The sequence below is a fragment of the Trichosurus vulpecula genome, chromosome 8, assembly GCF_011100635.1.
Source record: "Trichosurus vulpecula isolate mTriVul1 chromosome 8, mTriVul1.pri, whole genome shotgun sequence".
NCBI classification, from domain to species: Eukaryota; Metazoa; Chordata; class Mammalia; order Diprotodontia; family Phalangeridae; genus Trichosurus; species Trichosurus vulpecula.
In genome coordinates, this window is record NC_050580.1 from 45979859 (window position 1) to 46124037 (window position 144179).

A 144179-nucleotide genomic window follows, 5' to 3' on the forward strand; every position below is an offset into this window, starting at 1 on the left:
AAGATATACTAATTCAATACTTACATGCTGAGAAATGATGGTAGGAAATATTAAATCTACTTTCTGCAATTTAAATATTTTATTCCATAGGAACAGAAAACTTTGTATGTATAGTAAAAACACTGCCATTCATAACATACAATAGTCTTGAATCTGAACTGAGGTGTTTATGGCAGCGTTCATTGGCATCACGTGGCATGATGGCATGCACAATGCAAAGTGCATGTTGTCTGTTCAGAGCCAAGGCTGCAGTAAAGTCACAAGATGCAATATAGGCAAGAGATGCCAGAAATACCTCGGATTCATCGTGTGTTCGATTTTGAACTAATTTTTGGTTGTTGAGTGTTCAGAAACCTTTTACTCTTGCCAAATTTTCTGAGATCCCCACATTCAGTTATGTGACCCCATCAGTTATGAGACCCACAGTTTAAGAAGTGTTGCTGAGCAGTGCCTGTGCATTATCCATCTTGGCTCACTTTAGGGTGACTCTGAGCTCATTATAATATCATTTACATTGTGGCTTTGCCCCCCCTTCCCCTTAGTGGGCTTTTCTGTATTATTGGTAGCCCCATGTGCCACTCCACTTTGCCCTTATGACCAGGCAATCGTGGTTTAGACCAGATTCAGGATGCTTGTCAGCACTTTCTGTTTTATATAAATCTCATGCTCCACTCCAGTGAGACACCTATTTCCCTTAAGAAACAGGACCCATTGCCCTTGCTTCGTTTAGAGACAGTCTGAGTCTGAATTCTTTCAAGAGGATACTGCAACACACTCTAGTCACCTCAACAATAGCATTTAGATTGCACTTAAAGGTTTGTAAACAGCTTTACAGGCATTATGTCATTGGATACTAACAACAATCCTATGGGTACAGGTGGTAAAACTGAGGTGACAGATTGACTTGTCCAGGATCATACAATAAGTATCTGAGGCAGGATTTGAATTTAGATCTTCCTGACTCCAGGTCCAGCTCTCTGAGCCACCTGGTTGCCTATTTTAACAATAGTAACTAGTGTTTATATAGTGCATTATGGTTGGCAAAGAACTTTGCATGCATTATTTCATTGATCCTCCCAGCCCTCTGAGGTAGGAGGTATTATTATTCCCATTTCACAGATGAGGAAACTGAGGCAGGTAGAAGTTAAGTGACTTGCCCAGAATCACACCCCTACCTAAGAGTATGAGGCTGGATTTGTATTCACATCTTCCTGATTCTAAATTCAGTGCTTTATCAACTGGACTCTATAGCTAAACCGTTATATTAGGTTAGATGAGATAAGAATTGAGTTCTTTGGATTATTAATCCTCTGATCTAAATGCTCAAATTCATCTTACTTCCTCTATATATTTAAAAAGCCTTCTTGACCAAATGAAAGTGGACTGATTGTCCTGCTGACTCCAGTTAGTTCAAGAGATTTTGATGGTCCAACCAGATTTCCCAGGGTCACATCAGAGATGGACAAAACACTCCTTCAGATTTTGAAATTAGCTTTTGAATGACAATAAGGTGGTTGTTTGTTTCCACAATCCAGCTAGCAGCTTCTGTGGGGATGTAAGATCCACCCACAGCCAGCACCCAGAAAGCTGCCAGCACGCTGGAAAAGCACAGGTTCTTTTGATCTGCTTAACTAAGGAAAGCAAGGTTAAAGGGGTTGACAAGTTTACTTTAATCCAGCATACAGACAGCATTCACTTAGTTCAGGGAGAAAAGCCAGCACCCTGAACTTCAGAACAAAATACAAACAAATTACAAATATCAACAGACAGACCCAATACAATTCATAGCTACCAACATCTAGGTTCAGCCCGGGAGCTCAGAACAAGGGCTGGCCCAGAGTCACGTGCCACCACTGCTGTGGCAAAGAGCTCCCAAGAACAGACAGCCAACCCCTGGTTTTTATATCTTTTTCAGCGTCAGGGGTGAGTCACACATGCGACTCACCCATGTGACCTAGAATCGTTACAAAGAGGCAGACTTAAATCCATGTGGTCTAAAAGCCTCTGCTCTCCCAGACATGTAAACTAGGCCCTCCCTGGAGTTAGCCCCACCTTGGGCCCCACCTTAGTTGCCAGTCCACACCCACTAAGGTTTTACCCCTAATAGGGTTTTGGGCCTGGGGCTTAGCACGTAGTGAGACTCAATCAAAGACTCCGAATTAATCAAAGGAAACAAAGGCCAAACTCATCAAGGGCACTTGTTGAACTAAGTGTTAAGGAGCCCATTTTGATTACCAACACATAGGGTATGTTGCGTGACAACCTTTGGGTTCAGCAGTTCTTAAAGGAGCTCATAGTTCTTCAAGACTAAGCAAAAGGGTCAGAAGTAGCCTCTGTTCATGTGGTATTTTCCAATGTAGGGAAGTTGTTTGGAGAAAATTGAAAAGATGAAAATCCTGGATTTTTACAGTTGGAAAAATGCAGCATCACTTGTATAGGTGTCAGAGTGTAGGAGAGCAGAAACCCTGAGTTCAAATCTTCCTCAAATAGTTCCTGTGTGACCCTAGGCAAGTCAATTAAACTCTGCCTGCTTTAGTTTCCTCATTTAAGGGGATGATAATAGCACCTACCTTATTGGGTTGATCCCACAAGATCATATTTGTAGAGTGTTTTTGCAAACTTTAAAGCATTATATCAGTGTTATTATATTGTGATTATTACTTGTACCTTAGGTAATTTAGGTTGCCTTTATACTGACAAAATTAAGCATAAAAACTGAAAAAATAAAAGTCTTCTGTGGAAGATGAAGAAGAACTAGGGGCCTGTATTATCCAAAGCTGCATGTCTACATTAAACAGTCAGTCAGCTAGCATTTATTTTAAGTGCCTACTATGTGTCAGGTATTGTGCTAAAAGGTGAGGATTTAAAGAAAGGGAAAAGACAGTCCCTGCTCTCAAGGAAACCATTGGATCCTGGGAATCTCCTCAGGAGCCTGTTTCAAGGATGCAAAATAAATCTAAACTCTCATGAGATCAGAACTGAAGCTGGAGGCAGGTGGGAAAGGTGTAGGTTAGGGGAAGGTGTTGGTTAGTCCCACACCCAGCTTTAGTTTAGATTTATTCACACCATTGAGAGAGTGGGTAGCTAAGAGGCATTAGGGTGTGGTCTATAATGGTGTGACATCTGGGTGGGGAGTAGAATAGAGTGCCAGGCTTGGAGTCAGGAAGACCTGACTTCAAATCTGGCCTCAGACACTAGCTGGGTGACCCTGGTTAAGTCACTTAGCCGCCTTTGCCTCAGTTTCCTCATCGGTAAAATGAGCTAGAGAAGAAAATGATGAACCACTTTGATATCTTTGCCAAGAAAATCCCATATGGGGTCATGAAGAGTTGGAAATGACTAACAAACGATTAAACAATAACAACAACAACTAACGAATCCTGGACGAGGACAGGAGGGGGGGCAGAGCCAAGATGGCGGCTGGAAAGCAAGGAGTTGCATGAGCCCTGAATCATTGAGCTGTGGCAGTTACCAGACTTCTCAACCCACAAATGCCAAAGAGAAGAGAAGGCTAGTGGGTAGAACAGCTAGAATGGAGTGAAAGGAGGGGCACGGAAGTGGTGCAGCTCTGGGGCTGCTTCCAGCTGCAGTTACTTCCAGCCCCAGGCCCACAACATGGGAGTAATTAAGCAGCAGATCAGAGCAGGTGTGCAGAACCTGCTTGGATCTGAGTCACGATCTGGGTTGGCGGTTCTTAGGGGAGGAGGAGCCCTGGTGTAGCAGAGCTTGCTGTGTAGACGTAGCTCTGAAAACAGCAGCACAAGGCTCCTAAAGCTTGGGACAAAGTACTCTCTACTCTACAAGCAGTCATACCTTTACAAAAAGTTCAAGGGTCAAGTAGTTGGCTGGGAACATGGCCAGGCAGTGAAAACGCACCCAGATTCCGACTCAGACTTTGGAGTCTTTCTTTGGTGACAAAGAAGACCAAAACATACAGCCAGAAGAAGTCAACAAAGTCAAAGAGCCTACAACAAAAGCCTCCAAGAAAAACATGAACTGGTCTCAGGCCATGGAAGAGCTCAAAAAAGATTTGGAAAAGCAAGTAAGAGAAGTAGAGGAAAGAATTGGGAAGAGAAATGAGAGTGATGCAAGAAAATCATGAAAAACAAGTCAATGATTGCTAAAGGAGACCCAAAAAATACTGAAGAAAATAACACCTTAAAAAATAGACGAACTCAAATGGCAAAAGAGCTCCAAAAAGCCAATGAGGAGAAGAACGCCTTGAAAGGCAGAATTAGCCAAATGGAAAATGAGGTCCAAAAGACCACTGAAGAAAATACTACTTTAAAAATTAGATTGGAGCAAGTGGAAGCTAGTGACTGTATGAGAAATCAAGATATTATCAAACAGAACCAAAGGAATTAAAAAATGGAAGACAACGTGCACTATCTCATTGGAAAAACCACTGACCTGAAAAATAGATCCAGGAGAGAGAATTTAAAAATTATTGGACTACCTGAAATCCATGATCAAAACAAGAGCCTAGATATCATCTTTCAAGAAGTTATCAAGGAGAACTGTCCTGATATTCTAGAACCAGAGGGTAAAATAGAAATTGAAAGAATCCACTGATCGCCTCCTGAAAAAGATCCCAAAAAAGAATCCTGGACCAGGAGACAAGAAAATCTTGGTTTGAATCCCAGCTGGCCACTTTCTACTGCGACAGTGGGCAAATCACTTAACTTCTGAGCCCCAATATGCTCCCTTAGCTGTAAAATGAAGATAGTAACAACTGTGGCACTTGCTTCATAGGGTACTGATGAGTCTCAAATGAGATAGTGTATGTTAAAGTGGGAGAAAGAAATGGCAAATCATTCTAGTATCACTGCCAAGAAAATATAAAATGGGGTCACAAAGAGTCAGTCACAATTGAAAAAAATTATTCAACAACAAAATATGTTGAAGTGGTGTGCTGACCTTAAAGTATGACATAAATATTAATTAGTGTAACAGGGATGATCAAGGGGATCCTTGGTTTGTGGGACTGGGGCACCTCCCATGGAATGACCTGGCTCTCTGGCTTCCTTGGGAGGTGCTTTGATCCAATAAATTAATCTACATTTTTATTTTTTATTAATTTCTGGGTTGCTACATTCACTGAAGAGGGTGAAGTCTGCTGGTTGTGATCTGTTACTTTGTTCTAGTTGTGAGACTTGTGAGGACAATCACCAGAGGAACCCAATGCTTGGCTAGATACAAATGCCCTAAATCCTATGAGTTTGGTTTGCTGGCTGTCAGTGGGACCTTGAGACAGCAGTAGGAACAGGAGAGAGAAATCCTTCTTAGCAACAGGTGTGGTTGGATTAGTGCGCTCACAATGGACATTCAGCAATGCTCTCCAGCTGCTGCTTTACAGGGGCTCAAAAGCTGGTGTCTCTGGCTCTTTTCCAGTGGAATATGAATGCAAGGTCTGTTTCTACTGACAGCCTGGGAAAGATGGCCATTGTGAGGCGATTCCTCAGCAGTGAAGAGGACCTAGCTGGCTGGGCTGTTATCCATCATTTCACTCCATGGTGACCAAGTTTATCTCCTAACTGCGGAGAATCTGGGACTTGGTCTTTAAACACGGAACAGCCTTGACCTACTGGAAGCTAATGGGTATCTTCAGGGATAATGGTGATGATGATGATGATGATAATAGTTTTGTGCTATTGTGGAAATCATACTAACTCTCTACACTGGGCTTAGGACAGTGTCTGACACATAGATGCTTAAAAATGATTGTTGACTCATTGACTGGACCCCGTAATCAGAGGTCCTGGGTTCGAATCCTAGACCTGCCACTTATTATGTGCATGACATTGGGCAAGGCCTTTAACATCTCAATTTTTTTATCTATAAAATGGGGGAGTTGGACTAGTTGACTTCTAAGCTCTAAAGCTATGATTTTGCAAACCATAGCTTCTGTATAGCACTTGCAAATCATCTCGTGACCGGGAAAAGTCATTTAATTTCCTTGAGTCTCCATTTTCCCTTTTTTAAAATGAGTAAATGGGTTGGACTAGTCCGAGTTCCTCTGAAGTCCCCTGTACCTCTAAATGTAAGATTCCACGACCCTAAGATCCATTCCTGCTAATAATGGTTGAACAAATAGCAGCATGCCAAAGGGTGATATTTCTTAATAATAATGGTAATAAAATCATTGTTTTTATCACTATTATTATTATTATAACAATTCATTTCTATAGAGCTTTAAGATTTGCTTGCTTAATATATATTATCTCACCTATCATTACGAGGTGAGGTAAGTGTTATGGGGCAGCTTGAGAGTATAGTATATAAAGTGCTGAACTTAGAATCAAGAGTTTGAATCCTTCCTCAGACACTTATTCTCTGTGTGACCTTGGATGGGTCACTTATTCTTTTTAGTCTTAATTTCCTCATCTGTAAAGTGAGGATAGTAGTAATACCTACTTTCAGAGGACTATTTTGAGGATCAAATGAGAAAATACATGTAAAGTGCTTTGCAAACATTAAAGTGCTGTATGAATGCTAGCTATTATTATCACCCCCATTTTACAGATGAGAAACTGAGTCTAAGAAAATTTAGGTGACTTGTTTAAGGGTCACAGTGTAGTCCATAAGTATCATAACAAGTGCTAGATAAGAAGATATAGTTTCTGGAATCATAGATGTGGGAATGGAAGGAACCCTAGAGCTCAAGCAGCTCCACTCTATCATTTTACAGATGAGGAAACTGAGGCTGAGAGAGCCTCTACCTGCCCGGGGTTAGATTTGAACCCAGGTTTTCCTGACCCTGCCCACACTCTCTACCAAATAAACCACACTGAATCTCAGAGATAATTTCTCTAGTTCCTACATTCTATTTCATTCTATTGACCAAGTTTCACTTGTTAGATGTTCCACAACAATTGTACTGACTCCCCAATCCTGGTCATCCATTCATGGTCTACATTCAAAGTGACCCATTGCTACTGCTTTTTCCCCAGCCTTCATCCCTATACCACCAAGCCCAATACCTCCCTAGGAATCCTGCCTGGGTGTTTATTTACTTTGTGGGCCACTGCCTGGTGTCTGCTAATTGTCAGCAAATCCTTCTTTATCCTTGAACTTTTCAGCCTACTTTCCTTTTCTTTATTGTTCTGATGGGAAACTGGATCTTCTGATGACCCCACATCCCTTGCAATTCTGTCAATTGGAGGCCACTATTTCTCCCACTCACCCCAAATCCCAGGGCTAGGAAGAGGGATAGGAATAGTCCTTTGCTCTTCGCTGCTGCTTACACACCATCTCTTCACTACTGTCCTTGCCGAACAACCTAGCCTATCCCTCCGCTCTACAAGTGAAGCAGAATTGCAGTAGCTCAAAAGAAACATGAGATGTGCAAGTTTGGAGACATCTCCACTCCAAATATTCATGTGAACTATTTGTACTCGACCTGTGAGTAGAGCCTTCCAAGCTCACATTGGTCTGATCAGCCACAGTCAGATGGACTGTACCTCGACTCCAACACAGTGACGTCATTTTGGTCCTCTTTGAGAACTAAGAATAACAACTAACTAACTGTCCTATCCAAGAGTAGGATTGAATGTTTAAGAAAGTTATAACCCTCCACTCTCCACTGAAGCTCTTTGAGCAGAGGCTCGATCACCACTTGGTGGGTATTTTCTTTGTCCTTAACAGAAGTGACAGGATTAGAGGTGAAATCACAAAAGAATCTTATAGTCCAGCGATGTATAAAGCAATAGACTCTTATTTATGCCAATTTAAACTCATATAAAAGGAGTCTACAAGTCTAAATCAAAACCCCTTGAAGTTTGTGGGGAGGAGGGCAGAGAAATCGGGGAGGGACAGGGTAATAAAGAAAGAAGGATCTTAGGGCGAAAGATAGATATGTCTCAGTCATTGGATGGCATGGATACAACCTGAGTTAATGGAGGGAGTCAATCACACATCGCGTCCTTGGGTGTGATGAAATTTATGAGGAAGCAGGAAGAGGAATGGGAGTAATCAATGGTCCTCTGGAGAGAATATTCTCCGACTTGGCACATTAAGGTTTCATTGAATGTTTCCTTGGTGGGTTGTATACTTTTTATGAAAGGCAGCCCCTCATTTATAATGGCTATGGGATTTTAGAGTATAAGATGGAGCTCAAGCCTGGCACATTTGCAAAGGACTCTTCTCTTTGGTGGAGGGAATGATTTCCTGAAGCAGCAGCGCCTGCATGAGGGTGGAGCTTAGGAGAGGGACCTTGCAGCTTTGAAAAAAAGGACACACTCACTTTTAGGCTATCATCAGAGAGAGAGCCTTAGACAGAAAGGACGGACTTTGGGAACAGCACAGTCGTGGAGGAGCTGGTGCCCTGACACATTCATTTGGAACGCAAGTGGTAGTTGCCTCAGGCAGCAATATGAGTGGCAGGAAATTTCTTTGACTTTAAGACATATTTGACTGTGGTCATTTTTCTTTCAGAGAGTTTGTCTTCCCAGTCAGGAAAACACGTTTTGTTTGCATTTTTCACTTTTGAGAGGGAAGAGATTTTTTTTTTGAGTCACATATAATTTTGTTTCTTCCTGGTTGTATCCTGGAATTGCCTTTTTTAAATGTAATTTTTCCTTTTCTTTTCCTTTAGTTTCTTTGGAGCTGAAATGGCATATCCAAATGAGTTTCACATCATTCTTAGCTCATGTTAGTATGAAAATATTATTATAGCATTGTTCAGTTTATTGAAATCTTTTATTTTGCTTTGCCTTTTGCTTTATCCTCAGCTTTTAGCACAGATTCTGGCACATAGTAGGTACTTAATAGATTCTTGTTAGTGTGACTTGAAAAATTTGAACTCTACTGTATGTATAACTAATTGCCATATGTTGAAACATGAGAAAGTCACTAGCTCTGTGTTCATGATTTGAAATTGCCTGTTGCTGTGCTAAGGTGTTGTTTAAGCACCGTATATTAATCCAATGTAGCAGTGCTGTTATAGTACTGTACTTTTATTGTTTGCATTAATATTTATATATTAATGTGGGCACACATGAGGAAATCTAAAAATATGAAAAGAAATGAATGAATCATTTATTAAGTGCTTATTATTGGCAAAACACCGTGCCATACAAATAGGAAAGTAAGACCATCTTTGCTCACATCCTAATGAGGGAGAAAACGTATATGGAAGGCTTCAGCCGTAAGTCAGACGATAGGCAGCATTTACATAGAACTTGAAGGTTTTCAAAGTGCTTTACAAATATTATTACATTCTATCTTCACAACAACCCTACGAGGGAGGTGGTACTATCTCCATTCTCCAGATGAGGAAATTGAGGTTGCTAGATGTTAAGTGACTTGTCCAGGCTCATACAACTAGTACAGACCTGAGGCTAGATTTGAACTCAAGTCTTCCTGTTTCCAGATTCAGTGCTCTATCCTGTGTCATCTAGCTGCCTAAGTCAGATGGTAAAGTCCAATGGGCCTTAGGGACCAGCTGCAAAGCAGATGTTAATGCTTTTCTTTAATGTTATCTCCACTGATTAAATCATATAGGTTTCTGATGTTAAAACATTTGATGGGGCCAGGGACTTTGGTGGCAAGAACTTTCCTTTCTGGATCATTGGTAGCTGGGGCCACAGCACCTTGTAAGGGCAGTTGTCAGGCTCTACCTCCCTAGGGTTTGCTTCCCATGATTATAGCTGAGGATCCCTAAGGAACTGAGGCAGTTAAGTGGTCTTGTCTTGTTTTCGAAGGTGAAAGGCAGGGAGGTCTTCTAATATCAGGAACAGAGGACATTTGAAAGATATTAGGCAGAAATGTTGGGACAGTGTACAAGTAAGGTCACTGATATGAAGGCCAAAGAGACAGTTTGACAATATGACAGTCAATCATGCCTGAGAGTTTTGACCATGGAGTTATGCCCAAGGAATTGACAATAGGGAATTATTCCTGGCAATTTTTGCTAGGCTAGCCTCTGAGAGAATATTGCCTAAATTATAAAACAGTTGTGATCTTAAATTGTAAAATAGTGTTTTTGGAGTGTCAGAGTTGGTTCTGACAGATCATTTTGTTAAGATTGTGCAATGAACCTAAGGAAGACTAGTGTATAGGTTTTTTTTTTTTTAAATGAAGAAGACTTTGCTTAAGGGTTAAGTACTTTATTGGAGTAAATCTATATAAGCCTACTCCCTAGGGGTAAAACTTAGTCCTTACATATTTCAAATTTATATTTAGCTTTTATTTGGATTTGGAAAAACAGAAATCTAAATAAAATAGGTGAAAGCTAAAAAAAAAGTATTGCCTAAAGAGGTAGGAGGCAGTCCTACAAAGAAATTGAATAAAATCCAGAAATGATGCTTAGTTTGTGAGTAATTGGGATTTTCTCTGGATATGACCCATGTGCCTTAAGAAAACAACTTGGCTTGGTTAGGCAAGAATGGGCCTAAGACCTTTGAAGGCCTCCGAGCCAGACTAAATGATGAGACTGATAGAGTCATAGTGACATTGACCAAGCACTCTACTCCATTTTTCTTAATGAAACCTAAAGTAGCGTGAATGTTTTTGGCTATCATATCACACTGTTGACTCATATGACTTTGAAATCTACCAAAACTCACAGCTCTTTTTAGGCAAATTGGTCCATACAGGCCTTTCCCTTCCTGGATTTATGAAATTGTTTTTTTTGAATCTAAGTGCAAGTCCTCATTGTGATAGAGTGAGCCACGGGTTAGGAATCAGACAATCTGAATGCAGACCCAAGTTCTCCCTATATTATCTTGGTCAAGTCACTAAAACTTAGTTTTTAAGAAAAGAAAAAGAAACATGTTATAAACTTAAATATTGAAACTTATATACAAAATAAGAAAAGAAAAAAAACACTGTCACATGCACAGCAGAATGTAAGAGAGGATTCAAAATATATAGCAATGAATTTGCTTTTCCAGAAAGCCTATTATAAAAACTACGCATTGTGTTGAGAGCTGTCTTTGCTTCCTTGTAAGTTTTCTTTTTTTCTTTGCTGTGTACTTTTTACTTTGTTCTTTTTTCCTTTTTACTCCCCCACCCCGAGAAGGCTACAATTAAACATATGTGCGCACGTACACACACACTATATGTGTGTACAAACACACACATACATATACCCTTACATACACACACTTATTTATACATACATACACTTAGATATCTATAATCATACTCATATATAGACATATACATTCATATGCATCTATGTAAGATTGTACTATCATATTTGTCATCTGTTTCTCTGAGGGTGGATAACATCTTCCTTCATAAGTCCAAGTCTTTCCATATTTTTCCAAGTCCACCAACTTATTTCCTTCACCACAGCAACATTCCAACTTTATACTGTCTAGTTATTTTAAATAGTCCAAAACAATGTTGATCAATATGGCTGACACATAGGACTTTCCCTATTTTCTCTCTTTTGATTAAATCTATTTTAACCTTAACTTTGTCCAAGATCATGATTACCACCCTTGCTCCTTTTTCCCTAACAAATTCTACTCCTGATCTTTATTTTGTTTGTGCGTGTCTCTTATTTCCTATCCCTCCTAACTCCTCTACTGTACTTCTACCTGATATCTTGCCTTCCTATTACTTAACCTACCACCCCCTCCCTGCCCCCCAGCATCTCTCCCTTATCCTCCCATTCCCATTAATCTAAACACCCTTCTGTACCCACCTTTAACCTATTTCTTCCCCCTCCCCTCTGAAGATCCCTCCCATATTCTCTCCCCACTCCTTATTCCCTTAGTGTTTTATTTCTTTCAGAATTTAGAAGACTTTTATACTCTTCTACATGTATATGTATTGTTCCCTCTTGAACCAATTCCTGTTGAAAGTAGATCTTCAGAACTACCCAGCCCTCCTCCCCTATCTAATTCCTTCATGTCAGGTTTTCTTCTCGCACTTCATTTGTATAAGATAATTACTCTTTTTAGCTGTTCCTAAACAGTTTTTCTTTTAAAAATCATATCATACTTAGGTTTACCCCAATCTTTCTTATGAACTACCCAATTAGTAATAACAATCTTAGACATATGTTTTACATTTCCTTATATAAAAGGGAAACAGTCTGTCCTTATTGAGTCCCTTGTAATTAGTCTTTGGTATATACCTTATGTTTCTCTCAGCTCCTGTATGTCAAATCCTCTCTTAAGTTCAGTTTATTTTTAAAACAAAATCCTGAAAGTCTGACAATTTATTAAATGTCTTTTTCCCATTCAGGATTAAACTTGAATTTTCTAAACATAATTTTCCCCATCTATAAAATGAAGGAGTTGGTCTAGTCAATGTCCCCAAAAGCTTAAAATTAATGATCATCTGGACTTATTATCCCTAATGCATTTCCTGTGTTTAGATTTGGCCCAATATCCTAGCCCTTGGGGTCTGATTTTGTCATCCAGAACGTCAACTATCTTTCCTAATTTTTCATTATTCACAAGTTGATAAGCATGTCCCCTAGACCTTTATTTAAGCTAATGATAAAAATTCTTTTTTTTAATGATAAAAATTCTAAACTGAACAGGATGGAGCCAAGTTTTCTGGATCATTCCAACAGAGACAGCCTTCCTAGATGATATCAGCTCATTAATGGCTAATCTTTGGGTATGGACATTCAACCAGGTTCACTAAACTGTACTGTTTAAATAACCCATATCTCTCCATCTTGTCCACAGGAATAGAATGGGGGACTATGTGACGTGCTGCCCTGCAGTCTAGGTATACAATTCCTATAATGTTTCCCTGATCTACCAGTCTAATAATAACTGTGTTGAAAAGATAAGTAAAAATGAGCTGAAATGACATTTTCTGGATGAAGCCATGCTGATTTTCTGATCAGATTTTCCTATTCTAGATGTTTACATACCATCTCTTCAATAATATATTCTTGAATTTTTCCAGTAACCAATCAAACTTGATGCCCTATATAGACTATAGACTCCATGTTCTTTTTTGTTTCTATCTGAAACCTGGGAATGTGTTGTTTTTCTCTTTCTAGTCCTGCAGTACCTCTTCCACTTTCCATAATCTTTTTTTTTGTTTTTTTTTAATTTTAATTTTTTTTCACTTTCCATAATCTTATAAAGATCGGTAATAGTGTCTCATTAGCCACATCCTCCAGTCCTTTCCACCAGTCTAGGGAATGGTGGCAAAACAGATATTAATGCTTCTTTGTTCATGTCATTTCCATTAATATTTAATTCACTTGGGCATGGTAATTTGAACTTATTTATTGCATTTGGGTGTTTTATTATATCCTTACTTATCTCCCACATTCTCTTCCCTCTGTAAAATGGTGGTCTGGGTGACCTTCCAGCTCTAAATCTATGATTCTATGAAAATTTGTATTCTTTTCTATTCTGCCCCTAATTCAAATCCCACCTTCTGTCCTCAAACTTAATTGGATGACAGCCTCCTACATCACTGAAAAGGTGGCTATTCACTTTAGGAACTGCTGAGGACTCAGTTCCAGAATGTTTTTATTCTTGGCAATGATAATAAATTATGACTTCCATAAGTAAAGTAATGTGGAAAAAATAGAAGGTCTTACCAGCCCTGGATCAGTAGGGAGTAAGTCCTTAGGGGACCAATGCCTGACCCAAAAGTCTAGAAGTGGTAAGAAACCTAGGTTTCAGATTAAGTTTTCAATTCCCCCTGTCTGTAAATGGAATCTTTGCTACCAGATCTGCAAGGCCTAGGTGGCAAAGTGAATAGAACATTAGGCTTTGAGTCAGGAAAGACCTGAGTTCAAATCCAGCATCAGAAGCTTACTAGCTGTGGGCAAGTCATTTAATTGCTATATGCCTCAGTTTCTTCTACTGTAAAATGGGGATAATATTAGCACCTACTTCCCAGGGTTGTTGTGAGGATTAGATGAGATGATATTTGCAAAGTGCTTAACACAATACCTGGCACATAGCAGGCACTAAGTAAATGCTTGTTCCTTCTCCCCTCCCTTCCCAGCTCTTCTGCTTCCCAAGGCAGGAGCTGAATGCCAAAAGACAGATGCATCGCCTCATAAGGAAACAACAAGATGTAAGTAAAATTCTTTTCTCAGAGGACGGCTGGGCTGTAAACAGAAGGGAATAATCTTGAATAAAAGGGTAGCATTGGCCTTGTTCTTTGTCACTAGAGCTTGGCAATTTAGCAGAGAAGAGCTGTGACCATTAGCAAGTTCAAAAGAGGAACTCTTGTGATAATATGTCCATCCATAGAAACATGGTCATAAAACACATAGCAGCTCATCATCTCCTTAGCCTCCCACTCATGGAAGGAGAACTTGGCCTGGTTGTACAGACAACTACTTCTTAGATGAAATGGTAACAAATAGCTGTACAGGTGGGCCTGATATCCCAAGAATATTTCCCAGAGCAATGGGAGAAATTGTCTGATGTCACTCCTAGTAACAGAAATGCCACACCTTGAAAAGCTCTACCAAATTGAAAAGGAAGGAACTTGTTTGGTCCTGAAAATATAAAAGGTTAAAGAACCCAAGTTCCAGAATCCATAAAGGACATATCCCCCTGAGAAAGTTTCAAACAAATTCCTTTGCCTGTCTCCCCTCATTCTTCACATTGCCTCCTCTGTCTCATGAATCTCTTTCTCTCTTATCTGATTTTCCCTCCTCTAACTGTACCTCTTATCTTTATGGAGATGTGAAGGGAGAGAGAGAAAATGGGGAGCAAAAGAGAGAAGAATAGGACAGACACAGCAGAAGATTTGTGGTGGAAAAGAAGACTCGGGGTGGGGGCAGATGAGCCACCTTCACATGTTGGGAAGGGCCACCAGACATAAGTAAGCCTAAACTTACTCATTAACACTCCAGAGGACGATCTGATGGTAGTTCTCAAAAAATCATTCTCTCTTTTGAATCCAGGTTCAAGTCTTCAGGGTAGCAGAACGGGCCATGGATTTGGAATCAGACTATGTGGTTTTTATTGTATTTTTTAAAAAAAATCATTATGCTTTTATTTCTATTTATTGATTCTAAGTCTATAGTATGTTTTGGAGAGGGGATATAGCTATGGGTTGGAATAGACCTTTGAGGTCATGGGATTTTGAGCCAGAAGGGACCCTAGAGTCCTACTCCTTCCTTTTACAGATGAGGAAACTGAAGCCCAGAAAGGTTGTGACTTGTCCAAGGTCACACAGGCAATATGCTTCAGAGGCAGGATTCAAACCCAGGTTTTCCGACTCCAAATGTACCACACTTTGCACTATAGCCTGCTATTTTCTATTTCTGAACTTCTTAGATTTTTTATTTTTGTTGTTCTATATAGTTTGCAATAGTACCATCCACATTTCCCAATGTCACCCTTTCCCAGTCCCATTTCCAATTTCCTATAATTGTTCCTTATACTGACAGAGAGGTGGCTTGGTGTAGTAGAGTAATGGCCTCTAAGACTAGAAGAGCTGGCTTCAAGTCTGTTTCTGATATATAATGGCCATATGATTCTGGGAAAACCATTTATCATTTAGTGTCCCAAGCAACTCCCTAAGATTCTGAGAGAGGGAAGGGGAGGAAAGAAGGGAGAGGAGGAGGTAAAGAGGGAGGGAGGCAGAAAGGAGGGAGGAGGGAGGGAGGCAAGGAAAGAAGTGAGAGGGAGGGGAAAAGAGAGAGAGAGAGAGAGAGAGAGAGAGAGAGAGAGAGAGAGAGTGAGAGAGGGAGAGAGAGAGAGAGAGAGAGAGAGAGAGAGAGAGAGGGAGGGAGGGAGAGGGAGAGAGAGAGGGAGGAAGGGGGAGAGGGAGGGGAAGGAGGAGATAATCTCTTTGTAGCAAAAGTTTCCCAAATCTCTTATATACAAGAATTCTCATTGAAATCAGATAAAAAAAAACAAAAAGAAGGATATTATGTTTCTCTTTAGACTCATTATCTGATATTTACTGAGACAGCTTTGACTTTGAGGAAAAAGCATTGGGTTTTGAGCCAGAAGACCTATGCTTGCATTCTAGGCCTGAGCTTCCTAGCTGTATGACCTTGGGTAAGTCACATAGAGCAGTCATAGAACAATACTTATTAAGCTCTTACTTCAATCTGGGCATTGTTCTACAAGCAAAAAGAAAAGAATCCCTGCCCTCAAGGAGAGTCTATACCTAGGCAGTGAGGTGGTACAGCATATAGAGTGTTGGGTTTAGAGCTAGAAGACCTGAATTCAAATCCAGCCTCAGACACTTACTGACTCTGAGCAAATCACTTTACTGTCTGCCTCAGTTTTGTCATCTGTAAAATGGGGATAATCATAGCACTTATCTCCCAGGGCTGTTGTGAGGATCCCTTTGTAAAGCACTTCACATGATGACCTGAGTCCATCACCCAAGTGAACTTCACTTCCATAAAATAACATGGTTGGATTAGGTTATATCTCTAAGGTCTCTTTCCCCAGCAAATCCTATAATTCTTTTATTTGTGTTTTCAGACAAGATGTATAATTTCATCAGTGTTGTGAATTCCTGATGAGGAAACTCTGTCAGATTGGAACCAGATTGCCTGGGTCCCTGAGAGAAGAACTGGTTTGCCCAGTGTCATAGAACCAGTATGTACCAGATTTGAACCTAGATGGCCCTGACTGTGAGGCCATGCAGCCTCTCAGACCCTGGTCTTTTAAGTGACCCATGAATGCTAGAGCTGAAATGGAACTTAGTCAGGGGTGTGCTGTTACATGTTTTAACAAGTAGCTCTGAAAAAAAGTATGCACAAATACTTTTAAGTTTAATAAAAAATATTAACATCTTCTTCATCATTTTCTTAAGTCTTGAGATAATCAACAAATTAATACATCAAGCCCAGATCTGTAGCATTAACTAAGTTCCGAGGTGTAAATGATCCTACTGAATATTTAACAATTGGCTCCCAGATAGCTTCGGAACACCCCTGCCTAGGAATCATCTGTTCCAATCTCCTCTTTTGACAGATGAGGAAAATGTGACCTCTAGAGGTGAAATGACTTTGCTGAAGGCTACATGGCTGGGATTTGGTAGACTTAGAGTAAAGTCTCCACCTCTTTGCTCTGGACATACCGCTCTTTCTACCACAAAACAGTTTTAACTCTTCTCATTTAGAAAAGCACTTGGCATCAAATCTAGTCTAACAAAACAATTCACTTAAACACGGCTCTTGCTGTTTGATTATTTGAATTCTTTAAGTTTATGTTTCCCATCCTTCTGAACAATCAGCTGGAAAGGTGTCAGAGGCCAGCTGTGAGAGGTCACATGAGCCCTTTATCATTTAGGAAATTCCTGTTTACTTCTCCAGGACTGGGCCCTTCTCCCTTTAAATATCTTGGCATGAAGAGGATGATCATCCAGGCCTTCTGGTTCCCTATTGATTTAAAGACTTTTCCAACAGCTGTAGGATCAGGGTGAAGAGTTGATGGCCAGAGAGTTGTATTAGTTTGGAGGAAGGAAATTGCAATTAAGATTAGATTCACAGAAGCTCAGAGGTCTTTAGCTGGCTGGGTGTGGTTGTGTGTGTCTCTCTGGGTGTGAGTGTGTGTGGTACATCCACAGGGTCTTTTTTTTCACATTTGAATACACATCGAGGGCTTATTTGACAAATGGGATTATTAGGAAATATGCTGGTGAAAAAATGATTTACACTGTTAGAGGGTTGTGACTTTGTGGGAAGGGTGACTTGGAGTTAGGAGATTTCAGTTTGAATCCTTTCCTAACCTCCCTGAGTCTCAGTGAGAGCTGTAAAATGAAGATGATAATAATCTGTGTCTGACCTACCTCTTAGAAAGTGATTTTGATTGTTTTAATGTGGAAATCGGCTGTCAAGTAGGAGAACCTAGATTCAAATCCTGCCACTGATGCTTACTGACTGTGTTTCCTTGGGCCAGTCACTGATGTAGCTTTAGCTTCAGTTAGTTTTCCTGTAAAATGACAAGGTAGGACTAGATGACCTTTGAAATTCCTCCCCATCCATTTGGTGACACTCTCTCAAGTGGAAAGTTAGCTGGAGGGTTTGTGATGCCTGCTACCCTTGAACAGAGTGGGCAAATGCTTGAAAGCCTGGCCAGAGGATAATCAGCCTTTCCATCATCTGGCTTACAGATTGAAAATATGGGATAAATAGCTGCCGTTTATATAAAGCCCTTTACATTTTACAAAGTAGGCCCTCTTCTAAGCTCGTATGGAGAGAAAGCACTGGGCTTGGAATTCTGGGAATGCTCATTATTATTCTGGGCTAGGTAGCAAGTCACAGCAATTAACTAAGTCTTGGATCCTTCAGCTGACAAGTGGGTTTAATGCTAGGTACCTGCAGGGCCAAAATTTGACCTTTTTTACCCCCAGGGCAGGAGTCAGAATATATATCAGCAAATCAACAAATGCATTTGCGGGTGGCAGGGAAGGAAATAAAATAATACTAGCTACCGTTTATATAGTATGTTAAGGTTTGCATAGTGCCTTCCATGTATTATCGAATTTGATCCTTACCACAACCCTGTGAAGTAAGTGCTGTAATTATTTTACAGATGAGGAAACTGAGTCCAAGAGAGGTGGTGACATGCCTAGGGTCACATAAGTAGTAAGTCGCTAAGGCAGGATTTGAACTCAGGTCTCCTCCTCTCCAAGGCAGGCACTTTATCTCGTGAGGCATCTGGGCTACAGCCTTGTGGGGAAGGAATTGGGATCCATTAGGCAGGTTCCTGTTTTTAACTAATTATTTTTGCCAACTAATGCAAAACTCAATTGTTTCCATCTTGTTGAAGTTCTGCCAGGGCCCTCTAAATTCCAGCACCCCCAAACCCCAGTTGCTCTGCCCTTTTTATGCCTTCCTCTACCTACTTTTTGTGAATACCAATGAGCGTGACAACATGCCAGAGTGCTTTAAGCTTGTCAGCAAATACTTCTCTTTTCTGTGATGATTGCTCTGACCTTATCTCTCTTGTCTCCAGGTTCGAGAAGATTCTGTCCCGTACAATTACTCATAGGCTTAACTCTGGAAAACAGTTGCATGAAATCATCACTTCCTCTTTGATTTGGCAGCTAAGATCCATGTTTGGGAGTTTAGCTCGGCTAAAATGGGCAAGATCACAGGTGTTCAAGCAGGTGTTTTAAGGCTTTGCCCCAAGTAGGTGCTCCACCAATTGGCTGACACGGTTCAGGAAGCCCCACTATCTCGGAACTTGCCCATCTCCCGTATGTTTTGTTACTGAAATTTTTTTCCATTACTGGTGCCAGCTCAAAGATGTATTTACAACCATTGTTTTTCAAGTGTTTATTAAAACAGCATGACAGACTGAGAATAACTCCCCTCTCCCTCCACTTTAAACCTTTCAACTCCCCAGTCCAGTTTCACAAGGTCACTGGTCCTCTTGGAGAACAAAGGACAAACAACAAGTCCCTGGCTAAAGTCAGTGAAAACAATACAGAGGCACTGACATGTAGCTGAGTTCAACTGCTGGATGCCTGTAACATCGGGATTTTGAGGGTCAGGAACAATAATAGACCTGTGGTTTCTTCATTGTAAGGAATACCTGGTTAAGGAAACTCTCTGTACTAAGACAGGTCAGCACCTTCTATGCAACTTACAGCCTTATTGAGTTGCCTAGGTTACTGAGAAGTGAAGTGACTTGGCCAGAGTCACACAGGCAGTTTGCCTGTGAGAGGAATAATGACTTGAATTAGGCTCTTCCTAGCACTGAGGTCGACCCTCCACCTACTGTTCCATCTAGTCTCTTTTATGTGCTTGAAATATGCATGCTTCCTTCTATCACATCTCAGGAATGACTTTGTGACTATTCCCTCCCAGACTTTACTTCTGCTTAGGCAGGCCTTCTTTGGAGATCTTTCCCAATGAGGACCATCTGCAATGTGCAGCCCACTTCGAAATTCAACACACTCCTGCACTCCAATTTATGCTACCAGCATTTTAATCTGTTTTTTCTTCTAACTATATAGATCCTCATTATTAGTGAAAATAGAGTTCTCATGGGCCACTGTTTTCCTCTAAAATTAAACGCAACTAGATTCATTTAGATTTGATTACTGTGAAATTTATGAGAATCACAGAATTTGGAGCTGCAAGGGACCTACAAAATCATTTAATCTATGACCTATGACTTTTAGATGAAGAAACTGAGGTTGCCAAGACCACACACTAATTAGAAACTAAGGTGGCATTAGATGTTGGGCTTCAGACCCCTGGCAGGGCTGGGGAACCTGCAGCCTCGAAGCCACACGTGGCCCTCTAGGTCCTCAAGTGTGGTCCTTTGACTGACTCACAGGTTCTGTGAAGTTTGGATTCAAAGGGCCACACTTGAGGACCTAGAGGGCCACATGTGGCTTTGAGGCCTCAGGTTCCCCACTCCTGGCCTAGACCAATGCTCTCTCCAGTCCTGAGGGATGTGGATATAGCCTTGGTCCAGGATACCAGCAAGGGCTCATGACCCTTCCATAGGCCATAGAGGAAACGTTAAGTAATGTAGACTGGAGAAGGCAGCCTGGTACTCTGTCCCTCCAACACTCATGTCCAATCTTCCTTTCCCTGAGCTCTTCCCCCAGCTGTACCCCATCCTGTCCCACATTGCTTATCTTCTTTTCTCTTTTCACCTTCTCTGCTCTTCCTCCTTTTCTTTACTTCTCCATTCTTTCCTAAAGAGACAAAGCTGACTTTGGCTTTTGTTTATCAAGCTTCCGAAGAAAGTGCAAATTAATAGTGCAAACAGAATGTAGGAGAGATGTTTTTATCAAAAGCAGAAAAACTGCTTTTCAGAACCTTAGAATATATATATACAATTGAAATGTTAATTACAAATTATTATTAAAGTGAACCATCTTAGAGACTTTTACTGGGCAATGTATTTTTGTTTTTGTTTTTGAGGCAATGAGGTTAAATGACTTGCCCAGGGTCACATAGCTAGTCAGTGCCTGAGGCCAGATTTGAACTCCTGACTCCAGGGCTGGAGCTCTGTCTTCTAGGCCACCTAGCTATCCTTAGGCGATGCACTTTTAATCAATGGGATTAATTTTCTGGGCTGTTGAAAGATATAATCTTTCATTTCCTTATGAAATATTTGCTAATGTCAGGCTTGTTCTCTTATCCAGTACATGCTAGTAAGTTAGAGGACTCTTACAGGGTGAAGAGACCTTGTCACAGAATCACAGGAGGCGAGAGTCAGAAGTGACCTCGAAAATCATTAACCCCAAAGCCCCCAAGAATCTCCTCTGCAAAGAGCTTCTGTAGAGTCTCTCTCTGTGTTGAACTTTGCTTGTGCAATACCCTTAGAATTAATGTTCTGTGTCATGACATCACAGCAGGTACATTCTCAATGCTTTCAGTTCCTCTTAGATTCCAGGGTTCCCACACCTCTTTGGAAACTGGAAAAAGTATTCTCAGAATAGGTGCTGTGGGAATTACCAGAGGATTGTTATGAAATTCTCATTCCCTCATTCAGACGTTTTTTCCCTCCCACTTAAAACTAATTAGTGAAGTTTGTTTCCTTCGCGGGCCATCAAAGCTGTCAAAGGTGAACGTTTATGGTGCTTCCTTTATAACTAAAACTCCTTATGGCACCAAGCACACAGGAGGCACTTAATAAATACTGTTGCTGGACTCAAAATTCAACAAGATCATTTGTCTTTTGAGCTTGTTCAAAAGGTGCATGGATTCCCTGGTTAACTACAGCTGAGATGTACGATCTTAGATGATGATATAGGGCTACTCTAGCTGCTGGACTATTTCTTGACTGGATATAGTCTTGATCAATAGACATGAAGTAACAGTTAAGGCTGAGTACAGTGTGCAGGAGAGAAAAAAGGTGGGATACGGCAAGGTAACTCACTGGCAACTCAGTGTCTGGGCCCAATCCAGCAGTCTCTTTGTAGAGAGAATTCTGTCATTCTGTGCAATCCCCTTCTGTGTGAAATAGATGTGAAGGGCTTCTCTTGAAAAAATAAAAGCAAAACCAAAAACCTATCATGTAAAATTCTTGGAGACAGAAAGAACATCATTCTTGACTAGGAAATGTGGACTACCCACTTAGGGGAGACCTAGCAAGTTATTTTATGTTCCTAGGTCTCAGCTCACCCATAAATGAGAGGAAGTGAACCTTACTAACCATACATCAAGAATTGCTGTGTCATTTTGTAGGGTCTTCTTTCGAGATTCCGTGAGTGAGTTCCTTGGGGACTCTCTGAAACTCAAATCCTTGTTATACTTCATGAATTCCTTGGAGAGTCTTTGGAACTCAAAGGCTCTCAGAGGGGTGGTACATTGAGATGGAACATTCTTTGGGAGCCCCTGGGGGATGTGTCCCCTTTCAGGCCCTCTGTGATGAATAATGGAAGGGGAACTCTATATGCTCTTCAAAACAAGGCTGTGGATGTGAGGGAAGACATAAGGAGAGGGGCCTCTGGAGGGGGAATGATGGGCACAGTATCAGAGGTGGTTTCCTCTGGTTCACTGTCCCTGTCATCCAGGCTCTCGGTGATAGAGGGGATGATTTTGACCACCTTCTCTTCGAAGTGTACCTGTTTCTTTCCAGGCAGCAAATCAGCTGGCTCCAGAACCAGCTCCATCAGTGTGTCCGGAGGCCTGGCTGGGGGAGACTTCTTGTTACCCTTCAAAATGCTTTTCATGTGGCCAAAGAGAGAGGTTGGCCCTTCCCTGAAGGAGCTGTGGAAGGTGTATGTTTGCTCAGTCTCTCCATATCCTGTGGTGCTCACAGCACTAGCAGAGGGGTCTGTGTACCGTTCTGGGGTGTGGCTACCTTTGTTTTTCTTACGTTTACTCAAGAGGAAATATGCCAGGCCAGTGATGATCAGCATCGACCCTGGAAAAAACGGTGAGCTTCAGCCACTCGGGAAATGGTACAGTGGAAGAGCAAAATCCCTCCAAGCACAAATCCTCTGGGGGCCATACCCCACCTAGTGGCCATCCCCAAAGGCCCTCATTTGAAATTCTTTTCCCTTAATATACATACCTAGTAATTCAGATCTCAGCAAAGGGGTGACTTAATAGCTTACAGCACAGAACATTGACCCATCATCATTGTCATTCATCATAGAAGTTCACAATAGGCAAGAGTTCTTAACTTGGGGTCCATGCACTTCAAATCATATATTTGGATAATGGTGTTTGAATATAATTGGTTTCCTTTGTAACCCTATATGCTTTGTTTGATGAATTTAAGAACATTGTTCTAAGAAGGAGACCTGTAGACTTCACCAGAGTACCAAAAGGGTCCATGAGACCAAAAAGGTTGGTTGGTTGGTTTACAAAGTCATTTCCTCACCATAGAGGCAACATGGCTTAGTGGAAAGAGAGCTGACTGCCATTGTAATAATGATGTCCATTTCTAGAGAACTTAAAGGTTTACAAGGTGCTTTCATCAACATCCTTTGGTGGTACTAATGTCCCTTCGGATATTATTAGAACTCGGAAGACCTGGGTTTAAGTCTCACCACTGACACACGCTAGCTGTGTGATCCTGGGAAAATCACCAGAGCTGTCATTACTCTAGGCTGATGTTGATGACTATAGATTGCTGAGAAGGTGCTGACCTATATCAGTCTAGCACAAGCTCTATGCAGCAGAACTCCTAGGCTCATAGAATGTTAGAGATATAAGGGACCAGAGAGACTGTCTATTCCAGCTTCCTCATTATACTGATGAGGAAGCTGAGTTCTGGAGAGGTCAAATGACTCCCTAAATGTCACACAGCTTGTAAGCAGCAGAGCTAGGATTCAAACTCACCCACTAATTCCTTTACACCAAGGCAGTTAGTAATGAGAGAACTGTAGCTAGGGTCTAGCAGCTGGGGCTTAGTCTCAGGGTGCTGATCTTCACAGGGAGTTGCCACCATTTATATGCTAGTGGGTAGAAGCAATCAAGCTTGGCACCTAGTCAATGGGAATACTTAGTGAAATAGGAAACTATATGATGATGAGCCTTTTCATCCAATGGATATGTTCTAGGCCAGTCCCTCCCTACCCCTACTTAGCCCCTTCCCAATAGCAATTTCCTGATGTCCTCAAGTCTGCTGGCCTCCATGTGACCTTGTGTTCTTGGGTCTGAGGTCTTTCTCTTAGACCCCCTCAACTGAATTTATGTTAACAAGCTAACTTTACTGCTCTTCCATGTTAGAATTATGTCTCTGAGTGACAGCATGCCTACAGGCTAGTTGGCTTAGAGGTGAGGGGATACATAAAGAGGGCCCCAAAGACACCTTTGTTTTGGGGTCAGCTTAGTAGCTGACTTTTATACACAGATATGGGGAACCACATGGTAATTAGTTTGTAAGCACCCTGAGGGCAGGGACTGACTTTTGCCTCCTTTTGTAATCCTAGAGCTTAGCATAGTGCCTGACACATAGTAGGTGCTTTATAAGTGTTTATAATTGATTGGTCTAATGGAAAGAACACTGAATTCGGAACTTAGGACCTGGGTTCAAATCCTGTCTCTAACACTTAATATCCATATGACCTCAGGGAAATAATTTAACTTCCTTGGGCCTCAGTTTCCCTATCTATAAACTGATGAAGTTATCCCAGTTCTAAATCTGTACTCTACTGCCATAAGAAATCTCTGTCTACTTTTTTTTTTTTTTTTTTTGCTTTTTGGCAGGGCAATTGGGGTTAAGTGACTTGCCCAAGGGTCTACTTTTTAAAAGTCTAATTGGAGGCCCTGGCAGGGAGAACTCTCCAAACTGACTACATGAAGAAAAATCTCAAGGGTTATTAGTGCCTAGAAGAACTGGTGACTAAGCACTTTGTGAACTTTAAAGGGCTCTGGAAATGGACGTTGTTGTTGTGACTTTTGTCAAACTTGGTTTTTCTTTCCTGATTTCTAAAAATATATATTCTAGTGATTAACTTAATTTTGGTAATTACCAGAACAATTAAACCCTGTGGAAGTTTAGGATCAATATTGAGTTAAAACTTTTACCCACTAAGATACAATTTTTATTTTTAGGCTCCCAGGGGACTCTGGACTTCTCCATTAAGGAAGATGAGTCCTTTCTCGGAATCATCCATTTAGTCAGGATGAGCTGTACTGGCCCTTTCTCCATCCCCAGGGACATCAGTCAAGCAGTCATGTAAGGGCAATGGACTGTGGCTGGAGAGCCTGGGATGTTCAGTCATTTGTACTTTGAGAGAACTTTATTTGATGGTGTGTGTGGTATCCCCATTGATCCTTGCCAGTGGTCATACCTGGGATCGTCACATGCCAGACCAGCACTGGGTGCAGAAAGCAGGCCACAGAAAGCAGCACATAGCCTAGGAATTTCTGGAAGCAGCCCAGCTTGCAGGCCTTTTCCCACAAGACATAGGCTAGAGATTCTGGTTGACACCTGAGAAAAGATAGATGGGGATGGGAGTGGCCATGGTTGATGGAGCAAAGAGCAAACGTGGAAGGAGAGAAGATATTGAGGGAGGAGAGTGGTCAGGGAAAAGGAGAAGGGGAGAGAAGTCCATTAAAGGGTAACAGGAAGTGAGAGGGACAGAGGTGAGGAAAACAGATAGAGCAGAGGAGAGGAGAGAACAGGAGAAGGGGGAAAGCAGAGAACAGGACAGATAGAGAAGAGAGAAAAGAGGATGGAAGAGGAGAAGAGATGGGAGGAGAGGAGAAAAGAAGGAAGGAATAGAAAGGAAAAGGAAGGAAAGGGTAGAGGAGAGGGGAAGAGAGAAAGAAAGAGAGAGAGGGAGAGAGAGAGGGAGAGAGAGAGGGAGAGAGAGAGAGAGAGAGATTAATCTGAGGTAGAGAGGTAGACACCACTCTGGTGCCTTTAGGAAGAAACTCTGTTCTTGCTGACACCTGGTGTTAGTGCAGTTGCTTGAAACATTAGACTGAATATTACCCTCTGAATCTAATACTTTGCATTTTATTTAAGGCCAGGGTTGGGTGACCTCTAGTGGCTAGGAAAAAAAATACACTACAACAGGAGGGCCCAGAGAAACTGGAAATAACTGTGATTTTTAGAAATCCCCATTTCTGGCCACTGTCCCTTCCTCCCTTACACATACATTCAGAGACCTAAGAAACCATCAATAACAATGGTCTCAACCCTCTAGGGAAGATGGCTGATCGATATTGATCGATATTGAATAGAGGCAGTGTGGTTTCATTGCTCCATAAGAGGAAATCAGACTAATTTCCCTGGTGGATTCTGGTTCTCTCTCTGTGACTCAGTTTCCCATCTATAAAATGATGAAGACATCGATTACACAGGTAAATGTGGTGAATAAGGGCTTTGGGAGTTGAGGCCGATGAGGGGAAAAGGGGCATACCACAAATTCTAAAGTTTTTCTGTACTGTTGAATCTTTGGTTTATTTCCTTAAGGGCCCTCCCTCCCTTCTTTTCTTCCCTTTCCTTCTTATTTCACTACCCGGTTGAACCCCATCACTTAGAGTATGACAGCGTGGACTGGAGTTGGAAGGGCCTTTGGAGGTCATTGAGTTCAATCCCTTCAATTTGCAAATGAGGAAACTGAGGCCTATGGCAGTGAAGTCACTGTCAGAGGTGGGATTAATCCCAGGTCCCCTGACTCCAAATCCAATGCTGTGTCACACTGCATCCTTTCCATTTGTAGCCATTCCAAAGTGCCCTCAAATGGAATCCCCATCCTGTGTGGGCTCTCTGCAATGATCAAAATACAACATCCTCCAAGAAGCCGTTTGTCAAAAATCTCGGGCCTCTCATAGACCTTAGAGGCCATTGGTCCAACTTCTTTTCCCATGCTGGAATCCCATCTAAGTAACCCAGACAAGTAATCAAAGAATATCAAGAGCTGGAAGGAACTTAGATGTCTTATGGTCCAGCATTCATTTTATAGATGTGAAAACTGGGGCCCAAAGAGGCTGAGGAATCTATGTGCAGTCACACTGGTAGTAAGGAATTATATTTTCAAAAACAACCTCTGAAGACTTGAGGAAAATGCTTTGCAAGCAATAACACATTATAAAAAATGCAAGCTATTACCATTTTGAAAACTTTCAGGGATCCGTAACTCATTATCTCACTATCTCACTATCCCAATGTCCAGCTGAAGCCTGACACGGTCTAACATGATTTTAGGCCTTTGTAGATGCTGGTGTGGCCCATCTTGACCAGCCACTCTGGGACTCAGAAGCCAGTTAATGTTAGGAGTCCTCCATCCATTCATGGAGAAGAAGCTGTTTTTCCCTCTTTAGCTAAAGGCTTCAGTGGAGGCAGACAAAGGGAGGCCAGCTGATGTGCTCAAAGTCAGAAAAGCTAAGGGATGTGGGGCTGGGCTCTCAAGCACACCACATCGCTTCAGAATACCTTTAGAGACTTAGGCTGCAATCCCAGCTCCCTCATTTAATACCTGTTTAATTTTGGTCAACCCAGTGCAGCTCAACAAACATTTATTAGCCACCTGCTTTGTGTGCAAGGTGTGATGCTAGGGCCAGGGGTGACTAAAACCTTTCCACCAACTAAATACTTGGCTGCCAACAGAGAGCAGTGACATCTGAGCTGGTAACCCAACAGGAAGCAGCATGGAATAATGAAAGAAACTCTGGACTATGCAGTCATGAGGACTGGACCACTATCCTGGTTTTTTCCTGTGTGTCCTTGAATAAATTGCTTTCCATTTCTGGGCTTCTGCTCTTTCATTTTAAAACTTTAATTTATTATTATTTTTTCAATGAAGAAAACTCTCTATTTTTTTTCTTTTCTTCTCATTAGGAGAAAAAAAAAACAAACCAAAACTATTTGCCCAGTTACACAAAACAAATTCCCATATTGGCCAGGCCCCCAAATATATTTCTCAGTCTGCACACTGTAACCGCCACTTTTCTGTCAAGAGGTGGGTAGCACGTTTTATGTGCCTTCATTTATAAAATAAAAGGGTTGGATTAGGTATCCCCATGCATCCCTTCTGGCTAGCTATCACTATCCATGAATCTAGGACCCTAAGAACCACAGGCACTCTATCCAAGTTTTCCCAAGCTATCTGATATCTCTGACTTACCAGATGTATACCTCTTAGCCTGACTGTCATTCTCTAGAGAAAACAGAGTAATTGGTATCTCTAAGCAGAGCCTAGACTGATAACACTGATTCCTTTGGGGAAAAGAAATCTGAAACTCTTGCTGGGAAGACCTTGAATGGTATTAGATAAACCACAGGCATCACCATGGATTTCAGAGAGCTAAACACTACCAGTGGCCTGTTTGACTGGTATAACTGTCTGAGTGGCTGAAGGAATCACCCTACAATACTTTGGACCCTGTGGCATGGGAAGAGGTCTCTGCCTCGTTTTCCTCCATTGTTCTCAGGACTGAGATATTTTTCAACCTGCTATGAGATATCTCAGTAAAGAGAATAGGTGTCAGCTTCAGTCATCCTGTTGAATATCTGGTCACTGGACCCCGATGGCTCTGGAGGAGAAAGTGAGGGTGATGACCTTGCACAGCCCTCCCTCACTCGAAACAAAGACAAATGCAAGTCACGTCATCATTTCTCTGATGCCATGGTCTTCTTTGAGAACAAAGGACAAACACAACAACAAGTAGCTTCCACCCTCAACAGCTGTGCAGAAGAAAGAGTACTGAGTTCAAGTCACCTGTGTGACCCTTAAACCCTCCATGGGGCTCAGTTTTCTCATCTGTAAAATAGATCCAACATTGATCTATGAACTATGAGCTATGCACACCCCAAGGAGAAGAGCACCAAACAGAGGTTTTCTGCCTCCTTCTCTCTCCTTTCTAGTTCACTGAATCCCCTATTTCCTTTAGGGCTCAGCTCAAGGACCACTTTCTACATGAGCCTTGCACTGATCCCCCCAAATACTAGGGCCAATCCTTCCCTTCCCAGAAACTAACTTGTATTTATTCTGTATATATGTATATGAGAACGTGGTTTCTTCTGTAATAAAAGATAAGCTCCTTGAGGTCAGGACCTATATAATTTTTGCCTTTGTCTCTGAAGCACCTAGCACAAGGACTGGCCTAGAAGAATGGGTGGTTAAAAAATACTTGCTGATGAATAATAATAATCACTCATTGACTTGCTTATCAAGTTACCACAAACTTTCATAAGCAGGATGCCATCTGATCCTCCCAACAACCTGGTGAGGTAGGTTGTGCAAGCATTATCAGCCACAATTTACAAGAGGATACTGAGGTCTGAAGAAATTTAATGACTTGAATAGTGAAATAGGTATACTAAATGTCTAAGCTGAGACTTAAAACCAAGTCTTCTGACCCCAGGGGCTAGTATTGTTTAAAAAAAAAGACCTTACATTTTTAAATGGGTAGCTTATAGTCTTCTAGCACCTTAATTTCCAAACATATCCCTCCCCCCTCTCCTACCCACTGTGCAATTTCTTGTGACAAAGAGTAAAAAAGAAAAAAAAAACATAGCAGATCAGTCAAACTGAAGCATACTTCTGATTCTGATGGTAGATGCATGAATGTGAAACCTTGTAAATACTACAAAGAAGGGAGGGAGGTCCATCTTTTCATCTCTGCTTCAGGATCATTTGAAGCTCCAGTGTTGGCTACTCTGCATCACACTGTGTCTCCAGAAATGGAAGATATTCTAGGTTCACTTGGTACCAGAAATATGTTGTCGACGATCTTGCTTCTCTCCTCCCCTTTGTCTCTTTATTTATACCCAGCCACCAGAGAAACTTGGAAAGCACTCACCTGAAGCAGAGGGAAAGCAGCTTAGCCACAAAGTAGGACCCTTCACAGATGGAGACTGCAGTCCCTGAAAACCTAAAGAATGGACACTGGTTAGAGGCAGCATCCCTAGTGGTCCCCTTCCCTCCCCTTCCTCACTTTTGAGGATTGTTCTTTTAATCGTTGATTTCTGGTGTCCCAATAAATCTACTGTCTATACACATTATCTTCCCCCCTCCCCCCAGGTGTGGGTATCATTCATTCAATTTTTCGACAGGAACTTGTAGGGCAGCCATCATTTGAGAGCCACTTGCTAAGTAAGCTCTGCAGGTAACATGGAGATAAGTTAGACATGGCCCTTACCTAATTTAACATAGTGTATTATTAGTCAGGAGGCAGCTAGATGGCTCAGTGGATAGAGCACTGGGCCTGGAGTCAGGAAGACCTGAATTTGAATCTAGCCTCAGATACTTACTAGCTATGTGACCTTGGGCAAGTCCTTAACTTCTGTTTGCCTTAAACCACTGGAGAAAGACATGGCAAACCACTCCAGTATCTTTGCCACAAAAATCCTATGAGAGCACTGGCCTACTTAGGTCCACAGGGTCATGAAGAGCTGGACATAATTGAACGATTGAACAACGAATTATTAGTAAATGTAGACTATCCTTTCTTCCCAAATTTGGCTTGTATAGAACTTGAATTCTACCTACAATTGCTATTCTGTGCATGAATGTGTGTGTATGCATGTATATGTACATATGTGTATACATACATACATGTATATGTATGTGTGTATAAATATATACATACACACATACAGACGTGAATATATATATAGGAGTTCTCATTTTTTTTTCTTGGTTTCATGGGTGTCCAGTGAATTCATCGCCCAGTGTCCATCCTACTAGTGATAAGCCTCTCTATCTCAGGCAGCTAAGTAGTGAAGTGGATAGAGTGCTGAAAGAGTCAGGAAGACTTCTGTGGGTCTGGAATCAGGAAGATCTGAGTTCAAATTTGATCCCAGTTGCATTAGCTTTGTGACCCTTGGGCAAATTCCTTTACCTCTGTCTGTCTCCATTTCCTCAACTGCATAATGGGGGTGATATTAGCACCCACCTCACAAAGTTGTGGTGAGGATATTTGTAAAGGGCTCAGCACAGTGCCTGGCACATAGGAGGAGCTGAATAAATGCTTGTTGCCTTCCCTTTAGCTCGGCTGAAAGCAGACAGTCCATTCATAGGATGATACAATTAGAACTGGAAGGACCTTCAAAGTCTAACACTCTTTTTTTTTTTTCTTAACAATTGTACCATTGAGGAATTTGGGGCCATACAGGGCATAAAGGACAGATGCAGGAGTACTTTGACTCCAAAAGAAGCAGTGCTCTCTCCAATGCAGCCCCCGAGACTCCTGGGGCTATACTGGAAGCCTTTCCATCCTGGTAGAAGCCATCATAGCTCATGGTCCTTTAGCACAATATTCAAGAACCCAGTAGCAGCATCACTCCACAATGAAGGGTCCCAGAAGGACTTGGTATCCTGGTAGGGAGAAGAGCAAATCTGGATGTCTTTGGGGGGGAAAAACTAATAAATCATTGTCACTATCATCAACAACAACAACTCACATTTCTGGGGCGCTTTTCCATTTACAGGGTGCTTTCTCGATGACACCCTGAGAGCTGGAGAGTGCAACAATTATTACCCTAGTTTTACAGATGGCCACACTGAGGCTCAGAGTGGAGGAGTCACAAACCCAGGGCCACATTCCTGGGACGGTTTGAATACATCCCTGTTCAAAAGAGTTGGCTAGAGTAGAAGACCCTTGAAATCCTTTGATAAGGTCATATTCCTTCATAAGGTGGCTAGGAACCGGACTGGGGTGGGGGAGGGGATAAATGGAATAAACATTCGTTAAGCACCTACTATGTGCCAGGCACCTTGCTAAACACTTTAAAATATTATCTCATTTGACTTTATGGGTCCCCTCTATAGGCCAGTTGTACATATCAATTTCTATACAAAGAATGATACTTTATTATTGACAAAAAAAAATGGCTGTACTTACAGAAGATAGAAAGCCAGGCTTTTGAATCGTCCCTGGAGGAAAGTCTCAGCTCCCACGCCGATTAGCACTGGGAACAGAAGAGGCACGGTGGGCAGAGGCAGGAGAATGGCTTGATGCCAGATTGACAGACTTAAACACAACACATCATTGATCTCAGATGAGGACCTGAATGTTTGTTATTGTGGAACGGTTCTGGTCCTTTATCCACGTGCATCAAAACCCCAGAGCTGAATCTATCCTTCACTAGAAGAGGCTTCATTGCTGGCTCCCTTCTCTTGCCACCTTGACCCTAACAGGGGAGACTTTTGCTTCATCCATATAGGAACCAGGCTGCCCTGCCTCCTCTTTCCATCTCCTTGTTATGGCCTCAGTGGGTAGCTTTCCTCCCTTCCCTTTGTGTCTTATCTACCTCCATTAGATTGTAGTCTCTTGGAGGGCAGGGCCTGCCTTGTTTGCTTTTGCATCTGTCCTTGATCTTAGGACACATGCTCCACTTCATGGGTTGAACTTCCTCAGAGGAAACTCAAGGATTTGAATGATTTGCCTAGAGTCTGATAGAAACTGATTGAATAAAGGCCCATTCCCAAGACAAAGTAAAGGGAGGTTTATCTACTCAAGCACTGAGAATATGAAAATTGAGAGCACTCTAACACAACCCTCTGTGTCTTAGGTTGTAAACATGGCTACATGTTGAATGCACAGATAATCTTTTCATTTCATTTCATCTTTTGAGATCAGACCACATGATAAGCTCTTCTCACCCCCAACAGTTTTCTGATGTAGATGCCTGGAATTATAATAATTTTCAAGTAAAGTTTCAAACTGAAGTGTGTGTGTGTGTGTGTGTGTGTGTGTGTGTGTTGTGTGTCTGTGTGTCTGTGTGTCTGTGTGTCTGTGTGAAGGGGTGGGGGCATCATGAGATGTAGGTCTCTGGAAGGTCTCTCTAGCTCTCTATGGTCTCCAGATATGTTTAATTGTTCTTAGCAAGATGATGACTCTTTTCTATCCCCCATAAGTTGAAGACAACATAATCCTCTTTCTTGGTGCATTTCTGTCAAAAATTTTAGGTGTTTGGAAATCAACTCATTCCTTCCAATGGACAAATGAAGAAGGTAACTGTCTTTCTTTCTCAATGCTGATGCTTGCAAAGGCAAAGTCAGGAAAATTGTTGAAAAGAATGTTGCCCTAATTTTACACTGTTCAGACACAGATGTGACTGTAGGTAAGACAGATTATGAAAAACAAGTCAAGATGCTACTAGAATTAATGAAAAACTTAAATAAAAATCAAAGCATATTTTAATGGAATCCATTAACCTATCCTTTGTGAAATCATCACCTGTAGAAACTTGGCAGCTCATCCTGAAGTTTGTTTTCCCTGTCTCAGCCCCACCCTAGGTCCCTTGGGCACAGCTACCTGCAAGCAAGCGCCCTGGTCCACCCCTCCCCCCACTAGGCCTCAGTGCTGTTATCTGAGCTCTAATTTGTGGATTTGTCTTTGGTCCCTTCTCACTTCCCCTTTCACTGTTCCTCCTGGTAACCCTGAAGCTTCTCCAAGGTCCCTATTCTGTGCTCTGCTCCTTTAAGAAGGTATAACATGAAAAGGATCTGGTTGTGACCTTGTCAAACAGGGGTCCTGATTCAGAGTCAGAGAACCTCACTTTAAATTCTGGCCCTGACACTTACTCACTGTGTGATGTTGGGCAAGTTATTTCTCTCTGAGTCTCAATTTCTTTATCTATAAAATGATGGACTTGGACTCCATGATTTCTAAGGTCTCTTGCAACTTGAAATCTTAGATCTTATAACCCATTCTTGCTACAATGTTAGTGGATCAGGTGTCTGAACTTGCTGGGAAATGCATTTCTCCTCACATGACATCTGGTTTTAACTTTAAGATCCAAATAGACATGCAATTCCCTGGCAGATGTGGGACTTTGGACAAGATGGCTGGCCTGAATCATTTGTGTGCCAAGTTATAAAGGCTGGTTAAGGAGATCTGCTGATTCTATGAGTGACTTTTCTGTTGTGTCTGTAAGGAAAGCTGGTGGTCAGTAAGCAAACATTTTATTAAGCCATTATTATGTGCCAGATACTGTGCTAAGTGCTGGGGATACAAAGAAAGATGAAAACATGGCTCTTGTCCTCTGGAAATTCACAGTCTAATGGGGGAGATAACATGTAAACAACTCTGCAGGATGTATGCAGAGGAAAAGGCAGGCCATCTCAAAGGAAGCAGTAGAGGGAGGAGGAAAAAGCCTCCCTACAGAAGGTAGAATTTGAGCAGTCTTGAAAGAAGCCAGGAAATAGAGGTGAGGAGGGAAGGACATTCTGAGTATCGTTGAAAAAGCATAGAGTTGAGTGATGGAGTGCCATGTATAAGAAATGTATAGAAAGTCTGTGTGGCTAGATGGCAGAGTATAGTACAGAGGAAGTGAAAATGTAAGACTGGAAAGGTAGGGAGGGCCCAGGTTGTGAAGGACTTTAAATGCCAAACATATCATTTTATATTTGATTTTCTTTTTTTTGGACGTATTTTTGTTTGTTTTTAAGTAATATTTTTAGATACCATATCTATATAAAGGACAAATGTTTTTCAGCATGTAGTATTCTATAGTTCTTATATTCTTGTACTCAAAAATAGTGAAACATGCATGAGCATAGGCACACATACACAGGGAGGATATTCTAAAATGGAAAGAAATCCACTTGTAAGAAATAAAATGTAGCCAAGTTCACTCTCATAAATAAACAAATATATGTATATTTACATATACGTGGACACGTGTGTACATATGTGACTATATATAGTATTATATTGTGTCATCATGTTGCATATCACACATTATCATCTTGTATTATGTCACATCATATTACATTACATTACATTATGCTAATTATGTTGTATTTTATCATAGTCACATTATAGATTATGTCATATTGCATTGTATAATATTGCAAGTTAAGAAGACTTGAGCTAAAAAAAAAACCTCCCTTGGACATTTCTAAACTGTATAAACCTAATAAATCACTTGACTTCTTAGCTTCAGTTTCCTTATTGTTGTCCAACTGACTTGCTGACCTAGATATGTGAAATATAATGTAACAATGGAAGAAGCTGCAATGCTTTGAATGTTAACACAATCCTTCAGAAAGGGTTGACCATGTTCCAGCTGGAGCCCAATATGGGAAGGGTACCATTGGGGACCTTTTGCTTTTGTTACACTCATGTCTAAATATATCATTTCCACATACTGATCCAATTGGCCATCCTTTGTGAGAGTTTTTTTTTCTTTAAATAATGATGAGGTTAAAGAAAAATGGTGAGGTAGGGAACCATCGGTTTTTAGGGGTGCTGAAGACCCCAAACACCAATATGCTGGGTCCTGCCGAATGAGTTCGACTCAAGCCTTCTCAGCCAAGGAAAAAGACAAAGTTTGTTAAGGATTCGCCATAATGGGTTGTTTTAAGAAATCCCACCCTTTCTGATACTTGTTTTCACCAGTGGGACAGATTCAATCTGAATCTGAGCCTATATTTGATTTTTGAAGTAGTAGGGAGCCACTGGAGTTTATTGAGTATGGTGGCAGTGACATGGTACTACCTGTATTTTAGGAAAATCACTGGTTGTAAGATATGGTGGCAGATGATGACCTATAACCCATTTAATTAATAGATAGTTATGTATGACATCAGGGTTCATGGAATATGACATTAAGTATGGAGCCCATGCATGGCTGCTTGGCAAAATGTATAAAATTCTAGACTCTATGGCTGATCAGTCAGCAACCCTCAAAAAAGGGGAACTTGTTTGCAGGCTGATGGTAGAGATTTTGGGGTTATCTTACTGCATTTTATCAAGCTGTTATCTTAGTGCATTTTAGCTACCTACTGGGGAAACTCACAGGGAACAGATTGAAAAAGTAGAGGTGATGGTTATTTAGAAGCAGTGTAATTAAATTAGAGGAGCGATTACTTCCTTGAGAATTAGTTTCTTAGACTGTCAAACGAAGGGATTTTTCAATTTCTGGAAGCTTCGTTTGGAAGCACGAAAAGCCACTGTGTCCTGGTAGTTGAATGAGACCTTTGGGGTGGAGGATTTCAAGACTAAACATCCCATTGGAGTCTTAAAAGGTATGTTTCCTTTTGATAAGCATTTTCTTTTCTTTTGTTTGGCAATAGGTTTGAAGTAGGGAGTGAACTCAAAAGGGAAGAAACAATACTTCCTCCATTCTCTGGCCCCACCTTTGGAAGGTGGAAATGCCTGTTCAAGGTCAGCCACACCTTTTCTCCTCTCACTGGACAGTTTCTTGTCCCTAGTCACTATCCCTGACTCCACCCCTACGAAGACCTCCCTGCTTGTGGGAAAGGATGAGTCCCAACAGCCCAGCCTTGTCCAAGACAGCAATATAGTCCTTCTGACTTTTTTTTTTTTATCCTGAAGGACTGAAAGAAAACACCGGATTCAAAATAGTTTTTTCCTATTGGGAAGTTTATACAAAATCTATAAATCAAAACCTTAAGATTCTTTCTCAACTTTCTCAGTCCCTAGCTGGGCATTCTGGGAGATCAGGATTCTAACCCTGGACCTTTCTGGGTGTCAGTATTCAAACACCTCCTTACTCTACTACCCTACCCCACCCCCACCCCCATTCGCAAATATGGTAGAGTACAAATCAACAGCAATTAGACCACTCAGATTTATCTAGCCAAGGTAGGTCAACCCATTCTTCAGCTTCTTCACGCTTTCCACCCTGTCATTCCCACTCTAACTTCTTGTGTTACCTTCAACTAGTCACTTCTCTTTTCTAGGTCTAAATCTCATTTGTACAGTGAGTGGAGTACCCCTTTCTTTCTTTTTTTTTGTAAATTATTTTTATTTTAAACTTAGATACAAAATGAGAAAAGAGGAAAAAAACCCCAACATTGCCATGTACGTAGCAGACCATAGGAGAGGATTCAAAATAAAAAAATACATTTCCACTTCAAGAAAACCTATATAGTAAATACTACACATTGTTTTCAAAGTTGCCCAGCTTTTTTTTTTCCTTTGCTTCCTTGTTGGTTTTCTTTTGTTCTCTGCTGTGAACTTTTTACTTTATTTTTTTCCCCTTCCTTCCTCCTCTCCCCCAGACAAAGCTACAATTAAGCATGGATATAAATACAGATATCTATACACATACACACATATACATATCTGTAAGGTCATACCATGCTTATTTCCACCTGTCATCTGTTTCTCTCTCTTTTTTAAAAAATCTATTCTTTTAAATCTTTTTATTTGAGGGGGGAAGGCAGGGCAATTGGGGTTAAGTGACTTGCCCAAGGTCACACAGCTAGTAAGTGTGTCAGGTGTCTGAGGACAGATTTGAATTCCGGGGCCGGTGCTCTACTCATTGCACCACCTAGCTGCCCCCATCTGTTTCTCTTAATGTGGAACGCATCTTTCTTCATAGATTCAAGTCTTTCCATGTTTTTCTAATCAACTAGCTTAGCATTTCCTATACCTCGGCAATATTCCAACCCAATCACATCCTAGCTGAGAGATTGCTTGTGAAAGTTTTTGCCCAATTTTCTGCATTCATTCCTTCTATTTTTGACCACATAAATTTTATTTATACAAGAACATTTCAAAATAATTAAAATTATCTTTTCTACATTTCAACAATGCTCTCTCTTATAATATAGTTTAAGGTCTGATACTTTTGAATCTACTTCCTTTACATCTTTTTTCCCTTGGTTTTGTTGAAGTTCTTGACCTTTTGCTCTTCTGGATGAACTTTGTTATTATTTTTTTTTCTAATTTGGTAAATAAAGGGTTTTTTTTAGTAATTTAATTGAGATGACATTAAATAGATTAGTTAGGTAAACTTGTCATTTAAAAATTATATTGGCTTTACCTACTCATGAACAATAAATATTAATTCAATTATTTAGATCTGAGTTAATTTGTGTAAACAGTATTTTATGTTTATGTTCATATAGTTCCTCTGTCTGTTTTTAGCAGATATACACTCAGGGACATTTTACTGTCTAGGTATTTTAAATGATCTGAAACAATATTGAATAATATGGCTGACATAGTGTATTTTCTCAGTTTTTCATTTTTGATTAAATCTATTTTAAGTTTAACTTTGAGATCATGATTACTATCCTTGCTTTTTTTAAAAATAAGTTTTACTGCCCTTTATTTATCTTTGTGTATATATCTCATTTTTATAATTTTCCTGAAAGCAACATATTGTTGAATTCCAATTTTTAATCTGCTATCCATTTACTCCTCGTTTTCAAAGAGACATATCTGTGATTCGTTGGACTCACTTTGCCAAGATATATTAATGACAAAGCTTAAAAAAATCTCCAATTTACAAGACTTTCCTTCTATTTGAGAATTCCGGGATGGACTATCCTTAATGAAGGAGCGGAGAATGTTGAGAATACCCATTGTGAGACATGTACCAGGGAACCAAGTGGAAAAGCAAAGGAATCACAAGCAGCCCTGGGGCCCAGTTACATTTGTTGGGCATCATGAACTTGGAGTGTGTCTGTGTCTTTTTTTCAACAAGGTTCTTGTGTCTCTAGTTCAATAATGAATAAAGTTCAGACAGTGGCATTGACCTAGTCAAAGGTATAACGGAGCTTAAGGTAAGAATGAAAACAGCATCAAAGTAGCCATCCCTGGAGTCCCAGCTGGGTTGGAATCAAGTGACACTGTCTTTTGTTAGCATTTGTTTTCAGCTGTCTATATGTCTGATTTTCCTCCAAAAGTCAAGGTCATCCCTTGCTCCAGGGAATACTCTCCTCCCCTCCATTCCCCCCTCCGCCCCATACTGTCTTTCTGTCCTCTGCCCAGGGTAGGTTTATTGTGTACTTTTTTTTTAACTACCTTTTTGAATGAATCTAAAGATCTTTTATGTAGTTGGCAAACAGACCCACCAAGAAGACAAAGGGCTGCCTTCTTCAGTTGCTGAAGTTCAGTCTTTGAGTGGTAGCTCACTGCTTTGTAAAACTCTAGAAACACTACACCGTAGTTTTGAGGGTAGATGACTGGAGAATTCCCATACTTCTGAGAGAAAGCAGGTGAGTAGGAGCTGAGCTTCACTAACAGAGGCGTATAGATTTCCCTTTTTGCTTAGTAATGAATGGATTCAATCCCTCCCTTGTTTTCTAGGCAAAGAAGAGCTTCCTTTATCCCCTTCCCACTTTCTCCCTTTAAATATAGATAAAAAGAGGAAATTGGACTAGTGCCCCCCAGGGGTCACACTGCTGCCAGAAATCCCCTATTCACTCTTTTAAGTGGAATTCAGGGACTGGACTGGAAGAAAGAACTTAAGGAAATATGGGAAACACTCTATCTCTGCTCCAACCTCAGGCCAGTGCCCTCTGGGTCATGCTAGTCAGGGGTCCTGTAGGCAGGAGTCCTAGATGTGAAGACATCAGAGCTTTAACTCTAACAGTCCCTCTAGATCTGAACAAACCAAGATAATAACGGGTAGGAGCAAACCATTTGGGGCCAAATAACATAGATTAATTGGAAAACTATTTCTCTACAGCCCTTGCCTCGAAGAATGTATAACTAGCCTATTCCCTATTACTCAATTAATAAATGAATCAACAAGCATACTATTGTGCTAGGCATTGGGGATACAAGACAAAAGTGAAAAAATCCTTACCCTCAATAAGTTTACATTCTATAGGAGGAGAGGACACACACATATATTTGTACACATGCATATGTATGAAGTATTAGGAAACACTTTATGTCAAAGGTAGCACTGAATCTTGAAAGGTAGCTTGGCATTCTAAAAGACTGACATGCATTCCAGGCATGGGGAAAAACCCACGGCACCGAGGTAGGAAATGGAATGTCATGTATAAGGAACAATAAGTGAGCTTGACTAGAACATAGAGTCTGTCAAGGGCAATCATGTCCAATAAGGGAGAAAGGTAGGTTGGAGCCAATGTGTGTAGAACTTTAACTGCTAGACAGAGAAGTTTGTACTTGTTCCCTGTGGGCCACTGGAATTAGCTTGTAGCTGTTTCAGAGTTGAGAACTTGGCAAAATGTGGTTATCACAGTACCTACAAGTATAGAGAGACAGGGCCCAGATACCCTGGAAAACTTGGGAGTTGACAAATGGAAATATCTTTCCAGTGGTGTTCTACAATTACACATCATGGAAAACTACAGCCTCTGGAGAATTAAAGTTGAAGGTCTCCAGGTCAATGGAATGATGTATGGTTGGGATGAGTAGGTGCTTCAAGACATTAGCAACAATGGATTGTATGGGAAGAGCGCTTAAAGGGTGTCACCAGAGAAATGTCGTTTTGGAAAAGAAGGGTTATTTGTCTCCACGTTGGTTTAATTTGTTTATGATGTGACCTTTTATATCTAGATCATACACACATTTGGAGCTTATCTTGGCATAAGGCATGAGGTGTTGGTCTAAATCTAATTTCTTTGGTGTCACTAACCCATTTTCCCAGTAGTTTTTGTCAAATAGTGAGTCTCTGTTCCAGTAACTGGAGTCATGTTTATTGAATACTTCAGTATTAGATATATTTGCTTTTGTATGTTATAAACCTAATCTATTCCACTGATCAATTTCCTGACCAATACCAAAATGTTTTGCAATAATTACTGCTTAGTAGTATAGTTTGACTTACATATATGCATGTTATATATACACACACATACATATGTGTGTGCATATGTGTGTGTGCATATATGCATGTACATATATATCTATATATATATCTTGGTTAGACCCCTTTCATTCCCATTTCTTTTCATTATTTCTCTTGAGATTTTAACTTTGCTTTTCCTTCACATGAATTTTGCTATTTTTTTTCTAGTTTTATAGAGTAATCCTTTGGCAATTTGATTGGTATAAAATTGAAAAATAAATTTAGATAGCATTGTTATTTTTATTGAATTGGCCTATGCTACCATGAGCAATTAATATTTTCTCTATTATTTAGGTCTGTCTTTATTTATGTAAACAGCTGTTTGTAGTTGTATTTATATGTTATTGTGTATATCTTGGAAGGTGGATTCTCAAAGATTTTTATATGTGCGTATCTATCTATCCTATATTATATATATGCTATATCTATATCCTATAATTAAATATAATTTCTCTTTTTACCTCTTCTTGCTGGTTTTTATTAGTGTTACAAAAAAATGCTGAGGATTTTTTGTGGATTTATTTTATACCCTACAAGTTGCTAAGGTTATTAATTATTTCAATTATTTAGTTAACTCTATAGTATTCTTTAAGTACATCATCATATCACCTGCAAAAATGGATGATTTTGTTTCTTCTTTACCTATGGTTACTCCTCAATTTCTTTTTCTTGTCTAATTGCTATAGCCAGCATGTCTAGTATTATGTCAACATGATAGAAATAGGAAATAATAAATGTCATTTGGGCCATGGGAAAACAGGTACAAAGTATTTGGGAGGATAGGGATTGGATATCTGATTTCACTGGCATAGAGGAGTCCCACATAATGAAATTCCTTCTTTAGTGCAAGTTGGCACCTTCTCTGCAGTTTTTATTCATAGGGAGTTGTTTTAGGCACTGAGAGATTAAGGAACTTGGCTAACATTACACAGTCACTAGGCGACAAAGGCAGGATTTGACCTTTGCAAAGCCTTCCTGGCTTCAAGGTCAGTTATCTATCCATGATGCCATGCTACTCGGTATTGGACGCTAAAGAAAAGAGGCTCATTACATGGTGAGAGAAGCTGTGACTAGGTTGTGGTCTTCATGTCTTCACGGTTGGAGGAAGTACTCATGTGAATCATATTATATGTACATAGACATATCCAATTTGGCCCTGACCTGAGTGTGAAAGGGAGAAACAAGCCCATTAGTTCTGCCATTTTGACTAAATGCTATTGACTGGACAAAAACAAAATAATCCCAAGCAGCCCCATTCTTCTCAGTGAAATATTTTCTCCATGTTATACATGGAAAAATTTAGGCAAAGGAAGACCAGGTCATCACAGTAGTTTGACTCTTAAATATACAAATACCTTTCATTGGAAAGAACAAAATTGTGTTTGATGACATACAGATCACACAAGTGACTAGAAAGTGAAGGGAGCTCAGAAAATTTCTAGTCATGGAATTGTAAGAACCTGAAGGGACCTCAGGGGCCATCTAGCACAATTTTATTATTTTACAGAATAGAAAACTGAGTCACAGAGAAATTTATATATCTATATTTATAAGTTTATATATATACTATATATGTTTACATATCTATACTATAAGAAGCTTATATATGTGTATGTATACATGCTATATACACACATACATACATAGGTGAGAGTGTGTGTATTCTCAAAGTCACACATTCTATAAGTTTGGGAGCTGAAATTTGAATCCAGGTCTTTTGACTTTTGCTCTAGAGCTTCCTCAACCATAGTTCAGTTAGTCAATCAAACAATAAGCATTTATTAGATACTGTGTGTCATGTATTGTGCTAGGCAGTGGGGATACAAATAAAAAAGTGAGAGGATTCCTGCTCTCAAGGAGCTTACATTCTAGTAGTGTAGTGAATATGTTCATAGATAAATAAATACAGGATAGGACAGGGATAAGGATTGGATTTGTGGCTTCATTAGTATAGGAAACTGCCAAATGAGGAAACACCCTTTACTACTGCAAGTTGGTTCCACTTATAGTCTTAGAATGTTGCTTAGGAAAATATCTATCTATCTATCTATCTATCTTCCTTCCTTCCTTCTTTCTTCCCTCCTTCCTTCTTCCCTCCTTCCTTCTTCCCTCCTTTCTTCCTTCCTCAATGTAGCCATAATGGCTTTTGTTTTCTTTGAATGGCTCAGCTTGCCTCATTGAGCCTCTGGACACTGTGGCTTGCTCTTCCGGGGCAGGACCAGACAACTTCCTGTGTGATGAGTCATGGGGCTGGCTGAGGGGAGGTGTTAACGGCTATGCTAGGGGGAGGGGCCAACTCAGGAACCAATCGGCCCTGGTCATTCGGGCGGAGCTTGATGATGTCAAAAACCCTATAAGAGGGGAGAGGACAGCTTGAGGAGTTTCTTCTCTTTCCTTTTTCGGTTGGAGCCAGCGACAGTTACATCGTCAGTTACAGCGACCGTTACATCGTCAGTTTCAGTTGCAGTTTCAGTTGCAGACACAGACACAGCTGAGGCAGGAGCTGCCAGTAGCAGAGCTGACCTACGGGAGGAAGCTGAACAAAGACTTCAGTCCAGTGGGTAATCTTATTACCATAAAAGGGGGAAACATGATTTTGCTTTACGCAATCATGTTTCTCTGTAGCCTCCTGGTTACTCTTTCAAGGCGTACTTATTGGGCCTGGAAACTTTTCATTAATGTATCAAGGTGGGGCTGCTGGTTCATGGGTTGGTTACTGTTGAGCCTAAATAAATGTTTTGATTCTTCTGCCTTCTACTTTGAGAGTTTCTTATATCCGGCGATTCCGAACCTTTCAGACATGTTTATGATCCTCTTTGAGATTATAAACTCGGCACTCCTGATACACTCCCTTCCTTCCTTTCTTCCTTTCTTTTTCTTTCTTTCTTCCTTCCTTCCTTCCTTCCTTCCTTCCTTCCTTCCTTCCTTCCTTCCTTCCTTCCTTCCTTCCTTCCTTCCTTCCTTCCTTCCTTCCTTCCTTTCTTCCTTTCTTTCTTTCTTTCTTTCTTTCTTTCTTTCTTTCTTTCTTTCTTTCTTTCTTTCTTTCTTTCTTTCTTTCTTTCTTTCTTTCTTTCTTCCTTTCTTCCTTTCTTCCTTTCTTCCTTTCTTCCTTTCTTCCTTTCTTTCATCGTGTTCCTACTGATAATTCCAGGACACTACCGTCTCTTCCACAATTACTCTACATTTAAAGAAAGGGCTAAGAAGCATGCTCCTTGGGGTTCCATAGGACTCATCATTTGGACATTAAAGTTGTGTCTTCATGGTCCCTGTAACTTCAGGGACAATCTCTGGTCACACTCGGCTTCTTTATGCTCTTTTAGGAATGCACTTCCTCAGCATGACCACAAGGTGGCAGTGGTTATTCAGCTAATACAATCATTTTCAAACTTTGCTTTCAGGATCCCTTTATGCTTAAAAACGACACAGGATCTTAAAGAAATTTGTTTAAATGAGTTGAATCTACACATACTTAACATGTTTGAAATTAAAACTTATAGAAGTTTAGATGTAGTAATTTTAAAATGTCAATAATAAACTCAACAAGCTAAAGAAAATAAAAACAATTATAAATTATAAAATAACAATTATAAAAATAACAAAATTAATGATAAAATATTAATAAATAAAATAACATTTTAATGGAAAATATGCTTTCCAAAACAAAACAAAATAGTGGGAAGAAGAGTGACATTGTTTTACATATTTTTGCAAATCTCTTTAATGTCTGGTTTAACTGAAGACATGAATTTGCATGTTGGCTTCTGCATACAATCTGTTGTAGTATGTTGTTTGGGTTGAAGGATATGAAGAAAATGAAACCTCATTCAGATGCAGATTTGAAAAATGGAGGAGTATTTGAATAGACAAATAACATCCTCATATTATGATGAAAATAATTTTGACTTCATACACCATCTGAAAGGGTTTTAAAGAACCTCCTGGGTCCTTGGACCACACTCTGAGAACTACTGTTCTCAAAAATGAGATATTTGTAAAGTGTTTAGCACAGTGCCTGACTCATAGTAGTGCCATACAAATGCTAGCTGTTGTTCTTCTTTTATTAATTACTGTGATATTTCTCTGGGAATGGATTTGCACACACATATACATACACATACATACGTATGTATGTATATGTGTGTGTATATATGTATAAATCTCTCTACACACACACACACACACACACTTATATACATATGTATAAAATAGGTTTTAGATCTGGGAAGGACCTCATTTTGCAAAGGACCTGACGAGCAGAGAAATGATGTAAGTCTTTTAAGGTCCCACAGTTAACAGAGAGAGCTGGATTTGAAATCCGACCAGTCATTCATTCAACAAGCATTTATCGATTGCTTACCATGTGCTAGGCACTATGCTAAATGCTGAGGATACACAAAAGGACAGAAACAGGTCTTATTACAAATTCAGTGCTTTATCCAGTTGTTCAGTCATGTCCGACTCTTTGTGACCCCACTTGGGATTTTCTTGGTAGAAGTATTAGAGTGGTTTGCCATTTCCTTCTCCAGCTCATTTTACAGAAGAGGAAACTGAGGCAAACAGGGTTAAGTGACTTTCTCTGAGTCATACAGCTAGTAAGTGCCTGAAGCCACATTTGAACTCAGAAAGCTTCTTCCTAACTCTGGGCCTGGCACTCTGCACAGTATGGCGCCACCTAGCTGTTCTATCCTATATACCATGCTGTATAGCCTACATTTGCTCTGATCCTACTTCACTGCAGCTCATTTGTGTCCTTCATTGTACCTCAGTATCCCCAGGTGTCAGCACACCTGGGAAAATATTAATCAGGCATGCGCAAAGAGCTTGTGAAAAGGCCACTTTGCGGGGCAGGGTAAGAACAAATGTCCATTTCTAATTGTTTCTTCTATGGGGAGGGAGGCAGAAAGGTGTGGTAAAAAGAATAATAAATTTAGATTTGGAGTCAAATGACCTGGATTTGAATTCTAGCTCAGTTACTCACCAATATGAGTTCTTGGGGAAATCACAACCTCTCTGGGCCTTAGTTTCTTAATCTCTAAAATAATCTGTAAAATAAGAATAATCATAGCATCTGCCTCACATAATATACATAAAAAGTACTTTTCAAACCTTAATACAGTACCTATTATTCTTATTATAAAGGGATTATTCTAGATGATTTCAAAAGGTGCTTTTCATACCTAAATCCCTTGAACCTATGACATATTCTACTTTCTTTCCTACACCTGAAAAAAAGGTCCAGTTGGGTAATGGTAGAGGATGGACATATTTGTAAATCAGGTTCTTGCCTTTAAATTTCATTTCCTATGGAATATTTCTTGGATGCACTTTAGCTGAACCATTGGGAATTTTTTCCAAATAGGACTCAAAAATAAAGAGATTAAAATGGGAACTCCTAGGTTCTAAGACTAACCAGCATGTTGCTAAGTACCTATAGCATAAAGTTGTTTTTCATGTTTTGCCCATAACCCAAGGGACCTAATTCTATACCCCTTCTGTAAAATGAGAAAGGCTTGTTCTAAATTCTATCCACTTGTCTGTGTGTTTTTGGAAAATCTGGGGGTATTTGGCTAAGATGGTAGCAGGGAGAAAGGGCATAAGGTGGAGTAGAAAAATCGCTGGACCAGAAACATGGAACACTGGATTCAAACCCTGGTTCTCCTACAAATGGTATGTATGACCTCATTCAAATCCCTTCATTTTTCTGAGCCTCAGTTTCTTCCTCCTTAAAATGAGGAGTGAGAGAGGTTGACCATGATGTTCTTTAAGCCCCTTTTCAGATCTAGCTTTCCATAATTCTCCATTCCTCATTCTCTGTACTTTTCCATCTACTCAGCAGCAACCTCCTCATCTTGGAGATGCCTTTCTCCATAGGCCCTCTATTCTGGTTGGTGAGTACAGGACCACCGTTTTATGAGGTGCCTAGGCAGGGCTGTGCTGGCAAATGTTTAACAACTGGGTCTCCAGAAAAATAAAAACAACAGCAACCACCACAAAAAACCAAATGTATGCACAACATACTTTTAAGTTTAATCTGAATTATTAATATTTTCTCTACTACTTTCTTAAGTCTAGACAATCAACAAAACTATTTATCAAGTCCTAATTTGTAGCCATTTACTCATTTCTGAGTTGTGAATATTCACACAGAAAGTTTGACAATCAGTTCTTTTGAGACAGTTTGAGCTGACTCCAGCACGACCTGGTGCTCAGGCCACGCTCATTTTACTCCCGGATCCACTCCTCATTCTCTGGACTTTCCCATCTATAGCTTTCCTCCTAACTCCCACTAACACCACCCCTTGCAACTCCCTCTTTACATGTAATATTCCCCTATTAGAATATAAACTCCTTGAAGGCAGGGGCCTGGGTTGCTTGCCTGTCCTTGTATCTCCACAACTTAGTACAGGGCTTGGTACATAGTAAGTGATTAATAAACGTGCTCTCTCTCTCTCTCTTTCTCTCTCTCTCTCTCTCTCTCCCTCTCTCTCTCTCTGTCTGTCTCTCTCTCTCTCTCTCTCTCTGTCTCTCTGTCTGTCTCTCTCTGTCTCTCTGTCTCTTTGTCTCTCTCTTTGTCTCTCTCTCTGTCTCTCTCACATTTTCTCCCTCTCATCCTCTCCCTGGTATTCTCTTTCCCCTTTTACTTCCTTCCTGCCCCCTTTATCTCCTCCTCTACCCATATATCTCTATCTCTAGCATCTATTTATTCTAAGAGGAGAATGTGCATATGTTAAAGCATGCTTTAAGCTGTATCTATATGCCTATGTGTTAGGGAGATTTAAAAAAAGTTCCTATGTTTATAGAACATACCTCTATATACCTCTGTAGAAAACAGCAACAACAGCACAATAAGCATCCAAAACATTTTTGTTGTCTTTCCATACTCAGGCAGATGATGCATCCCCCACCTCATGTCTTACTTTCCTCAGGCATGTGTGGAATGGAAGAAAGAGCCTTGAAGTTGGTAACAGAGGACTAAGGTTCAGGTTCCAATTCTAAAATTTAGGGAGCTGTGTGTCCTTGGACAAGTCACTCCCCCTTTCTGGGCCTCTATTTATTCCTTTGGAAAATGAGTTAAATAAGGCAACCTTTAAAGTACCCTTCAGAGGCTGCTAGGTGGTGCAGTGGATACACCCCCTGGCTCTGGAGTCAGGAGGACCTACTAGCTGTGTGTCCCTGGGAAAGTCACTTCACCCTGATTGCTTAAAAAAGTACCCTTCAACTCATCCATATGCATTTTTTTTCCTTTTAAAGAGATCCCATGCAACATGTGGGGTTGGGAGGCGGTGAGGAGGAATGGGGAATCTATTTTTAAAGACTGCTATATTTGGACCAAGCTCCTTGTAGCTTCTTGAAGGAGGAGTCTGTCTCAGAATTGCTGTGTCCTTCTCCACTCCCACCCTGCCAACACCCAGCACTTAGTATTACCACTGGGCAGTTACTTGTTGATTGGCCAGTGATATACATGGATTTAATTTAATTTAATTTTTGATCAGACCTTTGATTTTATTGTGAGAGGGAGGTCTTGGTGAGGAATTTCCCCTACCAAAGCAGGTCATCACTTATTCTAAATTTATATTCTTAAAGAGTGCCCTGGGCCACTGAAAAAGTAGGTGACTTACCCAGGGTCCCACAGGCGACATATTTCAGAGGTGGGACTTGAACTCAGGTCTTCGTGATGCAAAGGCTAGCTCTCTATCAATTTCACCATATTGTCTCTCATGTTTAGAACATAATTTCCATTTCTCTCCAGATGTTGTTCACTGACTGTTGGAAATCCAAGCCTGCTACAACAGGGCTGGAGAGAACAGAGTCCTGCTCTGGTGTGAAATAGCTTCATCTTGTATAACTCTGACCCCCATCCCTCCCATAGTTCATGATGAGAATCAGAAGACTTGGAGACAGCCCACTGGTTCATAATCTCATAGGAGGACTGAGATTTTGTTAGGACATGTGGGAAAGTTTCTGTATTTACTTTCTTTGGGGAAATCCCTACCAGAGTCTGAGGTCATTTATTTCTGCATTGTCACTGAAAGAACTCAAGCAAGTATGTTTGTTATGTAATATATTTACATATATTTTTTCTCTCAAGGGGACTTTTCCCTACTTGCTTGAAATCAGAACTGAGAAGGCCATGCCCAGAAATGCAGATCATTTAAAAAAAGTTACATTTGGTTGCATAACTCCTTAGTAACATGGTATAAAATATGGTATTTGAGCCCCCAATGTTATTGGAGCATAATAACAAGGAATCTGTTTGAACTGTGGCCCCTTGTTTTCTAGAGCAAAAAGAGGAAAGGGGAAGAGTGATATAGTTAGGCCCATATCTATATAATTAGAAATGTGTATATCTATCTATCCATCCATCTATGCATCATCTATCTATCTATCTATCTAATCTATCTATCCATCCATCTATCCATCCATCTCTATCTATCTATCTATCCATCTATCTCTCCATCCATCTATCCATCATCTATCTATCTATCCATTTATCTATGTATCTAGATATAGATATAGTTGCAGACACATACACATATATGTATACATATACATATATATTTGTTGACTATATTTCTAGGACCAGTTTTAAATCCCAGTCTTGTTCCTTATGACCTACGTGGCCCTGGGCAAACCATTTAACTTCTCTAGGATCAGTTTCTTTACGTAAAATGAGAGAGGTTGGTCTTAATGATATCTAAGCTCCTAAAGATTTTTAATGGAGCAGTGGATAGAGTGTTGGGCCTAGAGTTAGGAAGTCCTGAGTTCAAATCTAGTCTTTGAACCTGACTAATTGTGTGATCCTGGGCAAGTCACTTAATCTCTGTCTGCTTCTATTTGCTTACCAGTAAAGTGGGAATAATGATGGCATTCACTTCCCAGGGTTGTTGTGAGGATCAAATGAGACAATATCTATAAAGTACTTTGCAAGCCTTAAAAGGCTATATTAACAGTAATTATTACCATCATTTCTCTCCTAGTTCTGCATCTATGATCCTACGTTGACACAGGATGACTTTCTCCAACTACCTGAGTTGCCTGACCTCAGATTAGTTCTTTTCCTCTCCCTCTAGCAATGGGGTTTAAATCCCATCCCAGACACTCACTAGCTGTGTAACCTTGGTCAAGTTAATTAACCTATCTGAGCTCCAATTTCCCCATCTATACAATGAGAGGTCCTTTCCACCACTAAATGTCTGATCTTCTATATTTGACCATCTCCTACAACTTTCTAAGCTTAACTTTCTAGACAAATTCATTTGGACACATGGGATAGAGAAACGAATACAGAGAACTTTTCACTTAGTTCTCTTGGCTTTGCTGGGATGATAAATCAATGTTTGCATCAGTTAAATGTGGGAGAAGCCTTAAAGACATGGAGGACAAAGAAATTTAAGGAGGAGGTGCTTTTGTTTTGTTTTTCCAAAAAAAGTTCCGAATGTAGCCACAGGATTTCTCCCTGTCTATATAACATGTGCCATATGGCTTTATGAGGGATGGCCTCAGTGAATGTGGCACCCATAGAATCACAATGTCACAAAAATTTTCTATAAAATGGGACCTCAGTGACCAACTAATCCAATCATTTTTCCATCTTCCCTCAAATGGTCACCTACAGTCTTCCTGAAGACCTCTAATGAGGTCCCTAATGACCTCTTACGAAGGATAATTCACAACCTCATGAGGCAGCTCATTGTACAGTTTGGGATACTCTAGTTGAGCTGGAACTTCTGCCTTCTTAAGTCAACTGGCACAAATATAATCCTTCTTTCACATGACGGCCTTCCTATTCTTGAAGCATCATCCTTTCTAAACCCAAGATGTCTCTTCTGTAGATTAAGCATCCCCAGTTCCTTTCACAGCATGGTTACCAGTCTCCTCAACATTCAGGTTGCTCCTCTTTGGGCATGCTCCAGCTCATCAATATCCCATAGGCTCACTTCACTATGCTCTGAGGACAGTGACTAGGACAAAAGGTTCCCTTGCACTCAACATTGCCAGGCCAGCAATGCCTGGATGCAGAGCTTGAATCAGGATTAGGGCTGGAAGTAGGATTTCTTAAGGCAGGATGTCTGCCACCAAAAAAGGAAGAAAATAACAATGATAATAATTAAAAATAATTGACTTTAAGGTTTGCAAAGCACTTTATACAGTCATTTGACTCTTACAACAGTCTAGTGAGTTAAGTGTCATAAGTATCATTATTCCTATTTTCCAGAGGAGAAACGAGACCAAGTGACCTACCCATGACCACATGACTAGAATGTGTAAGAGCAGAATTTGAGCTCAAGTCTTTCCTAACTCCCAATTTAGGATTCTTTCCACATGATGCCACAATGTCCAAAATACAGGGCAAAACTCTTGTTGCCCACCCTCCCCACTAATGCTTAGGGCAAATGATCACCTAGGTCACGGTGGTTGAAACCTGAATTTCCTCTAACTGGTGATTGGTAAATATTTAATGAATGAATGCATAGTGAGCTAAGAATCAGCTGATTGGGATTACATGGGTCACTTCATCTCAGCTACCCTTCCATCCAAAGAAAAGGGACCCAGAGCTATAAATCACTGAGTTTCTCATCTTCTCATCCGTCCCCACACTGAACAGACTCCAGGTTGATGAAGTCTGTCTGAAGAACTGACTACATTTAATAATTAAAACTGTCCCCAACTAATCAAAAGGGGCTTTTACTGAATAGGTCTTATATTCTTTGTGCTGCAGAGACCAGAGGAAGCCAAACTTCTCAAGAAGAGGAGGGCACCACTAAATGGGCAAGCAGTTTGGAAAGCACTGAAGTCAGGCCCAACTGCCCCCTGTTAAGGGTAAGCTGTAACCAGAGAAATAATGCCATTGTAATTAGAAGGCAAAAGTGCTGGGGAGAGGGGATTAGGAAGGGAGAATGGGGCTTTTGTGTCAGTGAGGGACAACATCCCCATGGGGCCAAGGCTGCATACTCTGGCATCAGGGGAGGTGGTGGATTAGGGGTGTTAGTGTGTTCCTTCAGACTCCCTGGGGAGGCTTAGCTTTGCTTTTGAAGTTTTGTCACCTCCAGCATGGGAAGTCTGGGCTTCATTCAGGAGAGACAACAGAAGCCAAGTTCATAGTCAACCTGATGCCTTAGTGCTGGACTATATCAGAATTACCAATTCAGAGTTAAAAAAGATTTCAGAAGTCATCCAGTCCAACCTCTTCACTTTACAAATGAGGAAACTGAGGCCCATTGAGATGAAATCACTTGTCTAAGTTCATAAAAGTAGCAAGGGGGCAGAATCAGGATTTTACCCTAGTTGCAATCTTGATCACAGGGCACCCTATAGAAGTACCATGTTTTCCCATAGGACTCTATCAACTAGTTTGGTCAAGTAAAGTCAAGTCAACCGGCATTTATTAAGCACCTACTATGCACCAATCACTGTGCTAAGTTCTGGGGATAAAAAGAAAGGCAAAACTACAATCTCTCCCCTCTAGGAGCTCACCTCCTCTTAGTGCCTGTTTAGAAAATACAGCCAAAATTACCTACTATCAATTGTATAGCTAAACAGTCAGAAAGTTCCACCTTCTGAAAGCATGAGGCACACTCTAGGAATGTGACTATATAATGGGTGCCATTCATTCTTGATGTCAGCCATGAGTAGAAGTAGTAGAACTTCCAGTCTGTTTAGTTGCTACAATAAATAGGCATCAAGAGATGGCATGGTGGCATGGAGAAGGCTAGCCTTGGCGTCAGGAAGATCTGGGTTCAAGGCTTATTTCTGACACATATTAGCTGGGTGACTGAAAATACCATTTTTCATCTCAGTGTCTTTTTGAAAGTAGGGAATGTTTCAGCCTTTGTTATTCACATCCTCAGTGCCTGGAACATAGTAGGTTCTTAATAAATGCTTGTTGATTGGTTGATGACTTATGGACATCATTGGGGAGACTTTCCTCAAGGAGATTTCCCAAAACTTGAAATCACAGGTCCAGACCAAAATCAAAATGAAATAAAACCAAAACAATATTCCTCCCTCCCTGCAAAAATAACAAAAATAAACCCAGGCATCAGTACCTTTTTCCATTTCCTAGTCTGGGTATATGGCAAATTCATAAAAAAAGAAATTTACATGATATATTTATTCTATATTTAAAAGGAATAGCAAGTTGTACATAAAAGATTTTCAGTTTCATATGCAATCATCTTTTTTATTGTACTTTTTATAATTATGGAAATGCTAGTTTTATTCCATAAATTAAAAATAACAAATTAAAAAAAGTAAATCACCTATAAGGTTGACTTCTATAGTCATGCATCCCACAGTGCATATGTTGTTTTCTCCCAGTATAATCTAAGTGCCTTGAGGAACTTACCATTTTTTTCTCTTTGTATTCTTGGTGTCTAGACACCTTTTCTTTATAATCACCCTCTGAAGAATCTATTTCTCCCATCTGGCCTATCGTTCCCCTTTCTCATCAGTCCCTTCACATGTGCCTTGTTTTTATTTTAACTAATTAGTTATTGGCTGGTGAAAGGCCAAAGCCTAGTAGACCTACAGTTTTGGCCTTGGTAAATCATCCTCTACCCCATCTTAGTCTAGGTCTATTTCTGATATCCCTATACTTCTCAGTTAACATGAACCAAAGAGGCCAATCATTCAGGCAACTTTTCTATGATTGCTGAACCATAGGCAAGCAAGCAAGGCACAAGCATATGCTAAGATGTCATGATTAAATGAATTTGGTACCTGCCAAAGGGCCAGAGATGGAGCAGATAGGACAAACACAAACTTTGAAAGTCAATAGAAATAATAAGTTATCAACAGAGTTTATGGATATGCAGCAGTGATCAAGACCACACAAGACCCTGGGCAACAAGGGTCAGAAGCTTGGTAAAGGGACCGGGTAACAGGGATTGGGCACTTTTTAGCAAGAATGGTATTTGACACTGAGACAGTCAGTTAACAAACAATTTTTTAAGTGATCATTCTACTCCAGACACTATGTTGAGTGCTAAGGATACAAAGAAAGGCAAAAAATAGCACTGTCCCTTGCCTTAAAGGGCTTATATTCTAGTAGGAAAGCAGAGATTCCTTATATGCCTCCTATCCAAGATCAGAACTTGTCTCAGAGTATGGGACTCAGTCATAGAATCACAGCATTATAGGGACAGAGGAGACCTCAGATACCATCTAGTTCAAACCATACCTGAAAGGTAATCCCCATTACACAACTCAATGAGTTGTTGTCCAGCCTCTTCTTGAAGACCTGCAGTAAAGGTATTCACTGGTCCTTAGATGATAAGAGGCTCTCAGGTGAGTGGAGAGGGAGGTGAAGGTGGGGTGATTATATTTACCACTAGTCATGGGACTCTTGGACTTGCTGTATAGAGAATTTTATTACCTTTCCAGGTAGCCCATATGTTCCTCATAACACCACTTTCTTACCTGGGTTGGTAGTGGAACTGTTTCTCTACCTTTCCTTCTAACAATTATAATCTGTATCATAATTGAAGTTTTGCTTTATGTCTAGATCTAGCTCATTCATTTTCCTTCCTGAGATCTGGTAGAAGGTCAAGAGGTTCAAATAACTATTCACATGTCATTTCCTTTTGCATGTTGTTAGACATTTCATCAAGGCTCAGAGAGTCCTCATTCTAATTCATCTTGTCAGGAGATTTTGAGGAGTTCATGAAGGTTTGTACTTGAAATTAAATCTGGTTTTTGACTCCAAAGAGCCAATGTTTTTTTTTTCCCAAAGGGACACTTGTCCTGAAATCCTATCTGTATTGTCTTCCCTCACGTCTTACTTGCCCCATGCCAATGTAAGCTGATTCTGTGTCAGGTTCTACTTGTTAGACTGTGTAGGTCCCTTCCAGCCAAGTCTGCCAACAACAAAACTTGAGACATGCCATCTCTTGGGAAACTATGGGTCTCACTAGGTCTTCTCCATGGAGACCACTAGTGCTAAATGTATGCCATGTAGTGAAATGTAGTGAAAATAGCACTGAGCTTGCAGATAGGATCACATGGGTTCAAATCCTTCCTAAGATACTTATAGCTGTGTGACCTTGGGCAAATCACTTAATGTGGCTGTATATCAATTACCTTAGCTATAAAATAAGAGAGATGAGCTAGATAACTTTTAAAGTCTTTTCTATTACTATTACTAGGATCCTATATACATGTGGGCTATGTTCATTCAAGGACTGTTCCTTCATCTACTTCATTATCATTTCTAAGGCTGGTAGCAGGAATAACATCATACTCACTCTTTTGCTCTCACCTTGTTTTCTCATCTGTAAAATGGGATCATAATTCCTGCGCTTTCTCATAGAGCTGTTTTGAGAACCAAATGATATGACACCTATAAAATGCTTTGCAAATTTTAAAGAGCTATTTAAATGGGAATATGATTGTTATTGTCCATTAGGTTGGTGACTAATGCGTTTGCAAATTCGGTCTCTTTATTAGTTAAATTTCACTTTGTCCTAAGCCAAGAAATCCAGTGACTGTTGATGGATATATAAATAAAGCAGAACAAAAAAAAGCGAATGGAAGACAAGAGAACACAGTAAGTCTGAAAGTATAAAAGGATAAATGTCTGGAAAGAAATGCATAAAGACCGAAGTCAACAGAGACTTTGAGGCGAGCTCTGGTGAGTTGGTATGGACATTTTATACATTGAAATTCATTTACCTAAGCACATATAGTTGCAAAGCAAGTTTAATTTTTTTAAATTTATGTTTAAAATCAATTTATAATAAATCATCAATGAGAACATTTATTTTTCCATTGTATCCCTCCCAGTCTGATGGGGAGATGCACCAATAATTGAAGCAGCACCTCTGGTCCTTACATCAGGAGGAGGTCCTCACATCACTTTACAATATCATTATTGAAAACTTGGTCCAGCTTCTCCCTTCTATATAAATGACTGTTTATGCTCGTATTTTCTCCCTGCTTTTGTTGCACAAACAGCAACTCCTTAAGGCAATGACAGGCTGTCTGGGGGAGCTGGCAGCTGTCCAGGCTCACTTATAGTACACCATGCAAAGAGTCACAACAGCATATAAACAAGAGACCAGCCATCACCACACTTCACAGGCATTTTTAGGCGTAGAGACAAAGTCTAGATTGAATAATTGATCCACCAGGGTAGGGCAAGCAGTCCTGGCTGGTCTGAGCAACAGACAGACAGGAAGAAGAAAGCAAGACAGTACTTTCCTCACAAATAACTGTGTGGGAGATGATGTATTTATTATAAGCCAGAATTTCAGAGCTAGACAGGACTTCAGAAACTATAGAGACCAACCTATACCTATTCTCTTCTAAATCAACACAGAGAAGGAAAGAGAGCAAGCATAAAACTCCTATTCTGTGCTAGGCACTGTGCTAAGTGCTTTTGACAAATATTAGCTCATTTGATCCTCACAACAATTCTGCAACATAGGGGATATTACTATCTTGATTTTACAGATGAGGAAGCTAAGGCAAAAAGGGTTATTTGATTTGCCTAAGGTCACACAGTTAATAATTGTCTCAGATAAGATTTGAATTCAAGTCTTTCTGATTCCAGACTCAGTGCTCTAACCGCTGCACCAACAGCTGCTCACAGACAAGTGGACATCCAACTTCCTCTTGAGGGGAGGGCATGCGGCACTACCACCACAGGCAGTCCATTGCACTTTTGGTTAACAATTATTGTTAGGAGCCTCTCCTGTATGAAGCCCAAGCTGCATCCTTGGAGCCTGGAGAGCTTTTGATCTCTTCCATGTATTCCCCATGTCTTGTTTACTGATTCAGACATTTGGAAAGAGGAAGTAAAGCCCAAATATTCTCAGGGAGGAGCTTTTAAGGTTGGGGTGGGTGATCCATGCCAGGAACGATCATAGCAGGCTGTCCCATGCTGTCATGTAAAATAGTTGCATTTCACAAAGACACGAGCAGGACAATTTGTCCTCCTAGAATGTCTTGTTCTTGATATGACTTTCCTGAGGAAGGTATCACTACCTGCTTATCTGACTAGGGCTTGCTGACCACACCCGGGCATGTTCATCACTAACTACCTTGACCCATCTGCCCTGGTGAGGAGCTCAATTCCATCTCCTCTTGACTCAGAACTGCCCTTGTTTCCCGCCTGCCCCCCCCCCCACCCCTTCTGGCTCATACCCAGACGTTGCTCTACTCCGCTGGAAAAAAATCATAAACCAATGTGAAGTGAAATATGAGCATGATAGATGTTTAGAGCACATCCCTCACTATTAGAGGCAGAGGTTCAAGAATTCTTTACCTTCCTTTGTGTTATGGATCCCTTCTCAGAATAACATTTTTACATTCATGAAATAAAACACACACAGTTATACAAGAAACCAGAGGTTAATGAAAATAAAGATGCAAGCTCTCTTTTCCTTGTCCATGGATTCTTTACTTAGGAACTCCTGTGTCAGAGGTTAGCTTGGTAACCGTCCACATCATTTCCTCATCGGCTGAGTGCAGACCAGTCATGAGGTGCTGGAGAAAGTTCCAGATGTTTCACTTGTGGATCGCAATGGGAGCTTTGTTCAAACCGAATTAACTCAAGGGATTCTCCTTGCATATCTTTAAATATCCTTCTCCTTCTATGGCTCAGTAAATCTCCTTTTGTTAACTGCCGAATGACCTCTGAGTGTCTCATTTTGTTCCAATATCTTGCCATTGTATGACAAGACAGGTGATAGCTGACATTTACTATACCTAGGGCATTATGGGTCACAAGACATGTTTAAAAATACATTATAATAACAGCTGACATTCCTACAATGCTTAATAGTTTTGAAAGCATTTTATAGTGCTTTACAATCATCTCATTTGACCCTCACAATAATGTTATTTGGAAGGCATTACGGGCATAGTCACCCCCATTGTATGTTTGAGGAAACTGAGACTCAAAAAGTTTGAGAGGTTTGCCCATGGTTACCCAGCTACTAAGTGTCAGAGGCAGGATTTGAATCCAAGTTCTCCTTTCATTCCAAGTCCAATGCACTTTTCACTACATGTTGTCACTGTGAACTATGAGATCCTCATGACAACCCTATGACTTAGGTCACACAGGGATTATTTTCTCTGCAAATTTAATTTTTGTAGGAATTGTAACATTTTAAAGACTAATTAGTACCCTTGACTAGAGTATAATAATAATATAGCCAAGGTTTTAGAGTCCATTGTCCCAGAGTTCAGTCCTAACCTGGCTCATCAACTAATCTCCCTCCCCAAACACATATTCATCTCCCTTGTAGAACATGAGTCCCTTAAAGGCAGGGCTTTTGGATAAATCTTTTCCTCCTCCTCTTCTCCACCCCATCTTTGCACGTAGTTGGTTGTTGTCCTTCATACTCAAAGAAGACCAAAATGACATCACTGTGTTGGGGTCAATGTGCTGTGTGCCTGATTGTGGCTGATCAGACCAATATAAGCTCGGAAGGCTCTACTATAGGTTGGCCACAAATATTACCTATGACATTTGGAATGGAGATATCTCTAAATGTGCATCTTACAATTCTTTTGAGCTACTATGATTCTACTTTTTTCACAGAGCATAGCATCTTCTTTGATGTAGGCACACCATGCTGGGAAGTCCTGTGCCAATGTCTCCTATGTCTTGCAATTGATACCAAAGTTCTTCAGAGACACCCTGAGAATGTCCTTTCATTGCCTCTTCTGACTTCTATGAAACCTGGGTAGTATACTAGGGCCATGCCAGGAAACTTAATGGCTTGCATTTGAATGTCATAGGAAGACTCTGAAGATCATTTGGCAAGATAAGGTACCAGACATTGAGGTCCTTTCTTGAGCTGAACTGCTTACTGCCTACAACTCCAATGGGCTGGCCACATTGTTCTAATGTCAAATGTCAAATGTATGTTTGCCTAAAAGACTATTTTATAGAGAATTCACTCAATGCAAATGCTTACACAGATTGCATGTGAACTTAATAAATGCATGTCAGATTGGACTGTTGAATCCTGAAAATATGTGCTCTTGGTTGGTCACAGGAAGCACAGGCTGAGCATGTGGTTGCTTCAGTGAAAACTCATCCCCATTACTGGAAAAAGGACTTCCTCTTAGATCAGTGATGTTAACTTTGTATGGGTAGGACAGCACATTATTATAATTTTCTTTTTCTGTAACTTTATTAGTGATGGGCCTGTGATAGTGACATGAAGTAACATAAAACAGAAGCTTTCTCATAGCACAAGACCCCATCTGGGAAATAATTGTACTCAGTACCCTAAGACCACCTCAAATTAGCATATTTAGGAGAAAAGGACAATTTAAGATTGAAACTCTGTGCAGAAGCCACTTGCCAAATGTAAAAAAAAAAGTTACTACTTGAGGAAATTTTTTTTAAGGTACTTACTTTCTGTATTATCTATGATTTCATGAAATTTCAAGACTTCAAAACAAAAGCAGTTTCCAGTTACTCTTGTGACTTGGAAAGGGGTAAATTTTATTATACGGAAAAATAAAAAAAAATCTACCAATTCACTCGTATGTGAAAATCACACCCAAGATTTGTATAATTCAAATATTTATGGAAATGAAGAGTTGCATTGGGCTGTGGTAAGGATGTGCTGGAGCCAGCTCTAAGCTGCATGCAAGCACCTTAGATTTTCAGGGTGAGCATTCACACCTCGGGAATAGATAATCCAACACAAATCAGGGATTGGTTTATTGTTTTGTTGATTGTCTAGACTTAAGAAAGTGTTAATAATGTAGATCAAACTAAAAAGTGTATACATGTATATTATTTTTTCGCAGTCATTAAACATTTGCCAGTATACTCCTGTATTGCTCAATAAAAATTACTTGAATCCAGCAGGAGTGCAGTAGAAGGTTCAGGGAATGAAGTCATCATTGGAGACTGGTGACCATAACAATCATGATAATAGTACTTGGCATTCATATGGAACTTTAAGGTTTGCAAAAGTACTTTTTATCCATTATCTCACTTGAACCTTACAACCTCCTGACTGTGTCAATAAAATAAAGATGACAGCACTAAAATAATTTACCGTTTTAATGGTATATCATTCACATTATGCAAAACAATAAAAAATTCAGTTCAAAGAACAAAAGCTTTATAATTTCAAAGAAAAAGAGAAATAGGAGAGCAGAAGATTGAGGCATCAAAAAGAGAAGAAAAATTTCAGAGGTAGTTAAGTGGACAGAAATCTTCAGGTTAGAAAAAGGGTGATCATGAGGTCTAATGCTGAATTTTCCCTCTAATTTACATCAGATTTTTTTAGAATCTCTATCTTTCAGGGTACCATGATCTCTGGCAGCAAAAGAGAGAAGGATTCAGATAAAGTTAAGGATACTGTGGTTCTGTTGCTGTATATATCCATCACTGTATATTCCTTTAGTATTCATTATCCTGAAGAACTAGGGCAGATTGGCAACATGAGCCAGCACACAAGACTTCCCCAGAGATGTGAAACATAGAAGGAATCACAGATCCATATAAAGCAATGCACCTAAGAACTTCACATCCCATTCTGTTATACTGAGCTGCTCTGATGAATTTCCAGCTGGTAGACAATCTCTGCCTCCCTCTGTAACCATTCTCTTTCATCTGTCTCATTCTCACTGCATCTGTCTTTCCCCTTTCTCCTTTTATTTTCTCCTCCAAGGACAAATTCTTGGCCAAACTTCAAAGACTAGCAGGAGAGAGAGCCTTGCTTTTGCTAATTTTATGTGTTTGCTGACATCAACCACAGCCTGGGAGAGAGATGGGTACCTTGTTCAATGCTATGGGCATCAGCTGTTGCCTTCCTATTCCAAACAGCTCAGCTTCTGTGACTTTCTCACTGTGATATCAATTTCCGGTAAGTAGGTATTGAGATCAGGGAACTTCGCAGGAAAACTGTGATTTTTTCCTTCATCACCTCATGTTTTAGTGACCACAATAGGCTCCTAAATCATCTCCTTGCCTCTTCTCCATCATCTCTAATCTATCTTGCAAAACATTGTTGTCATTTTAGGCTTCATAAAACACCAGTGTCATCATAATGCCCCTCCTCAAGACCCTGAAATGTTTCCCAATTGTCTCCAGCACCAATTATAAACATCTCTCATTCATCATTCAACACCTTCAGTAATCTAGTTTATCCTTTATTTGTATTCACAGTGTTATTTATAATGTATAATTTAGTATTTATGGTTACTTTTTATGATTTATTACTTATTTTTGATTACCCTCCAAGATGCTCTTTTTTTGTCTGGGCATTGATTATTATTCCTTGTGCACACAGGCTTTCTCATATCTGTACCTTCATGGACAGTTTTGACTTCTTCAATTGGAAGTTTTTAAGGCTTTTTTGCATTATTTACCACCTTGACATTGTGTGAAAGCCTATGTTCCTCTTCTTAGAATAATATTTTTAAAAGTATAAAATAAAATACTTAGGATTATAAAGGAAATCAATTATCTTAAAATAGTTATATATCTTCATCTAAATCTACCTACCTATTGTTCATCCATCTATCTATCTGTTTCTCTATCTATCTATTATCTAAACAAAGCCAGATTAATGAAGCCCAGATTAAGAACCCCTGCCTTAAATAGATTCTAAATTTCTTGATTGCACTGTCTGTCCTATATATTTTTCTGCTTAGTGTCTAGTACAGGACTGGACACATATTTGTTGCTTAAAACGCTTGTTAGTTGGTTGATTAATTGAAGGCAGGCAGCTAGGTACCTCTCAGTAGATCTAAGATAAAAGGCTGGAGGAAAGCTGGCTGAAAGGACTTTTGGCAATCATCCGAATTATACGCTGACTGAATCTGTTCATCCCCACTAGCTGCTGTCCTAGCTTTCTCTTCCCCTTTTCAGCTAAACTCCTTGAGAACCCTCTCTATAATAGATGCCTCCACTTCTTTTCCTCTCACTCTCTTCTTAACTCTTTGCAGTCTGGCTTTTGACCTCATCATTCAGCTGGAACTGTTCTCGCCAAAGTTACCAAAAATTTTCAATTGCCAAAACTAATGGCCTTTTTTCAATCCTCATCTTTTTTGATCTCTCCACAGCCTTTGACACTGTCAATCACCCACTTCTCCTTGTTACTCTCTTCTTTCCAGGTATTTTGAGCTGCTGCTCTCTCCCGGTACTCCTCCTCCCCATCTGACCACTCCTCTGTCTGCTTTGTTAGATTTTTATCCAGGTCACACCCATTCATCATGGGGAATCTCCAACCTTCTGTCCTGGAGTCTTCTCTATACTATTTTGCTTGGTGATCTCACCAGCTCTTGTGGTTTCAATTGTCATCTTTATATATCTGACTCTCAGATCTACTTGTCCGGTTCTAATTTCTCTCCTGACTTTCAGTTTATCATCTCCAGTGACCTATTAGATATATCAAACTGGCTGTCCTGTAAACATAGCTTAACATAGCCAATATTAAAATCATTAACTTGCCCTCAAACCATCCCCTCTTTCTAATTTCTCTCTTACTGTTGAGGGTACCACTATCCTCCCAGGCACTCAGGCTGGTATTATCCTTGGGTATTATCCTTAACAATTCACAATTTCTTCCCCACTTATCCAAGCAACTGTCAAGTATTGTTGTTTCTATCTTTGTGACATCTCTCATATATGCCCCTTTCTCTCCTTTGACACTGCCACTGCCCTGGTGAAGGCCTTCCTTATGTCATGCCTGGATTATTGCAATAGTCTGCTGGTAAGTCTTCCTGCCTCAAGTCTCTCTCCACTTCAATCTATTCTCCATAGCTGTCATGTCAAAGTGATTTCCCTAAAACACAGGTGTGACTATTTTACACCCTACTCCCTTTGTCCATTTAACAAACTCCAGTCTCTTTTATGTCCAGGATCAAATATGTATTCTCTGGTATTCAAAGACCACCATAGATTGTCCCTTCACCCCACCCTTCCAGTCTTTTAAACTTTACTCCCCTCCATAATGTCTGTGATCCAATGGTACTGATCTCCTTGCTGTTCCTTGTAGAGGACACTTCAACTGCCAACTCCAAAAACGTTTTCCCTGGCTGTCCCCCCTTCCACGTGGCTGCCTCCTGGCTTTCCTGCCTTCCTTCAAGGCTTAGCTAAGATCTCACCTTCTGCAAGAAGCCTTCCTAGTCTTCTATAATCTGAATTCCTTCCCTCTGAGACCATTCCCCATTTATCTGTTATATGTCTTGTTTGTACTCGCTCGTTTGTGTGTTGTCCCCCACATTAGATTGTGAGCTCCTTGAATGCAAGCACTGTTTTGTTTTTGTTTTTTTGCCTTTCTTTGAATCCCAATCATTTAGCACATTGCTTGGCACACAGTAGATGCTTGATAAATGCTTGTCGACTCACCAACTGAAGAAGCTAGTCAAGGATATTGAAATTATAGACAAACCTTAGAAAAGTACCCAATAAATGATTTAATGCCATAGAGGATCAATTTGTGGAAATGGAGATAGTGAGAGACTAAGGGGTGGGATAAAGGGGGAAACATGATAGATGTCTTCATATATTTAATGAATATGAGGGATTAGGCTTGTTTTTCTTGCTTCTAGAAAGCCGAATCAGGAGAAATGTGTGGGAATGGCAAATTTGGACTTGATGTCAAGATTAAAATTGTCCAAAAGAAGAGTGAACAGCCTCAGGAGGGTATGGTTTTTGCCTTGTTGGAGGTCTTAAATCAAAGGTTGGGGGAGCTTTGACACTTGTTGGGTGGGTTGTAGAGGCATTCCCATTCAGGAGTAGGTTAGACCAGATGGCCACTGATGGCCCAGCTAATTCAGAACTTCTGTGATTCCAAAATATTTGTTGAATGTTTAATGCTGAACTCTAAGGAAGGTTCAGTGTAAGTTACAAATATGTGCCCAACTTGATCCTGAGGGGAAATACAAGGCTAGATTAAGAAATGGTTGATAATAGAATGATTACTGAGAAAGTTACTAGATGCTGCCTAAGTGTTTATACTTTTAAGAAATCTTAGCCTAAATAGTGTATAATTTCTTCACATATAGGAATTAGCAATACTAGCTGGTAATTAAAATTTCTACCCATTCTAATGGGGGCAGCTAGGTGGTTCAGTGGATAGAGTGCCTGACATAGAGTCAGGAAGAATTGAATTCAAACCTCTTCTTATACCTTTACTAGCTGTGTGACCCTGGACAAGTTACCTAACCCTGTTTCCCTCAGTTTTCTCATCTGTAAAATGAGCTGGAGAAGGAAATGGCAAACCACTCCTCTCTCTTTGCCAAGAAAACTCCAAATGGAGTCACAAAGTTGGACACAACTAAAATGATTGAACAACCCATTCTAATAAAAAGTTCTGTTTTTATGAGAGGCAAAGCACAGGGAAATATACATTTGGCAAGGGTATTCACCACTGTAATTGAGAAGATTGAACACAGAGTCTAAACCTAAAGAGAGATTCCCTATGGACTGTGAAGTCCTTCAAATGCTATCATTTGTAGATTATATTCTGCTGATTGCATTAAGGTCAGTACCATTTTAGAGCATCCAAATGAGATTTACAGTCTCTCAAAAGAAATAAATTTATTTAATGGGAGGGGGAGTAGCAACCATAAAGGGTGGGGTAAGTGGTGAGGGCCCAGACATTAGAGCATGCTCAGATTTGCCCTTCCTGGGGGGTTTTACAGAACATGGGCAAATAGTTGGTCCTTGCCTGTTCTAATCTAACATGTGAAACTTTGAAAGCCTGTGTCTAGCCACGTGTAACCAAGGGGGTGCTATTGAATGATGATGAAGAGTCTTCTAATTGGTTACAGAGCTAGAAGAAATGGTGTCTCATGAGGTGATGAACTGGAACTGATGACCCATCAATCTCACAGTATCTTATCCTTCTTGGCAGTGAGTGAGGCAACAATTACTCTGAGCTGCTGGGTGGGGGTAGTGGCATCAAGTTCCCATTTGTCCATGAGCACATGGTAACCTGTTTCATTTGTGTTTATTCTTTCCTGATCCTATGCCAGCAAGTATTCCTAGAGGAGACTGCCTAGAAAATTGTGTATTTGGGAGATCCGGAGGTTTTATCAGAACCAGAGTGACCAGAGGCTTTAGTAGAGGTTGCCAGAATGACAATGGCCAATGACAGAGGAAGTGCCTACAGACCAAAGTGGAGAAATAATTCCACTGAGAACTAGAAGCAAGAGCAGTGGCCACTGGAATGGTGCTAGTCAATGACAGAGATGATGCCCATGGATAGGAGTGGAAAGACAGTCACCAAAGGGTATTGGTGGCTTCATCCCTGGTGATGAGGAAGGAGATGTACTAGGTATGGACTCTACAAAGGCACTAGTCCTCAGAGGACAGTATAGAGCCAAACAGAGTAAAATATCATGAGAATTCCACAATGGGAGAAAGAATTTCCAGGGCCGGGATTTTCAAGATGACTTTTGGCTCTGTGTATTCTATCTCTACATGAATACCTTTGTACTTTACATTTGATTCTACTTTCCTAAAGAATCATGTGTGCGCAGGATGAGAATAGGTCCTGGTATGGATTTTTAAAAATATCTTCTCAGTAAATACTGTGTCTAACTAATAGAGTTCAGCTAATTCTGACTCATAATGGGAGTAGACTGGTGGGGGCATGTGAGCCCTCAGGGTAACCTGACCGAATCTAGGAGTTGGGCAAATAAGCCATAGGAAAGAAATCACATGGATGAAGACTGCCTACTTTGCAGACAAGTCAAAGAACACCTGAGTGTCTTAGAAATTTGAGTTGATGATCACTGAAAGGGCAATGAAAAGTACACAAGGAGATCTAACAAACCGTAACACACTGCAAATTAGGGGTTAAGCAGGAGAAGTGATGTGAGGGATGTCATCCAAGAAATTATCAGAAAAAGCATCCACTACTCATGTAATGAGTGCAAAGGATAACCAATCAATAGCCTGCTGCTCCACAGGTCCCATTGCCATGACAAGAGAATAGAAGCTTAGGACATCGTATGGACGTACTGTGGTCAATTTGTGGCAGTCCCATGGGATGGACAGGCATATGTAGGTTGTCATTTACATTGTTTATAGGAATTCTCAAATGAATAAGGTCAGAATTTCAAAAAAGTTTAACTTTTCAACTTCCAATAAAGATATAACAATTTACATGGAATCAGTAGTAGCTCACTATATATCTTTATATAGTGCTTTTACTTTCTTTCCAGGCAGTACAAATTTATTCCCATTTTACAGATGAAGTGACAGAAGTGCAGAAAGGCTGATCGATCAGCTTCTCCAAGGTCACACCCTGAGAAGGTAGCTGAATTGAGTCTGGTACTCACCCTCTATCTCCAGATTCAGACCTCTTTCTTGTACACAACGCTCATTTGGGGTGAAAAAAAGGGAGAGAAAGGCCAAAAGTATTTATTAAGCATCTACTATGTGCCAGGCACTGTGCTAAGCACTTTATACATATTATTGCACTTGATCCTTACAATAACCCGGTGGGGCAGGTCTTATTATTATCCCTATTTTACAGTTTGGGAAACTGAGCAGACAGAAGTGAAGTGGCTTGCCCAGGGTCACACAGTAAGCATGTGAGGCTGGATTTGAACTCAGGTCTTCCTAACTCCAGACCCAGTATTCTATTCCTATGCTTTTTAAAGGTTGACTTTGAACCCCAAGCCTATAATAAGATGGAAAATATCATAGTTGGAAATATACTTACAGATTCTGGTTTCTTAATTAAAACAGGAGGACATAGGCCAATTAATCATTGGATGAGGTGCACGTGTGCGAGTGTGTGTGTGTGTGTGTGTGTGTGTGTGTGTGTGTGTGTGTAAGTAATGTATATTCTATTTATTCCTAGAATGGTCAGGCAAGTTGAGAAAGCAAAATACCATTAATGATAGGGTATACAGTTTCAAATATCCAATTTGCCAAATTTGTAAGCAGTAGCATTTTAAGGTCCACAGGGCACTTTTCTTACAATAACCCTACAAGAGAGCTGGTACAAGTATCATTATCCCCATTAGACAGACGAGGAAACCCAGAGTCAGAAAGGTTAAGTGGTCTTCCCATGGTCATACCGTTAGTCAGCCCTAGAAGCAAGATGGAATGTGGATCTGCTAACGAGCACATTGTTTACTCCATTCTCCTCTCCTGCCTCTCAGTTTTTCCTTGGAAGGGCAATAAATCCACCTCCATTTGTATTAGTGTGTTCAATGATCTTTTTATTGGCAGGAGGAGGTTGTGGGGATAAAATTTAAGAGGGAAGGATATCACTGTTGAGCCTCAAGATGGATGCTTCAGAAACGTTTGGGTCTCTTGGACTTTGAAGTGGGGTAGGGCCTATGTGGCCCCATTAGCTGCACTCTTTAAAATATAATGAGAACATCTGGGTTTAAAATGCTCCTTGGGCCCTTCTATATATTAATAAACAATGTCCCCATTTTCAGTTCTTGTAAAAACCACGTGATATGGGAAAGTCATGGGTATGGGAAGTAACTTGGCCAGTTTTTTTCTCAAAACATATGAGCAGGCCTGTGTCCTAAAGAGATCTGCACTGAGCTTCCAACTGGATCCAAAATATTTGCTATGTGAGAATGAGCGCGTTAGCAGGAGGAACAGTGTTTACACAAAATCACTGTTTCAAAATCTGCACCTTATTTGTTTGTTGGCAAAAGCAGAGGAAAACTGAGCCTCTCTGAATCAGCTGCCTCAACATAAACTTCGTCATCTGTTTGCTTCCTTATCAATGCATGTGTGTATAAACAATCCAAGAGAATGTTTTCATCCCAGCACTGTCTATATTATGAGAGATTTTCAAGTGAGGTAGAGGAAGGGTGAAAAGCAGACAAGTTGGGGCAGTGATAGAATTATCCTTTCTCTTGCATACGCACAGTAGGTGCTCAACACATACTTAGAAAGACAGTTCAAATTTGGTTCCAGATACTTATTAGCTATCTGATCCTGGGCAAGTCACTTAACTGTGTCTGCCTCAGTTTCCCTAACTGTAAAATAGGGATAATAACAGCACTTACCTTCTAAGGTTGTTGTGAAGATCAAATGAGATATTTGTAAAGCAATTTGCACAGTTTCTGGCACATAGTAGGTGCTTAATAAAAGCTTTTTCCTCCTTCCCCCACTCCCATTGACTTCAGTTCCCTAATCTATAAAATGTGGATGATAATAATAGCATTTATTTCCCATGGTTGTTGTGAGGATAAAATGAGATAACATTTATGAAGTGCTTTATAAAACTTTCAAGCTGTGTTGTTGTTATTATTATTAACTATTACTCAGAGGGCAGCCTGGTTGCGATAAGGTTGGACTCAGAGTTAGGACAGAGCTAGGCCTGCATTCTGCCTCTGAGACTTAGGTTGTTACACCATGGACAAACCACTTAACCTCTTGACCTCAGTTTCCTCACCTCAAAATGAAAATATTAATTTAATATTAAATTAAAATTAAATTAAATTAATTTAATCAATCAGGGTTAAGTGACTTGTCCAGGTCACATAGGTAGCAAGTATCTGAGGCTGGATTTGGACTCAGGTCCTCCTGACTTCAGGGCCAGTGCTTTTAGCCACTGTGCCACCTAGTTGCCTCCAAAATGCAAATAGGATCGTAAGTTCAGATTTTGAGACGGAAGTGACTTTAGAGGCCATCTATTGTGGCCTCTCATTTCATAGGTGAGAAATCTGACATAAGGAGGGGCAAAGTGACTTGCCCAGGGTCACACAGATAGTGAGTGGCAGAGTTGGGGATTTCATTCCAATTCTGGTGAGCTTCAAGGTCTCTTCTGGCTTTAAATCCTATAATTTGTGACCTATGATTAGCAGAATTTGGGTCACTGAAAATACACTAAGATGTTAAGCCTAATTCTAAATATCCATAGTCAGGGGTGGCCCTAGGTAAAATGGTAAAGTAGGTCAAGTTGATCTTCGTAGGGTCAGCTATTTTTCCACAGAGGAGGCCAATGTCCTCATGCTCTCTCCCCTTGGCCCCTTTAACTAAGGCAAAAATGACTAAGAATGTCTCTTCTATCATATTTTATTAAATGTGATTCAATTCTATAGATGAAATGATAGACCCCTAAACATTCAGAATTTGAAGGGATCTTAGAGATCATTTAATCCAACCCAATCATTGTAAAGGTGATGAAACAATCAGAAAGGGACAGGGCCTTGTAGGTGACAGAAAGTACTTGAACACCTTGTTTCCCCCAAATCCATTGGTAACTGAATTTAATTGCAAACAACATTTATTGATCACCTACTATTTACAGAGCTCTGGACTGGGCTAGAGGATATAAACATTATATAAGACAGGGTCACTGCCATCATGCAATTAACGGTTGCGCAGACTGCATTTTAAAAGGTATTAGAGTTTTCAGATAAAAGGATGAAGCTTGGAGGGCCAGAAGAGAGAAGGTAGAATTTCAGTAATGAGTCAATGGAAAAGGATTTCTCTGGGCAGCAGGGACCTTCCTCAATCCTGAACCCATACTGGTAGTTGGGTTTCTATTGCATCTGTATAAGTTTAGCTTGAGTCATAGCATGGTTGCTTCAGCAAAAATAAAAGCCTGGCTACTGTTTAGGAGTCAGAATCCACACCCATCTGTGCCATGGCTACACACCCTTTCAAAGCCACTTAATCCAGGGTTTACAACACAACTGAGAAATCAGAAAAATGCAGTTGCACTCCTTCTTGGAATATAACAATGGTTAACATTTACATAGCACTTGAAGGTTTGCAAAACATTTAATATACACTATTTCATTTGATCTTTACAACAACCCCGAGAGGTAGGCATTATTACTATCCCCATTTTTATAGACGGGGAAACTGAATGGGACAGAGGTCGTGAGCCACCTTGGGTCACACATCAAGTGTCTGCGTCTGAATTTGAATTCATGTTTTAATGATTCCAAGTTCAGGGCTCTACCCATTCCTGCCTGAAATTACTGCTTGAACAGTAAAGATTCTCAGAATTGCCTATCTTCAGAGTTAGAAAGGGCCTCTCAGGTCATCCAGGCCAATCTGGGTAGGGGCCCCTTTCTATAATATTCCTGAGAAATGGTCATCCAGGTTTTACTTGAAGACTTTCAGAGATCTCCAGTAACAGGGGATGCTCTCTGCCATGAAGCTGTCCATCCTAGCACTGGACAATTTTAATGCTTAGGAGGGTTTTTATCAAAGGAGGCAAAATCTGCCTCTCACACTTTGCTACCCATTGGGCCTAGTCCTGATCTCTGGGACTAAGGAAATGTAATTCCTCTTCCATGTGTCACTTCCTCTTCTCTTCTCTTCTCTTCTCTTCTCTTCTCTTCTCTTCTCTTCTCTTCTCTTCTCTTCTCTTCTCTTCTCTTCTCTTCTCTCCTCTCTCTCTCCTCTCCTCTCCTCTCCTCTCCTCTCCTCTCCTCTCCTCTCCTCTCCTCTCCTCTCCTCTCCTCTCCTCTCCTCTCCTCTCCTCTCCTCTCCTCTCTTCTCTCTCCCTTCCCTTCTGCTTCCATTTCTTTTTCTTTTCTTTGTTGAGTTTCTCTATTTTACCCAGGATGGAAGTTCAACAATAACTCATAGACCTCATCCCACTAGTGATTGACTTTAACCTGCTCTGTTTCCTACTTGGTTTAGTTTACTCCTCCTGGTAGCCTGGTGGCCCTGAGCTCCTGGGGGCTCACCAAAGTAATGTCAATTATCATCAGCAATAATAATTAGGACATTTTTTCCATCTGTTGAACCAAACTCATCCTCCTCCCTGTAGCTTCAGTTGACTTCTCTGGTTCTTTCTTCTGGGGCCAAGTCTGAACCACCTTTCATACACCGATCATTCAAATATTAGGAGAGAGGTGTTCCTTTTTCCTCTTAATGTCTGCTCTTCTGCAAGCTAGATAGCCTCAGTTCCTTCAGTTGAATTTCCTGTGGGATGGTTTTGAGTCACTTTGCCATCTTGTTTGTGTTATTCTGGATTTACTCTAGCCTTTTAAAATTCCTTTTAAAATGTGGCACTATGTTTAAAATATAAACTGCTTTCTAGCTGTGTTTCTGGGCAGCTAGGTGGCAAAATGGATAGAGAACTTTGGGCATGGAGTCAAAAGAACCAGAGTTCAAATCTGACCTCAGACACTTACTACCTGTGTGACTCTGGGTAAGTCACTTAACCTTTGCCTGCATAAAACTGGAGAAGAAAATGACAAATCATTCCAGTATCTTTGCCAAGAAAACCCCATGGACAGTATGGTTGATGGGACCACAAAGAGACACAAGTGAATAACAGTCCAATTTGCCTGTCTTGAGGGGGCAGTTAGGTGGCACAGTAGATAGAGTGCTGGCCTTTTAGTCAGAAGGACCTGAGTTCAAATCCAGCATCAAACACTTACTAGCTATGTGGCCCTGGGCAAATCACTTAAACCTGTTTGCCTCAGTTTCCTTGTCTGTAAAATGAGCTGGAGAAGGAAATGGCAAACCACTCCAGTATCTTCACTAAGAAAACCCCAAATGGGGTCAGATAGACTCAGATATGACTAATTAGACTGAACAACAGTCATGTTTCCCCATCTTGTCTACTGAGACATTGAAGGGTAGCAATGAAACCGTGGATCCTTGCAGCATTTAAAAATGTATGAGGTACGGGGGGAACCAAAGGTAAAAAAAAATGATGTGATATTTTTCTTTGAGGAGCTTACAATCTACTAGGAAATAGGGATAAAGACTAGACCTATGAAGTCATTGCTACATGGAATTCCTGCGTGAAGAAAGTCTCTCTACCAATGTAGGTCAGCACCTTCTCTGCAATTTATAGTCTTCAGTAGGGGTATTTAACCATTTTTTGTGTGTCTGTATGTTTCATTGGTCTCTTTCTCTATCAGAAGCATTTTAATAAAAAGTTAAAAATAGTCAGGGGTGGGGGAGGCAGCTAAGTAGCATGGAGGCTAGAGCACTGCTCCTGGTGTCAAGAGGACCTGAGTTCAAATCCAGCTTCAGATATTTACTAGTTCTATGACTCTGGGCAAATTACTTAACCCTGATTGCCTCAAGAAAAAAGGTGGGGGGTGGGGTGCACAGCTAGGTGGCATAGTGGATAAAACACAGGCCCTGGAGTCAGGAGGACCTGAGTTCAAATCTAGCCTGAGACTAGCCATGTGACCCTGGGCAAGTCACCTAACCCTGAATACCTTAAAAAGAAGTCTGGATTAAATCTATAGGCCTCTTCTCAGAAACACGTTTTTTTTTTTTTAATCGGGAGTGATGGTAGGGTCTGAGTTGGGCCTTTAATTAAAGGCTGAATTTTGGTAGGTGAAGGTATGAGGAGGCATTATTTCTAAGCATAAAGAATGACATATGCAAATGCATATGAGAGTAGGAAGCCCTGTTCACTTGGAGCATACACTATGGGAAGGGCAGTAATGGACAATGTGACTTGACATGTAGGTTGTGAAGGACTAATTATCGACATCGATGTTAATGGCTGGAGTTTGCACAGGAAGAAAGAGCTGTGGTTAAGAGAAGTAATGTACAGAGAGAGAAAGGACTTCAGTCTCTGTTGTGGGCATAGATACATTAGACTTTTTAACTGCCTTTGGTTAATCCATTAGAAGGAAAAATCTATAATTTTTTAATGGCTTCCAGACAAAAGCCATGTCTCTATTCCATTTACCATACTATAATCAACTCTTATTTATTTCTGCTAATGGAAGGGTACAGTGGCATGAATAATACAAAACATTAGACAATACAAATATAGCTTGGGCTTTGAGATCTTTCAGATTCCATACCCCGGCAGATTTACCATTTTATGATTTGCTCCTAATTTCACCTAATATATTGTCCTTTTTATGTAGAAAGAGGACACTGCTGTCCCAATTCCAGCAGCGCTTTTGCTTTGAGTGGGGATGGATTTGTGCTGAGTCTTTGGGACCATGGGCAAACATCTGAAGAAGTTGGGGATGGAGATGAAGAAGCCTATATTTCAACCAACTGAATTAACAATCTTGCAAATGAGTTGTCATTCCCTATCATCCCCAAAGAGTGGATGATGGAAAGAAGGGTCAGAGAACTTGCTGGTTGGTGGAGAGACTAAAGTGAAATAAAAAAAAAAAAAAAGCAAAGTCTTGACATAATCTACATAACCTACCTTCTCCTAAGCAATGACAATGATCGTAATGGGATCATGGATTTAAAACTAGGTAGGACTTCAAAGCCCCTCATTTGAAACTAAAGCTCAAAGAGGTTAATTGACTTTCCCCAAGATCAAACAGGAAGTGATTGGCAGGATTTGAATTCAAGCCTTTAGTATGATTTACTTGCTTAATGTACTACACTGTTGATGATAATCACGGTCATAACAAGCCAATGCATTATCCATGGAAGATTAAATATATAAAGAAAATGGGACAGTATCTTGTCCCAGAAGGCTGTCTATGTGAACTCCACTTTAAAAAGCTGAGTTTAGGATGACAATAGTAATCATAGTAAGTTCACATTTATATGGCACTTATGGGTGTACTGAAGACTTAAATGACAGTAACAATTCATATTTCTATAACTGGAGGCTTACAAAGCATTTTCCTCACAACAACCCTGTGAGATGGGTACTCTCATTATATCCATTTTCCAGATGGGGAAACCAAGGCTCAGACTGGTTACTCAAGCTCATATAGATAGCAAGTGTTAGAGTTGGACTATGAATCCAAGTCTTTCCCCTCCAAAGCCAGCGTGCTTCCCACTGCATAACAAATCCTTTTTCAAAAATGCCCATATTCCTGCTATCATTCCTTCATTTCCATCTCTGCTTCTGCTAAAGGGATAGATCGGGGTTGCCTTTTGGGGATCTTGTTCTAATGACAGAGAAACATATCATAGAATGTGAGAGCTGGGAGGGAACTGAGACACCACTGAGACCTATCTCTTCATGTTATGGTGAGTAGAATGAAACATCAAGAAGTGCAGCTTTTGTAACAGACGCAGACTTGGACTCCCTGATGCTGTCTATTGATCAATTTATTTATCTACTTATTAAACAGCTTGACAACTCAGTTCACACTCTATCCTAGTGTCAGAATTTCTCCGACACTGGGAACTCTCTCTGGAAGAAAGTTTTAACTTCCATGAACCTATGCCCTTCACTTGGTTAGAATGGATACAACTTGGTAAGTTTTGACCTGGTGGTCAGTTCTATTCACCATCATCCCTAGGAACAACTTATCTGGGGGTCTTGGGAAAGAAAGCCTTGGGTCATGGAGAATAGTGATAGACCAGATGAATGTCTCTTTCTTCTTGTCTGTTTCTTTCCCTTCCCCATGGCTTCCTATTCCTCTGGAAGGGCTGTTTGCTATGAACACACCTGAGGCAATAGAAAGGCTGAAAGAATTTGTCTTACCTGCTGCCGTGGAGATGCCCAAGAATCGACAGGAATACTCCAACCCGGTCCAAAACGCTTGCCACTTCATCCTTCTCCTCAAGGTGGGGGCAGCCAGCCTGGAGAGGCAGCCCAGGCTGCACTGACTAGCTAGTCCTGAGTGTTGCCTGCATGTCTCCCTAGAAGAATGCGAGGACCTGCGGGAGCTCCCAGAGTCCCAATGACCTTTCTGAAAGAGGCGTCCCCTCCCATTTTGTTTCCTAGAGGACTGTGCCTGCTGAGGCCCTGGAGGGCAGAGTGGAAGCAAAACAGGTTGTGGCTACATCCAGCCAGCTAATGCCACTTGGGTTACCTCCCAGAAGTGTGAATAAAAATCACCTTCCCTGCTCTCAGCCTTGCTCCCTCTTCCTACACTGTCTCAATGATTGTGCTTAATAATTACCTTGTCAGAATTCCTTTCTGAGACTGTAGCTATGTGCTGCTGGGTACATTGTGGCTTTACTCCCTCTCCACCCTCCTCCCCAAGCTTCACTTTGGAGTTGCTGTTGGATTGTAGATCAATCTGATTAAAGGCACATAAACTCCTTAGTGCTGGAGGGCAGCTCACAACAGCATGAATTAACCATTTGTGGCCAGGGATAGATTGGGGTTCCTTGTCAAAATCTGTTCATTTAAAAAGCTACACATTGCACCTGACCTGTGAACCGGGGTTGGAGCCTAACTGGAGATTATGTCATACATTGAAGCGTGTGCGTGCGTGTGTGTGTGTGTGTGTGTGTGTGTGTGTGTGTGTGTGTGTAGGCAAGTTTATGTCAAAGTCACTGTGCCCTTTTATACCTGAATGCTAAGAGACAGGATTTTGGTGGAACTCTGTGACCTTGGACTTAACCTCTCTGGTCCTTAACTTCCTCATCTGTTAAAAAAAGAAGAGGTTGGACTAGACGGCCTTTGAGGGCCCTTCTAGCTCTAGGTCTGAGAACCAAAGATCTCTCATCTTTCTTGAGAATTTGCACATTTTTTTTGTTAAATAAGATGCTCTTCTTCTCACTTCCCAGGCTCTGCAGTGGCTATAAATCGAACCACAGGTTCAGCAGCCATCAAAGAATTCCAGATGCTAGGGATGACTGCTGAGAGCTTAAAAAAGTCAAGTTAATATGAAATGTTGGTGTGTGTTAATGGCCACTTTTGGAAAAATGAGGCCTCAAGGGGGAAAAAAAGGACAAAGAAAGGCATATTCATAACTCATAGAAATCCCTTGGCTCTGATAAGGCTGCTGAAGGGTATCTTGTAGCTGATTTTAGAATTTTGGGAAAACTATTAAATATCTTCCACAGAATGGGGAATTATCAGGACCATAAGCCCAACAAGATATTAGGGAACAGATGATACATATTTAATGCAAAAATCACTTTTGCCCTGAGCTTGTCTCTCTGATGGGATTGGCAAGGCACCATTCTGACCCAGACCTTATCACTTTTCCCTCCTCAGTCTCTGCTGAGTGCAACGATATCCCATCTGTTGCCAATCCTGTGCTGGGATGGGAGTGGTGGGGGGAGAGACAACTTGAAAACTGCATGGTGAAAATTCACAAGGTATAAGCAAATGGAAGTGTCCCTTAATTCAGCACCAGGTTGAGCAAATGTAGGGACAAGAGGAGGCTCTTGGAGGGGACCTGTGCTTTCTGTGGATGTTGAGAAGTATATAAAAGACAAGAGTTAGAGGAGCCATGTTCATTGTTTCCAGTATTTGAGGAGCTGTCCTGTGGAAGAGGGATCAGACTATTCCTGGTGGCCCTTTGGGGCAGAATTAGGAGCAATGGGAAGAGGATAGAGAAAAGTCAACTTTGGTTTGATGAAAGGAAAACTTCTCAACACAAAGAGCTATACAAAAGGGGAATATGTTACCTTAAGAGTTAGTTAGTCTCATCCTGGCCCACACCCCCTCCCACAGTGAAGGTCTTAAAGCAAAGGCTTAATATCTCCTTAAAAACACATTGTGGAAGCTAGGTGGCACAGTGAGTAAAGCTCCAGCCCTGGAGTCAGGAGGACCTGAGTTCAAATCCAGCCTCAGACACTTGACACATGTACTAGCTGTGTGACTTTGGGCAAGTCACTTAACCCCAATTGCCCTGCCAAAAAACAAAAGAAAATACATTATGGAGTCTAATACGGCAGAAAGAACACTGGATTTGGATCCAAATTTCAACTTGGTAACTTTTCTGGGAAAATTGGAGCAAATTTTTTCACTTCTGGCACTCAGTTTAGAGGCTTACAAAGCATTTTCCTCACAACAACCCTGTGAGATGGGTACTCATCTGCACAATGGAGGGTTTGGACTGGATGGTCTCTGAGATCCCTTCTAGATCCAAATCTATGGTCCCTGATGGAATTCTTTATCTGGTATGGGGTAAGCTATGTGATAACGGAGGTCCTTTTCAATTATGAAATTTTGTGATTTTGTAATCTCATCCTACCACTTCGGAATTTTGGCATTCTATCACAGCTGCTTTGTGGAAGTCATCCAACTCCTTTTCACAGACTAAGAGGCCTTTCTCTATCTCAATAAACTAAGTCTAAAAAGCGGACCTTGGTGCAGTGGGATTGAGGGTTGGCTCCAGAATCAGGAGAGACTTTGGTTTCAATTCTAGCTCTGATATTTTTTAGCTGGGTGAGTCTGGGCAAAGCTACCTCATCTTCAGCTTTGGTTTCCTCATCTATAAAAAAGGGGGAAACAATACTTACTACTCCTACTTTACAGCTGTTGTAATGATTATATGAGAGTTTGGATGGAAAGTGCTCCATGAACCTCAACATACCATGCAAATGGGCGCTGTTATTAATAGAAGGGTGAAAGTGAGTGCCTAATGTGACCAGAAAAACTACTAAGGATACTGGAGTTAATTCTCATTAGTTTGTCAGCCAGACAGCTTTTCCCTCATTCAAGTCTCCTGGGACCAATATTTTGAGGGGGCTGTCCTGGGGGCAGATTCAAAATTTGCATCCAATGACCTTTTTAAAATATTCCCTGGGCCCTGCCATTTTCTTTATTTATTCCTTTTTGCATGATTGCAAATCTCTGGGAATTGCTTTTCCACATCCATCTTTTTGAGAGTGACCTTGCAACTATGAACACTCACCAAAATCCTTTTTTTTATGGTGGTGGGGGGAACGTTCAGGAATGTAAAGTCACCATCTGAAGATATTAGTTCTTTCATTAAAAGAATCCAAAGTGTGGCTGGGATGTGGCATATTTTAGCCAGAGTCTCAGAGTCACAGGTCAAAAATCCTCCCTCATGAGCCATTGAGAATAGAGATTTACAGTTAATTGGACAATTTAAAATGTACAAGATCTGAAAGGACAAGAATAAGCATAAAGGATAAATCATTTGTGGAGAGTTAGCTGTGCCCTCCTAGGATGTCATTCTTGCATAAATGTCTCCTCATGTTAATGTGAGAGCCTCATATCTCCCAGGGCTTTGAAAACTTTAGAAATCCTATCCACCATATTAACTGGGGAAACAGCATTCATTATCTCCAATGGATCTGAAGGATGAGTAGAGAGACAGAGAGGAAGAGGGGGAGGGGGAGAGGGAGAGGGAGAAGGAGGGAGAGAGAGAGACAGAGAGACAGAGAAAGACAAAGAGAGACAAAGAGACACACGCACACATAGAGAATATTTTTTTTTTGCATTATTGCATATATTGACACACAGGAATGTAGAATGTCACAGACAGATGGAAGTTTAGAGGTTTAGTCCAACTACTTCATTTTTTAGATGACGAAGCTAAGATCAATAAATAGAGAGGGGTAACGCCTGACACATAGTAGGTACTTAAATACTTGGATTGAATTGGTTTTAGTGATTTGCCTAAGTTCACATGGCTAATTGGTTTTAGATCCAAGACTAAAATTCAATTCCAGATGACCACATATCAGTAAGGCAAGATTCCTGACCTCGAAGATGACCGTGAACATTCCTGTGTAGTTTGGAATCACAAAGTGTAAAAGATTCTCTAGGTAGAAGGCTGAGGAAGTATAACATTTATTTAGGCACCAGAGGATCGAACCCCAGAACCAGTAATTCCAATTAGATATAGCAGTAATTGTATTCCAAACCAGTAACAACAAAGAAACTATAACACAGTATTACAGCAAGGAACCAAGTCATCCTGTAACCTTCCCCCCAATGGAGCCTTCCTGTAAACACTCATGAATCCCAACTATCTGCTTCCCTGCATTCTCTCCCCCCTCAGTTCTCTGGACTCTGTAGCTGCCTAGTTTCCACTCTCTGTTCTGCACTCTCTCAGCAGCTCTCTGAGTTCTGTACCTCACTAGTCTGAAGACTTTCAGCTCTGTCATCTCAAAGTTCTTATTTCTTCTCCTTGGGCTGAATTCCAACCTTAATGGCTACCTTCTGGGTATATACACTCTTCTTAGGGTCCAAGGGTCTCACACCCAATCAGAGAAAGGGTGTAGGCCTGGGGCTTAGCACTTAGTAAGTAAAGAGTGTAGGCCTGTCTCTAATCAAACCTCCTTTAACTGGCCCCACCTGAGGCCTATTGAATGAGAGGAAAAGATCTCTAATCACTGATTGGCATCACAGACAAGTTCAATATTTTTTTCCACTATACCATAGAGGTCAAAGGCTATTTTACCTACAACCTTTTAATAGTGATTGCTTATTCATTTATCTAAAAAACAATTAATTATCACTTCATGTGAAAACTCTATGCTCCAGAACTTCAGATCTGGTGTCACATAGGTTCAGTTCAGTCTTGATAACCTATTGATGCTAACTCTAAGACTTGAATCTCCACCCAGGGTTTGCCCAAGGAATATCAGATTTTGGCATCAAGCCCAGGTACTAGGATAGGTATAAAGATGATTAAGACAAAGTCTTCGTCCTCAAAGAGATTAGAATCTCAGAATTATTATGTTTGGGTTTGAATTATTCCTTACTACATGCCTAAGGTTGTGTCAACCAGATAGTGAAACAGCTCTGATCCCTTCACTCAATTGACTGAGGAAATCAAACTGGTTTGAAGGCTTCTAAAGGGTTGGGTTCATGTGTCATTCATTCATTCATTCATTCATTTTAAAACTATTGAGGGGATGCTGTATGAAAGGCATTGTGTTGATCACACAATGTAAGGGGTATAAAGACAAACAAGAAATAGCTCTTATCCTCATGGAACTTAAATTCTAATGGGGAAATAAGATGTGCATACGGATTTCTCCAAAATAGGGCATTCTATAAGCTGCATCACAGAGGTGGCATGGTCGAGTAGAATTAGTATTGGAGTTGAAATGAGAAGATGTGGATTCAGGTTTGAGCTTTATTTACTACCATTGGCTCTGTGGCTTTGATAAGCACAAATAGGTAGCAGACCTAGATTGGAATCCCAGTACTCTGGCTACATGTGCCCTCTCTGGATCTCAGTTTGTTCACTTGTAAATAATAATCATTGCTAGCATTATATGATATTTTCAAGTTTGCAGCATTTTTGATCCTCATTACAACCCTAGGGGGTAGGTACTATTATTATCACCTCCATTTTGCGATGAGGAAATTGAGGCACAGGGGGCTTAAGGGAATTGTCCAGGGTTACCTAGCTAGTAAGCACCTGATGCAGGATTCAAACTCACGTCTTTCTGGGCTTACGTCCTGGGCTTAATCCACTTATCCACCAAGTGATTTTGATTAAATGAAGGGGTTGGCTTTGATATTCTGTAAATCACTTATTCACTTTGAACCTCAGTTTCCTCATTTGTAAAACTGAGATAATAAGACTTATAGAACTTACATCATAGATGGTTGTGAGGATTAAATGAGAAGCTGATTTTACTGTTTATAATATTGATAGTTGTAAAACGCTATATATTCACTTATTCCTTCCATATGACAACTTTCCCCATTGCAGTTTTGATAAATCACAGGTTGACATAAGAAATCAAATGGGAATTTTTTGGGAGTTTTGCAGAAGCTGTAGATGACATCCAAAGGTCAGCAGACAACACAGAGAAAGTTTAGAAACTCTGAGGTGCATAAAATATGTCTATAGTATTGTATGATATCAACATGTTTTATCTTTTAATACCATAAATACACCCAATAAATACATCCCCAAATATTCAATATCAACAATAAAGTACTGTAAACACCCCATAAAAAAGAAAAAAATCAGACTTCTCTGATATGAAGGGAGGGCCAAAAATTTTTACATGAATTTTCCAGATTGTTGGGGTGTCACTCCCCTAAACCCCACTATGTGGAAGGGACAACTGTATAGTTTAGAGGTTCATTTTTGTTTCTTGGGCCCCTTTGACAATGCAGTGAAGCCCAAGTATCCCCTCTCAGATTTGTATTTTTAAATGAACAAAATAAAATACAGAGAATTACAAAAGAATACGAAGGTTAGTGAAAATAAATACGTCATTTTTTTCCCTATACAAGTTTGCTTGACCCCATTAAATCTATCCATGGACCCAAGTTAAGAATTCCTGATATAGATGGAAATTATTACTACTGTGGTGATGAAGATGATGATAAAGCTTCAGTATGCTTGTGTGGGAATTTTCCAGTTCAGGCTGTAAATCTCTTTCTTCTTTTGTTTATGTATAGTTGAGGTGAAAATAAAACAAAATACCACAAAATCCCCTGGCGGCCCAATCTGCTAGGGATGAGACTCTCCACATCTAGCTATGTCAGTCCTTGGATGACAGGAATACACAGTCCATCGATGGGCACATACATGAAGCTTTTCTATTTTGGTGGCACCTATCAAATGTTGTATTCTGTTTGCAAATCCTTTGAGAGGCCATGGTCACTTCTTCAGTGAATAGAGTGCTGGAATCAGGAAGACCTGAGTTCTAATCCTACCTTGGTTACTTTCTGGCTGTGTGGCCCTGGGCAAATGCCTCAGTTTCCTCAAGTAATTGTATTTTTTAGGACTATGTGAGGATCAAATATGACAATATATGTAAAGTGTTTTGTAGGCCCTAAAGTGCTACATAAATGCTGACTGCTGGCTATTATTATTATCATTGTTACTCTTCGCTGTGATAAGGCAGTAGAGTAGTTGTAGTAGGAAGGAAGGCAGCCTGATGATGCAGTGGGTAAAGGGCTAGACCAGGAGTCAAGACCTGAATTCAAATCTGATCTCAGACACTTATTGTCCCTCCTGGGCAAGTCACTCCACTGCTGTATGCCTCAGTTTCCTCAACTGTAAAATGGGGATATTAATTAGCACCTTGCTCCCAGAGTTGTGAGGATCAAATGAGATCATATTTGTAAAGCAGGTCAAGAGTGGTGGATGACACTTGTCAGAGATGACCCAGTCTCTTTAAACAAAAACAAAACAACAATAGAGTAACTCGTGCGGGAAAAGTCATTGTTTTACACTTTATTTCATTTTACAATGAAGTTTTCCTTCCTAATCCCAGAACACAACAACAAATTTGTAACAAAAACTCCTGATATTTAGTTCCTAGAAGTGTGACCTCTCACAAGAAGCTCTTATGAATTCCTCAAGTTGTTAGCACTCTGCCTCCAGCCTTCCTCCTCCGTCCCCCAATTACTTTTATGTGTATTTCACTTTTACTTTTCTGTACAAACTCTTCACTTCCCTAGTATGAGGTAAGGACCCTGAGTACAAGCAGTATTTTAATTTTGTCTTTGTGTCCATAATGGCCAGTACGCAGTAGGTACTAAATAAGTAAAAATTGGATGGCAACCGAAGACTCTATTTTTGTACATTCCCTTCTCCATCATACATAGCCCTTCCCTACTTCTGGTCTCCTCAGTTGCTAATAAATAGCAAGTGATGGTGAACACTAAGGAATGAACAGTTTTAATCTCTTTGCAGAAGAGTCTTGTGAGAGATTACATAAAATGGCCAAATATGCAAGAACATAGCTTAGTTGGGAAGTTTCCACTGCCTTCAGCCCACCAATATTAATGACTATTCCACTGGAAATTCCTGCCCCCTAAAACACACCTTCAATTCTCACCTGGAACAGAAAACAATTTGAATTTGCTGCCACTCTAGGATTTCTTCGTTTTAACAAAAACCACCAGATCCAAATTTCCGAAAAGGTAAAGTTCATTAAAAGGAGTGGAGTGGAGGGTGAAAAGTAGGGGTACCCCTTAGTGACCAAGAAGAGAACAGGACCAGGAACCCTAACTAGTTCCTCCTTTTACCCACCTAAGTCACAACTCTTTAACCCTGTGCTGGGGCAAACCAAGCTCATGTTTGCACTTCAGGCTGAAGGACTCATTCTGTATGACTCTACTCAGGGGTTGTACAGATGAGCTGTCAAATACTCAGAGATCTGTTGAGTCAGTCCAGCCCAGCCCTATACAGCTCATCTCTGTGGCTGCTGCTCCCTGGCCCTGGGTATTACTCTGAGGAAGTAGGGATAGGAAGAGAAACACGAGGAGAAAGGAGAGTGTTGAGTAAGCAGCCCAAGGCAAGGGCTGGATGGGGGTGGGTAGGAAGAGTCTCTTTCTTTATTTATTAAGGGGCTGGTGTAACAGGGTTAACTTATCTGCACCAACCCTGGCATCTGGTTACGTAGTCAGGCAGGGTGTTGGAGTAGCACAAAGGACTTCCTAATTATAGTCCAAATCTGCCCTGACTTCTGAGCATGCTTATTTCCATTGAGAGTTACTGAAGACTTGTGTTCTTCTCTTGTTTTTTGTAGGTAGAAGTGGGACTAAATGTGATACTGTCATCTCAATATAGAGGCTGAGTGAGAAGGCCAGTGCCAATATGAGCAAAACTTAATTAGTTTCTTTAAAAACTTAAAGAAAATACAATAATATGAGAAAAGCTAATATTTTCTTAAAAATTTTAGAGCCTTCTGGGCGTGGAGCCAAGCTGGCACAGTAGAGAAGAGCTCAGCTGAGTTCTCCCAACATTCCCCTCCAAACAACTTTAAAATAACATCTCAAACCAAATTCTGGTGTGGCAGAGAGAACAAAAGGTTGGAATGAGATATACTTCCAGCCCAAGACACCTTAGGAAGTCAGAAAAAGACATCTGTGACGCAAGGCAGGAGGGTGGCCTGGCATCCACATGGATGAAACACCAGTGGTGGGACTAAGTGGTGGTGACAGAAGCTGCAGCAGCTTCAGGAACTCTCAAGCCAGAGATGATCATACTTGGAAGCACTGAAAATTTCCAAACCCCTCAGAACTAGGTCTGAAAGCAGCAGTACAAAAAAAGTGTGAAGCTTGAGATGGAGACCCTTCCCCTCACCCGGCATACCAGGAACAGAGCTTAGCATTAACATAAAATTGCAAATCAAGAAATAGGGGAGAAAAAACAAACAAACAAACAAACAACAACAAAATCTGACCATAAAAAGCTGCTATGGTGACAGGGAAGATCAAGAGACAAACAGAAGAAGATAACAAAGTAACAACAGCTACAAATAAAACCTCAAAGGGGAAAAAATGAATTGGATGCAAGCCCAACAAGAATTCCAGGGAGAGGTAAAAAATGATGTTCATAATCAAATAAAACTGATAGGGGAAAAGTATATAAAAATGAAAGCAAAGAAAGAAAATTATGAAAATATAATTAACATCTTGATAAAAGAGGCAAAAAATGATGCAGAAAATAACACCTTAATAACACAAATGGCCTAATGAAAAGAAAAGGTACAGAAGTTCACTGAAAAAAATTCTCAAAAATTAGAATTGGGCAAATGGAAGTGAATGACTCCATGAGACACTGAAAAACAACAAAACCAAGTCAAAAGAATGATTAAAAAGTGAAATACCTCATTGGAAAAATAGCTGATCTGGAAAATAGATCAAGGAGAGATAATTTAAGAATTATTGGGCTACCTGAAAGCCATGATCAAAGAAAGAGCCTAGATATCATATTTCAAGAAATTATCAAGGAAAACTGACTTGATATCCTACAGTCAAAATGTAAAAGAGACATTGAAAGAATCCACCAATCACCTTCTAAAAGAGATTCGAAAATGAAAACTCCTAGGCATAATATAGATAAATTCCAAAGCTCCCAGGTCAAAGGGAAAATACTTCAAGCAGCAAGAAAAAATAATTCAAATATCATAGAGCCACAGTCAAGATCACCCAAGATTTAGGAGCTACCACATTAAAGGATGAGAGGGTTTGAGCTACAATATTACATAAGGCAAAAGAGCAGGGAGTATGACCAAGAATAATCCACCTAGTAAAACTCAGTATAATCATTTCAAGAGAAAAAAATGAATTTTTAATGAAGTAGAAGACTTTCAAGCATTCCTGAGGAAAAGACTAGAGTTGAATAGAAAATTTGACTTTCAAATACAAAATTCAAGAGAAGCATTAAAAAGTAAACATAAAGAAAAATTATATGGAACCTAATGAGTTTCAACTGTTTCCTTTTATATACTGGAAGATGTTATATGTAACTTCTAAGAATTTTATCCTTATTAGTGCAGTTAGAAGGATTGTCTATAGAAAGAGGGTACAGGAGTGAGTCAAGCATATTGGGATGATGTAAAAAAAATGGATAGGTGAGAAAAAGGGATGCCATGGGAGAAGGGGAAGGGAGAGAAAGGATGAGGAAATTTATCTTATATAAAAGAGGTATGCAAGGAATAGCTTTTTCAGTTAAGGGGGAAATGGTGTGTGTGTATGGGGGGCACTTGCAATGCTTGAATCTCAGACATCTACATTGGTTAAAAAAGGGAAAATGTTTATGCATACTCAATTTGTAATAGAAATCTATGTTACCCAACAGGAAAGTAAGACAAGAAGGTAAGAGAAAGCAGATATTATAAAAGAGAAGGCAGATAAAAGAAAGCAATGTTGAGAGGCAAAACAGATTGAGGGGAGCAAAGGGGGGGGGGCAGAGAGGAGAGAGAGAGAGAGAGAGAGAGAGAGAGAGAGAGAGAGAGAGAGAGGGAGAGGGAGAGGGAGAAAGAAAATAGGATAGAGAGAAGTACACAGTTGAACATAATTGTGAATGTGAATGGGATGAACTCACCCACAAAACAGAAGCAGATGAAAGAGTGGATTAAAAACCAGAATTCAACATATGTTATTTTGTTTCAACAATCTGGCTAACAGATATTGTGGGGGTGAAAGACCGACGCAACCCAACAACAAGCACGCTACCAGCACACTGCAAAAACCCAGATTCTTTTGATCTGCTTTACTAAGGAAAGCAACATTAAGGGGTTAGCAAGCTTACTTTAATTTAACATACAAATACCATTCACTTAGTTCAGGGGAAAAAGCCAGCATCCTGAACTTCAGAGCAAAATACAAACAAATTACAGACATTGACAGACAGACCAAATACAATTCATAGTTACCAACATCTAAGTTCAGCCCAGGAGTTCATAATAAGGGCTGACCCAGAGTCACTCACACCACCACTGCTGTGGGTAGGAGCTCTGAAAAAGAGAAAGCCAACCCCTGGTTTTATATCTTTTTCAGGGTCAAGGGTGAGTCACACATGCAACTCATCCACGTGACCTAAAATCATCACAAAGATAACTTAAACCCACATAGTCTAAAAGCCTCTGATGTCCCAAACAGTCACTCAAACTCATATGTAAACTAGGCCCTCCCCTGAGGCAAGGAGGTCACCAAGGACTCCTAATCTAATCAAGGAAACAAAGGCCAAACTCTTCAAGGGCACTTGGTCGAACTGAGTGCTAAGAGCCCATTTTGTTTACCAATACATATTTACAAAGAAATATACTTGAAACAGAGTGAGATACACAGTTAAAATAAGGGTCTGGAGTAGAATCTATTTTGCTTCAGAAAAGGCACTGGTAGCAATCATGCTCTTATACAAAGCAAAGGCAAAAACAGATATAAATAAAAAGGGGTAAACAAGAAAACTACATCTTGCTAAAAAGGAACCATAGACAATGAAGTAATGTCAATATTAAACGTATATGCATTGAATGGCATAGCATCCAATTTCTTAAAGGAAAAGTTAAATGAAGTACAGGAAGAAATAGACATTAAAACTATACTAATAGGGAAGTCAACTTTCCTGTCTCAGAGCTAGATAAATATAACCATAAAACAAATAAGAAAAAACTCAAGGAAATGAATAGAATTTTAGAAAAGTTAGATCTGATAGACCTCTTGAGAAAGCTGAATAGGAATAGAAAGGACTATGCCTTTTTCTCAGCTGTAGATGGCAACTTCACAGAAATTGACCATATATTAAGGCATAAAAATTTCACAACTAAATGCAGAAAAGCCAAAATAGTAAATGAACTTTTTTCAGGCAATAATGAAATAAAATTACATTTAATAAAGGGTGGTGGACGTATAGATTAAAAGCTAAAGCTAAATACTCTAATTTCAAAGAATGAGTAGATCAAAGAACAAATGATAAAAACAGTCAATAATTTCACCAAATGTTAACAAAGAGACAACATTCCAGATTTGTGGGATGCATACAAAGCAGTACTTAGGGGAAAAATTATATTTCTAAATGCTCACTTCAATAAAAGACAGAAAGAGCAGATCAATGAATTGGGCGTGCAACCAAAAAACAAACAAGCTTAAAAAAAGAACCAATTAAAAATCCTTAATTAAACACCAAAATGGAAATCCTAAAAAAAAATCAAAGAAGAGATTAACAAAATTGAAAGTAAAAATACCATTGAACTAATAAATAAAATTAGGAGCTTATTTTATGAAAAAAAATAAAATGGACAAGCCATTGAATAATTTGACTAAACTAAAGAATTAAAATTACTAGTATCAAAAATAAAAAGGGTGAATTCACCACCAATAAGGAGGAAATGAAAGCAATTATTAGGAGCTATTTTGCCCAATTATATGCCAGTAAACTTACAATTTAAGTGAAATGGATAAATATTTACAAAAATATAAACTGCTCAGATTAACAGAAGAAGAAATAGAATATTTAAATAACCCTATGTTAGAAAAACAAAACAAAACAAAACAAAACAATTGAGCCATCAATGAACTCCCTAAGAAAAAATCCCCAGGATCAGATGGATTCACAAGCAAATTCTACCAAACAATTACAGAATAATTAATTCAAATACCATGTAAACTATTTGGAAAAATAAGCAAAGAGTCCTGCCAAGTTCCTTTAGTGACACAGATATGGTTCTGACATCCAAACCAGGGAGAGCAAAAACAGAGAAAGAAAACTAGAGACCAATTTCCCTAATGAATATTGATGCAAAAATTTTAAATGAAATACCAGCAAAGAGATTAGATTAATATGTCATAAGGATCATACACTATGACCAGGTGGGATTTATACCAGGAATGCAGGGCTGGTCCAATATTGGGAAATTTATCAACATAATTGACCCTATCAATAACATAAACAAAAATTATATTATTATATCAATCGATGCAGAAGAGGACTTTGACAAAATACAATACCCATTCCTATTAAAACACAAGAAAGCATAGGAATCAATGCAGCCTCTCTTTTTTTGAGGTTTTCTTTTTTTAAAAAAATATTTATTTATTTTTGGTTTACAGTATTTAGTTTCACAAGCTTTTGAGTTCCAAATTTTCTTCCCCTCCCTTCCCTTCCCTTCCCCCCTCCCCAAGATGGCATGCAACCTGATATAGACTCTCTATATACATTCACATTAAACATATTTTCACATTAGTCATGTTGCAAAGAAGAATTATAACCACTGGAACGAACCACGAGAAAGAAGAAACAAAACAAAACAAAAAAAGAGAGAAAACAAATAATATGCTTTGACCTGCATTCAGATTCCATAATTCTTTCTCTGTATGTGGATAGCATTTTCCGTCATGAGCCTTTTGGAGTTGTCTTAGAACCTTGCATTGCTGAGAAGAGCCTAGCCTATCAAAGTTAGTTAGTCCTTGTGCAATGTGGCTATAGCTTTTTACAATGTTCTCCTGGTTCTGCTTCCTTGACTCGGCATCAGTTCATATAAATTTTTCCAGGTTTTTCTGAAATCCACCTGGAGCTTTTCTTAAAATGATACATAGTATCTATCCAAAACCAAGAGCAAGCATTATCTGTAACATAGAAAAAATTTGAAACTTTCCCAATAAGATCAAGAGTGAAGCAAGGATGTACATAATTAGCACTGTTATTCAATATTGTACTAGAAATGCTAGCTATAGATAGAAAAAGAAATTGAAGAAATTACAAAAGCAATGAGACCATTTATACCAAACTACTTTCAAAAAGAAATTCCCTTTTACAACATACCCAACAAATAATCATCCAACCTTTGCCTATAGCCCTTCAGTAAGTGTGAACTCACTACTTTCTATGGCAGATCATTCCACTGTTCTGTAACTCTAATCATTAGGAAGGTTTTTTTTCTTTACATCAGTCCTCAATTTGTCTCTGTAAAAATTAGAGCTATCTCAAATGGGACATATTGCTTGGGGAGGCAGAGGAATATGTTGCTTAGGGAATGGGCTACTTGGAGAGGCAATAGACTCCCTTTCCACATAGGTCTATAAATGAAATTGGAGTGGTCCCTTGTCATATATCTTATAGAGGTGAATGCCACTTAAGTATTGGCTAGTCTCTGAGGTCCCTTCTAAATCTGAGATTCTGTGACTCTGAATCCTGGGCAGGAGCAACATTTCCAAATTCATATAGCACTTAGGGTACTGTGGCTATGAAAGAAATATGAAATACTTGTCATACCCCAAGTTGATATTCAGGCAGTGATGAAACTTACACTTGATCAGAAGAGTTGCTTTACAGAGTGGTTTGAGTTTCCCTTTGCAAAGTACCTGACATGGAGAGCTTTGAACTCTCTGGGTACTGCCTGGTTTTTTAGTGATCATTCCAAGCCCCTCAGCCATATTCAATAGAATCATTGAACGATGAAAGAGCCAGAAGCACAAAGAGGTAATTGACCTAGTCAATACTTGAGCATAAAGAAAGTCAGAGGAACCACTGTAACTCCATTGTTCCCAACAGTGCGTAAGCACAGGCTTGCCAAATAGTTGATCACGGAAGTCAAAAGGCAAGCGGCTTAGGTCATCTCTTCAGTTTCTCTGGTGACAAGAACAGGGTGGTTCCTTCAAAGACTTATCCCACTTCATTGGAAGTGGAAAAAAGTGTTAGGAACTTTTACCTTTCCAATCCAACCCAAAACACATTTATGAAATATTTACTATATTCAAGACTTGCTAAAAGATGCTGGGGAAAAGGCAAAGACATAACAAAAATAATCCCTGCCCCCAAAGAGCTTACATTCTATGGGGCATATACAAGATGTAAACAGAGAGAGCTGTGACAACTATAGCGGCATGGTGGACAGGGTGCTGGTTTTGAATTTAGAAGGACCTGGAAATAATCCACAGAGGGAAGAAGTGAATAAGGAGGCCCTGGAAAGGCTTCTTGAAGAGGGTAGGACTTCAGCTGAGAGTTGAAGGAAGCCAAGAAACTAGCAAACCTAGATGAGAAAGGACAGGGTTCTTGGCATGGGAGACAGTCAATGGAAATACTCAATGGGGAGATGGAGTATTGTGTGTGAGAAACACTGAGGGGGCCACTGTAACTGGAGGGCAGAGTAAATGGGGGTAAAGGTATATGAAAACTGGAAAGGTAGGAAGGGGGGCAGGTTATGAAGGACTTTGTCCACCAGACAGAGGATTTTATATTTGATCTGAAGTTTATTGATGTGTGTGTGTGTGTGTTTGTGTGTGTGATACGCAAACCTGTACTTTAGGAAGAATAATTTGACATTTGAGTCAATTGCCAAATTGGAGGACAGATGGGAGAGCAGAGAGATGAATCAGGATAAAGCAATAGTACAGGCATGAAGTGATGCGATCCTGGACCAGGGTGGTATCTGTTTCAGAGGAGAGAAGATGGAATATACAAGAGATATTGTAAAAGTTGACAACTGATTGAATAAGGAAAATCACTTTGGCAGACAGTTTGAAGTACAGAGAGACTAGATATAAGGAGAGAAATTAGGCAGCTGTTACAGGGGTAGCTAGGTGGTACAGTGGGTAGCGCACCAGCCCTGGAATCAGGAGGACCTGAGTTCAATCTGGCCTCAGACACTTACTAGTGGTGTGGGCAAGTCACTTAACCTCATTTGCCTCCAAACCCCCCTCCCCCCAACAAAAAACAAACATACAAAAAAACCCAACAGAAATTAAGGGAGCACCTGAACTGGGGAAGTGACTGTTCAAGCAAGGGGGCATGTGTGTGAGATGTTGTAAAGATGAGAAAAAAACAAGTTCTGGCAACTGGCTGGATATAAGGATGAATGAGTGCGAGGTACCGAGAGGCTGACTCAAAGGTTGCAAAACTCTGCGGACTAAAAGGATGGTGGTGCCCTTGATAGCAAACAAAAACAAGAAACAAGCAAACAAAAAAACTTTTAAAGGAGTACCAGGAATGAGTTGGTGGGGAAAGATAATGAGTTCTACTTTGGATATGTTGAATTTGTGATGCCTTTAGGGTATCCAATTCAAAATGTATAATAAACAGCTGCTGACAGGGGTTCAGGAGAGAGTGGAGCTAAATATAAAAGATTTGGAGACAATAGAAATAACAATCAAAAGTGAAAGAGTTGATGACATGACCAAGAACATAGAGAATAGTGGGACAGAACAGAGCATTCAGGAATGTCTGCCATTAGGAGACATGACATTGATGATCATCCAACAAAGAAAACTGAGAAGGAACATTTAGGAAGGTAGGAGGAGAAATGAGCCACAAGTGTATCATGGAAATCCAGAAAGGATGGATTTTCTAGGAGGCAAGGGTGGTCAACAGTGCCAAATGCTTCAGAGGTCAAGGAGGATGAAGACTGAGGTAAGAATGTGATATTTGGCAATCAGGAAAGGAAGAGCAAGGAGGCCAGAGTCACTGGATCTCCAAGTGCTTAGTGGGATAAGGCAAAAGAAAATTGCAAAGGTGGGAAGGTGACAGGTTATGATGGGCTTTCAAAGCCAAGTTGAATTTTTTATTTGATCCTGGATGGGGTAGAGAAGCCCTGGAACTTATTGAATTTAAGGGCATGGGGTGTACATCTTGTCAGACCTGAGCTTTAGGGAGATCAAGGTGACAGGTAAGCAGAAGATGAATAGAAGTGGGGAGATGAAGTAGGGAGATTAATCAGAAGGCAAATTCTGCAATAGCCAAAAGGGAGGTAAATAGGTCCTCCCTATACCTGGGTGAAGGTGACATCAGCAAAGAGAAGGGAGTATATATGAGGCATGTGGCAAAGGTAGAAATGACAGAATTGGGAACACGTTGGATATGAGGAGGACTAAGGAATTGAGGTTGGCACCTGTCTCTGAGGACTAGCATTCAACGACACAATTCTTGTATTATTGTTTTCTCACAAGACGCCTAGGAGGGGTATATGGCTGCTGCTTTTGTAGGTCTGTCAGCCGGCTCAGTGAAAGTCACCAAGGAATCCTCATTCATTTAAATAGTTTGCCCTGTGTAGAGGTAGCTTTAATATATTTATTTGTAAAGTTCCTGGAGAGTAGGTCTACCATTTTGAAATTCTTTATAGATGGAAAACATTCATGGGCTTATTAACTGATAAATTTAACTCTCAGCTTCTCTACTAATAAGACCATGGATTCATGTTTGGAAAGAAATTTAGAGATGTTCTAATCTAATTTCCCCTCCAGGATCTTAGAAGGAGGAAACTATCACATTGAAAGTGATAGTGCTAGCCTTCAGATAGAGGTATGCCAACCACAACTTCAGTACTAGTAGAAATAGTAACAAAAACAATTATATAAAATATGACCTCTTTAAGTGAGACAGTTTAAGCCCCCTATGGTGTTGTCATTATCTCTCCTAAATAGGATAAACATGGCATCCTAGTTAGAAAGGGAGTCATGGCAAATTGTCTTATTAATCACTTGATCTGCATGGATGACAACAAATAATTTTTTAAAGAAACCTAATGAAACACCATCTTTATTTTGTCCATCTTTAGAGTCTATCTTTATGGAGTCCATCTTTAATGACATCAAAATGTAATTTGGACTTGATAAGTGTAAAAATTCGTAATGTACACCAAAGACAAACGGCTTTGAATTTTAATTCAGAGGTCCAACTGAACCAAAGGATGTAAATATTTCTTATATTTTGATCTCTTTCAAACAACACACATCAAGCATAAAGCTCTCAAAGAGAAAGTTAAAGTTATATTCATGGTTGTGACTTATTATGGTCCTAAAATCAACACTCAATTGTAAGAATACGTTTAAAACAATAACACCCCAAAATACCAGTCAGAAAATAATTTTGGAACCATAAAATAGAGCATAACATATTTGCAAAAATTCTAACAAAAATCCATCCAATATTAATGAAACATGGGGCCCATCACTCTACTGAAGGATTAATACTTCCTCATCAAAAAGGAGGAATATAATTGCTAGAGATTCTCAGAGCACATGACAAACAGGTTAAAAACTTTTGGAAAGGTAGATATCTCTTCACAGAACAATAATGAAGGCTGACTACAGGTTCTTATCTTTGCCGTTTTTGAATGTAAAAGAAAGCGGTTAACCTCTGAATAAAGTCTATGAAATAACTAAAATCCAAGAATAGCATCAAAAGGCCTTCATGGGGCAATGTCCATTAAAACAACCAACATATGTTGATAAAGAAGCATTGAATAAATGGTGAAGTCATGCAAATATTTTATAGAAACAGAGGGGTTACAAAGGTAAATCAGGACCAGGTGATTACCACCAGTTAATATAGATAGATTATCCTTAAAGAGCTTGGATTTATTGATCAATTCAGGTTATTCAAAGAAATAATAGATACTATGTAATCAACTGTAAGTATGGGATGCAAAAATTTAACACTTACCCAGAACGTTTCCACTGATCTTTTCCTTGACAGCAATGCTAGTGGTAATACTTTCTTAAGGTATGTTGTCACAGTCAGTCCACATTCTGTTCATAAGAATTTGAGAATATTTTTAGTATGTATCGATGCACCAAACATTTGTAATCTCCAGGCTATATGGAATTAAAAGCTTTCAAAATACAAAGACCTCACAGAAGAAAGCAAAATCATGCAGGAAGAGGATGTTCATATCGTTCCCATCATCCTGTCTGCTATTGGGTTTGTCAAGAAGATACTTTCTGTGCGTCTACAGAAAGAGGGTAAGCTGACAGCCAATAATTTAATCCAAGTACAAAAATCAGCTATTTCATTCATCTGTGCAAAAGTACACAGAATATTAAATGCAAAAGATTAAGAAAAGCATAGTGATTTTTCCCAGAACAGATTCTACCTAAACTTTATTTAAAAAAGAGAATAAGCATGAAATATTATCTCTTATTTTGTAATTTTGTATAAAACAAGTACATATCATCTATTAAAAATAGATATTATCTAATAATATTTGTATAACAATTTAAGATTTACAAAATGTGTTGTATATATTGTCTCATTTGATAAACACAACAACCTTGGTAGACAGGTTCTATAGGTATGACTATCCCCATTTTACAGATGAGGAAACTGAGGCTCAAAGATCTTATGTGATCTGCCCATGGTTACACAGCTATTAACTGTATATGAAAAATGCTAGAGATGCTGCTCTATTCTTCCCTCCCAGTGATGACAGATGCTACCCAAGAAAATGGTTTGACTTTCTTGGCATGTTTAGTTATTTAAAATGGAGTGGAAGAAGTCATTAGACAAGTAATGCTGTAAAGATTTCCAGGGGAGAAAAAAATGAGAAAATTCACTTCTCTGATGTCTTCTAAAAATAATCCTTGTATTAAATGTCTAAATAGTCTGTGGAGGACTGCTGGTTGCATGACAGACTTTTAGATTAGTTATATGACCCATTCAAAGGTTGTGGGTTCAAGTCCCAGTAGAGTTACATTTAAAAAATAAATGTATGTGGGTACAAAAATAAAGAAATGAACTATAATGAAAAGATATTTGGATTTACAATCAGATAAGTCTTGGGTTTGACTTTTGTGACATTTTAAAGTTGTATCCACTTCAACTCTCTGAGTCTCAGTATTTGCAAAGCACTCTGCAAACTTAAAGTACTATGTAAATGCCAGTTATTATCATCATCATTATCACCATCATCACTATAATCACCACCATCACCATCATCACCACCATTATCACCATCACTATCATTAGCATCATCATTCCATCATTATAACCATCACCATCACCATCATCACCATCGCCATTGCCACCGTCACTATCATCACTATCATCATCATCACCATTATCACTGCCATTATCACCATCACTATCATTATCATCATCATTCCATCATTATAACCATCACCATCACCATCATCACCACCATCATCATCATCACCATTGCCACCATCACTATCATCACTATCATCATCATCATCATTATCACTGCCATTATCACCATCACTATCATTATCATCATCATTCCATCATTATAACCATCACCATCGCCACCACCGCCACCACCAAAATCACCATTACCACTATCACTATCATCATCATCACCATCATCATCATCATTGTCATCATCATCATCATTATCCTCCTTACTCTCCTCATCATTATTGGCTGATTATACTTCATAAGGTGGTTGGGAGGTCGAAGGAGATAATGTAGGCAAATCGCCTTGCTACCTTATTACTAATAATCAAATTATCTTTTCATGTTAAAAATTATCCTTGTATTAAAGGGCCTCCTCTCATTAGTAGATGGCATCTAGGTGGCGAAGTGGATAGAGTGCCAGGCCTAGAGTCAGAGAGCCTCATCTTTCTGAGTTTAAAAATGACCTCAGACACTTACTGGCTGTGTAACCTTGGGCAAATCACTTAACTTTGTTTGCCTCAGTTTCCTTATCTGTAAAGTGAGCTGGAGAAGGAAATGGCAACTACTTCAGTATCTTTGCCAACCCCCTCCCCTCCCAAAAGTGTGATTCTGAAGAATTTGAGAGGACTGAACAAGAATAACTGAGCTGTAGGCTCTGTGGCACAATGGATTAATGCACTGGCTATCCATTCAAAATGTGAGGTCATTCAAAGACTGTGGGTTTGAGTCCTCTTAGAAGCATATTTTGAAAGTTCCCTCTTGCATTATACACATATACATTATACTTAGAAGAAATGTAGCATCATGCAAAAGTGATACATATACAACTAGGAAAGGCCTGAGCTGATCTTGTCTCAGGCAACAGCTACCTACCCATTGGCAAATCACTTGGTCATATTAGCTTCAGTGTTCTCTCACTTATAAAATGAGGATAATGATCCCTGAGGCACTCACCTCATAGAATTGTTCCAAGGATCCTATGAGATAATGTCTGCTAAATATTTTGTGAACTTTAAAATGCTAAATAAAAGTCAACTACTATTCTGGATGATCTAATGCATCCACCTTCTGAATTCTCATGAAAAAAAATGTGTAACATCTTTCCCCCTCCCACTGTTACGGAAATATTTTATTTTTTAATTTATGAAATAAAATGAGTAAGTGAAATTAAAAAAAAATTAAAGAGAAAAATTATCCTTGTATCAAATTCTAACATAAGCTAAGTAGATTCGGTCATTTTATAATGATTTGACCTTTGATCACTGTCTTTAGGTTTGTCACTCCATATTCAAGTACACCATCTGCCCAGCAAACTCTGTGATACTCTGGATAGCACACTGGAATTCTAGGTCAGTGTTTGTAATGAGATCATTTAAAGGTTAAAAGTTTGAGTTATCCCAGAACCACATTTTGAAAACTATCCCCTGCCTTGTGCAGGGCAATGTGATGGTTCAGAGCAGCCTGAATTAGTGGTAAGACCACTGAATTTGGATCAGAGGATGTGGGTAAACATCTCAGCTCTGCTAGGCTATGACTTCCTCATCAGGAAAATGAAGGGGTGGGTCCCTTCCAGTTCTAAATGATTCTGGGATAATTGTGTGACTTTCATGAGTTTATAAAAAAAGTCAATAGAAAACCTATGACCCAAATTAATGCATTCTATAGTCATTGCATTTTTTCCTCATCCCAAATTTCAAAATGGTAGGCTTGCTGGTCAGCAGCTTTACAGATAAGCACACTAAAGTTGTGTCTACACTAAGTGAATTGTTCCTACATGAGGAGAGAACTAAGAGGGTCATTTGGGAGCTAATTTCTTTCCTAGATCCACTTGTTCTGTGGATCTAGAAATGAGAAAATCAGCTACATTCATGCCAGGGAGGCACAAAAGGAATTTCTTTGAGGGACTAAATCTTCTTCAGGCTCCCATGAAAATTCCATGTTGGGAAATCACCTTTAAGCTGCTGTTAAATTTCCCTGCTACTCTACCATTCTCAGTTCCCATGTCTCTTTCCTATCTTTTCAATCTACTTAGGCATTATCTCTTCATGTCTCCTATCACCTGCATGCTTTTGCTAATATTTGATCCTTCCTTTCCCATTTCTGTGACTTTGCCTAGTTGTGCTTCATCTTAGAATGTTCTTCCCTCCCCATCTCTGCATGTTGGAATCCCAGATTTCCTTCATAATCCAGCTTAAGAACCACCTTCTCTGGACTTTTCTGGTCCCCCTAGGTGCTAGAGCCTTCTGCTCTGTGGTAGGAACAATACCCCATTGCCCAGTCTCAGGTAGATCAGGCTAGTTTTTGCTTAAAATACATTGAAACTCTCCTCCAAATTTAATTGTCTCAGGATGTAGTTTCCCAGGTACCTGAGTACAAAAATATCCAGCAAGTGAAGGGATGGAGTCCCTCTACCCTCAGCATTCAACCTGCAGACCAACAGCAGCACAGGAAAGAGGCATTCAGCTGGATCCTCAACGAACATCCCTTCCCTGCTCTGACTCTCCTTCCGCTGCTATGGCTAACGAAGGCTCCATTTGTTAACTCTTTATGGTGAGAAATGTCTCCTTGTGTATGATTTCAAAAGTCCAGGTATTAGGCTGGCCTGGTCAGCCCTGACCTATGACATAGCTTGTTACTTGATTTGTGTGTGTCTTCTCTCTGTATATAGTCTCCCTGTTTCTGTCTCTGTAGAACAAATGCCTTGCATGGTGCCTGGCACATAGTAGATCCTTAATAAATACTATCATTGAAATAGTAGTAATGTTTGACTATTACATTTACGTTATTAGGTGCTTCAGCTGATATTCTGAAGTCAATTTCAGTTTCAAATGCTTTAAGAACCTGATCAGTAGAGTTGGAGGGGAACCAAAATAGGCTTGAGTACATAAGGGAATCACATCAGCCAGGTCCAGCTGAGGCCCAAATCCCCAAATGTGCAGAGAATTTCTGAGGTAATAGGGATCTCAAGGCATCCTTAGTGGTATTGGTGGGTCTGGGTGGCTGAAGTAGAGGAAAAATCAGGCCCAATCAGAGACTCCAAATCAATAGAAAAGGCCAAGAATTGATGTATCTCCTGGAGGTTGTTTGAATAGACCTTCTATAGAGCTATGGAATCCACAGGCCTGTCCTCATCCCAGCCTGAGACTCCTATAGAATGATTGGGAGATCAGAAGCTCATGAACTACCTGGGCCATGGAAGCCTGCCATGACGGAGGTCCTGGACAGGGCCCTTCACCAGTTTGAGCCTCAATTTTCCTATCTGTAAAATGGGAATGCTAGTAATAGTACTTCTAGCATTTGCCTCATGGAACGGTGGTGAAGCCTAAGGGACATAATGCATATAAAATGACCTACAAACTTTAAAGCTCATATAAGGGTTAGTTGTCTTTATTTCTTATTGAGAGAACATTCTGTGCTTGGCATTTTTAGGCCCTATTCTCACTGCTGGGGAGCCCCACTTAGACTATACTTGCCCCTAGCATTCTGTTGCATTTATTATGGACTTCCCAGACATCAATAAACACGACAATTTCAATATACAAAAAAGAACAGGAAAAAGAATTGTAATGAAATTGTGTATTATTACACACCGTTTTTAAAGTGCAAATCGAATTTAACTTTATAATTAACTAAAATGCCCTGCTTATCTGTGTGTCCCCTTCTGGCTGGTTAGGATCTTTTGAGTAGTGGCTTCTCAAGAGTTGCTTTTCCTCCCTACATTTGTGTGCTCTTTCTCACTAGAACCAGACTTCAGTGCTTCAAGGCTACATGATTCTGCCTCTCTGGATATTCTTTAAGTAATACAGATGTCAGCCCCTCTACCACTAGTCAATGGTCTGAGAGAGTTGCTGAAGCTAAAGAATCCATCACCTTTCAGCCAACTGGAGGTCATGAGCCTCTCTGAATTGAGGGAAGTTGGTTCTCAGAGGACAGCCTTGTCCTCACCAGTATGGTCCTAGACACTTTTCCAGCTGTGTCAGACCTGCCCAAGCTTTCAATTGGCTTGTATACCCTGACCACCTCCAAGCCTCAAGGAACCATCAGAGGAGAAATTTAGAAGTGGTAAATAGGGTAGAAGGAAGAGGAAAACCAGCAGGTAGTTGATTTCTGCTATGATTTCAGTTTGCATGTCTTTTTCTAGCTAGGGGAAAGTATAAAGGGACCTTTCCCAAACCAATGAAGTGAGAGAGTTCCATTCTAGCATGCTGTGCAGGGAAGCTGTGCAGAGGAAACATCTAAGCATCATTGTGTAAAGGATTTTGAAATGAGCTAACAGAGATTCACATCCACTTTTGGCTGATCCTGAGGGAACTATAAACTCAATTTCCTCAAAGTCCAAGAAGCTAAGAGCTCTCTAAAGGCATTAAAAAATCTATTAAGAGAGAACAGAAAATCCTCTCCTGGGTTTCCAGAGAAATTCTCTGAGTGCCTGGCTTAGACAATAAGGCAAGGAGGTTAACCCTTGGGACGTGTAGGGGCCGTTAAGGTCAGCTGCAAGTCATGTTGAAGGGTTAGGCTTAGTTCTATAAATACCAGTCATGTAAAGTACCATCTCCATCATTATCATTCAACTGGGAGAGAGATCCCAGGTAATTCCACATTTGGGGAATACGGAAGATCAGATAGTAAGACCTCAGGTCTTCAGCTGTATTTCAGAAAAAAACCCTGTAATTATCCAGGCTAACACAAAGATTTGGCAAAGTTTATTTGACCAAGGTCAGCAATAAAAAAGATAATCCAGGCCAAAAGGATCACTTACTAATTCTTGATTTCAGGATACTTTCTTAGACTCAGAATTTCTGTAGGCTGGGACATCTTGAGTCCTGGTTCAGCTGCTGGTGAGGGGTTGGAAAAAGCCAAGCAGGACGGGGAGCACTAGTGAGTGGTACCTAGGAGGGAGTAGAAGAAGGATGTTATCAATTTCTAGGTTGAGGCTATTGACAGGATCTAATCTATAGCAGGAAACCAAGCCTTCATGTGCCAAGAGCAGAAGTCCTGAAATATGAACTGACATTCCAGATTAGGGTCAAGGAGCCATCAGAAGCCACACGGGGCCACAGAGGAGACCTTTGAATGGCAATTGTTGTTTGGTCATTTTTTGGTCACATCTGACTCTTTATTACCCCTTTTGGGTTTTCTTGGCAGAGATCCTTCAGTGGTTTGCCATTTCATTCTCCAGCTCATTTTACAGGGGAGGAAACTGAGGCAAACAGGTAAAGTGACTTGTCCAGAGTAAGTGTCAGAAGCTGGATTTGAACTCCTCTTCCTGACTCCAGGCCCAGTCCTCCAATTGGCTCTGTGCCACCTAACTGCCCCCTGAATAGCAGTAGCATAGTCAATACCTTTTTGCCTAAGCATTGCTGCTTACTGTCTACTTTTAAAGTCATTCCCATCCTCCCAGAGCTCATGGGCCTCAGCTGGCATTGACAGGTATGAGCAGTTGTAATTAGACCTTGTGTCTGCAAAACCATTAGATTGATTGTTTGGAAATTTAATCATCTTTTGGGTTCTCTACTAACCCAATAACTAATACTGAGTTCCTATTATAGACTTCCATAATAATTAAATTTAAACTAATAACTAATAATTAATTTCTATGCAATCACGTCATGTAAAAAACCAATAACCATATTATTTTTCCATCCTTTCTTTTGAATCATAAGAACAAAGAATCATAGATTTAGGCTAGAAGGGATCTCAAAGGTTTTGAGCACACCCCCCTCATTTGGCAGATAGGGAAACTGAGACCTAAAGAGGTTAAATGACTCACCCAAAGTGATATCGCTAGTAACATCAGCAGGATTTGAACTCAGGTCCTTTGACTCAAGCACTGGGGCTCTTGCCATTCTGTCACATGGATATATGTTCTAATTTGTGGGCCTCTACATTACAGTTTGAAGATGCCTCTGAGAGTTTTGCTAATCCTATAATCCAGGGCAAAAGTATTATGAATTTTGTGTCTAGAGAGAATTAGGAAAGGGGGACTAATGTGAAAGGCCAATGGGGAAAAACAAAACATCCGAAAGCCATTCTGGATCATGGGGTGGTAGTGGCCATCTGTACATATGGGATAGACAACTCACAACAAAGCTATTCTCATCATGATAAAGCTGAATCAGGTTAAGTCAAGTCTTCAAAGTACAGCCATTTCTATTCCAATCATAGGATATCAGGACTAGAAAGTTGATTAAGTCACAGATTTGACATGAGAAAGGGCCTTAGAGATCATGCAATCCAATGCCTTCATTTTGCAGATGAGGACACTGGAGCCCAGAGAAGTTAAGTGACTTCTCCAAGGTCACACAGGATGTCTAATTTTGGTTCATTGAGTCCCAACAAGTATTTTTCCCCATTATACCATGTGGTCAACTACTCATACAGCTTTCAAAGCTCAGCTCCAAGGCCAACTGCTCCAAAAAGTTTATTCTGATTATTCTAGAAAGAAGCATGTTCTGGCCTTCTCAGCTACCATAGTTACTTAATCCCCATAAAAAGGCTACCTTCTAGGGTTGTTGTGTGGATCAAATGATACAACAATTGTAAAGTGCTTAGCACAGTGCCTGGCACATAGTAAATGCTTGATAAATGCTTGCTTCTTTCCTTCAATATTCTACCATTGGGCCTGGATGGCTGTGGGTCATGGAATTCTGTAGTCATTAAGGAGAGGATCAATGAAAAGTGAGGTACACAGTAGCTGTGAACAGACTGCAACATAATCCAAATCAACGATAACAACAGCAAACAGCAGAATCATGTGGGAGAGGTGACATGGTGGTATAAAGGAAGCCATCAGAGAAATGTATGGTTAGAAAAGAAATGATCTAGAGTGTTATCTGTGGAGAATAGAAGTAGGTCAGGGGAGCTAGAGTGCATGGAAAGGGACCATGTGTAAGATGACTGGAAAGATAGGATGGACCCAGTCCATGGGGAGATTTAAATGTCCAAGAGAAGAGTTTTATTGGATCCTGGAATTAATAGGAAGTTGGAGTTTATTGAGTAGGGTGGCAACATGGACAGACTTATGCTTTAAGGAATCACTTTGGCAGCTGAATGGAGAATGGAATGGAGTGGGGAGAGACTTGAGGCAGGAGACCAGTTAGAAGGCTTTGGCATCATCCAGCAGTTGATGGTGAGCACCAGAACTACAGTTCTGGCTATGTGAATGGAGAGAAGGGGCCCCAAATGAGAGATGAACAGAAGCAACATGAGCAAATGGGAGTGGTCAGTAGTGTTGAAAGTGGTGGATAGGTCAAGAAACATGAGGACTGATTGAAAAAATAATAAAAATATTACAATGACATATTTATATTGAACTTTTAAGCTCTTGAAACTCTTTCCAGATGATCCTCCCAACAACCCTGGAAAGTAGGTACTACATGTATTATTATCTCCATTTTATAGAAGAGGAAAAATGAATATCAGAGACATTAGTTGATTTGCCCAGGACAAAACATTAAGTGTCAGAGGAAGGACTGAAGTCTTCTTGACTCCAAATCCAGCACTAAGCCACCACTCCTTGCTTACCACTGGCTAGGGGCTTGTGAATCAACTGGGTTACCCTCTGGAAGTCCTCTGAAACTCTCTCTTCCATTCATGACTCTCATCTCAGCTGGTCACCAGAGGGGAGACTTAGAACCCTTCCATGTTCCCATATCTATTCCTCTCTTCCAGCCTAGGTTTCATTGGGAGACATTCAGCTAAAGATGCTTGGGACAGTGATGGGGCCAACTCTTTGTCAGGAGGAGCCCGCTGGGTTACCCTTTCCATTCAACTATCTGGGTGGGTCAATTTGTTTATTTCTAAATTCAGCCTTGCTTTACTGGCCCCATGTCAATATTTTTCTGAGTTCAACCCTATCATTTTACAGATGATAAAAGTAAGGCCAGGATATAAAGTCAGCCTTAAAGGCAATTTAAGGAGTGGCAGCTGTCACTATTGTGGATAGTCCTGGACCTGGAGTCAGGACAAACCTGGGTTCAAATCTTTCTTCTAATGGCCACCAAGTGAGTAACTGTGGCTAAGTCTCTGAGCTTCAGTTCCCTCATTTCCAAAATAGGACTAGTCATGCAAATTTTACAGAGTTTTCACAAGGTTCAAATAAGACAAGGAATGCAATGTAAATTGCTTTGCAGATCTTAAAGAGCTATAGAAATGCCAGTTATTGTTATTCTAAATATTTTGGAATTGAATGTCTTACCTTCAGAAGATGTTAGTACCCATCAGTTGAGGAATGTAACGGTTTTCTTTTTTTTTCTTTTGGTTTTTACCTCTGATAAATAAGAGAAATTAAAACTTGTTCATTTGCTTAAATATTTATTGAATAAGAATTGTTGTTATGCTCAGTTCACAAAGGGCTTTCTCATGGTGATTAAAAGCCTTGCCCATAATTAAAAAAAAGGGTCAGGGATTCTGTCTTTCCTTCTCTTGCTTTAATTTCTTATCCAACATACTCCTTTAACTCATAATGTAGTCTGCAGTGCTTCTAATAGGGCTGGAAGGGACTAAATGAGATCAGCTGGATAGAGAGGTTAAATGCTGGCTGATGCCCACAACACTCAGGTGGGGGGGGGGTGTAGCTCGGCGCAGTGTGGCTCGCCCTCGGCTGGCTTCGAGGAGAGACCAGATTAGAATTGAATTCAGAGATATTTAACAAAATAATCAAAAATACAATACAGATAATATTAATTTGTAGTTTTCTAAGTCAAAATGGCACTGTAGGGATTGGTTTTTATGTGAGTTTGATGCCATTGATCTAGTCAGTCCCCCTGACCTCAGGGACAAATGCTGTAAACCAATCCAGATTAATGAGAAGCCATTTCATTTATAAAGATCTAACTTGAGATCCCAGACCCACCACACAGAGGAGAGATCACTTGCTTCAACAGATGGAATCAATAACAACAACTCTTATTGCTATGGAACTAGGAGGTTTGCGCAGATCAATCCTCACAGCAGTTTTATGTGAGAGGAGAGACAAGAATTACTAGCTATCTTATAGATGACAAAACTGAAAATCAGAGAGGGCCACATAGCTAATAAATATCGGGGCTAGGATTCAAACTTAGGTTTTTTCTTCTAGTTTGCCTTTTAGTACACTAAAGAGCCCTTTCTCCAGTCTTGCTCATATTCCATAAATCAATGCCAACCGTTTAACACCTCAGAAAGATTGTTGGAGCTATATCAAGAAACAATCACAAACATGGCTGGCCTCAGAATAAGGCCCTCTCAAGGGCAGGGCTGTCCTCAGTGGTGAATCATATGGTCTTAGAGATTAGGGACCTCAAGAGATCATCTGAAGCTTCCTTCTTCCAGAAGGAAGTGAAATTTATCTTTCAATGACACCGTTCCTTCCTCTCCCTCTCCCTCCTCCCCAGTTTTTCCTTCCTGTGTCATAGCCTTTCTCCACACCCAACCTATCCCAACCCAATATAAATACTCTACTGTCAAATCCTCCCTTCAAAGAAGGATGTGATATCAGAATCAGATCTTCTTTATATAAACCTAACAAATGATTACCTAGCCTTTGTATGAAGAGCAGCAAGATGGGAAATACCTTATCTCTAGAGGCAGCCATTTCATTTTCAATTAGTTTTAATTGTTGGGGTGTTTTTCTTACATAAAACCTAAACTTGTCTTTTTGTATCTTCTCTCTGTTACTCCTGGTTCTATCCTCCAGTTAACGGGGCAAGTCTAATCTTTCTCCCATGACAGCCTTTCAGATACTTGAAGATAGCAATCATTTCCTCCCAGTCATTTCTCCTCTAGGCTAAACATCCCAAGTTTTTGACCTCAGTCCTCATAGTGCCTGGCATGTAGTAGGTACTTAATAAAAACTGCCTGAGATTGAAATTCACTAAAATTTCTCCATCTTTTCCTATGCATTCCTGTCTAGCTAGCCTCCCTGATCTATTCATGAAGTTGATTTTTTGACCCACTATTCATATTATATAATTTTGGGGAGGAAGAAGCCCTCAGCTTCAGCCCAATTCACTGCAATCTAATTCAGTTCAACACAATAATCAATGACAAAGGAAACTGAGATAAAATTGAGTTGAATTTGGGATCTTTTAGAGAGAAGATGAGTTGAGAAATCCTTGTACTGGGCGTCATGAAATCATACAATTTAGAGATGGAAGGAATCTCAGACATCATGATGTTCAAAATCTCTTTTTATTGCACGAGGAAACTGAGGCCCAGAAGAGTTCCGTGACCTATGCAAGGTTACAAGGCTTACAAATATTAGAGCCAGAATTCAGTTCCGAATCAGCACTCTTTCCATTATGTATCACTGTTTCTAAGCACTTAACCTAGAATCTCACTTCTGTTACTTGTCCAAAGTTGTGTGTAAAAAGTACCCTCTGCGTTCACAGTCTTAGAACTAGGCTGAATATACCTCATCAATCAAAGTTGTAGAGGGTAGCCCTGAGATTTTAAGGTATCCTTCTGTAATGTCATCATCTCAGAACTCCATTATGGGTATGTTCTCCCCATCATTAGTTCCAATGACTTGCTAGTCTCTTGCTCAAGACCACTTAATCAACTAACATCATTAGCTTTTACAAAGGGATATATATGTACTTCAATGATATAGCAAAGACATTTACTCCCAGCTCTCTCCCAAGTACCTTTTTGGTCACACACTCTCCCCTACACCGCCATAGTCTCTGGGGAGACTGGGCTCAGGCTCAATGATGTTTCTTCACAGCATCGGTTCATATCCAAATACAGCATGCTCCTGGATGAGGCCTTATCTCAGTTACTGCTGGGCTAAGTCCCAAAGGCCACTCCCCCCTCTCTGGGGCATCAATACCGGTCTGGTAAAAAAAAAAAAAAGATTCAGGTTGAGCTCCCCTTCCGGACCAGGGGTGGTTTGTTCTCATGGCCCTTTTTTTTTTTTGAAACTCACAAGGTAATTGCCTCCAATCTCCTTTGTATGTAATGGAAGAACAAAGGCCGAGGCAATGAAATAAGGCCTGTAGTCACAGGTGACATGTCGCATCAGAGGGGGGGTCTAAAGGAGAGTCTCCCTTCACAATATTCTGTCTTTATCGTCGTTGTAATGCTATCAGGTAGGAAGAAGGGGGTGAGGCCGACTGCTGTTTTTTGAATACACCCATTCAGCCAATTAAAACGGCTCCCTAGTTACTATGTGGTTAGCATAAGAGAACAAGCTACTGAATGTCTATGGATGCTCCAAAGTCTCTCCTACTACATGTCATCATGACTCTCCACAAGTAAGCCCCTAGCCTCTTCTACATGGGGAACTGCACAAGATGCACTCTGTACACGCTCATTAAACATTTGACTTAGTGGCCAGTCCCTTGTTACATATGACTTATTCAAGGTCTTATACAAGGCTGTTCTGGTAAATGTTTAACAACCAGCTCTTTGTTAAAAAAAAAGTACCAGTGGCATACTTTTAAATTTCAGTCTTCATTATTAACATTTTCTCCACTGTTTTCTTAAGTTAAAACAATCAGCAAAGCAATAAAGGAAGCCCTGATTTATATCGCTTGCTGGTTTCTGAAGAGTAAATACACTGAAAATTTAAAAATCACCTCTCGCCATTCAGCTCAAGCTGGGTTCAGTACACTCCCAGAACACCATGAACAATTCAACACCTTAAAAATATCAAGTAAAACCTGAACAGAGAAGAGAGCTGTCTGGAGGAAATGCCGTTCCCTGAAGTCTGAATGCACAGCGCTTAGCCCAGTTCCTTAGTAAGTAAGTCCTTGATATGCAAATACTGGTTGACTGTCTGCCTAAGTGAAATCACACGACTGGGTAGCTAGCCACTTTTGCCTCCTCTTGATGCCAGCATTGGCCATGGGTTAGTCACTCCTTGGTTGATCTCATGGACTTTAACACACATTAACATTACCATACTTTAACGTTTTCCTCATCTGGCAAACGAAGATGTTGGATTTTGTACAACCATGAATCTCAAAAGTGAGAAGAGGAGGCAGAGGGGATCTGATCTACCCCATTCCCCCCAAAGAGTCTCCCCAACAAGATGGTTCAGCCTTTGCTTGAAGACATTCAATGAGGATTTATCTGCTACCCCCAGAGGCTGTCTGTTCTACATTTGAACAGACCTGATGGCTAGGAAGGGTTTTTTTTTGTTTTTTTTTTTTTCCCTAATATCCAGCTGCAATTTTTACTTTTCTGCTTCCATCTAATACTTTTTATTCCACCTGGGGCTGAACAGAATAAGTATAATTCCTCTTTCACACAACATTCTTTAACGTACTTGAAGATGGGTATCATGTCCCCCTGGAGTCTTCTCTAGGTTAAAAATCCTCAGTTTCTTTTAAGGTCCCAGCTGACTCTAAAATGTCATGAAATTATTTGGTGTGAAAAAATTTGGTGTTGGAAAGGAGGTTTAAAAAAAAGATGCCATCATTTTTCATTTACAATGTATAGTGAGACTTGTTTTCCTCACTGGCATAGAAGCCTTACCTACCTACCTACGACTTGTAACCTTATGTTTCGGGATAGTGACTGGTCTTCCACTCATTGATTGCAGAGGTTTGTTTGCCTGACTCATCTCCCCTGCTAACTGTTAATTCCTTTTGGCAGGGGCCACATCTTATTCTTTTTTTTTCTTTTTCCCATAGTACCTGGCAGGCTGCCTTGGCCATTGCAGCTGTTAGTAATGTTCATTAAATGAGTGAATGAATGGCACATTTAAAGAACATCCAGCAATTATTTCAAATCAACACATATTTGTTGGGCATTTACTATGGATAAGGCACTACGCTTGGTGTTGAAGTTACAAACTCACCCTGTTCTCAAGAATCTTATGCTCTAATAAGGGAAAAGATAGTTTGCTCACATCACAGGAGCAAAGGATTATGAGTAGACAGCCAGAGTGCTCTGCCGATACCCTGTGATGGCAGCAGAAAGTGAGGATGACGATCCTGGATAAGGAACTTATGAGATGACACGGAACAGAGACTGACAGGATGGGACGTCATGTATCATTCACAATGTGCATTGTTGGAAGGAATGCCCCAATTGAAGAGATCAAAGATCCATTTGAATTTTTGAGAGAAACCTCATAAAGTTATTGTTAATTGTAAATAATATGCATGAATGCCAGTTATTATTTTTGTTTCAATTTTCTCCTCCACTTCATCTGTCATGCCACTGTTAAAATAATTTATCCATTTCACTCCTAAGATCAGAGATCTTCCTTGGTTCCCACCAAGCAAGGTTCAAACTTCTCTGCCTGGGTTCCTAGGCCCTCCACAATCTGGCACTCTCCTCAGTGTAGACCACATACCAGTCAAACTGAATTATTTTCTCTCTCAAGAACATGTCTTGTGCTTTCCTGCCTTTGTGTCTTTGCTGATATTATTTGCCACGCCTGTGACATCCTCCCTCCCTCCCTTTTCCTTCTGAATTCCTCCACATTCCTTAAAGCTTAACTCATGTGCCATCCCCTCCATAAAGAGTACTATGATCCCAGTTATCAGCAATGATCTCCCCCCTCAGACTTCACTGATCTCTTTATTCTTCACTTTAATGCCCAGGTCATATATATTTATATCATAGTCACTTATATTTGACAATATATATTATATATAGTCATATATATTCATAATATATTATGTCATAGTCATGTATATTAGTCTCCCATTATACTGTAAGTTCTATGTGGGCAAGGATTGTGGTTCATCAAAACTTTATATCACCTCCCCCCTGCTACCCTAGGGTGATGTACACACTAGGTGTTTAATAAGAGCTTGCTATATGAATGAAGATCAACTGACATTCAATTCCACCATGCAGTTAATTACCATTGTTTGGTCAGGCAGTTCAACATAAACATGAGAGTGAACCTAAGGAAAGTGAGGTTCTTTCTATACTCTTCATGGAACAGTTAAAGTGCCCATGCTACACAATTGGCATTTAAAAAGTGGACAATCTCTTCTCTTTTTGTTCCTGTAGTTGCATATGACAGTCTCTTGTAGTGGGGCTGACTCATAATAATTTTGTAGAAATAAAGCACCATTATATTGATACTTTACCTCACCTGCTTTTTAGAAAAATTAATACCCAGCAGTCTCAGAGGTGGCTTCTTGCTGAAGGGAGCCACTTGGTCTAGGATGGACCCTGACTGTGAATACTTCATCATTATAAATTCAGCAACAACATTTTATAGGTTGCTTAGAGACTCTGGTTTTCCTGGAAACACTTTGCCTGGTCTAATTGCCCTTCAGAGGCTGGTTAATTTTCCAAAAATGCAGTTACCATGCTGACTTAAAACCCCCACTTCTCTAGCCCACTGCACCAGACAAATAACTTATTATAGCTATTCTGGGCTCTATCTTTCAGCCAAATACAATTTGTAGACAGAAGGAAAACCTGGAGCAGGTGAAATGATTTTACAAGAGACACAAGATATGGTAGGAGGGTTTTATTTGGAGTCAAGAGGACACGATTCAAATCAAGATTCTGTCAGGGGTGCAGGGAAAAGACACTGGATTTGGAGTCCAAGGGCTTGGGTTTAAATTCTGACTTCTGTATGACCCTTAACTTCTTTAGACTTCATACTCATCCATAGAATGGGTCACTTAGATTAGATGTCCTCAAAGTTCCCTCCTAGCTTTCAAGCTTACTTCCTATCTGTGTGACATGTGAGAAGCCAAGTCCTCTCTCTGGCTCTCAGCTTCCTCTTTATAACATGTAGACATTTGATTTGATGATTTCTCAGGGTCTTTTCTAGCCCTAAAATCTTATGGTCTTATGTGAGACCGCATGGCTTTAAGCCTAATGTTTCCTGGCTGTGAAGAAATGTTGCTTCACTTTCCTTTTTTTCTCACCTACCTCCAGTGGGAGGAATATAAAGTGGAATTTAGGGGCTGTGTTAGTTTACATTTCTCTAATTATTAGTAATTTGGAGCATTTTTAATATGGCTATTGATAACTTGGATTTTATCTCTTGAGAACTGTCTGTTTCCATCTTTTGACTATTTATCAATTAGGGAATGGTTTTTATTTTTATATATTTAAATCAGTTTCTTAGCTATCTGACAAAAAGGTGAGGGACTAATATGCAGAATAAAACATACATTTTAGGGTGTGGCAAATGTGAAGTTTTGTTTTTCTTTTGCTTGACTTCATACAAGTTACCAGAGTTTTGTTTTTCTTTGTTTTTTATGGGAGAAGGAAAATTAATGTTTGTTATTGACAAAAACTAAAAAAGCACAGAAATTTCCTTTTGTTTACTGTTAGTAGGAATTGTGGTTATAACTGAAAATTATTGTATGTGGGAGTATTGTAAACTAGGAGAGCATCTGGTCAACATTTCTTGAGTGGGAGAGCTAAGACAATCAGTCAAAGCCTGGGGAAATGGGTAGAGCCTCACTAATGAGGAGAGCTCAGTCCCTTGGAAGGCTGACCATGGAATTTGATGGGAGGGGCCAGACATGTCAGCTTCTTTGACCTGAAAAAGAAATATGGAGAGTAGCAGACTGAGGACAGTTGGACAGGACGTTATGGCTCAAACTCTTTATTTTAGAGAAGAGGAAATTAAGTCATAGAACATTAATATTGTTGTTTGTCCTTTGTTCTTGACTTGGTGAATTGGATTTAAGTGAGGCAGACTTGCACAAAGTCTTCAGCCTCACTCTGTTTTTCAGAGTCATTGAAATCCAGTGGCAAGACAAAAATTAAAACAGCTGACAATGGCCCGGGATGTGGTGGATGACCTTGGCATTCTCGATGTCTGACCAAGCTGTAAGCACTCCATAGCGCCTGCTTCAGATGCTTTTGTGGCCATTGGAACAAATTGTTCTCATCTGCCAACTCCTCCAGGACGTCTTCAGATTCTTGAGGTAGATATCTCCCTAACTCATCCTGTCAATTGCTCTCCACCTGGTTTAGCCCTTCTGTTGAGATGGTTTTACCAAGATGTGGCTGCTTGACATACTACAGCTTCTTGGAGCCACATTTGGGAGTTGGGTAACAGGTGGATGCCAAAAGTGGATGAGCAGCCCTCAAAAGAACTCACACTAGAGGTACTAACTAGTCCTCTTGAACACCCATATGCCCCATAGAAACATTTATTGACTTGCTAAACCACTCACATAGCAAATAGCAGAGCGTGGATTCAGGCTCAGGCGGTCTGGCTCCCAATCTATCATTGTTTCATTTGTATTCCTTTATAGGAGGGACAGACCCGGGCATGAGGTAGGATGAATGAGGTTGATAAGCCCAGGAAGCTATGGCCAGATTAGAGAATTCTCCATGATTTGACAATTCTATATATTAAACATCAGTTTTCTATTACAAGTTTGATTAAACATACTTCTATCTGGGGTGAATCATAGTTTTAAAGATGGAAGGGACCTGAGAGTTTATTTAGTCAGTTTAGAGAAGTACAGGGTATTCCTAAAATCTGGACACATAGAAAAAATGCATATTTTCAAGAAATGAAATGAATGAAATTTTCAACAACATTTTATTTAATTGGAATATTAACAAATAACATCTTCAATATGATTTCCATCATTTGTGATGCAAAGGTTGATGTGCTTTGCAAGATTCATGTGAACTTGATGTAATAACTCCACATTGTCGCCAATTGCCTACGTGTCCAGACTTTAGGGACACCCTGTAGATTAAGTGATTTAAACATGGTCATAAATTAAGTTAGTGGTAGAACCAGGATTTGAACCCAGGTCTCATTGATTTTCATTCCAAAGCAGAACTGGAAAGAGAAGAGAATCCAAGTTTCCTGATTCATAGCCTACTAGTATTTTCATTACACCTGGGATGTTGACTTAACACAAGATAATAGTGCCGTTTCACAGAGATTTTTCAAAGTTATTTAAAGGCATTTGAAAAATCTTAATATCATCTTAGCCCTAATACCACTCTGACTTCTACCATGGTGATTTTGAATCGATCTCAACCACAACCATAATTTAGATTGTAAGTACTTTGAAGGAAAGGACTATGCCTTTGCACCTTTGTATCTCCAGGGCCCATCAAAGGGCTGTGTACAAAGTAGATGATTACTAAATATTTGCTGATTTTGGAAAAAAAATTCTATGCCATCTTGCTTGAGTTAGGAAAAAATGACAAGAGATTCCTACTGTTAGGGCAGGAGAATATGGGGTTGGAGGAAGCAGTTGGAATAAACTGGAGGCTTCAATATGGGTTGATGATAGTAGCAGAGAGATAAGGAAGGAACTCATATGCTAAGAGGTTTGGAGAGGCAAATCAGTCAAAGTTAAGTTGAGTGAAGAAAGCAAAGGAGATAGAATTAGATGTCTGGTCCCCTTCTAGTCTGTGGCTCATTTTCTTTATCCTGAGCTATTTCACATTTGGGGGATATGCCAGCCCAACCAGGATTGGGGTTGGAGATTATAGGTGTGGGAGTATGTGTACTTAATTCAGTCCTCAGTTTTCTCATCTGTAGAAACAGAAAATTTGATTAGATGATATCAAAAGTCTCTTCTTGAGTTTAAAGGTGATAATTCTAAAGAAAGACAGTGTCATAGTAGATAAGGAACTGGACCTGAAGTCAGGAAGACCTGGGTTGAAAATACTGCCTCAAGTACTTACTAGGTATGTGACCCTGGGCAAGTCACTTACCTCTCTGTGTTTTTTTCATCATCCATTAAAAAAAGGGGATTAGATGTGATAGCCTCTACGGTCCTTTCCTGCTCTAAAATTTATGATATGAAAGCTTATTTGAAAATTTGCTGAGATGATCGGAAAAGACTGGTTAGCTAAAAATATCAGTGCTTCTTCTCAACTGCTTTTTGGCTCTCGTGATATTTACTGTAGTTCATCAAACCTGAATTTCTCCTCAGAAAGGGGTCAAAATCTAACCCCATATAACCCATCAGCCAGGAAAAACACCTTCTCTCTTCTCCCCAATTTTTTTTCCTTTGGGGCATTTGATGACAACATATGAGATGACCGGGATTTATATCCACAAATTTGGCAGCTGCTGTTGGATCTGCTCGGGGGCTGAGAGATATAAATCTCATTTGTGTGTCTTTTTCTCTAAGACTAAAAGTTATTTGTTATTTGAATCCAAGTGCCTCAGAGGGTCAGTTGAGAATAAGGCTTGGCTAAAAAGGTTTGGTTAGGTACTTTTTTTTTACAGAGCTGTGTATTATTTTACCCTTTCCTCTATCTCTTCAAACTCCCTGCAATCATTTTGAAAACTAACAATCACATATAAATATAAAAGTCAAACAATGGATAAATTGCCCTTGCCCTCGGCGGGCTCCAATTATCACTCGGCTAAGAGCTCATCTGGTTTTTATTCCCATTTCTGCTCTTTGTTCTTTCCTTAAGCTGCTGCTGGAGGGAGGCAGAGATTGGGGCTGGAGGAATGGAGGATTGTGGCTGCCTTCTTAACTGTGCAGCCTGTTAACTGAAAGGAGGGACAAGTAATGAAAATGCTTCCTCAATGTCCTGGCAAGTCCCTCTGTCTCTCAAGAAATAGGACTTGGGGACAGGGAGAACACTGTGCCCCAGACAAGTGCTCTTTGAATCTAAATTCATTATAAATGGAGACTCATTATCCACCTGGTGTGATGCAGAACACTGACCTGGGCTCTGCTCCTGCCTCAGTCACTGTCTGAGTGACTATTCTCTCCCTCTTGCCTCAGTTCCCTTTCAGCTTAAAGAAACTCTAAATTCTATAATGTCCAAATGCCGCTAACTCAAGTGACTCAGGAAATGAACTCCAGAGGTGAAGACAAACCCATGGGGGACTCATCCTAAACGAAAAGGAATATTTTGGTTTGTCTTGAGTTTCTCTTTTTGTGTTGGGAAATGTGTATTTCTACATCTTCCCTTTTGATGGTCATTGTATTGGATACCTCTTGAAGCCTGGGGATGGACACCCTACCACCATCTCTAGGTGGAACTTAGAGACAGACCTAGGCAAAAGTACAATGAAGATGAAATTTGTTGCTAAACTTCACCTTTTTTCTTGTTTTCAATTACTCTTTTCCCTTTGTTTGATACCTTCTCCCCCCTCCTGCCCCTGCCCCGCAAGATGTCCAGTGTCTTCACATTGCCATGGTTTTCAGGGATTCCTAATTTATATAAGGTTATCCACAGGCCCTACTTCTCCACTGTCTCTCTCCTTCAAAGTTTTAAATAACCTCAAAACTTCGTTCTCATTTGCCCTATTCCCTCTAGTCTAAGGGTCCTTAAACTTTTATGAGTCATGAATTCCACTGGCAATCTGATGGAGCCTACAAAATCCTTCTCAGAATAATGTTTTTAAATGAACAAAGTGAAGTACAGAGTAGTATGAAGGAAATCAATTATACTGAATACAGTTATTAACATATTAAAAAAATTCATGGACTTGATACAACCTTACATCTATCCCATAAAGTCAGGGGTATGCTGCTAAATGTTTAACAGCTAGATGTCTGGGGGGAAAATATACTTATGACACTTAGAATGACACTTACACTTCATGTGCTACTCCTTACCAGGTAACATGTGATTTTTAAATATCTACTTTCGAAGTCTTACTCCAAAGTGAGAATTATAAGGCTTTCAAGCAGAACCAGCAAGAGGCATGTTTTTTGGGTGGTGGCCCTTTCTTCTCAGCATCCATTAATCACACCACAAAAAGGCATCTGTCTACTCAGCCTATGCCCAAGGCCATTTTGACATATAACACTCAGCACACTCTACTCATTAAACCAGAATTACTATATTGGTGCCTTCTAATATCTGAGTCTTTCTGTGCTGATTATAGGCCAGAAGTGTGAGAGTTTAGACTTTAATTGCCATAGATGTGTGGGTAAGACAGTCAGTCTAGATTAGATCTTTTGCTAGCCTTGAACTTGGAAGAGAGACCCTAAATTTAGGACTAGATATGGTGAACTCTCTTACCAATCAGAAGCCTAGGACAGCATTCTCCACCTGGCCCTGTTCCTGGCTCCTGGACTTCTAAAATGAAATGTCTCATCTCAGAATTTCCCTCAGCTCCTAGGGCCTGCTGCCCATGCACATGAAACTACTCCTATAGCCTTCGCAACATGGAACATTACTCTGTAATACCTATCCTCTCATCCCATTGGTGAATTCCTTCTGGACATTCTGTTTTGTGGAGGGGCTTAGGCTAGCCTTCATAACTGTCCTGGCCTGTTTCTGGTTTCAGGACTTTAAAACAGTGCTCCCATAGTAGGTCCCTTTATTCCCACAGGGTAGAACCTAGAGAGAAAAGCTGCAAATGTAAATGTGAGTAATATTACCAGGGCTCAAACCATCAGATTCCATGCTGCCCAGCTATACTCACAAAAGTCACTGGACTCTTGATTTCCCTCCATCCTTACATGTAATCATTCTGCACACTGTAGAATTATATTTGCTAGCTTTCCCCAAAGATAAACCAGCCCCATTTACTCTACTCAGTTCTCTTAAATAAACAGCTACTGTTTCTCTGTGTAGCACATGCAACTCCGGCTCCCACCCAACATTTAGTGGTTATGTCAGGAAAGACAAAACAAAACAAATGGTGCCAGTTCCAAAGTACACTGTGGGTTTACATCCATTCACAAATACGAGGTCTTTTGCACCACCCCCCCTGCCAATGTATTTACTTTTACTAGTCAGCTAGAGGACAAAATTGATTTAAAGTAAAGGTATTTGAAGAAAGTAAAGGTGTAAGAAAATTAGTAATAGAAGTTTTCCTCCATAAACTTTGGGTGTGGTCTCCTACAAATACACAGCTCTAGCAGTGGGAAGAGTAGCTACATCTTTAGTCCATTTATTGATCAAATATTTACTAAGCATTTATTGTGTGCCAGGCCCTGTGCCAAGCGCTGGGGATACAAAGAAGAGAAAGCTAACAAAAACAAAGAAACAAAAAACAGTTCTTGCTCCCAAAGAGAACACAGTCTAATTGGAAGTCAACAAACAAGAAACCCAAAACCAAAACTACCTATTGACAAACCAGATATACACAGGTTAAATTGGAGATAATCACAGGGGTGGATACAGGCATTAAAAGGGATCAGGAAAGACTTCTTTCAGAAGGTAAGATTTTAGCTGGGATTTGAAGGGAGCCAGGGAACTCAGGAGATGGAAATGAGGAGGAAGAGAATTTCAGGCATGGGGAAAAGTCAGTGAAAATGCACAGTCAAGAGACAGAGCATCTTATGTGAAGAATGGTAAGAAAGCCGGTATCACCGTATCTGAGTTCAGAGAAGGGAGCAAGGTGGCCTGGAAATGTAGGAACAGGGCAGGTAACGAAGGGCTCTGACAACCAAATAGAGGATTTGGGAACCTATGGAACACAAGGGAAAAGGCACAAACTCTTTGAACTCGTGAGCAGGGTACGCAGGGAACAACTACCACTACCACAACAATGACCATAACAATGATAACAACAAAAGCTACATGGCTGATACTTATGTGGTGCATCAAGGTTTGCGATGTGTTTTGCATATGGTATCTCATTTGATCCTCAGATAACCTTGTGACATTTTATGCCCATTTTTATAGTTGAAGAAACTGAGACTGAAAAAGATTCAATGAGTTGCCCAGGGTCACAAAGCAGGAATCCCTGATGCAGGATTCATAATCAGGTCTTTTTTTGACTCTTAAGTCTGGTGCTCTATCCACTGTCAGCCACTGCCTCCAAGTGCGGTACTTTCCCACAAAAGTTAAAAAACATGAGACAGCTTGTGATTAAGTACCAGTAGTAATGATATAAATAGTAAATTGTCTATGATAATAATCACAATAATTTATACATAAAGAGGCTTAAGTTTGGCCTAGCACTTTTCCCAAAACATACTAGAGAGATTGGTAGTACACATATAATTAACTCCATTTTACAGATGAGTGAAGTGAGGCTCAGAGAAGTTATATGCTAAGCCTAAGGTCACATAGCTAGTAAGCATCAGAGATGGGATTCCCAGTTCTAACCAGCATTCTTTCCACCAGCATTTTGGCATTACTAATTTCTAGTCCTATATTTTTCCCATTCCTGCTGAACAGGGAGATAGAGCACTGGTCTTTGATAAAGGAAAACCTGAGTTCAAATCCTGCCTCAGACACTTCTTAGCTGTGTGACATTGGGCAAATCACTTAAGTCATTAACCTCAGTTTCCTCATCTATAAAATGGTAATGATAATAGTGTCTACTTCATAGGTTTGTTTTGTGAGGAACAAATGAAACAAAACATGAAAAGCTGTTTGCAAACTTTCAAGTGTTCTCTAAATGCTAGTTAGTATAATGATTATAATTATTGTCTGATCTAATATTTTTTGATAAGGACTCAACTGGGAATTCAAAAGAACCCCAGGCTCTTCTTTTTTTTAATTAAGATTTTTTATTTTTAGCTCACAACACTCAGTTCTGCATGTTTTTGACTTTCAAATTTTCTTCCCCTCCCTCCCATCTCCCTCCCCCCCCCCCCCGCCAAGACAGCATGGAATCCAATATGTGTTCTACATATAGCCTCACATTAAACTTATTTACACAATAGTCAAGTTGTAAAGAAGAATTATGACCAATGGAATGAATTGTGAGAAAGAAGAAACAAAGCCAAAAAAAGAGAGAAAAAGAGAGAGCAAATAGTTTGCCTCAATCTGCATTCAGACTCCATAGTTCTTTCTCTGGATGTAGATAGCTGTCTCCATCATGAGTCCTCTGGAGTTGTCTTTGAACCTTGTATTGCTGAGAAGAGCCAAGTCTATCAAAGTGAGTCATCACAGAAGCAAGATGTCTGTGGTTGTGTACAATGTTCTTTTGGTTCTGCTCCGTTTACTCAGCATCATATCACGTAGGTCTTTCCAGGTTATTACGAAGTCTGTATATTCCGCGTTTCTTGTAACACAATAGTATTCCATTATATTAATACACCACAACTTGTTTAGCCATTCCCCAATAGATGGGCATTCCCTTGGTTTCCAATTCTTTGCCACCACTAAAAGAGCTGCTATAAATATTTTTGAACATACGGGTCCCTTTCCCACTTATGAGATCTCTTTAGGGTGATCTACCACCCCAGAAGTGGTGTTGCACCCCAGGCGCTTCTTAAGAGGAAAGATGGGACAATTAATTAAAAATGGGAATTATCCATCAGAGCAAGGGAGCTCTCCAAGAGTATGAGAGGCTGAAGGAGGCAGAGGTGATTAATGAGGAGCAGAGGGGTGGGGGCATGGGTTTATTTCACTGGAGAGAATAGCAGTCTCTGGGAGTCACCACGGAATTAGAGTGGCTATGAATCAGGCCTGACCATTATTCTTCCAGCTGCACAAACTCCTGCCCATACAGTCTCTTCACTTCTGTACCTCTTTGGAAGAAGATTTTTCCTTTTCTGCATAAAATCTTGAACAGATTTGGATTCTGACCAAATGAACTATTACAGTAATAGGCAAAAGGTTCTGAGAACCAAAGGAAGAAACCATCTTAAAACATCAGGGGTGAGAATAATAGTCATTTGATTGAAATGTTTAAAAAATGTACTTTAGTGACTCCATCCCTTTCACTTATGGCAGAACAGAGTACAGATGGCTCAGCAAAACCCTGGAACCTGAAAAAAATGCATTTAAGAACCATTCTTTCTTTCCTCCTCGTTTTCCATTATGAGAGGTCTAATAGATTTAAAAGATTTATGGTAGGCACTTTATAGATCACTACAGAAGAATTCCTCTTCGTAATCAGGCATCTTTCATGTTGATTTCAAAGATGCAGAGCTGGGATGAGGTAGAGCGGCTGTCTGGGAAGGAGAGATTTTCTTCTGCTGTGCTGAAAGGTCTCTTGAAAAACCCCTGGGAACAGTCCTTCTAACAGCTCCAGCTGGAGACCTCGACTAAATTTCTGGGCCCATCCACTGATCTTTCCAGGAGGGAATTTGGAATCCCATAAGATTGAAGCTGCAGTCATTTTTATGCAGAAGTGGATGATTCTTGGGGCTGATTATCAAGCCCATGGATTATCTGGGCTCCTTCCTTCTCTTCCCCCCTTCCTCTTCCCATACTGGGGTCACTTCACTGCTTTTCCACTCATTTGTTCATCCATTCATCTAAGAAAAATGTATTGAGCATCTACCAGGTGCAAGGCACAGTTCCAATTTTTGTGAGGGATGCACATGTTCATATGACACAATCCCAGCCCTGAAGGAGCTTTCAATATCATAGGAGAGATGATATGTAGAGAAATAAGCATGATAACAAGGCAGGATGTGATAAGTACCAGAAGAGAGGGACTAACAAAAGCTCTAGGAACTAATGGGACAGAAAGATTACATCTGGTTCAGGGGGATCAGGGAAGACTTTATAGTGAGGAAGTCATAATTGAGTTGGGCCTTAATGGATGGATAGGATTTTGACAGGCAGAGATAAGATAGGAGCAGGCAGCCCAGGTGGATGGAATTGCTGGAGTGTCATAGAGAAAGAAACATTGTTCATTAGAAAAAAATAAATGGAAAAGACTCTGCTTAGTAAAATGGTAGGGTAGGGAGAAATCTGAAACTCTTTTATAGGATCATCAGATCATAAATTTAGAGCTGAAAGGGTCTTATAAGGCCATCAAATCCAGCTCTTATATTTTACTGATGAGGAGACACAGAGAGAGGTCACAGAGTTAGGTAGGATTATAACCTAGGTCTTCCTTATTCTAATGGTTAGACCTGATTAGACCCCAAAAGACACCAGAATAGGTGACCCCATTACCCTTATCTGGGACCTTCTTTTATTGATGAAACCCTTGTTTTCCTTGCCAAGGGCCTAGTAGAGAAACTTAGCACCTGGTTGGAGTTCAGCCAGGAGAGGGCTTACAGGTCGAAATGCAGTTAGCCAATGGCTGTGGAAGCAGGTATTGGACCAATTACAGGAAACAGTGGCTCACAATTGCAGTTCAAGGCTCTGCTGAGGGTGGGCAGGTAGTAAAGTAGAAAGATTATATGGATGTTGGGGAGGAAAGATAATGATGGGGAAATGTGGTAGGAGTTAGAGGCAGGAATTGTATGGTAATAACTAGGTCAATTAAAGATGATAAGAAAAGCTTCCTGGGTGAGCAGGTTGCCCCTACAGAGTTCTGTTGTTAAGTGAGATTTTCTGAAGGACTGCTAGGGGTGGATATGTTTGTCCTTCAAGTGTCCTCCAACTCTAGACTTGATTCAATTTGATAGCTATTTATCAAACACGTATTGTATGTGCTAGTGATAAAGAACAAGTCCCTGCTATCAAGGTGCTTACATCCCACTGGTCTGGGTGGGTACAAGGATGATATGTATAAAGGTAATTAAGCACACAAAAAATGAAAACTGAATGTGAATTTTTTTTGGGGGGGGATGGGGATTAAGCACAAATGACTAGGACAATTTGAGATGCATCGTCATGTAGGAGAGTAGTGTCAAATGCAAATAGAAATGGATCCCTGCCAGTACATATTGACTTAGGAAACTGCAAATTAATATTTATGCTGTATTTTTATTTGTTTTGTTAATAGTTCCCATTTATGTTTTAATCTGGTTTGGCCTCACTTGGATTGAGTTTGACACTTCTGATGTAAGAAGCAGTATTTGATCTGATTCTTGAAAGGACCTAGGGATTCCAACGGAGGCAAAGGTGAAATGGAAGAGCATAGAAGGCTGTAATGGCAAGCAAAGTGGAACTTTTTGTTTTGCTCTTTTTTCTTTTGCAGTTCTAGTTCTTTTCAGCACTAAGGTAATCAAGTGCCTTTGATTGAGACTTGCCTTTGTTTGAGTCAAGAGTCTTTGATCAATCAAGAGTCTTTGATGACCTGCTTAAGTCACAAGAAATTCCAAGTCACATGAGTCTGAGTCACATGGTTGTGACACCCTCTGTGGGTTGACCCTGAAGAAGTGTATATATACTCTGAGGTTAGCATTTTGCTTTGGGAGGGTTTACTCATTGGAAAAGTGTTCATGTGATTTGGCCAAATGAGACTCTGGGTAGCCATTAAGGAATCCCCTGGCTTTGAAAGCCCAGATGTTGGTGCTTCTCTCTCTGGTTACTATGTATGTATTACTATGGACAGACGGTTAGAAGCCCTGTCTGCTGATTTGTGTTATTTGCTCTGTTTATATAATTTCTGCTTGTGTTTTCTCTGAAGCACAGGGTGCTGACTTTTTCCTCTGAACTAAGTGAATGAAGTATGTATGTTCAATTAAAGTGAGATTGTAAACCCCTTAAAGTTGCTTGCTTTAGAAAAGTAGATCAAAGAGCCTGTGCTAGCAGCCCTCCTGCATGCTGGTGTTATTGGCCTTATACCTACACAGCAGTTGCAAAGCAACATTGTTGTTACAAAGGCATAGGGGCCAACCTGTGCAAAAGCATGGAGGGAAATGGAATATCTTACATTCATGTATTCAGTAGTCCAGGTTATCTGGAATGTAGAATGCATAGAATCAGTCTACAGTAATATGATGGAGCCAGATTGGGACATTTAAAAAGGCCAAGCAGGGGAGACTGTTTATTACCCTAAAGGCAAGGAATCATTGAAGCTTCTTGACCAGGAGAGTGACACAGTCCAACTTGAGTTTTAGTGATGTCAATTTGGTAACTACATGAAATATGGATTGAATAGGAAAAAAGATTGGCTGCCTGGAGACCCATTGTGGGGCTACTGCAGTAGTTCAGGCAAAAAATAAAAAGGGCATGCACTAGCATGGTGGCCATGGAGGCAGAGAGGAGTCTGCATGTAGGAGACGTGCAGAGGTAGAATTGCTAACACCTGGCAAATTATTATGCCATGGGAGGTGAAGGAAAGTGAAGAATAAAGGATGACTGTGAGATTTTGAAACTGGCTCATAGGACCAAGACTAGAAAGGACTTTAGAGGTCACCTAGTCCAGTCCTCTCATTTTTACAGATTAGGAAACCCATAGAGGTGAAGTCACTTGTCCAAGGTCACACATCTAACAAAATCCAGAGGCAGGATTAACACTCAAGTCTTCCTGATAACCAGTCCAGCATTATACATTCTCAGAAATATAGGGGTGCCCTCTACAGAAATCAGGAATTTAGCAAAAGGAGTGGATCTTGATGGGAAGATAATAAGTTCCATCATAGTGTGTTTGACATGACTTTGAGACATCCTGGTAGCAATAACATATCTTTCAGGAAGATGGATGTGGGGTTTTCAAAGGCCATTTTGGACCTAGTGGAGATGTCTAAGGGACATGGAGCAGAGGCTTTGCCCTGAGTTCTAATAAAGTTTTCTATTAGTCTATGTTGGCGGTATTGTAATTTATTCTTTTATTCACTATCTGTTGCTCTATTTTCCATTAAGGGATATTTCCCAAACTAGGAGGTGCTATGCTCTATTTTCAACCTAAATAAAAACTAATGCTTAGCTACAAATATGTTGCTGAGTTGAGTCCTGTTATAACTCTAAGATCGATGCTTTGTGATTAGAAAGTAATAAAACAGGTGATGCCAAAAATAAATCTGGAAATTCACTAGGTCAGGGTTGAAGTTAATAACTGAAACTAAATTGTTGGCCACAGGCAAACTTTGTTAATGTTTGAATGGAAAAAAAGAGGGCACATTCTAGGCTCAGGGAATGCTTCTACTTCTAGGCCCCAGTGAAATGAACCAAGACAACCACATGTGGCTCCTGCAGAGGCAATATCAGGAACCGAAATGCTTGCTCCTGAGAAATTTACTCAGAATCTCGTGCAAAAGGCCTGGTCCTAGTGATGACATGACTGAGCCAACCTTTCTCCAGGGGATTTTATTCCTTTTTTTTGATATTTATCACTACTAGGGCTTTGTGACTAGAGGGATGGATGAGATCCAGAATATTCTGGTGCAGGGACTCTTGGCAGCCTTAGAACTGCTTCTCAAAATAATATTTTTATGTGTACAAAATAATATGCATAGGATTGCAAAGGAAACAAATTATGTTGAAATGCAATTATCATAACATTTTTTTAAAGTTCAAGGACCCCAGATTAAAAACACCTCCACTGATGTCTGTCTCTCCTAGGTAGTGGTGAGTGATGGAGTGGGCTAGACCAAGGACAGCTGAGAAGAAGATGCTAACAGATTAATTAAGATAAGGGAAGTAACTGGTAAAAGTCTTAGTAGGAAAAATAGAATAAAGTTTAGGCAGGTAGGTATATTGGACATGAAAGAAACATGGTATCTGATTGGATCTAAAGAATTCAGTCAGGTGTCATATTTCCCTAATGTCTAGATTACCTAGCTGTCTGAACTTTATCCTATTTCTACCACTAGAATCTTCACCAATTATTTTCTCTGCCTTAATTAGTCTATCAATCTCCACTTCTCAGTTGTGCTGTATCTGGTCTATCCCATCATCCACCAGCATCTAGTAGTAACAAGTATCAAGAAGTCCCTCATCAAGGAAGCTGAGCATGATGTCACAGCAATATAGTGGCAGCCAGTGGACAGAGGGTTCATAGGAAGCCATTTAGTATTAGGAGAAAAGATGGTCTGGCAATCATCACAGGCTGTTGTTCAAGGTCAGACTCCAGTCTTTGGGAGGAGAAGTAAGAACAAGCCGGGAATGAAGGCAAGGACTGTAGCTCAGGGGAATATGACAATATGTTATTGGAATTCAAATAAAAGGTAGGGACTAGGAAGGAGCCTAGTTACCCAAAAGGTCAAGGTACAAGGTCAAGCGAGAAGCCATGCCAGCTATACCATCATGATCAGTGAAAATGATTAACAGCAAGGGCTGAGCTAAAAATCCAATGACTAATTTTCACTCCACTAAGAAGAGGGCTTCAGATTATGAGTGTCTTCTTTATAGATCAAAAAAAATTCCTAATTACTGAACTTGTCCTGTGGTAGAAAGTATACTGGCTTTGGAGTCTGAAGAGCTAGATTTAAAAACTACATTTGCAACTCACCACCAAGGTAACCTTGGACACCTTTTCAGACCTCAGTTTCCTCATTTGTAAAATGAAGAGAGGGTTATTTATACTAACCTTCAAGGCAATCTTCAAGGTTCCTTCCAATTCCAAAATCCAAGAGGAGTTATACATAGCTTGTAAAAAGAAAATAACAGAAAGAGGGAAAATATATTTTCTTTCATTTCATTAGTTTCATATATGAAAAGTATACATTTTGTTTAAAAACCTGAATGGAATGACTGTCGAATATCAAGATTTCATTAGGCCAGGTGTCCACAAGTTGCTGGATAACACTGGTGGTAGATGAGATTCAGTGCAGACTACACCCACAGGTTAGACCTGAGAAAAATCTTGACCTAATTATAGGAGCACAAATCAGATGATAATGTAGGCCACATGTCATGAAGGGATAACAATAACCACTGAATACCTTAATAGTAGATGGGGTTTTTGTTATTGTAGTTAGGTTTTGTTTTGTTTTTAATGAGTTACTATAATTGGAAAATCACATCATCTTGGGGCTAACAAGCTTTCCGGTGACAAGCCTCATTAAACCGAGGCCGATCCTCAGATGACAGATATAGAATGGATCACTCTTAGCCTTCAAGTACCCAGGATTACCTATAATCGCCAGGAGCCATCAGAGTAGGAAGTTAGCAAAGGCTATGAAAAATAAACCATTATTTTTATTTTCTCTTTCCTTTCTATTGAATAATATAGATTTGTTAAAACTTAGTCTCAAAATTGATATAGTTTAGGCTTTAATTAGGTTTTAATCAGACTCTAAGCAGAACTTTGTTTTTTTCTGCCTAGGATCCCAAATGTTGGAATGAGACTAAATCTCCAGGTGGGCTCCAGCTGCAGGGATTGGGGTGGGATTGGAGAGTGAACTGGCTGCTCTAGAACTTGGTCATCTCCAACAATTAACTATATGGCTACATATCCTCATCATTTCTTGAATTTTGAGAAAAGGAAAGGACCTTAGAGATCACAAGATCATCAACCGAGCTGGAAGGGAAAGCACACACTATTTAGTCCAGCCACTTCATTTTATAGATGAAGAAACTGAGGTAATATAGTCTAAAATCTCCACCCTCATGACCCACTCTCCCCAATTCATCAGATAAGGCTAGTGAAGCTCAGAGTGGTGAAAGACTTGGCCAACGTCATACAGCAACAGACCTAGAGAGCTCTCAAATCCTAGATCAGTGACTGCTCTTCTCAACTTTCTACCCCTCTCCTCTGTTTTATGCTCATTATAAGAAGTCCCATTGCTAATGTGTGTGCAAGGAGACAAGCACAGTGGGTGACTATGCTCCACCCCTTCATTACCACTACTCCAATCATATATGTCTGAATTCATGATATAGTGATGGAATATGTATATATGGTAGATGAATAGATCTGTTTCTGGAACCCATTGAATCCTAGATTTAAAGGAAATCTAGGTATGTAATTGAGAGATAGTGAGTACTACGGGAAAAGAGAGTGTTCATGCATAAATACATGCATCTATACATTCATACATGCACATACCCACACGTATGCAAACATACATGCACACATACACAAAGACACACCCATGTCCTTATGTGGAGAAACTGGACACCAACAGAGTCCTTCCTAAATAGGTGGGTAACTCATCTAGTTGCTGCGTAGACAGAGAAGAACCTAAGGAACTTGATAGAGATTCGTTTCTGAGACTTCTAAAGATGGAGTCTGTGCTAGAAAAAAAAGGTTCAGCTGAGCTATGACCAAAAAATGAAGAACTGAGGACTTGGTCCAGCCAGATTCTAGGACTACTCTAACAACCTCATAAGGACTTGGAACAGGAAGGAACTCTGGAGATCATCAAGCCCAGAGACTGGTTTGTGGACCCCTTGGACAGTGCCCGGTCAAGCCTAGAAACCCCTTCTCAGAATCATGTTTTTAAAGGCATAAAATAAAACACACAGGATTCCCAAGGAAACCAATGATCCTGAAATAGTTATCGAGATATGTTAAAAAGCATAGTTATAGAACCTATGTTAAGAACTCCTGATCTGTTCTAAACTGCATTTTTTTTTTCAAATGAAGAAAGTGAAGGACAGAACAATGACATAAAAAGGAGAAAAATATATTTGTACAAAATTATTTATAGAGGTTCTCTTTTGTGGTGGCAAAGAATTGGAATTGAGGAGATGCCCATCAATTGGGGAATAGCTGAACAAGTAGTGGCATATGACTGTAAGGAAATACTATTGTGCTATAAGAAATTAGGAGTAGGATGATTTCAGAAAAACCTGGGAAGATTTATGTGAACCGATGCAATGTGAAGTGAGCAGAACCAGAAGACAGTGTACACAGTAACAGCAATATTGAATGATGAGCGACTTAGCTATTCTTGGCAATGTAATGACCCAAGTCAATTCCAAAGGACTCATGATGAAAAATACTATCCAACTTTAGAGAAAGAACTGATGAAGTCTGAATGCAGATTGAAACATACTATTTTTCACTTTTTTCATGTTTTTTTGTTTGTTTTCTTTCACAACCTAACTAACATGGAAATACATTTTTGCATGATTAAACCTGTATCAAATTGCTTACCGTCTCAGGGAGGGGGAGTAGATGGAGAGAGAGAATTTGGAACTCAAATTTTTTTTCAAGAGAACTGAATTGTTTATTATAAAACCCCCAAACACAATTATTTCCATGCTACATGAGATTCAAGCAGGTTAGTCCAGCAGTTCCTGTGGTAATTGGGAGAAGGAAAGGTAGGTAAAAGACCTAATGGAATTCTCCATTTGGGTGAGACTTTCCAATGGGACTATTCAATCCAACTGATGGCCAACATGTCACCTGGAAGGAAATACTGAAGAAGTTTCCCTCACTCTTAAGTCAGTCCTGGATCACATAACCACCATTTGTCTTAAGATTTAACCACCACAACTCTAAGTATAACACAGATTCGTAGTTTCATATGTGATCCTCTTTTCCTGTTCTTTTTTAAATATGGAAAATGTTTATGTTTGCTGATGCTTGTCCAGTTCACAATAAAAAAAGATTAAATATTTTTTAAACCTGGGCAAAGACTGTGCTGTTGCCTTCTCTTGAGTCCAATAAGTTTAAGAAATCCATGAGCTGTCCTATACTCCTGGACCAGCTATGTAAACTTTCTACAGGACTGGAGAACCTACAGGCAGCCCCTATACACCATTCAGAATACTGTGACCTCCTGCTGGGATAGATGTCAGGCTCTTGTGTCACCCAGCTCAGGGGCCCTAAAGGTGGGCTGAGTGTTACTGGGAAGTGAGGAATGGAAAGGGGGTGGAGGGGAGGAAAAATAAGGTACCAAAAGCAACCCCCACACATAGAAGGCTAGGAAGACAGAATTAAGCCAGAGGTTTTTTGGAATATTTGATCTGTGTCTTAAGAAACTCTTCGAGGATGGACTATTTTTAGGTTTTGTCACTGAATCTCCATTTCCTGGCATGGTGCCTCACACACTGCAGGCACTTAACAAATGTGACTCTCAGCTGCATGGGGCAGCCATAGGCGGGAATCCAGAACCTAGAGAAAATGCACGGCTGCAGTTAGGGAGATAGGTCTCTGGGTCCCCAGGCAGGACGAGGCCCTTCTTGTGAGCTTTGGCTTAGCAACGCCCTACCTCGGCCACCTTCTTCTTGCGCAGGCCCGGTCGCCGCTCGTCCTGCAGCTGCGGCATCTTCACCACGTGAGCCGTGCGCTTCTCCCGGTGCCGCTTCCTGGGCCCGGCGCTTCTACCTGCGGATCAAGGCTGCCCTCAGAAGCTCATCGTCGTCACGGATTTGCACGCCTTCAACCTCGTACAGAAGGTCTGTCCACTTCATTCTGGTCTCCATCTCCCTCGCCTTCTCCTCACCCTGCTCCTCCAGCTCCTCGAGCTGGCTCTTGCGGACTCGCACACGCTCCAACCACTGTGGTTCTTTCCCGTCAGGGGGTCAGGTTCCCCTTCACACTCTGCCTCTTTTCCTCCTTCTGGGCCTCACTGACAGGCCCCTTACTTACCTCCAACTTATCGAATACTAGTTAGGTCAGGCCCGGTGGAGCCCCCTTTGTGGGGATTAGCCTCTGGATTAGCCTCCCTGATTTCGGCTTTGGCTTCATTCAGCCTTGGCTGCCTTCTTGGCCCTCAGCTCCTTGCATTTCCCCTGCTTCCTCTCCCGTTCCTGTTTCCTCTGCTGCCTCTTCTCCAGTGCGGCAGGAGACAAGTCTTTGGTGTGGCGCTGACCACAGACCTCCTGTATTTTCTTGTGTAGCCGCTGGCACAGAATGTCCATGGCTAGGGAGGAGCCCCGCTTGCTCGCAGAAACAACTATGAAGCCTCCACTGGAGCTGCAACCTGCCTTCCCCGTTGTGATTACAGGTTTATTGGCGCTAGGAGCTTCAGATTGCTTGCTGTCAGAGGGCTTATTCTGGACCCCCTTGGCCTTCTTATCCTGCTTCTGGGACCTTCTTCTTCTTCTTCTTCTTCTTCTCCTTCTCCTTCTCCTTCTCCTTCTCCTTCTCCTTCTCCTTCTCCTTCTCCTTCTCCTTCTCCTTCTCCTTCTCCTTCTCCTTCTCCTTCTCCTTCTCCTTCTCCTCCTCCTCCTCCTCCTCCTCCTCCTCCTCCTCCTCTCCCCCCCCCCACAAATAACCAGGTTGGGGAGCCCATTTTCATTTCTGTGGTGCTGCAGTCTTCTGGCAACAGATTTTTTTTTTAAGAACCAGAGTTTATTTTTATTCCACAAATTAACCCATTTATTGTTGGACTATGGGCTACAGATATTTCATAAGATTTTACTGGTCTTTCAATTCCTTCAGTCTTCTGATGGCAGATTTGACTGTGACTGCAGAGGTAGTATTGTAGGTCCATGCACCACCAGCTACTGTTTTCATATAAGATCCACAATGCCAGATCCACAGCCTGTCTCTTCATTTTGGTCTTGCCACAGAAGGAGCAGGTATACTTGCCATGCTGGCTAATTTCAATTTTCTTCTCCATTTTTCTGAGGGATGCACCATAACGTGTTCCATATTTACCAACAGTTCTGACTTTCTTGGTATGTTTAACCATGTTGCTTGCCAGTTGCTGGGTTGGAGCTCGGAGAGGAAAAAAGAACATATTTTCTTAGTTAGATTCTGGCCACCAGCAACACCATTGGGAAAGGGAAGGAATCACTGAATCCTGTTGGGAAACTTCCACTGTTCCTTCAAGGGCATAGGGTGTCACTGGAAGAGTTTTTCCACTGTTCCTCGACCAGCCTCTGGCAAGCATGCTCACTTCTTTTCTTGGAACTCAAAATTTTTCAAAAATGAACATTAAAAATTTTTTTACATGTAATTGGGGAAAATTATTAAAAACAAAAGAATAACGATGTGCTTTGCTTATGGTCATGCAGCTTGCAAAGAGTCAGAGTCAACACCTGGGTTACTTCTATTATTCCATACTGTAATGGGAAGAGCTCTGGACATAATCTGTGTTTTACGTCTGTGTGAAATATTGAGATAGGTGGCACAGAAACCTGGACTTGGAGCTAGTCCAGAAGACCTGAATTCAAATGTGACCTCAGACAGTTGCTAGCTGTGTGCTCTTGGGTGAGTCACTTAACCTCTGTCTTTTTCAGTTTCCTCATCTGTAAAATGGAGATTATAATAACACTTATCTCCCAGGGTTGTTGTGGGATCAAATGGTATAACATTTATGAAGTGCTTAGGATAGTGCCTGGCACATAGTAGGTATTTAATAAATTCTTGTAAAAATATTGTATGTAAAGCCTTTTCTAAAACTTAGTGATCCATTAGTTAAAATTTAGATATAAAATTCCAGTTTAGACCAATTAGTTATGCAAAAAACAAATACTATAGAGTATTGTTAAAGACCTTCCTTGACTCTATGAAATACGCAATTTGATGATGTATAGTATAGCTTATAGGAAAGGCAGAGTCAATAATTAGCAAGTTTCTGATTAATCTGATCAATATAGATAGACGTACTAGGTAATTCAGGTCTCCAAAATGGATATTTTGAATTACCTGGTTAATAAGTGTCTTAACACATAGCATGACTCTGCATGAAGGTAAGTGCTCAGTAAATATGTTTGATGGTGGTGGAAAATCAATAAATTTTAATTTTATTTCTTTGCCCATTAGCAATGAATCAACATACTACTGCAGGAACTGGGTAGTATCATTCTTGACTTTCTTGATGAATGAAGGTACAAGACAAAAGGGATTTGTAAGGTAGTAGCTCATTACGTGGAGCTGGGAGAAATATTAGAAGACATCTAGTTCAACCTCCTGCTCCATTTGGCAGAGGAGAAAATGGAGGGCTAGAGAACTTAAATGATCTGCCCAAGGTCACAATGTAGTAATTGGCAGAGTCAAGATTTGAATCCAGGTCCTCTGGTTCCCTTTCTACAGTCCCATAGCAATTCCAAGGAAGGATTGTTCCCAGGTTCTTATTGGATGGGAAAACAAAGGAGTTGTTTTTGTCATGTTTTAAAAGACAACAGGAAATACCATTTTCTAATAGACTTGGTCACCTCATATTTTGGTGCTCATGAGAAGCATTTGCAAAAGCAAAACAAAATGAAATAAAGCAAGCACCATGAAGACTGTTGTAGTTTGTGCAACAATATTTGGACCAGGGAATGAATCCTCAAAAAAATTTTATAGATAACTTGATATGTCTAAATGAAATCAACATTTATAAAAAGAGAAACATAAACACAGAGTTGAATATAGGGTACCAGGGATGGGGAACCTGTGGCCTTTTAGGTCCTTGGGTGCAGCCTTTTGACTGACTCCAAGTTTTACAGAACAAATTCTTTTATTAAGGGGATTTGTTTGTTGAAGTTTGGATTTAGTCAAAGGGTTGAGCTGGAGGAGCTAGAGGGCCACATGTGGCTTTGAGGCAGCAGGTTCCCCACCCCTGGTAAGGCAGTGAGACAAGTATGACTTTGGACGAGGAAATGGAGAGAGACCAAAAAAGCTTGTAGACTCAGTGTGAACCTCTTGCCTACATATTCGGGATATTTTCTTCAAGGAGATCAAATATCATTCCAAATCAAATAGCATTCCAAAAGAGGAAATTCTCTATATTCTGATAGAAAACAACTGATTACTAGTGTTAGAATAATTTCTAATCAATTGTCTGTAAACGATCAAAACAATTGATTTATTAGAGAAGAATTTCTCAAAGTGTGGAATCCCTAGGGATTTCTGAGATCTTTCCATGAGATCAAAACTATTTTCAAAATAATTCCAAGATGTTTTATTTCTATTACAGTAAATAACCACAGATAGAGCCCACATAAACACCTCTTTGCAGAGAGGTGAGGGTTGGTTTCTCTATACTTTTTTTTCTCAATAGTTTTTAAGGGTGTAAAAGTGCCCTGAGATTAAAAAGTTTCATAACCATTATGTTGAAGAAATGAAAATCGAGATCATATTAAAAGAAAGGATAAAAATTAGAATGGCATACAATTAAGACAACACTAACTTATTTATTTACACACATGGTTGATACAAAAAAATGGGACATGGATGAAAGAACAGGTATCCATAAATCCTACACTATTTCTTAAGGAAGTTTAACCAAATGTGAAGTAATTGCAACAATTGGTTGTTTAGTCGTTTTAGTCATGTCCAACTCTTCTCGCCCCATTTGGAGTTTTCTTGGCAAGATACTAGCCTGGTTTGCCATTTCCTCCTCCAGCTCGTTTTACAGATGAGGAAACTGAGGCAAACAGGGTTAAGTGACTTGCCCAGAGTCACACAGCTAGTAAGTCTGAGGCCAGAGTTGAACTTAGGAAAGTCAGTCTTCCTCTAACTCCAGGTCTAGTGCTGTACCTACTGTGTCACCTAGCTGCCCTTACTTGGAAGGATTTGGAAGACCAAAAGAATCTTAGACTGCCTCAGCCAGCAAATATTTGATCTCTTTGACAGGAAGAGAGATATAGCAGGCAAAGTCAATGATGATTTAAAATAGAAACTTGTTTGTGAAATCTTACAGGAAAAGATAATAGGAAATATAAGTGGTATCATTTTTTTTTGGTGTCATCTTTTAAAAGAGTAAGAAGCAGCATGGGGAAATAGCAAGTTCTCAGAAAGACTGATGAGAGACCTAAATGAACTCTATCATCTAAGGATCATTTAAGTATAAAATTGGAACAACGACAACAGATGAAAAAATGCAACATGAAAAAAATTAAAGACCTGAAAGCATTTCTATAATATACTCTTTTCTCTATCAGTGACAATGGGAGCACTATATTCATACTCAGGCTTTACAGCCCCCAATGTATTAGGTGAGGAAGTGAATATAGTGGATAACAAAGGGGATAAAAAGAAAGTTGAAAAGAACATTTGGCCAAGACAAAGTACAGGCAAAGGTGGTCTGTGCTGGAGATGATAATTGTAAGGATGTTAAGGAATCAATTCCCTAGCTATCTGAGCAAGGAGAACATAAAAAAGCATTAACACTATTATTGAAAAGTATGGAGGCAATATCAAAGCAGTTAAAACATTTCTACTTTTCCATCTTTGCAAATTTTTTTTTTTTTTTTGCTTTTCGGCAGGGCAATCGGGGTTAAGTGACTTGCCCAAGGTCACACAGCTAGTACATATGTCAAGTGTCTGAGGCCGGATTTGAACTCAGGTCCTCCTGACTCCAGGGCCGGTGCTCTACTCACTGCGCCATCTAGCTGCCCCCCTTGGCAAATTTTTTATGAGAATATTTGATTCATGGATGGAGGGCATCCTTCAAGAAGACATGAGAATGGGATAATCACACTTTGGGGGGAATAATATTTTATTATTTTCCTATTATATGTAAAAACAGTTTTTGACATTTGCTTTTAAAAATTTTGAGCTCCACATTCTCTCTCTCCCTTACTCCCCTCCCCGATACTCTCTGCGATGGTAAGTAGTTTGATATAGGTGCAATCATGCAAAACGTATTTCCATATTAGTCAAGTTATGAATGAAAAGAGACCAAAACCCCGCACAAAAATACAGAAAGTGAAAGATGCTTTGATCTGCATTCAGACTTCATCAATTCTTTCTTTGGAAGTGGAAATCATTTTTCATCATGAGTCATTTGGAATTGATTTGGATCATTGTATTAGTGAGAATAGAAGCCATCCACAATTCTTCGTCATGCAATATTGCTGTTACTGTGTACCCTGTTCTCCTGGTTCTGCTCACTTCACTTTGCATCAATTCATGTGAGTCTTTCCAGGTTTTTCTGAAAGCATCCTGCTTGTCATTTCTTATAGCACCGCAGTTTTCCATTATAGTTATGTACTATAAGTTGTTGAGCTATTTCCCAACAGATGGACATCCCTCCAATTTCCTATTTTTGCCACCACTAAAAGAGCTGCTATAACTTTTTTTTTGTACAAATAGGTCCTTTCCCCTTGATAATCATGAACACTAATTTACAATATAACTTTATAGTCACAGAATTGCCTGAGAATTGCAGAGAATACACAGTGAGATCCCACTTGTTTGTTGACTCTTGGAAAAGAATTTGATTCTGGAGACCCAGACCATCTTAAAGATTTTCCCCAGATAATGTGCTCTGCCCCACTCGTATGTTAAAACCATTCCAGGTTCCTTAAAAATAGAACAGAGATAACTTTGTTCGAGATCTTCTGGTTATCAATATCAATTGAGACATAAAAAGGGATGCTCATGTGTTTGACCAAGAAGTTAACACCTTTGTGCTATGCTAGGTACTGGGCAAAATACAGATTTCCAATAGAGCTTTCCTCATGGGTCTTAATATACAAACCTAGACCAATGTAATACTTAACATTATATAAGTGCAATGGGTAATAAAACACAAATTGCTACATGAAATCTTCAGGTAAAAGTCATTACTGACTGTGAGAGGGGGTGTAGATGAGGGAAGGCTTCCTGGCAGAGATGGCATTTGATTTTGGCTTTAAAAAATGGGTAGGGGGCAGCTAGGTGGCGCAGTGAGTAGAGCACCAGCCCTGGAGTCAGGAGGATCTGAGTTGGAATCTGAACTCAGACACTTGACACATATACTAGCTGTGTACCTTGGGCAAGTCCCTTAACCCCAATTGCCCTACCAAAATAATGGGTAGGAATTCACCAGTTGAAGGATGATATTCCAAGTATAGAGGAACTTCAATAACATGGAGGTGAGAAAGTACAGATTATGTACAGAGGACAGAGAGTTGTCCATTACAGTTAAAGTATATCATCTGTGGTACCTATGAGATAAAGTATGTAAAATAAGATTGGAGAGGTAGTGTCACACCAAACTGTGGAGGGCTTTGAGAGCCAGAGAAAACAGTTTGGACTTGACTTGTTAGAAAACCACTGGGAAAAAATTCTCCCTCGATTTTATTTAAAAACTTTATGGCCACATATAAGCAGTTAAATATATCAATAAGAACAACAAAAAACTGATAGCACAATGAAAAAACAAAATAGCAAGAGGAACAAGAGTACCAGTGTTCAAATGTCACTCACCTGTGTCCCCATGGACAATTCCCTCCCCCTACCTAGGCCTCAGTTTCTCCATCTACAGAATGAATCGATTAGACTAAATGCTCTCCGATATCCCTTCCAGCTCTAAATCTATGTTTCAATGAAAAAGAAAAGAACAACAAAACAACCCAAAGTGATTGTGAATGACTGTCCGTATGTTTGTAACTGCTTCAATTTACTGATTGTTAAAAGAAGAAAATAGACAAACAGTGGTGTATTTTGATCTTGTCAGATCAGGACCAGGGTCACCTATTATGTTGAGCATGAGTCTCATTGCAATGTAATGTTGCCTTTCCACATTATTGTTAGTGTTTAGCATTCTTTTGGGATCTGTTTTCTTCACTCTGTGTCCCTTCATATGTGTTCCATTTTTCTTTGCATTTTCATAGTCATCATTCTTCCAATATATCCCTATATCTTACATTATTTAGTCATTCCCTAATTGTGGATCACATGATTGTTTGCGTTTTGTTTTGCTGCTGCAAGTAGTGATACTGGGAATATTATTGTATGGCTATGTCTTTTACTACCCACCCATCATTCCTCCCCTTCCCCCATTAATGTCTTACTTAAGGTATAAGGTTAATAATGGGATTTTGGGGTCAAAGAGTTTCTGTTGAGGATAGTACTCTCCTTTTAGTCACTTAGCTTTTTGAATTCCTCTTTTTCTCCCCCGCCTTGAATATCTGATCAGTTGCCAACTCTTGTCAAGATTACCTCCACAATTTTTTCTTTAGCATGTATCCTCTTTTGTAGTATTCACTGACAACCCTAACTCAGGAGGTCATTGTATCTTGCTTGAACTATTATAATAGTCTCCTAATTTATCTCCCATGCTTCCAGGCTGTGTTGGTAAGCAAAATGGGCTCCTTAGCACTTAGTTCAACCAAGTGCCCTTGAATAGTTTGGCTTTTGTTCCCTTTGAGTAATTTAGTGTGTTTCATTGAGCCTTACTAGGTGCTAAGCCCCAGGCCCAAACCCCTATTAGGTATAAAACCTTAGTGGGTGTGGATTGGCAACTAAGATGGGGCCCAAGGTGGGGCTATCTCCAGGGAGGGCCTAGTTTACATGTCTGGGAGAGCAGAGGCTCTTAGACCACGTGGGCTTAAGTCACCTCTTTGTGAGGATTCTAGGTCACAAGGGTGAGTCACATGTGTGACTCACCCCTGACGCTGAAAAAGATATAAAACCAGGGGTTGGCCTCCTCTTCCTTGGAGCTCTTTGCCACAGCATTGGTGGCGCGTGACTCTGCGCCAGCCCTTGTTCTGAGCTCCCAGGCTGAACCTAGATGTTGGTAACTACAAATCTGTATTTGGTCTGTCTGTTGATGTTTGCAATTTGTTTGTAATTTGCTCTGAAGTTCGGTGTGCTTGTCTCTTCCCCTGAACTAAGTGAATGATATTTGTATGCTGAATTAAAGTAAGCTTGTCAACCCCTTCACCTTGCTTTCCTTAGTTAAGCAGATCAAAAGAACCTGTGCTGTTGGCAGCTTTCTGGGTGCTGGCTGTGGGTGGATCTTACACCCCCATAGAAGCTGCTAGCCAGATTGTGGAAACACAGTCTCTCTGTTCTCCAATTCATTTTCCAAACAGATCCCCAAATAATCCTAAAGCATGGGGCAAACTGTGTCATTTATCTGCTTAAAAACTCTTAATTGACCCCCCCATTGCCTACAAGATAAAATACAACCCCTTAAGGATCTTTACAGGATTGTTTCCCATCTACCTTGTGCCCTTATTTGACATCACTCTTCCTCACAAACTCTACATCCTATCCATAGTTGTCACTTCAACCCCCATCTCTGTCCATCTGCTTGTGTTTCCCTATGACTAGAGAAACAGCTGGTCAGACAGTGGACAGAACACTAGGCCAGGAACACCTGAATTCAAATTTGACCTCATATACATACTAGCTATGTGACCCTTAACAATTCACTTAATTTATGCTTGCCTCAGTTTCTTCATCTGTAAAATGAGGATAATAATAGCTCCTACCTTACAGGGTTGTTGTGAATATCAAATGAGATAATAATTATAAGGTGCTTAGAACAGCGCCTGGCACTTAGTAAGTGCTGTATAAATGTTAGCCATTCTTCTTCTTCATCATCATCACCATCATCATCATCATCTTCTTCATCATCGCCACCACCACCACCACCACCACCACCAGTACCACCATCATCATCATCATCACCTTGCAAGGTTGTTGTGAGGATCAAATGAGATACTATTGGGAAAAAGTGCTTAGAATAGTGTCTTCCACCTAGTCGGTGCCATGTAAATGCTTATTGTTCCTTTCCTCTCCCTTTTCCCCATGGCTGGTAAGCCCTCTTTTCACATCTCAAACTCTCAGAATCCTTGTCTTGAGTGATTTTTATGACTTTTATTCTATAGTCCACATTGCCTTATAAAGAGGTGGAACCAATTAAGGATGACCAGCAGTAAACTAGTTTGTTATTTATTCCATAGCTCAGGCAGAATTAAACTCATTTTTACTGTCTTTGGCATTTTGATGGATATTAGGTGATAAATGTTTATGTGACTTTTAATGTCTATCGCAGTTAAATATTAATAGATATAGCCTACATAAACAAAAACATTTTGGGTTCTCAATAATTTAAAAAAGCGTAGCGGGGTCCTGAGACCAAAAAGTTTGAGAACTGCTGGATTGGAGGATGTTATAAAGAAGACATTAACAATATTTCACAGCTGATTGGATGACAAGTAAGAGTCAAAGAAATCACCCAGATTTCAATCAGGAGACAAGATTAATAATGAGGTTATTGATAGATCTAGTGAGCCAGAAGAAGAGGTTGTCTAGGAGGAAAGATCATATTCTGTCCTTTGGAATCATCAGGATGACAGGCTGTGATAGCACATCCTGATAGAGGTGCCCTTTAGGGAGTTGGAAATGCATATCTGAAGTCCATCTCCACATATCATCCTTTATTTCCTTGAATGGTAGACATCCTGTTCCAATTCATATGATTTAGCTGATAGAGTTTTATCAACACTCATTGCTTACTCCTTCATCTGTGAGTCCTTAGCTTTTTTATGTTATGAACTTCTTTTAAATGTTTGACAGTCTAGTGAAGCTTATGGATCCTTTTTCAGAGCAATGTTTTTATATGCATGAAATCAAATACACAGGATTACAAAGGAAACCAATCTTGTCTATTCATTGGGAAAGTTGCTTGGAAGTGATATGAAGGATGGATTAGAGGGGAGAGAATGTAGTCAGGAAGGCCTTTTGGTCTTCAAAAGACTATAATATAGGTAAGCAGATATTACCACCATTTTGTAGATATGGAAACATGGGTTCAGAAATGCCTAAGGTATATGGAGTAAGTACTAGGGTTTCTTTAGGAACACATCTTAATGTTAGAACAAGTAAGTTGGGAGGGTCTAAGATCAGCAGAAAATCCTTGACAAAGAAAAGAGCTTGATGAGTATCATTCTATGAATTGTGGATTTGATACCCAGCTCCATTTCCATTTGCAAGGGAACTGATCAGACAGCACTGGGAGGTCTGTGACTGGTTTACCCCATGGGCACCACTTTCACGGCTCCCCCCCCCGCCCATTACTAGACCACTTGGAATGGAGGCAACCTATAAATTTTCAGGTGCAAAGGAGAAATGCCTTAGAAGTTGATCAACTCTGTCTGGGAGCAGCTCCAAGGGGAGTGACTGCCTGTACGTCCAGGGCAGAGCCATCAGGGGCTACATGAATGATGTCTTGGCCTATGTTCATGAAAGCACAGTTCGCAAACCAAGAGACTGCACCATACAGCTGACAGATTGGCAAATTTGGAGTCAAAAGACTTGGGCTCACATCCTAGGCAAAATGCATACTACCTGTGTTGCTTTGAACAACTCAATAAACCTATCAGGGCCTCAATTTTCTCAACTGTAAAATGGACAGGAGGAAATGGAAATTGGACCATGTCACATAGAATTTCAAAGTCAGAATGGTCCTCAGATACCATGCAGGCCAACCAATCCTTGATAAAGAATTTTCTCTACATGTTACAAGGAAGTGAAGACTAACTAATTGCAATATTGGACAACTCATTGTTAGGAAGTATCTTTCCTCACATCAAGAGTATATTTGCTTCTTCAGTTTCCATCTATTGTTTCTAGTTCTTCCCTCTGGGGTCAAAAAGGACAAGATTAATCTTTCTTCCAAGTGACTGCCTTTCAAACACTTGAAGACAGCTATTATTTTTCCTTTAAGTCTTTTTTTTCCAGACTAAATATTGTCAATTCCCTTAACCTATCTTCATAAACCACTATTCTTTGCAATTCTTGTTGTCTAGACATTCTCTGGCTTATTAATGTCTTTTTAAACTGTGGTACCCAGAATAGAACACAGTACTCCATATGTAACCCTAAATCTGTAATCCTCTTTCCAAACTGGCTAAGTACATTTTATTTATTTATTTTTCTTTTTTATTTAGCATTTTATTTTTCCCCAGTTACATGTCAAAACAATTTTTAATATTCATTTTTGAAACTTTGAATTCCAAATTCTCTCCCTTCCTTCCACCCCACATCGAGAAGGCCAGCAATTTAATATAGGTTATACATGTGTAGTCATGCAAAACATTTCTATATTTGTCATATTGTAAAAGAAAACATAGACCAAAAAACACAAGAAAAAAGGTAAAAAAACTATGTTTCAATTTGTATTCAGACATCATCAGTTCTTTCTCTAAGGATGGATAGCATTTTTAATCATAAGTCCTTCAGAGTTGCCTTGAATCATTGTATTGCTGAGAATAGCTAATTCATTCACAGCTGATCATCTCATAATATTGCTGTTATTTTGTACACAGTACATTTCACTTTGCATCAGCTCATGTAAGTCTTACCAGCTTTTTCTGAGAGCATCCTACCCATCATTTCTTATAGCACAGTAGTATTGCATCACAATCACAAAGCACAATTTGTTCAGCCATTCCCCAATTGATGGGCATCCCCTCAATTTCCATTTTTTTGCCACCAGAAATAAGCTGCTATAAATATTTTTGTATATATAGGTCTTTTTCCTTTTTTAAAAAATCCCTTTTGGGATGCAGACCTAGTACTTGTAGTGCTAGGCCAAAGGGTATGCATGGTTTTATAGCCCTTTGGGCATAGTTCCTAATTGTTCTACAGAATGGTTGAATCAGTTCATAACTCCACCAACAAACAGTGAATTAATGTCTGATTTTTCCCATATCCCCTCCAACATTTACCATTTTCCTTTTCTGTCCTATTAATCAGTCTAATAGGTATGAGGTAGTACCTCAGAATTGTTTTAATTTGCATTTCTCCAATCACTACTGAGTTGGAGCATTTTTATATGGCTATAGGTAGCTTTGATTACTTCACCTGAAAACTGTTTATATCTTTTGATCATTTATCAATTGGGGAATGGCTCCTATTTTTATAAGTTTGACTCAGTTCTCTATACATTTGAGAAATTAGGCCTTTATAAGAGAAACATGTTTCAATTTTTTTCACAGTTACTATTGCTAACCATATTTCCCTCCATCCTATTTCCCCCCTGTTTATTCTGTTCTCCCTCTGCATTCCCCTTGTCCCTCCTCAAAAGTGTTTTGCTTCTATCTCTTCTCCCAGTCTGCCTTCTGTTCTATCACCACCCCATTCCAACAACACCTTCCCCTGCTACTTTCATGTATGGTAAGATAGATTTCTATATCTAAACATATGTGTATGTTATTCCCCCTTTGAGCCAATTATGATGAGACTAAGGGATAACTACATTTTAGAAAAACAACTGCTAGGGAAGAACAAATCCAGAAATGGTGACCAGAATGATCAGGGAGCTAAAATCCATGTCATAGGTATGAAGATTGCTTAGCCAGAGAAGAGAAGATTTAGGAAAGATATTGCCTTTTAGTATTTGAATAGGACTTTGGTGGAGGAATCTAAAAAATGGATTGTGGAATCAGATAATTAAATCTATATTTCTAGGCCTGAATGATCTTCTCTCTTAAATATACTTTGGAATCTGAATTATCGAGACACTAAAATTCACCAAACTTGACCAGGTCTCCATTTTCCTCTGTGTGGTCTAGACCAGGACTTAAACTTTTTCCACTTGTGATACCTTCAGCTCTTCTTAAACTGTGGGTTGTGACTGCAGTAGACAAAGCCATAGGCAGCACCCTGTAGAGCCTCTGAATCTAATAAAGTCAGTTGATTTGGTATTTTAAGCCCATAGTGATTAATTTTGGTGCAGTCCATTAACATACTTGTTCCTAGTCATGGTGGAGCTGAGGATAGATTAGACTGAATGATCTTCCTTAACAAGGTTTTTACTCACTTAACCATCTTTCTCTTGCTCTCAATCCCATGTTCTTCCAGACTGGCTATTGCATTTCCAGATGGCACATGGGGTGGTGTGGCACATGGGAATTAAGGCAAAAAAGTGAAATTAGGAAAGGAAAGACATGTAGAAATCAAAATCAGATGCAATTTGGTAAAGTCCGAGAAAGATAAATTCTCTAAGTCTACTGTGAACTGAGTGACAGAAAAGGGAGAGCATTTCTGCCTGAGTCAAAGGGTATAGAGAATATAATAGGTTTGAAAAGACATGGTAAGCTCATATGAAAAGTCATATGATACAAATAAAGATGACTCTGAGGAGCAACCAAGTCAAAGCCAACAATAAGAGCTAGCTTTTATATAGAACTTTAAGTTTTGCAAAGCACGTTATGTTGCCTTATTAAATTTGAACCTGACAATAACCCTGTGACATAGGTATTGTTATAATCCCCATTTTACCGATGAGGAAACCAAGGTTGAAAGGGGATAAGTGACTTGCCTTGGAGGGGGCAACACACAGATAGTAACTGCCTGAGGCAGGATTTGAATTCAGGTCTTCCTGACTCCACTTCCTCTATCCACTGCACCACACTGGTGAATGGGATGGAAAAGTTGGTCTATACTCTAAGACAAAAATCTCACCTAGCTTATATTTTGTAGAATGCCAAGGGAGGGCAGTGTATTTGAGAAAGCACTGGGTTTGGAGCCAGAAGACCTGGTTAGGGTCCTAGGTTTACCACTTATTAATTGGGTGACCCTGAGTAATCTACTTTCTTTGTTCCTCAGTTTCCCTCTCAAAGTCAGGGATATGAGGTGGTTGTGCTAAAACATTTTAGCTGTACTCTCGTTAGGTCCCTCCTAGCTCCAATATTTTGTGATTCCATTTATGGTTTTTGTTGCATCATTAGAGATAGAACACAACTCAACAGAATTTGAGAAAAGGGTAAGCTAACCTAACAACTGGAAAAGATGGAAATGAACCTTCTCGGATAGCTGTAGAAAAGACTTATTTGAAATGATCTAGAGAAAAAGAAGGATTTTCGTTTCATGAGTGAGATGCTTATAGGAGCCACCTTTCTCTTACTCTTTTTTCCCTTGTTTCTTTTTTATTATTAAAACTTAAATACATGATAAGAAAAGAAAAAGAAACATATTATAAACCTAAATATTGAAACTTAAATACAAAATAAGAAAAGAAAAAAAGCATGTCATGTGCACAGCAGAATGAGAGGATTCAAAATATATAGCAATGAATTTCCATTTCAGGAAAGCTTATATAATAAATGCTACCTATTGTGTTGAGAGCTTTCCATCGTTGCTTCCTTGTAAGTTTGCTTTTGTTCTCCACTGTACACTTTTTACTTTGTTCTTTTCCACCTTCCTCCCCTCCCCTTTCCTATCTCTTATTATTAACACTAGCTCTGTTTCCTCTCTGACATGAAAAACAATCAAGTTGTTATATGAAAGGAATGTTAAAGGAACCAAGATTTACTCCTTATTTTTCTTGTTATCCTCTACACAGTTCCCAAAATGTATAACCTTTCATAGGACTGGTCTTACCTAAGACGTAGGTTAGTAACGTAGTAGATAAATGTTTGTTGAGTTGTGGGTAGTTGAACTGCATATTCAAGGTCTTCTGGCCTCCAGATATATTTCCCTTCACCCCACTCCTATTCTTAAAGCCTGAAATTTCACCCTTAGATAAATTCATTCCAATAAGCATTCTATAATCATGTGTCTTCTTCTTGAATATAAGTAATACCAGGAGAAAAGTCATGTTAAGATATCATGAGTCATTCGCACTTTTATGTGGATGAATTAGTCTGCTTTCCTTCCTGATAAATGCCATCAGGGAACTGAGGAAAGGAGTGAGGGTAAGTGGAAAGAAAGGGGAAGAGATAGATTTTGATTTTGATTTGCGTTGTGCAAAAATGTACTGAGCACCTGGGTTTTAGGGTCCCAGGAGTGGGAAGACAAAGAGATAGGAAGCCCCCAGAGGAAAACTTCTCTTCACAGTTTTGCCAAGGGCTATCTAAACTTGCTTCCTACATATAGTACTCATGAAACTAACTTTTGACCCCACATGCAATAGACATTTATCCATATGACATTTCATCTTATTTCATTTGACTCGATGTTTTAGCCTGTCAAGATCACCACTATATTAGTTTTCCCTGCTGACTTTGTGTCAGCTACTGATCTAACAAGAACAGTATCTACAGATCTGTCCAAGTCATTGTTAAAATTGTTAAGGAGCACAGAACTGCCTTCCTTCCAAGGTGGTTTTGAACCATCAATGACACGAGTTCTGGTTGGTCAAACAGTTTCTTAGCCACTTAATTATGCTATTGTCTAGCTTCTATCTCTCCATCTTTTCACAGGAATAGCATAAAAGATTTTGTCAAGTGCTTCTTTATAATCTAGTTAAACTATATCTATGATATTATCTTGACCTATCATATCTAACAATCTAGTAATCATTGAACAAAAGAAAATTAAATTGGTCTGGTATGACCTATTCTTGGTGATTGCATGTCAACACTTACAAATAACTGATGCCTTTTCTGAGTGTTTTCTTTCTTTCCTTCCTTCCTTCCTTCCTCCCTTCTTTCCTTCCTTCCTTCCTTCCTCTCTTCCCTCCCTCCTTCCTCTCTCTCTCTTACTCATTTATTCATTCATCTGTTTATTTCCCTATCATCTATCAATCTGTTTATATACTAATCCAGTTAACTTTTTGTTTATTTATTCCATTTATTGTTGCTTTTTTTTAAACACACCACTGTCATTTCCTTATATCCTTTCCACCCCACACCCAGGAACTGTCACTTGTTATGAGGAAAAAACAGTTGAGCAAAACAAACCAGCCCAACCATTGCATCTGATGCCATTTTCTGCCCTGATGGACAGAATATGAAAGGGAACTGAGGGGGTAATGCAGCTTTGAGCACAAGAACCATTAGTATGAATGTAGTATATTATTTTTTTTTCTTTGTGTAGGAAATGTAAAGAGGGATGGAATTGGGGCTTGATTAGAAATTGCCTCTGGGGTTATGAGAATGAAGGTATGGGTACAAGTAATGCTTACAGCTTGATTTAATTCTGTGTTAATGTTTTACTGTTCTGTTCCGCTTCCAACTTCTGTGTCATCTGGTTTGGTCAGATAAAAGGGGATTATCAGATGGGGGCACATGAACCAAGGATTTAAACTGAAGTTGACTCTAAGAGTACTTTGAAACTGAGTTTAACATTCAAGTAAGTCATTGGAGTTTGGGGGAACCTGGCTACATAGACAAAAAGATTGAACAAATTATTGTTTTTGCAAGTAATCATTTTGGGTTTATAAATATGCAGTGAATCTGCTTAGGGATTCAGGTTACATCATTTGGTTTCTTCTGTCATTTGGATTTAAGCCCAAACCATATAAAAGTCAGTCAGTTGCGAGCTGATCCAGCCATTTTGGAGGGCGGTGTGGAACTATGCCCAAAGGGCTATAGAAATGTTCATACCCTTTGACCCAGTAATACCACTTCTAGGGTTGTATCCCAAAAAAATCATGCAAGCGGGAAAAGGACCCATATGTACAAGAATATTTATAGCAGCTCTCTTTGTGGTAGCCAAGAATTGGAAAGCAAAGGGATGCCCATCAATTGGGGAATGGCTGAACAAGCTGTGGTATATGAAGGTGATGGAATACTATTGTGCCATAAGAAATGGGGATGATGCAGACTTCATAACAACCTGGAAAAACCTACACGACATAATGCTGAGTGAGCGGAGCAGAGCCAGGAGAACGTTGTGCACAGCCACAGATATGTGGATTCCGTGAGGACCAACCCTGACATACTGCGCTTCTTTCAGCAACCTAAAGGGGCAAGGACAACTCCAGGGGACTCACGATGGAGAATGCTGTCTTCATTCAGAGAAAGAACTGCGAAGTTTGAATACAGACTGAGGCACACTACATGCTCGCCTTTTCTGCTTCTCTTTTGTTTTTGTTTTTGGGTTTTTTTTTTTTGTCTGTTTTGTTTTTTTTTTTTTTTGGTTCTGTTTCTTCTTTCTCATGATTCATTCCATTGGTCAAAATTCTTCTCCACGACTTGACTAGAGCATAAATTAATTCAATGCGAAGTTATACATGACAGTTATATGAGACTTCATGCAGTCTTGGGGAGGGAGGGGGGAGGGAGGGGAGAAAAACTGGAACTCAAAACTATGTAGAACCGTGTGTGGTAAACTAAAAATAAATAAAACACCTTTAAAAAAAAAGTTAAAAGATAGTGTAATTCGTATCCTGGAATAGGAAAATGGTATTTTTTAGGAAACTACTCAGGATTGTGCATCATTGAAACAAATAATGAGCAGGACATTTTAACTTTTCAGGCCCACCATAATTGTGCTGAATAACTCTCCTTGTATTATTGAAAAGCTCATTTACTACTTCTCATTTCCAAAATGTAGCACTGAAGAAATAAAGACTGAACAATCTAGTGTGGGCCACAACAGACTATTCGCTGTTCATGTCTTCACTGGAGAAAAAACACTAT

General features: G+C 40.0%; 1 protein-coding gene and 1 pseudogene across 1 annotated transcript; both read right to left on the minus strand.

Moving 5' to 3' along the window:
• Nucleotides 1-19188: 19188 nt before the first annotated feature.
• Nucleotides 19189-74147, minus strand: TMEM72 (transmembrane protein 72). Its single transcript, XM_036769556.1, has 5 exons — nucleotides 73634-74147; nucleotides 31637-31703; nucleotides 29594-29665; nucleotides 25132-25271; nucleotides 19189-22751 (listed from the first exon to the last, which is right to left on the minus strand). The coding sequence occupies exons 1-5, from the start codon at nucleotides 73701-73703 to the stop codon at nucleotides 22285-22287; spliced, it is 816 nt and encodes a 271-aa protein (XP_036625451.1). The 5' UTR covers nucleotides 73704-74147; the 3' UTR covers nucleotides 19189-22284.
• A 52262-nt stretch (nucleotides 74148-126409) lies between these two features.
• Nucleotides 126410-127076, minus strand: LOC118829499 (annotated as a pseudogene).
• Between the last annotated feature and the right edge of the window lie 17103 nt (nucleotides 127077-144179).

Coding starts and splice junctions, on each gene's coding strand:
- TMEM72 (XM_036769556.1), bottom strand. CDS start 73,703: ATGAAGTGGCAAGCGTTTTGGACCGGGTTGGAGTATTCCTGTCGATTC. Junction 31,704..73,633: donor GGGCATCTCCACGGCAGCAG/GTAAGACAAATT, acceptor TTCTGTTCCCAG/TGCTAATCGGCGTGGGAGCT. Junction 29,666..31,636: donor AGCCTGGCTTTCTATCTTCT/GTAAGTACAGCC, acceptor TCCATTCTTTAG/GTTTTCAGGGACTGCAGTCT.